Source organism: Mytilus galloprovincialis, chromosome 13, assembly GCF_965363235.1.
Source record: "Mytilus galloprovincialis chromosome 13, xbMytGall1.hap1.1, whole genome shotgun sequence".
NCBI lineage: Eukaryota > Metazoa > Mollusca > Bivalvia > Mytilida > Mytilidae > Mytilus > Mytilus galloprovincialis.
Window position 1 is genome coordinate 67,455,782 of NC_134850.1, and position 144,179 is coordinate 67,599,960.

Consider the following 144,179-nt stretch of genomic DNA (forward strand, 5'->3'; position numbering starts at 1 on the left):
TTTTAAAAAAAATAGACCATATAACATCATAGTACTATCTTTCTACACAAGAAAAACCAATTATACCAAGCCTGTTTCATTAGATAGACCATCTAACATCATAGTACTATCTTTCTACGCAATAAAAACCAATTATACCAAGCATGTTTCATTAGATAGACCATCTAACATCATAGTAAAATCTTTCTACGCAATAAAAACCAATTATACCAAGCATGTTTCATTCGATAGACCATCTAACATCATAGTACTATCTTTCTACAAAATAAAAACCAGTTATACCAAGCATGTTTCATTAGATAGACCATCTAACATCATAGTACTATCTTTATACACAATAAAAACCAATTATACCAAGCATGTTTCATTAGATAGACCATCTTACATCATAGTACTATCTTTCTACACAATAAAAACCAATTATACCAAGCATGTTTCATTAGATAGACCATCTTACATCATAGTACTATCTTATGTCGCAATAAAAACCAATTATACCAAGCATGTTTCATTAGATAGATCATCTAACATCATAGTACTATCTTTCTACACAATAGAAACCAATTATACCAAGCCTGTTTCATTAGATAGACCATCTAACATCATAGTACTATCTTTCTACACAATAAAAACCAATTATACTAAGCATGTTTCATTAGATAGACCATCTAACATCATAGTACTATCTTTCTACACAATAAAAACCCAATTATACCAAGCATGTTTCATTAGATAGACCATCTAACATCATAGTACTATCTTTCTACACAATAAAAACCAATTATACCAAGCATGTTTCATTAGATAGACCATCTAACATCATAGTACTATCTTTCTACACAATAAAAACCAATTATACCATGCATGTTTCATTAGATAGACCATCTAACATCATAGTACTATCCGTCTACACAACAAAAACCAATTATACCAAGCATGTTTCATTAGATAGACCATCTAACATCATAGTACTATCTTTCTACACAATAAAAACCAATTATACCAATCATGTTTCATTAGATAGACCATCTAACATCATAGTACTATCTTTCTACACAATAAAAACCAATTATACCAAGCATGTTTCATTAGATAGACAATCTAACATCATAGTACTATCTTATGTCGCAATAAAAACCAATTATACCAAGCATGTTTCATTAGACAGACCATCTAACATCATAGTACTATCTTATGTCGCAATAAAAACCAATTATACCAATCATGTTTCATTAGATAGACCATCTAACATCATAGTACTATCTTTCTACACAATAAAAACCAATTATACCAAGCATGTTTCATTAGATAGACCATCTAACAGCATAGTACTATCTTATGTTGCAATAAAAACCAATTATACCAATCATGTTTCATTAGATAGACCATCTAACATCATAGTACTATCTTTCTACACAATAAAAACCAACATACCAAGCATGTTTCATTAGATAGACCATCTAACATCATAGTACTATATTTTTACAAAATAAAAACCAATTATACCAAGCATGTTTCATTAGATACACTATCTTACATCATAGTACTATCTTTCTACACAATAAAAACCAATTATACCAAGCATGTTTCATTAGATAGGCCATCTAACATAATAGTACTATCTTTCTACACAATAAAAACAAATTTTACCAAGCATGTTTCATTAAATAGACCATCTAACATTATAGTACTATCTTTCTACACAATAAAAACCTATTATACCAAGCATGTTTCATTAGATAGACCATCTAACATCATAGTACTATCTTTCTACACAATAGAAACCAATTATACCAAGCATGTTTCATTAGATAGACCATCTAACATCATATGAAAATCTTTCTACAAAATAAAAACCAGTTATACCAAGCATGTTGCATTAGATAGACCATCTAACATCATAGTACTATCTTTATACACAATAAAAACCAATTATACCGAGCATGTTTCATTAGATAGACCATCTAACATCATAGTACTATCTTTCTACACAATAAAAACCAATTATACCAAGCATGTTTCATTAGATAGACCATCTTACATCATAGTACTATCTTATGTCGCAATAAAAACCAATTATACCAAGCATGTTTCATTAGATAGATCATCTAACATCATAGTACTATCTTTCTACACAATAGAAACCAATTATACCAAGCATGTTTCATTAGATAGACCATCTAACATCATAGTACTGTCTTTCTACACAATAAAAACCAATTATACTAAGCATGTTTCATTAGATAGACCATCTAACATCATAGTACTATCTTTCTACACAATAAAAACCCAATTATATCAAGCATGTTTCATTAGATAGACCATCTAACATCATAGTACTATCTTTCAACACAATAAAAACCAATTATACCAAGCATGTTTCATTAGATAGACCATCTAACATCATAGTACTATCTTTCTACACAATAAAAACCAATTATACCATGCATGTTTCATTAGATAGACCATCTAACATCATAGTACTATCCTTCTACACAACAAAAACCAATTATACCAAGCATGTTTCATTAGATAGACCATCTAACATCATAGTACTATCTTTCTACACCATAAAAACCAATTATATAAATCATGTTTCATTAGATAGACCATCTAACATCATAGTACTATCTTTCTACACAATAAAAATCAATTATACCAAGCATGTTTCATTAGATAGACAATCTAACATCATAGTACTATCTTATGTCGCAATAAAAACCAATTATACCAAGCATGTTTCATTAGATAGACCATCTAACATCATAGTACTATCTTACTACACAATAAAAACCAATTATACCAAGCATGTTTCATTGGATACACCATCTAACATCATAGTACTATCTTTCTACACAATAAAAACCAATTATACCAAGCATGTTTCATTAGATAGACCATCTTACATCATAGTACTATCTTTCTACACAATAAAAACCAATTATACCAAGCATGTTTCATTAGATAGACCATCTAACATCATAGTACTATCTTTCTACACAATAAAAACCAATTATACCATGCATGTTTCATTAGATAGACCATCTAACATCATAGTACTATCCTTCTACACAACAAAAACCAATTATGCCAAGCATGTTTCATTAGATAGACCATCTTACATCATAGTACTATCTTATGTCGCAATAAAAACCAATTATACCAAGCATGTTTCATTAGATAGATCATCTAACATCATAGTACTATCTTTCTACACAATAGAAACCAATTATACCAAGCATGTTTCATTAGATAGACCATCTAACATCATAGTACTGTCTTTCTACACAATAAAAACCAATTATACTAAGCATGTTTCATTAGATAGACCATCTAACATCATAGTACTATCTTTCTACACAATAAAAACCCAATTATATCAAGCATGTTTCATTAGATAGACCATCTAACATCATAGTACTATCTTTCAACACAATAAAAACCAATTATACCAAGCATGTTTCATTAGATAGACCATCTAACATCATAGTACTATCTTTCTACACAATAAAAACCAATTATACCATGCATGTTTCATTAGATAGACCATCTAACATCATAGTACTATCCTTCTACACAACAAAAACCAATTATACCAAGCATGTTTCATTAGATAGACCATCTAACATCATAGTACTATCTTTCTACACCATAAAAACCAATTATATAAATCATGTTTCATTAGATAGACCATCTAACATCATAGTACTATCTTTCTACACAATAAAAATCAATTATACCAAGCATGTTTCATTAGATAGACAATCTAACATCATAGTACTATCTTATGTCGCAATAAAAACCAATTATACCAAGCATGTTTCATTAGATAGACCATCTAACATCATAGTACTATCTTACTACACAATAAAAACCAATTATACCAAGCATGTTTCATTGGATACACCATCTAACATCATAGTACTATCTTTCTACACAATAAAAACCAATTATACCAAGCATGTTTCATTAGATAGACCATCTTACATCATAGTACTATCTTTCTACACAATAAAAACCAATTATACCAAGCATGTTTCATTAGATAGACCATCTAACATCATAGTACTATCTTTCTACACAATAAAAACCAATTATACCATGCATGTTTCATTAGATAGACCATCTAACATCATAGTACTATCCTTCTACACAACAAAAACCAATTATGCCAAGCATGTTTCATTAGATAGACCATCTAACATCATAGTACTATCTTTCTACACAATAAAAACCAATTATACCAATCATGTTTCATTAGATAGACCAGCTAACATCATAGTACTATCTTTCTACACAATAAAAACCAATTATTCCAAGCATGTTTCATTAGATAGACAATCTAACATCATAGTACTATCTTATGTCGCAATAAAAACCAATTATAATAAGCATGTTTCATTAGATAGACCATCTAACATCATAGTACTATCTTTCTACACAATAAAAACAAATTTTACCAAGCATGTTTCATTAAATAGACCGTCTAACATTATAGTACTATCTTTCTACACAATAAAAACCAATTATACCAAGCATGTTTCATTAGATAGACCATCTAACATCATAGTACTATCTTTCTACGCAATAAAAACCAATTATACCAAGGATGTTTCATTAGATAGACCATCTAGCATCATAGTACGTTCTTTCTACACAATAAAAACCAATTATACTAAGCATGTTTCATTAGATAGACCATCTAACATCATAGTACTATCTTTCTACACAATAAAAACCAATTAAACCAAGCATGTTTCATTAGATAGACCATCTAACATTATAGTACTATCTTGCTACACAATAAAAAACAATTATACCAAGCATGTTTCATTAGATAGACCATCGTACATCATAGTACTATCTTATGTCGCAATAAAAACCAATTATACCAAGCATGTTTCATTAGATAGACCATATAACATCATAGTACTATCTTTCTACACAATAAAAACAAATTATACCAAACATGTTTCATTAGATAGACCATCTAACATCATAGTACTATCTTTCTACACAATAAAAAACAATTATACCAAGCATTTTAAAAAAAATAGACCATCTAACATCATAGTATTATCTTTCTACACAATAAAAACCAATTATACCAAGTATGTTTCATTAGATAGACCATTTAACATCATAGTACTATCTTTTTACACAATAAAAACAAATTATACAAAGCATGTTCAATTAGATAGACCATCTAACATCATAGTACTATCTTTCTACACAATAAAAAGCAATTATACCAAGCATGTTTCAAACGATAGACCATCTAACATCATAGTACTATCTTTCTACACAATAAAAACAAATTATACCAAGCATGTTTGATTAGATAGACCATCTAACATCATAGTACTATCTTTCTACACAATAAAAACCAATTATACCAAGCATGTTTCATAAGATAGACCATCTAACATCATAGTACTATCTTTCTACACAATAAAAACCAATTATACCAAGCATATTTCATTAGATAGACCATCTAACATCATAGTACTATCTTTCTACACAATAAAAACCAATTATACCAAGCATGTTTCATTAGATAGACCATCTAACATCATAGTACTATCTTTTTACAAAATAAAAACCAATTATACCAAGCATGTTTCATTAGATAGACCATCTAACATCATAGTAGTATCTTATGTCGCAATAAAAACCAATTATACCAAGCATGTTTCATTAGATAGACCATCTAACATCATAGTACTATCTTTCTACAAAATAAAAACCAATTATACCAAGCATGTTTCATTAGATAGACCATTTAACATCATATTACTATCTTTCTACACAATAAAAACCAATTATACCAAGCATGTTTCATTAGATAGACCATCTAACATCATAGTAGTATCTTATGTCGCAATAAAAACCAATTATACCAAGCATGTTTCATTAGATAGACCATCTAACATCATAGTACTATCTTTCTACAAAATAAAAACCAATTATACCAAGCATGTTTCATTAGATAGACCATTTAACATCATATTACTATCTTTCTACACAATAAAAACCAATTATACCAAGCATGTTTCATTAGTGAGACCATCTAACATCATAGTACCATCTTTTACACAATAAAAACCAATTATACCAAGCATGTTTCATTAGATAGACCATCTAACATCATAGTACTATCTTTCTACACAATAATAACCAATTATACCAAGCATGTTTCATTAGATACACCATCTAACATCATAGTACTATCTTTCTACAAAATAAAAACCAATTATATTAAGCATGTTTCATTAAATAGACCATCTAACATCATAGTACTATCTTTCTACACAATAAAAACCAATTATATCAAGCATGTTTCATTAGATAGACCATCTAACATAATAGTACTATCTTTCTACACAGTAAAAACCAATTATACCAAGCATGTTTCATTAGATAGACCATCTAACATCATAGTACTATCTTTCTACACAATAATAACCAATTATATCAAGCATGTTACATGAGATAGGCCATCTAACATCATAGTTCTATCCTTCTACACAATAAAAACCAATTATACCAATCATGTTTCATTAGATAGACCATCTAACATCATAGTACTATCTTTCTACACAATAAAAACCAATTATACCAAGCATGTTTCATTAGATAGACCATCTAACATCATAGTACTATCTTTTTACACAATAAAAACCAATTATACCAAGCATGTTTCATTAAATAGACCATCTAACATCATAGTACTATCTTTCTACACAATAAAAACCAATTATACAAAGGATGTTTCAATAGATAGACCATCTAACATCATAGTACTATCTTTCTACACAATAAAAACAAATTATACCAAGCATGTTTCATTAGATAGACCATCTAACATCATAGTACTATCTTTCTACACAATAAAAAACAATTATACCAAGCATTTTAAAAAAAATAGACCATATAACATCATAGTACTATCTTTCTACACAATAAAAACCAATTATACCAAGCATGTTTCATTAGATAGACCATCTAACATCATAGTACTATCTTTCTACACAATAAAAACCAATTATACCAAGCATGTTTCATTAGATAGACCATCTAACATCATAGTACTATCTTTCTACACAATAAAAACCAATTATACCAAGCATGTTTCATTAGATAGACCATCTAACATTATAGTACTATCTTGCTACACAATAAAAACCAATTATACCAAGCATGTTTCATTAGATAGACCATCTTACATCATAGTACTATCTTATGTCGCAATAAAAACCAATTATACCAAGCATGTTTCATTAGATAGACCATATAACATCATAGTACTATCTTTCTACACAATAAAAACAAATTATACCAAGCATGTTTCATTAGATAGACCATCTAACATCATAGTACTATCTTTCTACACAATAAAAAACAATTATACCAAGCATTTTAAAAAAAATAGACCATATAACATCATAGTATTATCTTTCTACACAATAAAAACCAATTATACCAAGTATGTTTCATTAGATAGACCATCTAACATCATAGTACTATCTTTTTACACAATAAAAACAAATTATACAAAGCATGTTTAATTAGATAGACCATCTAACATCATAGTACTATCTTTCTACACAATAAAAACCAATTATACCAAGCATGTTTCAAACGATAGACCATCTAACATCATAGTACTATCTTTTTACACAATGAAAACAAATTATACCAAGCATGTTTGATTAGATAGACCATCTAACATCATAGTACTATCTTTCTACACAATAAAAACCAATTATACCAAGCATGTTTCATAAGATAGACCATCTAACATCATAGTACTATCTTTCTACACAATAAAAACCAATTATACCAAGCATATTTCATTAGATAGACCATCTAACATCATAGTACTATCTTTCTACACAATAAAAACCAATTATACCAAGCATGTTTCATTAGATAGACCATCTAACATCATAGTACTATCTTTTTACAAAATAAAAACCAATTATACCAAGCATGTTTCATTAGATAGACCATCTAACATCATAGTAGTATCTTATGTCGCAATAAAAACCAATTATACCAAGCATGTTTCATTAGAGAGACCATCTAACATCATAGTACTATCTTTCTACAAAATAAAAACCAATTATACCAAGCATGTTTCATTAGATAGACCATTTAACATCATATTACTATCTTTCTACACAATAAAAAACAATTATACCAAGCATGTTTCATTAGTGAGACCATCTCACATCATAGTACTATCTTTCTACACAATAAAAACCAATTATACCAAGCATGTTTCATTAGATAGACCATCTAACATCATAGTACTATCTTTCTACACAATAATAACCAATTATACCAAGCATGTTTCATTAGATACACCATCTAACATCATAGTACTATCTTTCTACAAAATAAAAACCAATTATACCAAGCATGTTTCATTAAATAGACCATCTAACATCATAGTACTATCTTTCTACACAATAAAAACCAATTATACCAAGCATGTTTCATTAGATAGACCATCTAACATAATAGTACTATCTTTCTACACAATAAAAACCAATTATACCAAGCATGTTTCATTAGATGGACCATCTAACATCATAGTACTATCTTTCTACACAATAATAACCAATTATATCAAGCATGTTACATGAGATAGGCCATCTAACATCATAGTACTATCTTTCTACACAATAAAAACCAATTATACCAATCATGTTTCATTAGATAGACCATCTAACATCATAGTACTATCTTTGTACACAATAAAAACCAATTATACCAAGCATGTTTCATTAGATAGACCATCTAACATCATAGTACTATCTTTTTACACAATAAAAACCAATTATACCAAGCATGTTTCATTAAATAGACCATCTAACATCATAGTACTATCTTTCTACACGAAAAAAAAACAATTATACCAAGCATGTTTCATTAGATAGACCATCTAACATCATAGTACTATCTTTCTACACAATAAAAACCAATTATACCAAGCATGTTTCATTAGATAAACCATCTAACATCATAGTACTATCTTTCTACACAATAAAAACCAATTATACCAAGCATGTTTCATTAGATAGACCATCTAACATCATAGTACTATCTTATGTCGCAATAAAAACCAATTATACCAAGCATGTTTCATTAGATAGACCATCTAACATCATAGTACTATCTTTCTACAAACTAAAAACCAATTATACCAAGCATGTCTCATTAGAAAGACCATCTAACATCATAGTACGTTCTTTCTACACAATGAAAACCAATTATACCAATCATGTTTTATTAGATAGACCATCTAACATCATAGTACTATCTTTCTACACAATAAAAACCAATTATACCAAGCATGTTTCATTAGATACACCATCTAACATCATAGTACTATCTTTCTACAAAATAAAAACCAATTATACCAAGCATGTTTCATTAAATAGACCATCTAACATCATAGTACTATCTTTCTACACAATAAAAACCAATTATACCAAGCATGTTTCATTAGATAGACCATCTAACATAATAGTACTATCTTTCTACACAATAAAAACCAATTATACCAAGCATGTTTCATTAGATAGACCATCTAACATCATAGTACTATCTTTCTACACAATAATAACCAATTATACCAAGCATGTTACATGAGATAGGCCATCTAACATCATAGTACTATCTTTCTACACAATAAAAACCAATTATACCAAGCATGTTTCAAAAGATAGACCAACTAATATCATAGTACTATCTTTCTACACAATAAAAACCAATTGTACCAAGCACGTTTCATTAGATAGACCATCTAACATAATAGTACTATCTTTCTACACAATAAAAACCAATTATACCAAGCATGTTTCAAAAGATAGACCAACTAATATCATAGTACTATCTTTCTACACAATAAAAACCAATTATACCAAGCATGTTTCATTAGATAGACCATCTAACATCATAGCACTATCTTTCTACACAATAAAAACCAATTATACCAAGCATGTTTCATTAGATAGACCATCTAACATCATAGTACTATCTTTTTACACAATTAAAACCAATTATACCAAGCATGTTTCAAAAGATAGACCATCTAACATAATAGTACTATCTTTCTACACAATAAAAACCAATTATACCAAGCATGTTTCAAAAGATAGACCAACTAACAAATTCAGTAATTTTTTCATTTGTAAAGGGGCATAACTCTAGAAAAGTAATAGTAACACCATTAAAATTTGAATTTCATCTGTATTTTGTTGCAATAAGAATTGTGTATAAGTTTTATAATGTTAGGTTGAGGGAAACTTAAGTTTGAGAAAGAAAACGACGAAAAATTCAGCAATTTTTCAATATGTTAACAAGCATACATTTAGTTTTGGTATTGCACAAGTCATGTCTTCTTTGACTGTTCATGACGTTGAAATACTAAATCTCTGGGATCTGTTTTAGTTGATTTTAGTCTCTGATGCATGATTTTTTTTTAATTAATTGTTTTTGGCTTTTCAGTAACTAAGAGTACTCTCAAATCGTACTTTCTTGTTTATTTGACCTGTTGATACTATTTGTAATGCTCTTTAGTTATTTAATGTTTACTTATTCAGGGATGTAACTGGTCTATATACCAGCTTTGATAAGTGTTTGATAGTACTATACATTTTCTCTAGAAAGGTTAAAGTTATGCCACTAAAATTCAAACTTGATCCGTGTTTTGCGTAATAAGCATTGTGTATAAGTTTCAAACATTTGGTCGAGTCAAACTATAACATCCATAGCTAAGGCTGCGGCATAAAAATGTTGGTTATCCCCATTATTATTCAATCTATTGATAACTTACGTTACTATCCTTATAAATCTATCTATAATCAGCTTGCATGTTAAATAGTCTAGAGCTGTTCCATTGAATTCGTCTTCTTTTTCTGTTTCTTGAGGAAGTTAAATCAACCTGTTCAGTCACTATAAAGTGTTACAATTCATATTTAGACGCAACACATAAATAGTGACCAAAAAGGTACCGCAATCTCAGGATGAACGCTTAAATAAAAAAAAAATATGAACACACCTCTTATGTCTCACCCCGCAACATTCTGTATGTATGTTTCTATCCCTAGTCAGGAGTCGGTCATTCAGTGGTTGTCCTTTGTTTATGTGTTACATATTTGTTTTTGATAGATTGGACTGTTAGATCTCTCATTTGAATTGTTTTACAATGTCATTTCGGGGCCTTTTATAGCTGACTATACGGTATGGGCTTTGCTAATTGTTGATGGCCATACTGTGCCCTATAGTTGTTAACTTCTGTGTCATTTGATCTCTTGTGGAGAGTAGTCTCATTGGCAATCATACCACATCTTCTCTTTGACATAAAATATTTTAACCTTCGTTCTAAAAAACACATGTCCAAAACTGGAATATGATTTGATTGCGTTAAAGATCTGAACACAGACAGAAACACTAACATGACTAAATCCATATATTTTTGTTCAAGCATAATTGATTTGAAGTCATACTCTCCTCGTACATACTTGAATTTAACACGAGATGGATTGTATGAATAAATGATATCATTATTTTGAAACTTTCGGATGCACAATTAAATTTCCTAATGGTGCACATGCGCAGAAGCGTAACCAATTTGATTAAGATTAACCCGAATAATCCAGTTGTTTCATTCGGATTATTCCAATTATTAATGTATCAAAGGCAATTATAACAACAATCAGTGAGAATTATTATTATGACCTATTAATGCTCCAAAACAAGCCATTAACTTTTAATTATTTTCATGTGTTTTCGTGAATTTCGAGAATTTATACCATTTAAATATCTGAAAAGGTTTATTTAACTTAAATACCCATAATATTAATATTTTAGTATTATGCGTCCTTGATAAAAGTAAGGAGAACGAACCCAGGGCCTTACTGCTGATTAATGTTGATGTTTGAGTTCTTTTATATACGTTATAATATGAATATACCCAATAATCTAGAAAACTTGCAATAAAAACATAATCAACCTAGTTGTTTTATACTCATCTAAAATATATATTTTTCAAAGGTCTTTTTTATTTTTTTACCGTACACCTTTTACATTTATTGACATTATAATAAAAATCATAAAAATTTATGAATTACAATTAATATATATCTTTATTTTTATTTCTTATATACATGATAAATATATTTTTTATTGGGGCCGGATCGATTTTACATATGGGATGGATCGACGTTGGGCCGGATCGACTTGGGCCGGATCTACGTGGGGCCAGATCGACCCAAAAGCTTATTCTTGCTGTGACACTTTCCTGTCGCAGAAAGGGATCAAGGCAAGAAATAAAATAGCCTTTCATGACTTCACAAAAATAACATATTTTATATTTTTCCAGCACCAGCAATAATTTTATCCCTCTATACAGGTATAAACACCATATAGAGGGTTTGTTCCCAACCGGATAAATAAAACTTAGATATGATGTCTTCTCCTTGTACATTTTTTGTACTTAGCTACAAAAGGACAGCAGGAGTCTACATGCCAGTTTGTAGAATTTGAAGCGTTTTACGTTTTTGTGGTTTTATCATAGAGTATTGACCCTTTGACTGCCATGGCATTGAAAAACGTTTTACCTCTGACTGCTAAGAATCGGCCTGGCTTCGAACTTTATCAAACAGCGCCATGGCAACCCTGACAACAATTGATAACGTCACGCTATTCTGTATGGTACCTGTATATGATTGCTCGTGTGATGACACCACAGTATGTCTGCTTCGTTCATTTATCACTCTCAAGTGTCCAATGTTTTTACTGTATTTGTGTTTTTTTTTATATTTGATCAGTCTTTTAATTGGTGTTAATTGCAATTTATTAGTATTTGTAAAAACTGATAGCCTCATTGACTTTAATGGTATTCAGAAAATCTGTGCCACATGGCCAATATTTTGGCCTTAAAGTTATTTCTCAAAAATGCCACGGCCCATTTTAAATCGTTTGTGTTGTATGAAATAAACCATAATTAGTTATGGTGACAACACCAGTGTTTAGTTTAAAATATTTAACAGTTTTACTTCGATTGACATCAGAAGAAGTGTGACGTCTTTTGCATCACTTTTAAATTCACGACAGGCTCCCGTTCTAGAACAAACTCTATGTGTAATATGCTTTATTAAACTCAAATGTTCGGATTTGTGTATCAAATTCCATTGTCAAACTTTTGAAGAAGAAAATAAAAACAATAAAAAAACTTCGGGCTTTGGAAAAGTTTTCTGATTTTGTTCTACATGCCTTTAGTTTGTATAATATCAAACATCGTCACAGCAAATAGGTATTTCGTCAATTTCGGTAAATGATAGAGCGAGAATATAAATTTATTTGTGAAAATTGCCACTGTGTGAAATTAAGTTCCTACAATTACAGACAGGCAAATTTTCTTTGTCTTGTTTTACTTTTTAGTTGATGATAAAATTGAAAATGGAAATGGGGAATATGTCAAAGAGACAAGAACCCGACCAAATATGTTAAAGGATGGCTTCTTATAGTCAAGTGGCAAATAAATATGCATATATTAAGGATGTGAACATGCCACTTCTTCATTTACCAAGACCTAATTCTGATTTTTTGAAAAGAACATTTAAATATTCTGGTCTTATTACCTGGAATAATTTACCAAATAATATTAAAGAAATAGATAATTTAGATACATTTATGACCAACTGTTCAAACTATTTTCTAACTGAACAGAATAAAGATGCATGAAACTAATGTATTTCTTTTTCTTCTTCTACTGAATGCATATGTGCTTATTTAACTGTATTATGTATTTTATATTGTATGTATTTTTGTACATTTTTTATTTGTATTGATAGTTTTTGAAGATTAACATGTAATTGTTAAATGTTTTACCTTCGTTAAATAAAAAATTTTATTATTATTATGTAAACAATCGCCATATTGCTTTGTGACGTATTGGAATTTCCACAACAATATATATATTTTCGAATAACAGCCACTTTAACTCGCTTTGTAACTACGATGTACACCTTATCTACTAATATATATAAATAACGTCACATAATCTGTATATCTGTGTGGACCTAATCTACCATGTACCTATCTGATCATGTGACATGAATATTAATACACAAATTCTTGTTCAAATGTATAATTCCGTAATATTTAAATAAACACAATTTCTTTTATGGTTGTGAAAATATTGAAGTTTCAAATATTAAACTCATGCAACACACATTATTTATATTTACCACAATTGATATTCTTTACAAAACAAAATCGAATAATACTGCATTCTTTTATACTAAATAAAATATCTGATATATAGATTCACTTACGTTTGCATGCAGTTTATTCACATTCGAGAGATATTTTCCTTTTCGTGTTTCAACACATCATCTCATTGTCAACTCATTGTCAACATTGATGTAAACAATCGCCATATTGCTTTGTGACGTATTGGAATTTCCACAATAATATATATATATATTTCGATTCACAGCCACTTTAACTCGCTTTGTAACTACGATGTACACCTTATCTATCCAATATATTTAAATGACGTCACATAATCTGTATATCTGTGTGCATCTTATCTACTATATGTATGATAACTTTTTAATTTACAGTAATTTTTGGGCCGAATAAGGGCCTTATTGCTCCTACTCCTTTGATTGGTTAAGTTCCAATGATGGTTATTTTCTTGTATGCAATCAAATGTTATATTAAATTTTTTCTATAGTACTGGACAGGATAAAACTTTACTCATGCCAAGTATATCTTTATTTGTAACAAAGATAAATTCTGCACATTTTTTCTAAAAGTGCAAATTTAACAAAGACTATGGGCGAGTTGTTGTCGCTTTGACACATTCCCAATTTCCTTTTTCAATTTTAATAGGGAAAAATCAATGGTGGTATTACACCTAGAGCAAATCTGACATGTGTGGGTAATCTTCTTTCTATGAAACTACTGAGACACATTTAACCATACTTGACCATAATAATTAATATGTTTTTTCTTTAAAAAATGTATCAGATGACCCCACCTTCCAACCCTCATGGCCCACATGAATAAAAATGGAACATAGGGGTAAAATGCAGATTTTTGTATATATCTCTGAAACTAAACCATTTGGAGCAAATCAGACAGGGGGCAGTTGATGGTTTTCTCAGAGCATGGGTCCTGTGTAATTTCGAGGAGAAGATTTTTTAAAAGTTAACGGACATTTAATATGGACGACAGACAACAAGTGCTGCCCATTGGACCAAGATCGTTTTTAACCCTTAAAGTACACCACTTACCATTTTGTGTACAACATCCCAGGAAATTAATAATATTTTCATGGCATCCTATTAATTTCATCACTTCCATTTCTTGCATTAAATCTGTCAATTCTCTATCGGTTGCATCCTCTAAAATATTTAAATAATATTGACAATTATTAATGGATAAAACCATTGGTCACATTCAAAGAATACTGTGGATTCATTCATTTTCATGGATTGCTTAAAACTTGCATAATCGTGGATATTTGATTTTGTAATTTTTCCAATCTCTGTATTCAAAGCCTATTCAAAATATGTTATTCAATGAACATTTGAATTCAATGTTCACCTGTACCCACGAAAATTGGTATCAAACTAATGTTAATGAATCAAAAGTAATTTGTCCCAACCCAGGACTATATGTCCCCATTCAAAAACATTGATCAGGAACCCTCCCCTTGCAGTGGCATAGCTTGCATGTATGCTCAGATGCTCAAGCATCCACATCATTTTGACAAAACAAAAATAAAAAAAACAGCAGTTTAACTCGGAAGTATCAAAATGTAACAAGGCTGAGGATATGAGGATAACATCCAGTCATTTTCGAAGCAGTATGCCTGGTCTTTCATTTAGGATAATTTAGTTTGATACATGAATCGCAGAATAGTGTTTCAAGTTAACTTTTCTTCGTATAAATAGTCTATGTCATCAGCTAAGGCAAGCGGAGAGGACTGATACGCAGACCCGTGGACATGTTTCATCTGAAATTGAACCTAGTGGAGGGATGGCTTCTCATTTGACTATAGTAACTAACAACTAAAACACCATATTCTGATATCGTTTCTTGCGACATTGTAAACGACGTGATAAAACAAATCAATTTGTAATAGATCGTGATAAGTCCTAGGCTTATGAATTCCCGTTTCTATTTAGGTTCAAATACTAATTTTATTTTTATTCAGTCAAGAACAAAGATCCAATATTCCCCGCAATGCACATTACATGTCATATTTTATCTATCAAAGGCCAAGGAACAAGGGAATAACTAAAAAAAACTTTTATTTCTTTTTCTTTTTTATTTTAATATCTAAAAAGAAATAAAAGCTTCACAGCAAATGAAATGGGATTTTCATTACAATTTATATTTCAAAGGGACATTACTAGTTAAAAATATTTGATTACGAATTATTTTCAAAATTGTCAAAGACATTGCTTATGATATGAGTTTCACTTAATCTGACATGAATTGTACACATGAGAGTGCTAACAATACCGGACGATCGGACGCCCGGTATTTTTATGTCTCCTGCATGCGTTTAGCTCAGTAATAAAAAATCAAAGGTTGTAGACTCAAATTCCTGGAAAGAGAAGTCACTTCAGTTCCTATACTCAGAAGTTCCTAAATTATACAGAAGTGCCGCTGTAATGGAGTCCATTTAAACGGTTTTTGATATGTCAAATAGAAGATTGGGGGGGAAACTTTACATCAAATATTTATGAATTGAATGATGGTAGTTTCAAGAAAACAATAAAATTTGGTTAAAAATATAAATATATGAATTGGTGGGTATTTTGAATTTAAACAAAAATCTAACTAGTGTCGGATTCTGGGGGAGTACATGTGCTTAAATAAAAAATATTTTCTGCACAAAAAGGTCCAAAACATTTTTCGGCTCGCTCGACTCGGCAAAACATCCACATCATTTCAACCCTGGCTACGCCACTGCCTTGGATCCCCAACAGAACAAGCAGAGCTTGCATTGCTCACAAGTTTGTTTTTTTGCTTAAATCTTTCATCAATGACTGTTTTTGCTTTTCAATTTATATTTAATAATAAGAGGCTTACAAATGCCAATACAATGTTCATTGTATCTGTCATATTTTCATTAAAAGCAAATAAATGCATTTTACCCATTTGTTCCATTTTAACCATAGTGTCTTTGTTTCTTGAAGTACAAGGAAATAAAATACAAATTTATACTAAATTCATTTGCGAAGATTTATATAGTTAAAAAAAAAATAAAACAACTTGTGTAATTTTCCTTAAAGTTCAATAACTCTGTAACGGGTCAATTGACAATTTTTGTCATAAAAAAACATTTTTGAAGATGTTACTTTGCTGAACATTTTTTGCTGTTTACAGTTTATCTTTATCTTTAATTAATTTCATACAAAAACTAAAAAAAATCCTTAAAATAACCAATTTAGTGGCAGGAACCCAACAATGGCAGCCATGTTTGTCGATGGATCAAAACTTCGGATACAATTTATAAGCAAGATACCAGATAATTAAGGAAATTTTTTTTTGTTAAAGTTTGAAATCTTTGGCCCAGTAGTTTCAGAGAAGGTTTTTTGAAATAGTTAACAACAGATGATGATGGACGCCAAGTCATTAGTGATAACATAAGCTCAAATGGTTATAGCTAACAAGAATGTGTCCCCAGTACATGAATAGCCCATCCACACTATCATTTTCTATGTTCAGTGGACCTTGAAAATGGGGGAAAATTTCTAGTTTGGCATAAAAATTACAAAGATTATAAAATAGAAAACATGAGCCCTAAGTTTCAAGTTGATTGGACTTCAACTTCATCAAAAACTACCTCTACCAAAAACTTTAACCAATCCTTTAACCTGAAGCGGGACAGACAGACGGAAGGACAAACGGACGGAAGAACGAACCAATGGATGGACAGATGAACAAATGGACAGACAAAAGAACGAATGAATGGACGCACAGAACAGAAAACATAATGCACCAAAATGGGGCATAATAAATGGGACATTAAAATGGGTTTTAATCGATCCTACAAACTATCCATGTTTATGTAATAAGGAGTACTGTCTTTTGGTATGTATAACGAACACATTTACATTTATACCCTGTGTGTTATACATGACTACAAATATTTTCTTAGTTTTTTTTCAGGTCCAAAATTGGACCAAGAAATTTCCAATTGAAGTGAAAAGTAAGGATTTTTTTTGCTCAAACCTTGATTGTTTTTTATGTGTTATAATATTAATATTCTTGATTTGTCATGTTTTATTCAAATAAAATACATTTTATATCTTTGTTGTTACGTTTTTCGTGTAAATTTGTCAATATGTTTTGCAATCCGGAAATTTGCCAATTGTCTTAATATTGAAGACACAATAAAGCTTTTGTTATTGGTTAAATCAGCCTAGAGTTGTGTTCCTTGTTGTCATAACTTATTGTTTTGTATGTGAAGAGTTGAAGAAAAGTGTATGAAAATTGAATAAACAACACTTATTTTGAAAAGATAAACCATATAATATATCAGGTGATCACAAGTCATGTTGGTCAGTCATGTGACATAATATTGTAAAGTGATGATTTATTCTATGAGAAGTTTATTTTTATAAATACGTTTTTACTTTGTAACTTTTCAACTTTTAAACAACTGTTTAAAACCTTTCAAGAAATTATGATTGAAAACATGATTATCACATAATTGTAACCTGAACAAATTAAATTAGGAACAAGGTCAACCTGTCACTGATTTGTTTTGACATTCATTAGACCTGGGGTTGAAGTCATAAAACTTTGCTCAGTGCTCGGAGCACAAAAATCTTGCTCAAAACATAAAATCCAGCATTTTGATTGGTTTTTATTTGTTTAAGTACAAAAAACTGACTCAAATATTTATTACTTCAAGGCCTGTTGATTGAGGTGGGATAATCCAGATTAACAGCTAGAATCATCAAACAAAAAATAAAAGTATTGAGATTTTAACAATTCATTACAGCACTAATGACATTAATTGATTTGTAATTATTTTATTGTTTGAATCAGAACATTAATTGGATATTTATAATCTTGTCCTTTATACTCAAACAATTCATCCTTTTAACTGTGATTTTCAAAAAATTATCAAAGTTCAAAGCCCATAATTATAGCAAAAATGAGCCAAGCGGAACAAAACTGAAACTTAACAATTCCTAGTTGTGGAATTAGGGAATGACAGAATGATGGAATGACGGAATGACAGAATTACGGAATGACCGAATTACAGACATGGATAAAACTATATGGCACCGACATCTTTGTTGCGGGCCATATTCGTTGCAGGGCCATAACAATGCAAATTTTTCAATAAAGATAAAAAAGATGGAAAAAATTCAATTCTTATTTCCCAAAATTTTATGCTTGTCTAATAAAAAAAAGAAAACCTAAGCATAAATCCAGTTTTCATTAATACTATTTGATTTTTGATCTAAAATATATAAGTAAATTTTACCCTTCAACATCTTGACTGCTATGGCAGTTGTTGGAGCTTTATTTAAACCAACAGTTTCTGCTTTAAAAACTTTACCAAATGCTCCTTCCCCAAGAGGTTCACCAAGTGATAACCTATAACAATAAATAAATTATTTCATCTCATATTCATTTAGATATTGAGATACTGATTGATGTAACCATATATATATAACTAAATAAAATTCTAATAGTTGTACACATTTTCTTAGATATAAGAAGATATGGTATGAGTGCCAATGAGACAACTCTCCATCCAAATGACAATTTATAAAAGTAAACCATTATATGTCAATGTACGGCCTTAACACAGAGCCTTGGCTCACACTGAACAACAAGCTATAAAGGGCCCCAAAATTACTAGAGTAAAACCATTCAAACGGGAAAACCAACGTTCTAATCTATATAAAACCAGAGGCTCTAAAGAGCCTGTGTCGCTCACTTTTGTCTATGTGAATATTCAAGGACATGACACAATTGTGTTTTGGTGATAACTAAGATTTATGAAAAATGGTTAAATATTGACTATAAAGGGCAATAACTCCTAAAGGGGTCAACTGACCATTTCGGTTATGTTGACTTAGGCGAACAAAAATTAATTAGTAGATTTTCATCCAAATTTTTGAAAAAAATGGGGCGGGTGGGAGTATTTTATTTTTTAATTTTTATTTCTTATGAAACCCTCTTGTGACGTGTTCTTCAAATATACAAGAGTAATAATAAGTTTATATTATGTATATACATATAAGGAATGGTACATAATACATGTGTAATATTTCAAATCTTAACATGAATAAAAATCTCTAATTGGCAACCACTGTTCTACATGTAATAGCTGCTTTAGAAGCCTAAACAGCAAACACATAAAAGAAGAATGCCCCCCTCAGTTAGACTATCTTCACCAAATTTAGTGTCTTTTTAAGTCAAATAAGTGACAATTTTTTTTTGTCTCCATAAACATGATAAAATGAAACAAATATGCCACTAAAGAATTACGAGTTCAGAATAAAATGAAACTGTTTTAAAAACGAAAGGCTTGGTGCTTTTATGATTCTTCTTATAGATGCAAATATAATTAATATGTAAAATATGAACAGTTAACCAAAAAAGAGAAGATGTTTAAAGGCTCTATTCAGGGTATTGGGACAGAAGGTGTTTGTGCTGTTTGTCATTAAAAAAGCCATGGGTAAATCTAAGTGTATGTTTGCCGACTTTTTGAACTCAATTGTACTGTCATAAATCTAACAAGTTCGTGCTTGCATCATTTTATTTATACAGTTATGGTTTTGTACGAATGTGTTCCCCGATTCGAGCTCTTTGGGTATAATTCACAGTCCACAGTTCCTGCCACAAAGTCATTTTATCAATAAAAAAATCTACGGTATTCTTAATCACAGAAATTTGTGTCATACCGCCATTTGCCATCTTGGACACAGCGTATAACTTGTAACCCGATTATTTCATGCCCTTCTTGAAATCAATCTCTATTCTCGGTAGACGATTTTGTCATCGTAGAGCTGCAGAATCTTTTTAGCTCACCTGGCCTAAAAGGCCATGTGAGCTTTTCTCATCACTTGGCGTCCGTCGTCGTCGACGTCGTCGTCGTCGTCGTCGTCGTCGTCTGTCGTCGTTAACAATTTTTCAAACATCTTCTCCTCTGAAACTACTGAATGGATTTGAATGACACTTAACATGATTGTTCCTTAGTATATCCTGCACAAAATGTGCGCTTCGATTTTTGATCCGTCAAAAAACATGGCCGCCGTTACTTAAAATAGAACATAGGGGTCAAATGCAGTTTTTGGCTTATATCTCAAAAACAAAAGCATTTAGAGCAAATCTGACAGGGTAAAAATGTTCATTAGGTCAAGATCTATCAGCCCTGAAATTTTCAGATGAATCAAACAAACCATTGTTGGGTTGCTGCCACTTAATTGGTAATTTTAAGGAAATTTTGCAGTTTTTGGTCATTATCTTGAATATTATTATAGATAAAGATAAACTGTAAACAGCAAAAAAGATCAGCAAAGTAAGATCTACAAATAAGTTAATATGACCAAAATTGTCAATTGACCCCTTAAGGGGTTATTGTCCTTTAATGACAATTTTTCACAATTTGTTCATCATATTTGCTAACTTTAAAAAATCTTCTCCTCTGAAACTACTGAATGGATTTGGTTAAAATTTAGCATGGTTGTTCCTTAGATTATCCTGCACAAAGTGTGCGCTTTGATTTTTGATCCGTCAAAAAACATGGCCGCCGTTACTTAAAATAGAACATAGGGGTCAAATGCAGTTTTTGGCTTATATCTCAAAAACGAAAGCATTAAGAGCAAATCTGACATGGAGTAAAAATGTTCATTAGGTCAATATCTATCAGCCCTGAAATTTTCAGATGAATCAAACATCCAATTGTTGGGTTGCTGCCACTTAATTGGTAATTTTAAGGAAATTTTGCAGTTTTTGGTCAGTATCTTGAATATTATTATAGATAAAGATAAACTGTAAACAGCAAATATGATCAGCAAAGTAAGATCTACAAATAAGTCAATTTGACCAAAATTGTCAATTGACCTCTTTAGGAGTTATTGCCCTTTAAAGACTTTTTTCACAATTTGTTCATCATGTTGACCTTCTTTAAAAAATCTTCTTTTATGAAACTGCTGTATCAATTTCAGCCAAACTTAGGCTAAATGAGTTTCAGAGTTTCAGAGTATCTAGTATAAATTTTATATTTCATTTCCTTGTATGTCAAGAAACATAGCTCCTATGGCTAAAATAGAACATAGGAGAAAATGATTTTTTTTTGCTTTTGAAGAAAATAGGACGATTCAAAGAACATTTAAATAAATTGAAAAGCCAAAATAATCATTGATGAGAGATTAAACCAAAAAAATTCAGGTGAGCGATTCAGGCTCCTGAGAGCCTCTTGTTTAATTACTCGAAGTAATACGAAAACCGAAATTTGAAACAGGAAGTCTGAAAGGAAACAAAATTTTTGACGGTTACCGGAAACGGAGATGATCAAATCCGGAAATCGTAAATTTTTCAAAATAAAAAAAATCGGGGCGGGATGATTTCAGAGGGGCGGACGGGGATGAAAATCTATCAATTAATTTTAATTGGCCTTATTTGTAAAACTTACTTTGCTGAACATTATTGCTGTTTAGTTTATCTCTATCTATTATAATCATGATAATATTCAAGATAATAACCAAAAACAGCAAAATTCAGGGGTAGCAACCCAACAAAAGGTTGTCCGATTCATCTAAAATTTTTAGGGCAGATAGATCTTGACCTGATAAACAATTTCACTCTATGTCAGATTTGTTCTAAATGCTTTGGTTTTTGAGTTATAAGCCAAAAGCTGCATTTTACCCCTATGTTCTATATTTAGCCCTGGCGGCCATCTTGGTTGGTTGGCCGGGTCACTGGACACAATTTTTAAACTAGATACCCTAATAATGTTTTGGCCATGTTTGGTTAAATTTGGCCCAGTAGTTTCAGAGGAGAAGATTTTTATAAAAGTTAACGACGATGGATGACGGACGCCAAGTGATGAGAAAAGCTCACTTGGACCTTCGGGCCAGGTGAGCTAATCAAAGCCTTAAAGGCTGTAAAAGCAATTGCTGTCATGTTAATGTTTGGGGATTATATATAATAATTAAACCTGACATGAGTGTTGTCTAGTTAGAAGTAAGAAGGTTTTAACTTTATATAAATAAAAGACTTCAGCAGAAAGTCATTTTTAATATGTTTTATATTTCACAAGGAGAAAACACGTTTACCAGGCTAAAGTTGGGGTCAAATATACATGTGCTGAAACATATAACTCAAAAAGAAATCATCATGGATTATCCCCTGGTAGTGTTTGTAACTGGGCAATAATTTCCTTTATTGATTTAATTTTAACAATTTTCATTATTAATTTATATTTAACCATTAACACAAATGATTAAGTTAAAACATTTCAACTTTCCAGACGCAAATGTTAAAAAACGGGAAAGAAATAAAATATCTTACAAGACATAAACATGTAAAGAATAAATGTATATTTCAGCTTAATAAAAATATTTTCATAATGGTACTTTGTCATCATTTTTAAAACTAAGTTCCAAACATTATTGCTCAGTTGATATACATGTATGTCCTTCTGATGCGGTACGAGCACAGGCACTTGTTTCTATCCAAAATAGTTTTATATGGATAGTCGACCTTCCTATGGATAGAAACAAGTGCACGTGGGTACGAGATAACTATAATTATCATGCAATCCCGAAAAGGGGGGTCATCACAGACAAACATGACATTAAATCGTTATCACTGAACTAGTATATGTATTGTTTAGGGCCAGTTGAAGGACGCCTCCGGGTGCGGGAATTTTTCGCTGCATTGAAGACCTGTTGGTGACCTTCTGCTGTTGTATGTTTTTCTATGGTCGGGTTGTTGTCTCTTTGACACATTCCCCATTTCCATTCTCAATTTTATTATACGAACAAGAACAAACAGCTCTACGTTGCTTTGACATTTATCAATTTTTAGGAAACATTGCGAAAAATGATCTTCAATATTTCGAAAACATGTGAAATAAAATTGCTAACACGGTGGACCGTCGAGTGTCAACAAACATCCCCGGCGAGAAGAAATTCATGACTTCATGAACTATCATGAATGGTTCGTGAATGTTCATGAATGGTACATGAAAATTCATAAATAATTCATAAATGAAGGTTCATGAATTTAATTCATGAACTGTTCATTAAAAGTATTTTATGAATGTTCATGAAGTTTTGATGAATCACTAGATGTTCATAAAAATTCATGAAATGTTCATTAAAAGTATTTTATGAATGTTCATGAAGTTTTGATGAATCACTAGCTGCTCATAAAAATTCATGAAATGTTCATTAAAAGTATTTTATGAATGTTCATGAAGTTTTGATGAATCAGTAGCTGCTCATAAAAATTCATGAAATGTTCATTTAAAGTATTTTATGAATGTTCATGAAGTTTTGATGAATCACGAGCTGATCATTGAAATTCTTGAAATGTTCATCTGTCATATGCATGTGTTATGAATAATAGATGATTTAGTAACTGGTAACACTGCGTGTGGGACTGTCACTGCTGTTACTGGTTTGCTGCAAGAAGGTTTTTTTTTACTCTTCCTTTCCCTAAACTGCTAAAGATGTAAATTCTGATTTTCTCCAAGTTCACATATGTGCCTTTCTATTAATTGTCGTCCGTCATATAAATAACTTAGAAAAATATCAGATCAATGATAGATAGGCCCAACGACAGACGTTTCTCAACGTATGTACAATGTAAACAAACCTTGACCTCGTGGTTTTAATCGTACTGAACAGTTCGACCCTAAAAATACCTTCCAAGTGAGTCCACTTGTTTATTCACATGCACCATGTGCCGTTTAAACTAAAGATTTTTTTTTTATTATACTTAATAAAACTGCATATTAATAAATATTTGTTTGCGACACCCTTGATTTATTTTCATACTTCCGTTACGGCACAGATCAACTTCTGGCCGATATTATCTGGGGCGAGATTGTCACAGTCTCAACGTCAGCATAAGTGCACTCTTGGGTAATACGTCACCAAAATGGAGATTACGCTGATGGAAACACGGAAAAGACATTTCCAGTCAGAAAGATTTCAGATAAGTGCATTACAAATTTAATTTAACATGACAGACATGTGTATATTATTATAAAATATAATTTGTTGAGGAAATATAATTTTTTTATGGTTTCTTTGAGCAAAGCAACATCAGAAAGTCTGAAAGCATATTTGAAAATTTATTTTTAATTATATAAACAAAATGAATAATTGTTTCCACATATGATTATTGGTAGTTACCTAAAATTTATAGTTTTTGAATTGTTTGAATTGTTCTTTTGTGAAAATAATAAGTAGCCAGTTTTTATAATCTTCAGGGGATAAAAAGGGGGAGGGTTTTGAAATGAATTTGATTCATTAACAGCTTCAGATGTAAGTGTGTAAACAGGCAACAACATTTCAATTGAATTTTATTGCTTTAAAACATCTAGAACAATTGATTCTTTGTGGATTTTTTTTATACTTTTAGGGGATTGAATGATTAAATATCAAAATGGAGCTGCCAGTTTTGATAGTAAAACAGATTCCGTGGAGATTTTAGTTACATTTATTCAGCGATTCTACTTGGAAGAACAGAGACAACAAAATATTACAGAAAGAAGCAGAAACTTTACATGTATCCTTTTATATTATTATATCTGACGCATAGTTACTTTAGTTTTAATATTGGGTGGGTACAGGTGCAGATCCAGCCATTTTAAAAAAGGTGTGGGGTTCAAACTATGTACTATAAACCCTTTCATATGCATTGATCTTGCTAAAAAAGGGTGGGTTCCAATCCCCCCCAGAATCCTCTCCTTGACAGTAAATTACCCCTGTGAGATGATAATGAATAATTCATGAATATGCATGAACATTTCATGAACTGTTCATGAACAGATTTCATGAACAGTTCATCATATCTTCATGAACATTTGATGAGCAATTCATGAACTGAAAATCGACAGTAATGTTCATGAACTTTAATGTTCATGAACAATTCATGAACAAGAAAGGTTCATGAACAAGAAAGGTTCATGAACATTTAAATTCAACAATGATCATGAACCCTTTCTTGTTCATGAATTGTTCATGAACATTAAAGTTCATGAACATTACTGTCGATTTTCAGTTCATGAATTGCTCATCAAATGTTCATGAAGATATGATGAACTGTTCATGAAATCTGTTCATGAACAGTTCATGAAATGTTCATGCATATTCATGAATTATTCATTATCATCTCACAGGGGTTAGTAGACTTGTTCACAGAAAAGACGAGGATAATGGTTTCATCTGACATTTGTTATGCATACCCAGTTTTGATCATGATATTTAAAAAGACGTACTTTTTTTCAATCTATGTAACTAGAAAATTCCAAATTGAAATATCTCTTCATCTGGACCGACTTGGCATCTACTACGTTTGGACGAGTCCATTTCATTAGTAAGGTGATCGATAAATATTACGGAGTTTTGACAGAAAAGGAAAACGAACTTATTGTTATGTGTTTTCAACAAGGGTTTCGTTCCGCTAAATTATTTGCGCAAACAAAGTTTGTCTATTTTTAGATTACAGGTAATCATTTGACACTACGCATTAACCTGTGTAGTGATTTTGATTTTACGATAAATGTATGAATGAACGATAATTTTATGAATGAACAAGAGCACCTGACCTCTTAAAGAAACACAAATTAAACATATAAAACCGTATTTAATAGGAGATAATTCAGTTAAATTTTCAATACTAAATCAACAACTGAAATGAATCCATATTTTGTTGAAACATCGTACGAACGGCGGAAAACGGAATCGCAGTTATAAAAATGTACTTTTTTTCACTCGGACTTCTATGTTATTTGATAGTCAAACGGTTGACCCTTTAAATACAAAAATACATCTACAAGAACATATTCTGAAACTTCTTAAATCCACTAACGTTTTTTTAAAGTTTCAAGCTATGTATTGCATTAGAAAACATACATAGGTGTTAAAGAATGACAGACCAGGAGCCTGTTTAACAAAATACTATGGCTTGATATGGGCGGAGTCTCTGATCTGGGTCACAAAGATGGCCATACGCGATAGCATAAAAGCAATTGCTTTAAAAACAAGAAACGAGAAACACATATAAATTATATAAACAAACTACAACTACTGTACATCAGATTCCTGACTTAGGACAGGTGCAAACATTTGCAGTGATGGATTAAATGTTTTAATGGGTTAAACCATTTATTACTAATGATTTACAATTTTCAGTGTTTTTGAACAATTTTGTACCGAGACACATGTTTTTTTTTATCTAGGTAATGTGAGAATGTTATATTTGCTCTTTTAAAAAATTACCAGAAAATCAAGTTTCTCACATTGTATTGCATGATCAGACCTCTACAATAACATTTTTTTCAACTTGTTTAGGAGGACTTTGCATTATAAGTTGATTCAAGGAACAAAAGAAATTTAAAACAATAGAACAGAAGTTAGTTTTATATCTTTTGAAATATTTTTCAAAAATTATGAGTCAAGAAAAACTGAAACTAGTCATGTCACAGAACTTAGGATCTACTTTTTAACAATGCCAAGTCAAATCAGACTTGCATATGAGGCACCGTCTGATAGGCATGTCAATGTAAATTCATTGGATTTGTATCTTGTTTTTATTTTAAAGTCGAATTTTTTGTCAGCTTTTTCCAGTTTTATCCATTTCATACAGTAAGTACAGAGTGAGTCATGGATGATATTACGACACTCATTCCAATTTATAATTGACTGGGGAAGATAATTAGGTCCTTTACTGAGGAATTATTTTAACTCTCCGTCTTGAAATATGTTAAGATCTCCTGTTATAACATGGGAAATTGGTCCATAAATGTATTTGGAATTACTGCAATTACATGAAGTAGGTGTATTTTCACTGATATTAAAATCTTTACACAATTGGCTATAATTTAACACAAATTTCCATGTAGATTTCTTGTAAATATAACAAATAAGAGGGAGCTCAGTATTATCAAAATATCCAGGAATTTGTTCTTTAACAGAATGGTTGTTAAAAATACCAGCAATATTTACAAAATCAAAACCTTTATTGACATACTTTATTTTAATAAAATGTTTTTTATGATCTTCAGGACAATCAATTTTAGGAAACAGTTTAGAATAACAATATGCCATTATAATTTGAACAATTTCGTACTTAGGACTGCTATATGAAATTGTGTTGCAATCCTCTAAAATTTTATTTAACTTATTAATCGGTAATGAACAGAGCTTTGTTAACAGATAATGTCTGCTGTTGTTTTTTGAAATAGAAATTAGGTCCGAAATATTGGTGTGATTGGTCCGAAATTTTCTTTGATTGTGATTTTTTCTACGACCATGAGAATGTTTTTTTTCCGAACAGTTTTAGAAACAATATCCAAAATGTTAACAGTATCGGTTCTTGATATTTTTTAATCTAATTTAATTCAATTATTTTCCGTGATTGTACAAACTTTGAATGAGATTCACCAGGCTGCTTATTTACTTCTTCCAAAGGTTGAACTGCTAAATATTTGATAAGATGACTGTGCTTCTTAAGGTGTTGATAAATGATACTTTTGAATTTATTGGGTTATTTTCTTGAGTGCGTTTAGATAAATATCGACCAGTTTAACCTACGTACTGAATACCGCATCCTGGTTTGTTTCATGTGAGTAAATAAATAAGACTGTTTGTTTTTCAAGTTATATCAGTTTCAAATTTTAAAGAAAATGAGCGACCATTAAGTGTGGACCTTACCGTATTGTTGGTGGAAAGACAGGGACATGTTACTCATTTTTTGGCATGACACTTATCGATAGAAGGGTAACCACGATTTTTATTTTTAAAAATGTTAGCGATGGTAGTATTTTTAGATAGGCGATTTTGAAGATTGAGACGTGTAATTACCCTTTGAACGAGTTAAGTATTTAATATTTTTCCATTTCTAAGCTTCCTATTTGTTTTTTGTTTGTGAATTATATTAGAAAGGAGCAAAGACTGGTGTCCAGAATATGAACCAGCATACAATGAATTAAGTTATGAAAAAATGATAAATCTGTTCAGCTAAAGATGTCAAACGCTATCTGTATTAATTACCCAAAAAAAGATAGGGTATATCAGGGTAGCGACTGACGTCTGACTAAATATTCTCGCTCGGACACACACTCCATAATCTAGTATATTATAAGAGCATATAAACCTGTTAAATTAAATTAATATTGATATAGCTTTTACTTGTCTGACCTTTTTATCCTCTAGTACAAGACAATCAGACAAGTGTTATTGTTGAGCCCTAATGATTCCAGTATATATATGAGAAAATGTTAAACCTTGGAAAAAAAGAGTTTTTGGAAAAACTTCCTGTTATATTTCATACTACAGTGGTTACAATATCTATTGAATTCATCTGAAAATTGATACAACCAATCAAATATCAGGTCATTATACAGCTTTTAACCAAAGAAACAATCTGGATGTCAGAAACAGTGAGCAATGCTATTTGTGGGTCGACAGATATAAGTTAAAATGTTGTCATGAGTCAATATATATGTCTTTACAGTATGATAACTTTCATGGAATGGTCAATGTTATGCTTTAACTTACTGTTCCCGTCTAAATTCCCAGTGTTTGTCCAGAGGGAGATCATACTCTGACATCATGGTCAAATCAGATGACAAGCGTCTTCTTGGACCAGGTTCAATTCTGATTGTGGGTAAAACAAATGGTTGTGTACCATCATAAGATTTGTATGGATGGTAATTCTCATTCTGGAATTGATGCAAAACATTCTGATATGAAATTAAAATGTATACCTGTTTCAAATTTGTGTGCAAATCCATGTCATTTTTTTAATTATCATGATTTTGTAATAGAAATAAACATCATAAAAGTTTGAAGAGCACACAGACTATCGCTAATAATAAATGAAGCAAGTCCAGATGCAAAGCTGTTATAAATATTCAAATCTAAAATTGACAAAAACTTCCTTAAAACTAAATTAGATTCTGTCTAGATTGAATATCTCTATTTTCATAATCTAAACATTACTGATGAACATTTAATGAATCTCAATAATCTTCCTTTCTTAAGACTTACTTTGTAACTTTTACACCATATAAAGACAACTTCCTCATAAAACTTCATTTCCTAATTATAACCGAATAAGTCAAACATATTCTTTTTTGTGCACTTGTATTTGAACTTATCAGTAATAAAATATGTTTGAATATTGAAACTAGCCTGTGTCATGACAATTACTCTCTTGACATTTCTATATTTGCTGGACTGAACCCTCTTGTAACGTCTATAACATATAAATATCAGGAGTAACAGGAAGAGAACAACTACTGATGCGACACCACCGATAATGTAGATTACTATTTGCTCTTTATCGTTTGTTCCTCCTGACCTAATGTCTACTGCTTCTGCTTGTTCATCTGCAATTAAAGTATTTGTAATTAAAAAGTTTTCAAAAGATGAAATAATATGTTTGAAAGGAAATGGTAAATATGTGTCAGCTCAATAGCTGGTATATCTACAATATTTATAACCAATTCAATCCTTTTTTCCTCCTCATCAAACTTTTAATTGTTAAAAGTCTTTATTTTAGGAATGATTGTAATATTTTTTTCTGTCTATGAAGGAATAATATCATTAAAAAAAATGTGGTGCACACTGAATAACCCACTACATAAGTTACTCTAAAGTGTGTATCAAATTCAACATTTTTAACGATGAACGCCATGATTATTTTTGGTGTTAAAACTGCTTATTCTCCTTTTTTGTAAGTGTTCTATACTTTAAGCACCTGCATAGCCATTTTTACTTGATAGAAATATAAGATAAGGGGGTTTCAAATATTTATTTATTACATATATAAAGTTAAGATAAAGTGATCAGCCATCATATATAGTTGGTAAAAAGTATATCTGCTTAAGCTACATAATGTCAACTTTGGTAACACTATTGAGCAGTGGCTTTCTGGTAGGTAGCTGTCTCAATATGTTTAATAAAGTCATTAGGGTCACCATAGTCAGCTTGGCAAGAAGTGTAGTAAGCATGATCTTGACCCAATGGCACTGGACTTGTACAATTTAAAATCAGATCTCCAGGCAGAGAAAATATGGCTAGATAATTGGTTGTTTTTAATTTGCTGCTAGGGTATTTGGTAATAACAGAGACATACATGTATAATACATTATATGTCTATGGGATAACATAGTTTGCATTTCATCAAATTATAAAAATTTAGAATTTTCAAAGACAAACATACTTATACTTAGGTATTCCATTGGTTTATATAGAAAACAAGCCATAAATATCGTATTTGATTTCATTAAGACATTTGTCTTTGAGGTTCAGTACTATAACTTTTTGAACACAGACAATATTATCAGAGAACATTCATTAGACCTGACAAGTATATATGATGATTATCCTTATGAACATATGCCAAATAAATTTAAATTGCCAACAACTGATAAGGGGAAACAAACATTAATTGAAACCATAGACCAAAATCTATACGCGGAAGCTGCTCACATGGTCGCCTTTCGCATTCCCCATGATAAACTGTACCCTTGGATCAAAGCGTTACATCTCGTATATTATGAACACTATGGTAAATCGACCCAGTATGCAGTGAGCTGGTTTGATGAACCTGACAACTGGTCAGAGAAAACAGGAAATAAAACAGTCTGTATTGAACTATCAACAAAGACAGATCAGCCAAATCCATTACTGTATAAAATACAGCTACACATAAACACTGGCCTGATTCAAATACAAGGAAATCACAAAGATACATTCGTTACAATTGACTTCCCCGTCTTACTCCAAATTGTTGAGAAAGTTGTTGCCCATAATTTGTCAACTAGTGAAGACAAAGACTCAACAAAGATTAAAAATGCCAAACAAACATTACAATCAGATATCACGGATACGGCTACCTTAGATATTAACCATAACACCTTCGTAAAGAGCCCATCAGGCACTAAAGAAATATCCAACAAAAACAATGAGAACCAAACAATGGAACAACACGAAAAAAATGTAGTGTCTCAGACAGTGGATCAAAATAATAACATGGAAAAATTTATGACATGTATGGAAAAACATTTTACCAACGCTCTTGATAAAATATGTCAACAACAAACTGACATGCTGGTTTCGAAAATGACTTCAATGGACATTGCATATAAACATACCATTCAACAAAATGAAGAAAGGTTTACTTTAATGATGGACAAAGTAGAATCTGTGATTAACAAAAAGGCTAATTTAGAAAGAGAAAATGGAGAACTAAAATGCAAAATTCAGCATATAAATCATGAAACTACACTTGAAAAAGAACTACTGAAAACCAAAATGGAAACTAAATGTGAGATGCTTACACAGAAAAATAAATCACAAAGTGACAAAATTAATAAACTAGACCTGGAACTTGGTGAAATTAACAAGGAGATGCAGGTAAGGAAAAACAAAATAGAATCATTAGAATCATCATTTACTGCTTTTCGCAAAGACATTGAAGACAAAGAAAAAGAGATTCTTAGTTTAAAAATACATGCCAGTAGTGGCGACGGAGAATTCCAAACTGTGCCAATATCTAGACCATCAAAACCATCAGTTATTCTCATGGGCACCTCAAATACTGAAAACATAGACCCTAGAATCTCACCAGACTACAATGTGCACAAAGTTACAGCATATACCCTTGACGAAACAGAAAAAGAACTCCAAAAGCTTGAGAGTGAACCAAACGTTATTGTGTTACACTCCTTAACGAACGAGTTAATGAACAAAACTCCAAATGACTGTGTTGACAGAATGACTAGGATATGCGATGATATACGTTCACGTTTCAATAATATCAAGATCGTGATCTCCTTGCCAACACCGAGGAGCGATTCTGAAGATTATAACTCAGATGGACAACTTATAACAATTCTAATGAAAACCAAGTTCAGGGGAGATGACTCTGTTATCCTATGCGACAATAGCAACTTGGCATACAAAGGACAAGTGATGAATAGATATATAGCTCAGGACCAATTTCATCTTACTCCTGATGGAACTGCTGTACTAGCTGCAAATATCCGTGACTGTATCGATAAAGCCCTTAATTTGCCTCCACGCAGTACACAGGGAAGAACTGGATATGGAAGAGGACGACCCTATAGAGGTAGAGGAGGCAGAGGCGGCAGACGTGGCTATGGACGTGGCCGTAGAGGATACCGATAGACTGTAAAATTACCTATAGTATAAACCTCATTGATATCTTCTTTTTAAACAAATTGTACTGAGCTGTGTTGTTATTTTGAATATTATATCAGCTAAATAATCCTCAGGTAGAGAGATTATTTCAATAAACATTTTTTAGTACTATTTTTTTTTATATAACTCGTTTTGTTCATTAACTCGTTCGTTAAGGAGTGTAACACAATAACGTTTGGTTCACTCTCAAGCTTTTGGAGTTCTTTTTCTGTTTCGTCAAGGGTATATGCTGTAACTTTGTGCACATTGTAGTCTGGTGAGATTCTAGGGTCTATGTTTTCAGTATTTGAGGTGCCCATGAGAATAACTGATGGTTTTGATGGTCTAGATTTTTTCCTTTAAAAATGCCCTGTACCAAGTCAGGAATATGGTCATTGTTATATTATAGTTCGTTTCTGTGTGTATTACATTATAACGTTGTGTCGTTTGTTTTCTCTTATTTTTGAGTGTAAATTCACATTGCGATAAGACGTGTCACGGTACTTGTCTATCCCAAATTCATGTATTTGGTTTTGATGTTATATATATATGTTATATTTGTTATTCTCGTGGGATTTTGTCTATATGTGTTACATTTTAGTGTTATGTCGTTGTTCTCCTCTTATATTTAATGCGTTTCCCTCGGTTTTAGTTTGTTATCCCGATTTTGTTTTTTGTCCATGGATTTATGAGTTTTGAACAGCGGTATACTACTGTTGCCTTTATTCATCGAGTAAATTAAATTTTTTTTTGTGTACAACTAAAAATAGATCTAGATATACAACGTAATAGATATTCAAATATATTGTATAACCAAATACAGATATAAGAGATTTAAAAAAAAAAAAGGCTAGTGTAGTGTGTACACATAAATATACAAATACATATATACGTTATTATAAGATACAATATGAAAACTAGTCTAAATATATGCAGCTGGAATGTTGGGGGGTTGCTGTCAGAACATCATGATAAGTCAAATGATAAGAATTTTTTATCAGAATTAGCACAAAATGATTTAGTTTTATTAACTGAGACCCATGTTGGTTATGAAAATCATTTGAAATTTGATAACTTTTTGTACTATCCATTCTGCAGACCAAAATCTAAAAATAACAGATATTTTGGTGGTCTAGGGATTCTCATACGTAAAGAAATTCGTAAAGGTGTAAATTTTTTGAATAACGGGACCTCAGAATACCAATGGCTAAAATTGAAGAGAGAATTTTTCAATTTAAACAAAGATATATATTTGTGCTTGATATACTATGCTCCCAAAAGCCAAACAGACCTACTGGAGATAATAGAAAAGGATATAACTGATAGTTATGGGTCTATGGGGGACATCCTGTTAGTAGGGGATCTTAATGCCAGAACTGGGTCAGAAAAAGACTATATTGATGGTGACAGCACCTCCCATGTTCCTTTATTTGATGAAAATTATGATGTAGACTGTTTCACAGAGGAAAGGGTCAGTAAAGATTTAATAACTGATTCCAGAGGGAAAAACTTGCTAGAATTTTGTATAGGTAATCAGTTACGTATCTTGAATGGGCGTATGTGTGGTGATAGCACGGGTAAATTTACATGTTTCAAACCTAATGGATGCAGTGTAGTTGATTATGCTTTAGTTTCTCAAAGCCTACTCCAGCAAATTTTATATTTTAATGTATCAGATTTTAAGGCAAATTTTTCTGATTGCCATTGCAAAATCACTTTTAAGATTTTAGCATCTTTCCAATTGGAGAAAAATAAAAGTCATATGAAAGACTTTCCTTTGAGGTATAAATGGGACACAGAAAGTATTCAAAATTTCCAGGAATCATTTACACATCCTGTCATACAAAATGAGCTAAAATATTTTTTAAATAACAAAATTATCTTAGACAAAAAGAATGTGAATGATGCCACATATAGTATTCATTCAATATACGAAAAAGTGTGCAAAGTATCACTAAAAAAGAAGAAGAAAAGGGTAAAAACATGTAATCATAAAAAATGGTTTGACCAAGATTTAAAAAGTTTGAAAAAACATGTTAATGATAAAGCTATATTAATGTCAAAATTTCCGAAAGATCCGATAGTGCGTGGCTCTTTTTTTAAACTAAATAAACAATTTGCCAAACTAAGGAGGAAAAAGAAAAGAGAATTTAGAGAAAATATTTTGGACCGTTTAAGCAATCTAGAATCAGAAAATCCAAAGGATTATTGGAACCTTGTCAATCAACTCCGTCTTGAAAATAATTCAGAAACTAAAAACAACATAGATGGTGACATTTGGTATAAATATTTCTCTGACTTGTCATCCATTCCTGAAAATGAACACATAAAGTCCAAGATAAAAGAGATAAAGAGTAAACTTGAACTATTAGAAAAGAAAAACTTTGGATTCAGTGAGATTGACTTTAAAATCACCCCTGGTGAACTCCAAAAAGCCCTGAGGCAATTAAAATCTGGGAAAAGTCCAGGTCTAGACACTATTACAAATGAAATGTTAAAAGTTTCACAGAGTTATATGCAAGATTGCTTACTAAAACTTTTTAATGCCATTCTTCTATCTGGCATTTATCCCAGTAATTGGTCTGAGAGCTACATTACTCCTATATTCAAATCTGATAACCCGCAGAACCCTGAAAATTACAGAGGTATTGCCATCAATAATAGTCTTGGCAAACTTTTCAATACCATTCTGTATAACAGACTTGATAAATTTTTATCTGATAATAATATCATAAACAAAACTCAAATTGGTTTTTCTAAGAAAGCTCGCACTTCGGATCACATTTTTGTACTAAAATGTCTCATAGAAAAATATGTTAAAAGAGGCAAAGGTAAATTGTATGTATGTTTTGTAGATTTTCGCAAGGCCTTTGACAAGGTTATTCATATTGGTATATTATACAAATTATTACAGCATACAAATAATGGTATTTTTTATAACATTTTGAAATCTATGTATAGTAACGACAAAGTGTGTGTTAAAGTAGAAGACAAAATAACTGATTTTTTTAGATATAATGTTGGTGTACGACAAGGTGACGTTTTGAGTCCCACATTGTTTAAACTGTTTATTAATGATTTGCCAGATATATTATCTAACAATTATGATGATGTCAATTTAAATGATGAAAAGATACCATGTCTACTTTATGCTGATGATCTTGTATTAATATCTGACTCAAAAGAAGGGCTTCAGAAGAGACTTGATACTTTGTGCACATTCTGCAAAGATTGGTGTATGGAAATAAATGTGAAGAAAACCAAGATTATAATATTCAATAGGAGTGGTAGACTCCTTAATGAAAATTTTAATGTAGGAAATAATTCTATTGAATGTGTTAAACAATACAAATATCTTGGCATAGTCATCCAAAATACTGGAAACTTTAATGAAGCCAGGAAACAATTATTCCAAAAAGGTCAAAAGGCCAGTTTTAAACTTTATAAAGATTTGAAATCATCTAATCCTCCTATTAAAACTCTTTTGCATTTATTTGATCACTGTATACAGCCAATTGTAACTTATGGTTGTGAAAATTGGGGTGTTATTAACATTACTTCTAAAAGGAAAAATTTGTCCCTTTATGACATATTTAAAGATTGGGAGTTTGAGAAGCTAAATTTAAAATTTTGTAAGTATATTATTGGTGTTACAAAGATGTGCACAAATGTAGCAGTCCTGTCTGAATTGGGTAGATATCCTCTTTATATAAATTTGCTAACACATATGTTTATGTATTGGCATAGACTAGAGAATTCTCCATCTGATTTATTGAAAAATGCTTATGCTGAGTTAAAAATGATAGAAAGTAAAGGTCAAACCAGTTCCAATAATTCATGGCTCTCTAATATCATTTTCTACAGTGAAAAATTGGGTATTGACCTAAATATATGTAAAAATCTAGGAAAAAATAAATTTAAAAACTTATTGAAAAAACAGCTCAAATCAAATTTTCAAAATGATTGGGAGAAAATGCGAGATTTTTATTTACAGAATCAAGGCAAATTGGACACTTATTTTTCATTCAAAAAGTCATTTGACTATGAAAATTATTTAGATTTAAAGCACCCACAAAAACATTTATTAACAAAATACAGACTTAGCAATCACTGTTTAAGAATAGAAACTGGCAGACATGAACGAATTACCAATGTATGTGGTAAATATGAAATATTACCTCGACATGAGAGGATATGTTTATATTGTAATACAAATTGTATTGAAAATGAAATGCACTTTCTTCTGGAATGCCCTATTTACAATAACCTCAGAAGAGATATCACTGATTATATAAAAAAATACCCCAGTTTAGATAGTTTAAATATAAATGATCTTTTTTCATGGATCATGATTAATGAAGATAGCAGATTTCTATCTATTTTATGTGCATACCTGGATAAAGGCCTGCAACTAAGAAAATCAGAAAATTAGTTAGATACTCTAAAATATATCAAAATTATCTCCCCTTGACCACTGATCCTTTCTTCATGCATTTGAATTTCAATTATTATTTTATGTTTCTTTAATCACTCTGTAATGTTTATGTCATGTTGTAATTAATGTTATGCTCTTAATGGGCCCTTTAATTTGGAAAATAAAAATATTGTATTGTATTGTATTGTATTGTATAACTGTTCAATGTTTTCAACAGCATCAAATTAAAGTCTTTTTTTTTTACATCTTAATCCATTGTCAGTATTTCACTTTTAATCATCCAGACGTGTGTCTTAAACTAGCTAGTTGATGACCAGGTAATTGCCAATAATTTGTTATTGCTGTATATATAGTCTAATAATAAACACCTTCATTGATTACTCGAAGCTATTTACCTTACGACACAAAAACAAGAAAAAGAAATGGTGACCTTCTGTTTTTACAGACTTTTCCGATATCAATTTCGAGTTTCTCAAGAGTTTACCCTGTCAGTTTTAATTCTGTAAACAAAAATGTTTACTGAAACTTTTTCGATGTTGACATTTTCAAAAGTTGTAGATTTCAAATTTTAATGGGAGGGATGGAAGAGGGTCTGAAAAACAAGAGATTTCGACTCCCATCGGAAGAATCACATGTATGACATACAAAATTTAATTATTACACAATACAAACTAGACTAAGTGAAATCCCTGGCCACACTTCACTCTGAAACTGTTTTATAGCAAAGTCAATGTTGGATTTCTTTGACAGACACAAATGATGCCCCTGCAGATGCAAAGTCTTATTTAAAAATAACTGTCTAACACTTTACCTTAAATATGACAAAGGTAAATTATATTATCACCCAAAAGAGCAAATATAAATAAGAATCAAAATCCTGAACCCATGCACAAAAAATGGAAAAACCACCAACTAAGTGAACACTTCCTAGCATTAAACTGTAGGACAATTATCTGTATGCGAGCTCCCCTTATGCAAGTAACTACTACAAAAAATGATTAAGAGCAAATATTAAACAAAATCAAAACCCTGACCACATGCACACCTTCAATACATGTACAAAGACTACAAACAGACATCAGAGTGAAAACTTCATAGAATTCAAACTGTAGGAGGAGTTAAGTGGAATAACTGTACACCCATAATGGGAAGGACATACAGAGAGACACTGACAGGGGTAAAATAATATGATGTTTTAGTTGTGGCGGCATTAAAAGAATTATTTTTTTAAGAAAAAACTGTACATTTCCAATTTTCATGATGCCAAACCTCCTATTTTTATGACAGTCTATAAAAAATTTATTGATAATGATGTAATCGAAAATTGATAATTAAATTCTCCAAACGATTAAATCATTTTTATGTGAATATTTTGCTCTAAGACGTATTATTTCTTGGTGAAAAACAAACATTTCTCATTCTTATCTAAGCCTTTACCTAAAACTGTTAGCCAGGCAGTCTGGTAATATCTACCAAGTGGAATAGAAATCAAGCAACCATACCATCCAGCATTATCTTTTGTTACATTCTTTATTGTCAGTATTTCTGGGTGACTTAAATTCACCATGGATTGCTAAAATATCAAATAAAACAGCATTAGAGGATGAGTATATAAAACATTGAAAAGCAAAATTTTCAAAAAAGTGAACTAAGACAATAAATTATAAAAAAAGTGAAAAAAGAAGAAAATATTTCAATAAACTAGACAATTAGAATCACATTATTTTCTTAAGTCACTTGAGATTTGTCATGCAGTCAGTTTTTTAAATAAACACATGTATATATACTATTGTATAACACTTTTTAACAGCAAGATAAACTTATCAACAGACAATAAGAAATTAAATTTAAAGAAACATTCACATCAAGATCATTCAGACACACCATATCTGTAAACATTTCATGACTCAGTGAGACATTTTTCAAGCGACATACATTTTGGTGTGAAAATCCCAATGCAACCTTCTACTTGAGGTATTAATAAGTTGAAGTTATGAAATAACTGTTTCACAAATGATATCGGATATGTTCCTTATGTTGTTACTACAATCCCCTTCCCTTTCATGAATGTGACCTACCAAATTAGACTATTTACCGGACATAAGCAACATGACGGGTGCCACATGTGGAGCAGAATCTGCTTACCATTCCGGAGCACCTGAGATGACCCCCAATTTTTGATGGGATTCGTGTTGCTTATTCTTTATTTTCCTATGTTGTGTCATGTGTTCTATTGTTTGTCTTTTTTATTTTTAGCCAGGTGCATGTTGTCAATTTATTTTAGTTGATTTATAAGTTTGACTGTTCCTCTGGTATCTTTCGTCACTCTTTTTTTGAAGTCTAGATTACTATATAGATAAAGATAGAAAAATACTGGTCTTGGCCCGTAATTCCTAAACAGTTTGGACCATCACCACCAAAAAAAAATCTGAATCTTCCTTTTGTGGTTTTAATATAACTAAAAAGTGTGTGAAGATTTATGGAATAATCATAAATAGTTTCTGAGATACGGCACAACATGTATTTTTAATAAACATGATCACTCTAAAATAAGATAAAGAATCATCACAAAAAAGTAAACAGATCTTCAGATTAATATAACTTACCACTGAACCATGAAAATGAGGTCAAGTTCAGATGACACCTGCCAGTTGGACATGTACACCTTACAGTCCTTCCATACACCGAATATACTAGCCATATTGCTTGTAGTATCTGAGATATGGACTTGACCACCAAAACTTAACCTTGTTCACTGATCCATGAAATGAGGTCGAGGTCAAGTGAAAACTGTCTGACAGACATGAGGACCTTTCAAGGTACGCACATATCAAATATAGTTATCCTATTACTTATAATAAGAGAGAATTCAACATTACAAAAAATCTGAACTTTTTTTTCAAGTGGTCACTGAACCATGAAAATGAGGTCAAGGACATTGGACATGTGACTGACAGAAACTTCGTAACATGAGGCATCTATATACAAAGTATGAAGCATCCAGGTCTACCACCTTCTAAAATATAAAGCTTTTAAGAAGTTAGCTAACACCGCCGTCGCCGCCGTAGCCGCCGTCACCGCCGGATCACTATCCCTATGTCGAGCTTCCTGCAACAAAAGTTGCAGGCTCGACAATTAGCATCCACAGATTTTATCAAAACATTATATGATAAGGCGTTGTTAATTAAAGTCTATTTTTGCTAATGAGAGTAATATTAACATGTCGGGATAAATTAAGTTATTTTGTGTTTTAGTATAAATATCGTTGCAAAATTTTGGGAGAGCAGTCACCCTTTGGAAACCCAAACTTGCACTGCTAAAGTCTATTATACTGGACCTGTAGGACTGACGATCAGTCTTCCAGTTGACTTTGTAGTGTTTGGACAAAAATGTATTTTTTGACTCCCCTTTTATTTTTGAGAATATTTTAAGATAGCAGTCAGTGTTCTGGAAGCGTAACCTCACACTACTCGTCATGCTCATGTCATTATACTAGACCTAAAAGATTGTTTTACCAGTCTACTAGTTGACTGTGCAGTGTTGAGACAAAATTTATCTCTGAATCATAATTTAATTTTAGAAAATACTTTTAAGACTTTTATATTTTGATTTTGAGATTAAGTTCATTTTATGATTTAGTAAATTTGGCATTTATTTTATATTTTACATTGTAAGGAGAAAATAGTTTTACTTTGGATTTTTTATTTTGAATTGATACTATGTACTTTAATTGGATTATTATTATTATTTGGAATTGTTTAATAATTAATTTATTATCATCATACGTCTAAATTATTATAGTAATTAAAGTATGAAAACCTAGTGATTTTTAGCCTTATGTTACAGTTCTATGTAATATAGGCATTTTCTAGTAATATTACTGTTTTATGTAATATGGAGACTATATTACACATTTCAGTAATATAACAATATTACAGGTTTTAGTAATATAAGAATTATATTACTATTTTTTGTAATATTACTTTTACTTGTAATATTATATAAAAAAGTAATATTACAGTTTTCAGTAATTGCCTGGACTGTGATAACAGCAAAATAAAATTTCATGTAGACAAGAAAAGATACCAAAGAAGACATCATAAGTCTTAGCTTGTGTCTCATTCCCTTTGATGATTACAAATAAAATATGTTTATATTAAGGGGGCTCTCCAGTATAAATCTTTTTTTTCTTTCTAATATATGATTTCTTTATATTTTTCTATAAACATGATAAATGAACTTTATTATATACTTAATAGAACAAGAGGCTCTCAAGAGCCTGAATCGCTCACCTGGTAAATAATGCCTTATTGAACATATTGAACCATGCCAGGCAAACATGTACAGCTAACAATTCTTCAATATTAGAAATACAAGTTCTACCATGTTTACACGTTTCCTTCTAATATAATATGCATACAAGAAGAGCGGCAGGACGTTATTTTTATTACATTATAGTTACAATAAAAGAATTTTAACAATAAAATTGTTATTGTTACATTATTAAATTGTTATTCTTTCGAATTTCTTCATTCATGATTTGAATTTATTCCACTGCTGAGAAGGGGCAAGGGGCTCCAATAACAGCAAAACAGTTAAATGATTTCATTAATAACAGTTAGGCATGGACCATTTAACTTGTAGGGGGACATGGGTTTTTTTCTGGTCAGAATATTTTCTATTTTTTGGAAGTAGCACAACAAATTATTTTTTTTGCAAATTGCAAATTGAAAATTTCAGGACAGGTAGACCTTGACCTAATAAATATTTTAACTTCTAGTCTTATTTGCTCTAAATGCTGGAGTTTTTTAGATATAAGCCAAAAACTGCATTTTACCCTGTGTTCTATTTTTAGCCATGACGGCCATGTTTTTAGACAAAATAGAAAATAAAACACAAACTTTATTTTATACACCCTACTGATCATTCAGTTGAAGTTTGGTTGAATTTGGTTGAGTAGTTTTAGAGGAGAAGATTTTTTAAAGTTAGCAAATATGATGAACAAATTGTGAAAAAATTGTCATTAAAGGACAATAACCCCTTAAGGGGTCAATTGACAATTTTGGTCATATTTAACTTATTTGTAGATCTTACTTTGCTGATCATTTTTGCTGTTTACAGTTTATCTTTATCTATAATGATATTCAAGATAACGACCAAAAACTGCAAAATTTCCTTAAAATTACCAATTAAGTGGCAGCAACCCAACAATGGTTAGTTTGATTCGTCTGAAAATTTCAGGGCTGATAGATCTTGACCTAATGAACATTTTTACCCCATGTCAGATTTGCTCTAAATGCTTTCGTTTTTGAGATATAAGCCAAAAACTGCATTTGACCCCTATGTTCTATTTAAAGTAAGGGCGGCCATGTTTTTTGACGGATCAAAAATCGAAGCACACATTTTGTGCAGGATAATCTAAGGAACTATCATGCTAAGTTTCATCCAAATCCATTCAGTAGTTTCAGAGGAAAAGATGTTTGAAAAATTGTTAACGACGACAGACGACGACGACGGACGCCAAGTGATGAGAAAAGCTCACATGGCCTTTTAGGCCAGGTGAGCTAAAAATGAAATAAAAAAATTGGGTCACCGTTCATTTACGCTAACAATCTGCCTCTGAAAGAAGCATAATTTTTTGTTAATGTCCTTATTTACTGTTGAACTAATAGGAGAAAAAGAAGTAATATCGAAATAAAAAAAGAACTAAATTACAGAAATCGCTTAAATTTTACAAGTATTTAGTTCATGTACAGCTTTTTGAAAACAATAATAAAAAATATAGGTCATCAATGATTTAAAAAAGATATTTCAACTTTAATGCCAAAAAAATGTATTTTTGCATCAAAGGGAGATAATTTGGAGCTTTTTCAATGCTATAAACATATTAAAAGTCACCTGGGGGCAAACAAAATTGATTTTTTTAGTTGATTTTTGTACCATATCATAAAGCAATAACTAATAGTGTGATGAATAAAATTCATAAGGGTTCCGCGGAACCCAGTGTCTCACCTTTTTTTGCTGTAAATTGCAGGCTGAACAAAAAAAAGGAAAACAAGAGGCTGTCACAACGACAGCAAACCGGATTTATTAACATTTATTTGTGTCCTAGCAATATCACAAGAACCATTACTGATGAATGGTGAAAGGGAAAATCGTCAATATCAAATTTGACCTCCATTTTGTCATCAGTATCAACATATTAAAATTAGAAAAGCTTAGATTGAATGGTTCATGAGTAAATGCAATAAAGTGAATGGAAACGCCATTTTACGATCTTTCAAGAACCATAACTCCTGAACAGTAAAAGTCAAAATCGTCATTATTGAACATGTTGAACTTGACCTCTATTTTGTCATCAGTAACAACATATAAAAATTTCAAAAGCTTTGGTTGAATGGTTCATGAGAAAATGCACGGACATGACTGGAAACACCATTTTTCAATCTTTCAAGAACCATAACTCCTGAACGGTAAAAGTCAAAATCGTCATTTTGAACTTGACCTCCATTTTGTCATCAGTAACAACATATTAAAATTTGGGAAGCTTTGGTAGAACAGTTCATGTGTAAATACACGGACACGACTGGAAACTCCATTTTTCAGTCTTTCAAGAACCATAACTCCTGAACGGTAAAAGTCAAAATCGTCATTATTGAACTTGACCTCCATTTTGTCATCAGTAACAACATATTAAAATTTGGGAAGCTTTGGTAGAACAGTTCATGCATAAATGCACGGACACGACTGGAAAAACCATTTTTCAATCTTTCAAGAACCATAACTCCTGACAGTAAAAGTCAAAATCGCCATTATTGAACTTGACCTCCATTTAGTTGTCAGTAACAACATATTAAAATTAGAAAAGCTTAGATTGAATGGTTCATGAGTAAATGCAATAAAGTGAATGGAAACGCCATTTTACGATCTTTCAAGAACCATAACTCCTGAACGGTAAAAGTCAAAATCGTCATTATTGAACATGTTGAACTTGACCTCTATTTTGTCATCAGTAACAACATATAAAAATTTCAAAAGCTTTGGTTGAATGGTTCATGAGAAAATGCACGGACATGACTGGAAACACCATTTTTCAATCTTTCAAGAACCATAACTCCTGAACGGTAAAAGTCAAAATCGTCATTTTGAACTTGACCTCCATTTTGTCATCAGTAACAACATATTAAAATTTGGAAAGCTTTGGTAGAACAGTTCATGTGTAAATACACGGACACGACTGGAAACTCCATTTTTCAGTCTTTCAAGAACCATAACTCCTGAACAGTAAAAGTCAAAATCGTCATTATTGAACTTGACCTCCATTTTGTCATCAGTAACAACATATCAAAATTTGGGAAGCTTTGGTAGAACAGTTCATGCGTAAATGCACAGACACGACTGGAAAAACCATTTTTCAATCTTTCAAGAACCATAACTCCTGAACGGTAAAAGTCAAAATCGCCATTATTGAACTTGACCTCCATTTAGTTGTCGGTAACAACATATTAAAATTAGAAAAGCTTAGATTGAATGGTTCATGAGTAAATGCAATAAAGTGAATGGAAACGCCATTTTACGATCTTTCAAGAACTATAACTCCTGAACGGTAAAAGTCAAAATCGTCATTATTGAACATGTTGAACTTGACCTCTATTTTGTCATCAGTAACAACATATAAAAATTTCAAAAGCTTTGGTTGAATGGTTCATGAGAAAATGCACGGACATGACTGGAAACACCATTTTTCAATCTTTCAAGAACCATAACTCCTGAACGGTAAAAGTCAAAATCGTCATTTTGAACTTGACCTCCATTTTGTCATCAGTAACAACATATTAAAATTTGGAAGCTTTGGTAGAACAGTTCATGTGTAAATACACGGACACGACTGGAAACTCCATTTTTCAGTCTTTCAAGAACCATAACTTGAACGGTAAAAGTCAAAATCGTCATTATTGAACTTGACCTCCATTTTGTCATCAGTAACAACATATTAAAATTTGGGAAGCTTTGGTAGAACAGTTCATGCGTAAATGTACGGACACAACTGGAAAAACCATTTTTCAATCTTTCAATAACCATAACTCCTGAACGGTAAAAGTCAAAATCGCCATTATTGAACTTGACCTTCATTTAGTTGTCAGTAACAACATATTAAAATTTTAAAAGCTTTGGTTGAACGGTTCATGAGTTAATGCACGGACAACATTTGATTGACGCCCGAAAAATACTGAAAAAATGAATTTAATTTTTTACAAAATTAAGTTCTGGATACTATCTTATGATCATAAACAAGCTTCTGTCCAAGTTTGGTACAAACCCAGGATAGTTTAAGAAAGTTAAAGTTAAAAAACTACCTTGATCAAAAACTTTAACCTGAACTTTGCTCTATCATTTTCTATGTTCAGTGGACCATGAAACTTGGGTCAAAACTATAATTTGGCATTAAAATTAGAAAGATCATATCATGGGGAACATGTGTACTAAGCTGAATGGACTTCAAATTCTTCAAAAACTACCTTGACCAAAAACTTAAACCTGAAGCGAACGGACACACAGATGGACGAACTAACGAACGAACGAACGGAGGCACAGACCAGAAAACATAATGCCTCTCTACTATCGTAGGTGGGGCAATCGTAGGTGGGGCATAAAAATGAAATCACATTTAAACTTTTTTTTTACACCAGAAATCAGGAACGTTCTCTGAAAGCAGGAAATATATTTCCTGACTTGTGCTCAACCTGTTCAGACGTCTCAGACTATTTTTACTCAAAAGATTTTATCCTTTAAACAGGAACAGAGGTTAAAGACAAATCCAATCAAGGTGCACTCAGTGGGTTGAAAGATGCTTCAGATTTAAGATCACCCTTGCACACAACACAAATCATGTGGCAAGGCATTATGTTTGTTTTTCTTGATTCCAAATCATATAGAAGCTTCAAAGCAAAAAAGCTTTGATTTAAAACGTTTGATGACTGCAGCATCAGAAAGGTATAAAAAAAAAACCAACGCATCGGAAAGATATCACTAAAAACCAACATAGAAAAAAAAAATTTGGACAAGAATGGCCAATAAAATTTTTCGTGTTGCAGTGATTTTACAGGGTTAGTCGTGGAAAGGGAAACAAACAATAATTAATTTTTGGCCTACATAGCTAGTTGACACACAATGAATGTTGTGTTAGAACTTAAAAAAATTAAATTGGACATTTACCTGCTATGGTCCAATATACAAAATCTAAATACATGATTTGATTCAGCATATTTTAAAAAGAACCCCAACAATTCAATTTTTGATGAAATCAAAGAAAGTTCAATTTTGGAACCTCTAGAACTCAATGTGGACCAATTTGATAAAGGGGCCCAGACATCACAAATCTAAATAAACGATTAGAATCGGCATATCAAAGAACCCCAATAATTCAATTTTTGATGAAATCAAACAAAGTTTAATTTTGGACCCTTAATTTTGGCCCCTCATTCCTAAACTGTTGGAACCAAAACTCTAAAAACCAATCCCAATCTTCCTTTTGTGGTCATAGATTTCTATTTACTTATACATACTAAAGTTATTATCCTGAAATCATTGGTCTTGGATGACGCTCAACAAGGCAGATGACAACAACGTATAACAAATATCAACTAAATTTTTTTTAATTATTTTTGCGGTTGTATCAAACGGACATATAAACCAATAACGTTAAAAGTGAATGTACCCAAATTCATGCTTCATTAAAAATTTGTGTGAATAAGCATTGTGTATACATTTTTTATATTATTTGGTTGATGCAAACTTCAGTTAGAGAATGGAAACAGAAAATTCAGCATTGTTTCCATAATTGTAAAGAAATATTTAACTTAAATGGAAATTAAGACCTCATTTAACACAAAATTAAAAATAAAAGGTTGAAAAATAAAAGGCAAAGCTACAATATTTACAAACCTTTCGGCTCACTAATGCCATGAATTGATAGCCATACCACAGTGGTAATATCCTGTGTTATCTGATCTAGAAAAGAAAAAAAATACAAAAATAAATATGTAGTAAATATATATACTGTCTTAAGTGTTGAGGTACAATATCCAATAAAGAAAAATAAATCTAACATTAAGACGAAGTTGCAAGTGTTGAATTAATATTTCTGAATGCAGTAGTTTGCCAGCCCAGAATTGCATCAATTGAGGGCAGTATGTTTATTATACTAAGTGCTTGCAGAAATTAATCCTAACTACATAAGCCAAGGTTGTTTATAATTATTAGGATTTTAAATAGCATGAAACATAACCAGTGCTTAACAATTGTAAAGTATTGTGTAACTTATATTCAGAACTGTTAACGTTGGATTATGTTGCTTGATGAATTTGGTGATTAGATTTTGTCAGTTGTCATGGTTGTTGTAGGATTTTTCTTGGATTTCAGTATTTCTGTTATTCTACTTTTTTTGTTATGTATAACAGCACTTACAAAAAGATTTTAATCATTTTAATTAGCCAAACATCATGTAGTCGCCAGAAATATGGTCATTGTATCGAAGCACATGTGAATGGTTCCGGTATGAAAAGAAGATAATTACACTTTTGCGAGATATGAACAAAGAAATGTTTAGTAACATTTTGAAAGCATATATTTCATGCTATTATCATTGCATGAAGTTTTAGAAGAACAATAATGTATACAAAATCATACATGTACATGTATTATTGGGGAAAAAAATGAAAAGCAAAGAAAGGGTGCTTTGGCTGTTGTCTTTCATCCTAAGGTCATGGTCAAATGGTGAGTACCCTGATTTAACATAAGTGAATTTCTTTGTTAGTGTGAGTAACCCTGCAAAGACGCCATTGGCATTGCAACAATTAATAAAAGTATATTTCAGGTGTAAGTAGGATGACAAAAGTATCTCTTATATTTGGAACTTGTAGCTTAACAGTGGAAAAGGTGTTTTCTAGAATTGATGCCACAGTAAACCAATCTTATTTCTCGGATTTAAACAAATGAGTAAAGGTTCTGTGCTACAAGAAAAAAAAGTATCATAAGTATAATGTGTACATACATTTTGAAGTTATTTTGCATTTTTTACAAAAAATATTTACATGGTAATAATGAGAAGTTCTGTTAATATTCACATGCAAATTTCAAAAACACACACATGACATAGAGGGAATAAAAAGCCATATCTAGTTGTTACAATGGTCAACAAATATGGTCATAATTTAACTTAGGACTCAATAACTAGAGGCTCTAAAGAGCCTGTGTCGCTCACCTTGGTCTATGTGAATATTAAACAATGGACACGGATGGATTCATGACAAAATTGTGTTTTGGTGATGGTGATGTGTTTGTAGATTTTACTTTACTAAACATTCTTGCTGCTTACAATTATCTCTATATCACAGTACTTTCTGTGGAAAATGTTATTGAAAATCTTCAAATTTTAAGAAAATTGTTAAAAATTGACTATGAAGGGCAATAACTCCTTAGGGGGTCAATTGACTATTTTGGTCATAGTGACTTATTTTTAGTTCTTACTTTGCTGTACATTATTGCTGTTTACAGTTTATCTCTATCTATAATAATATTCAAGATAACAAAAAAACAGCAAAATTTCCTCAAAATTACCAATTCAGGGGCAGCAACCTAACAACCGATTATCTGATTCATCTGAAAATTCCAGGGCAGATAGATCGTGACCTGATCAACAATTTTACTTCCTGTCAGATTTGCTCTTAATGCTTTGGTTTTTGAGTTATAAGCCAAAAACTGCATTTTACCCCCATGTTCTATTTTTAGCCATGGCGGCCATCTTGGTTTGTTGGCCGAGTTACCGGACACATTTTTTAAACTAAATACCCCAATGATGATTATGGCCAAGTTTCGTTAAATTTGGCCCAGTAGTTTCAGAGGAGAAGATTTTTCTAAAAGATTACTAAGATTTACGAAAAATGGTTAAAAATTGACTATAAAGGGCAATAACTCCTAAAGTGGTCAACTGACCATTTTTGTCATGTTAACTTATTTGTAGATCTTACTTTGCTGAACATTATTGCTGTTTACAGTTTATCTCTATCTATAATAATATTCAAGATAATAACCAAAAACAGCAAAATTTCCTTAAAATTACCATTTCAGGGGCAGCAACCCAACAACAGAATGTCCGATTCATCTGAAAATTTCAGGGCAGCTAGATCTTGACCTGATGAACAAATTTACCCCATGTCAGATTTGCTCTAAATGCTTTGGTTTTTGAGTTATAAGCCAAAAACTGCATTTTACCCCTATGTTCTATTTTTAGCCATGGCGGCCATCTTGGTTGATTGGGCGGGGCACCAGACAAATTTTTTAAACTAGATACCCCAATGATAATTATGGCCAAGTTCGGTTAAATTTGGCCCAGTAGTTTCAGAGGAGAAGATTTTTCTAAAAGATTACTAAGATTTACGAAAAATGGTTAAAAATTGACTATAAAGGGCAATAACTCCTAAAGTGGTCAACTGACCATTTTGGTCATGTATACTTATTTGTAGATCTTACTTTGCTGAACATTATTGCTGTTTACAGTTTATCTCTATCTATAATAATATTCAAGATAATAACCAAAAACAGCAAAATTTCCTTAAAATTACCATTTCAGGGGCAGCAACCCAACAACAGAATGTCCGATTCATCTGAAAATTTCAGGGCAGCTAGATCTTGACCTGATGAACAAATTTACCCCATGTCAGATTTGCTCTAAATGCTTTGGTTTTTGAGTTATAAGCCAAAAACTGCATTTTACCCCTATGTTCTATTTTTAGCCATGGCGGCCATCTTGGTTGATTGGGCGGGGCACCGGACAAATTTTTTAAACTAGATACCCCAATGATAATTATGGCCAAGTTCGGTTAAATTTGGCCCAGTAGTTTCAGAGGAGAAGATTTTTCTAAAAGATTACTAAGATTTACGAAAAATGGTTAAAAATTGACTATAAAGGGCAATAACTCCTAAAGTGGTCAACTGACCATTTTGGTCATGTATACTTATTTGTAGATCTTACTTTGCTGAACATTATTGCTGTTTACAGTTTATCTCTATCTATAATAATATTCAAGATAATAACCAAAAACAGCAAAATTTCCTTAAAATTACCATTTCAGGGGCAGCAACCCAACAACAGAATGTCCGATTCATCTGAAAATTTCAGGGCAGATAGATCTTGAACTGATAAACAATTCTAACCCATGTCAGTTTTGCTCTAAATGCTTTGGGTTTTGAGTTATAAGCCAAAAACTGCATTTTACCCCATGTTCTATTTATGGCCATGGCGGCCATCTTGGTTGGTTGGGCGGGTCACCGGACACATTTTTTAAACTAAATACCCCAATGATGATTATGGCCAAGTTTCGTTAAATTTGGCCCAGTAGTTTCAGAGGAGAAGATTTTTCTAAAAGATTACTAAGATTTACGAAAAATGGTTAAAAATTGACTATAAAGGGCAATAACTCCTAAAGTGGTCAACTGACCATTTTTGTCATGTTAACTTATTTGTAGATCTTACTTTGCTGAACATTATTGCTGTTTACAGTTTATCTCTATCTATAATAATATTCAAGATAATAACCAAAAACAGCAAAATTTCCTTAAAATTACCATTTCAGGGGCAGCAACCCAACAACAGAATGTCCGATTCATCTGAAAATTTCAGGGCAGATAGATCTTGACCTGATGAACAATTTTACCCATGTCAGATTTGCTCTAAATGCTTTGGTTTTTGAGTTATAAGCCAAAAACTGCATTTTACCCCTATGTTCTATTTTTAGCCATGGCGGCCATCTTGGTTGGTTGACCGGGTCACCAGACACATTTTTTAAACTAGATACCCCAATGATGATTGTGGCCAAGTTTGGTTAAATTTGGCCGAGTAGTTTCAGAGGAGAAGATTTTTGTAAAAGTTAACGACGCCAGACGACGGACGACAGACGACGGACGCCGGACGCCGGACGCCAAGTGCTGAGAAAAGCTCACTTGGCCCTTTGGGCCAGGTGAGCTAAAAACCAACGCATCCCAGCTGGAGAAAACTCTGCAAATTTTGTTTGTTTTTGGATTTGCAAATTTTAAATTCTTCTTCTTGTCTTTATCATGTTTATGTGTTTACAGATTTTTTTACATCATTTATTAATCTCCCACATTCATGACATTTGAATCAAATGATTGATGATTTGAAACAATCACATGGTCACAGTGTGCCCACATATAACGCATCCAAAGACGATTGTGTAAGATTTATTTCAATTCATTCAGAAGTTATATTATAACTTGCTTATTTATAAAAATCTGACATTTTTTTTTTTAATATTGCAATGTATTGTAATGAAAGAAAAAACAGTGTATCGTAATTTTCTGTCGATAAACACATCTACATATTTTGTTCTTGTTATCTACAGAGTTTTATAAAATTCTGTTGAGTGGTTTCAGAGGAGTTGGGATGACTAGAACAGGACTGATGGACAAAGTCAAAAACATTATACCCTACAGAACTTTGATCCATGGGTTATAATTAATGTACATGAAATAAAAATCTCAGACATAAGAGATTTTATTTTACTTACACACAATTTTCCATTAGGATCCCCCATGATGCAAACTGTCACATGTCAGTTCTTACCATGCTGACCAAACCAATCACTCTGTTTTTCTCGATACTGTAACAAAAAAGAAAGATACATGTATAACAAAGGTATATGTTCCATACTCCAAGGTATATCTAAAAGTAAATGTCCATAAAAACTGTCAATACAAAATCCCACTATCATATCACTATTAGGTAAAAATACCATTTTTTTTTTAATCATTGTTAATGTTCCATTTTCTATTCATCGTTCCAGAGTTTTATTTTTTTTACACTATCTACATGTATAGTATATAAATACAAATGGTGTTGTGATGTAAACAAATGACACCATAATGACATTTATGTGGTGAAAACAGATACTTTTGCAGTATAAGCTATTTATTTGTCTAGCAAATATGAATAATTGCATACAATTCACATTTTGTATCATAATCCTTCATGCTTAACATATAAATTATATACATGTACATGTAATCTGGCATATTTGACTGTAAACACTGAATTTGACTGAGAATGTGTATGTATGCATTGAAAGAAGTGAGCTCCTTCTTTATACGACCGCAGAGGTTGAACCCTGAACGGTTGGGGCAAGTATGGACACAACATTCAAGCTGGATTCAGCTCTAAATTTGGATTGTGATTAAATAGTTGACACATCATAGGTTTCTGACACAGAATGAATGTGTTCTAATGAACTTAAAATTTTTGTTTTCTCTTAGAGCAATTCACTATGCTGTTGAATATTAAACCTCTCAAAAAAATGTTTGAAGAAATTTTCTTTTTTATTTATGAAATTTCAAATGAGAAAAATTAAACCCAATTTTTTTAATCACATCCCCCTTTCCCTTATTCCAAAACTAATCTCAATTAAAATTTCTAATGGAGTTTGCAACAATAACTACTCATTTAAATACATCATAAAATATTAAGATGTAAAAAAACTGCTTGTTATCACTGAATGGTAAAGATTATTTTAATTTATCAGTTGGTAGTAAAAAGTGAATATACATTGTATATTGTATATAACAAAGATTTAAGTTGATTCTGGACAAAGAAAGATAACTCCAATTAAAAATCAAAGAGCTGAATAGCTCTGAGGGGAAAGACGGCTCTTGTTTCTATTCAATTATGTTTTTGGAAAGGGGGGGGGGTATCTTTTGATAGTTTTCATATGAAGAATGAACTAGAGGCTCTAAAGAGCCTGTGTCGCTCACCTTGGTCTATGTGCATATTAAACAAAGGACACAAATGGATTCATGACAAAATTGTATTTTGGTGATGGTGATGTGTTTGAAGTTCTTACTTTACTGAACGATTTTGCTTCTTACAATTATATCTATCATGAACTTTGCCCATTAGTAACAGAGAACTATATTTGGTAAAAATTTACATAAATTTACCAAATTAATGAAAATTGTTAAAAATTGACTATAAAGGGCAATAACTCCTTAAGGGGTCAATTGACCATTTAGGTCATGTTGACTTATTTGTAGATCTTACTTAGCTGAACATTATTGCTGTTTACAGTTTATCGCTATCTATAATAGTATTCAAGATAACCAAAAACGGCAAAATTTCTTTAAAAATTACCAATTGGAGGGTAGCAACCCAACAACCAGTTGTCCAATTCATCTGAAAAATTCAGGGCAGATAGATATTGACTTGATTAACAATTTAACTTCTTGTCAGATTTGCTCTAGATGCTTTGGTTTCATAGTTATAAGCAAAAAACTGCATTTTACCCCTATGTTCTATTTTTAGACGTGGCGGCCATCTTGGTTGAATGGCCAGGTCATCGGACACATTTTTCAAACTAGATACCCCAAAGATGATTGTGGCCTAGTAGTTTCAGTGGAGATTTTGTAAAAGATTACTTAGATTTATGAAAAATGGTTAAAGATTGACTATAAAGGGCAATAACTCCTAAAGGGGTCAACTGACCATTTTGGTCATGTTGACTTATTTGTAGATCTTACTTTGCTGAACATTATTGCTGTTTACAATTTATCTCTATCTATAATAATATTCAAGATAATAACCAAAAACAGCAAAATTTCCTCAAAATTACCAATTCAGGGGCAGCAACCCAACAACCGATTGACCGATTCATCTGAAAATTTCAGGGCAGATAGTTCTTGACCTGATAAACATTTTTATCCCATGTCAGATTTCCTCAAAATGCTTTGGTTTTTGAGTTATAAGCCAAAAACTGCATTTTACCCCTATGTTCTATTTTTAGCGGTGGCGGCCATCTTGGTTGGTTGACCAGGTCACGCCACACATTTTTTAAACTAGATACCCCAAAGATGATTGTGGCCAAGTTTGGATTAATTTGGCCAAGTAGTTTCAGAGGAGAAGATTTTTGTAAAAGATTACTTTAATTTACGAAAAATGGTTAAAAATTGACTATAAAAGGCAATAACTCCTAAACGGGTCAACTGACCATTTTGGTCATGTTGACTTATTTGTAGATCTTACTTTGCTGAACATTATTGCTGTTTACAGTTTATCTCTATCTATAATAATATTCAAGATAATAACCAAAAACAGCAAAATTTCCTCAAAATTACCAATTCAGGGGCAGCAACCCAACAACCGATTGACCGATTCATCTGAAAATTTTAGGGCAGATAGATCTTGACCTGATAAACATTTTTATCCCATGTCAGATTTCCTCAAAATGCTTTGGTTTTTGAGTTATAAGCCAAAAACTGCATTTTACCCCTTTGTTCTATTTTTAGCCGTGGCGGCCATCTTGGTTGGTTGACCAGGTCACGCCACACATTTTTTAAACTAGATACCCCAAAGATGATTGTGGCCAAGTTTGGATTAATTTGGCCAAGTAGTTTCAGAGGAGAAGATTTTTGTAAAAGATAACTTTAATTAACGAAAAATGGTTAAAAATTGACTATAAAGGGCAATAACTTCTAAACGGGTCAACTGACCATTTTGGTCATGTTGACTTATTTGTAGATCTTACTTTGCTGAACATTATTGCTGTTTACAGTTTATCTCTAACTATAATAATATTCAAGATAATAACCAAAAACAGCAAAATTTCTTCAAAATTACCAATTCAGGGGCAGCAACCCAACAACGGATTGACCGATTCATCTGAAAATTTCAGGGCAGATAGATCTTGACCTGATAAACATTTTTACCCCCATGTCAGATTTGCTCTAAATGCTTTGGTTTTTGAGTTATAAGCCAAAAACTGCATTTTACCCCTATGTTCTATTTTTAGCCGTGGCGGCCATCTTGGTTGGTTGACCGGGTCACGCCACACATTTTTTAAACTAAATACCCCAATGATGATTGTGGCCAAGTTTGGTTTGATTTGGCCCAGTAGTTTCAGAGGAGAAGATTTTTGTAAAAGTTAACGACGACGGACGACGACGACGACGGACGACGACGGACGACGGACGCCAAGTGATGAGAAAAGCTCACTTGGCCCTTCGGGCCAGGTGAGCTAAAAAGAGAACAGCTAGAACATGTAGAAAGGTTCACAATATTGAAATCAATTGTTGTTTATGTAATTTTCATTTCCTTAATTTAGGATTCAATTTGGACCAATGGAAGAGATCTGCATCTTCTAAATCTAAACATTTGATTAAAGTTGATAGCTAATTATCTAAAACTCAACTGAATTCTGTCATTTCACAACAACTACAACATTTTTTGAAATCTTGATTGTGTACCACTGAACTGCAGGCTAGAGCCATTTTCTATTTTTTGTGACAGTACTCTTGGATTTTTAAGTTTTTTCTTTAGAAAATGTGGACTGAAAAATCTATTCGATTATAAATTTCCATTGTTAAAGTTCCAAGTTACAACTCTCATCAAAGGGAAACAGGTACTAATAAAAAAAACACCATATGAGTGATGTAAACTGTGTGAAGTTAGTTTCCAAATCTTAATTTTAATTATTTGTATATAATAAATATGTTTAAACTACAAAATGCAAATTTTCATTATTTTTTTTTTTACCATTAATACAATGATTATGTAGGTACACAAAACTTTAGTTTTAATAGAAGACTACTAATCCAATGAAATGTCACATTTACATTAACTTTTATTTTAGTGGATATTTACTCATCAATTGAGGTGCTCCTGAATTGGAGGAAGATTGGTCTCACTAATTAGCGAAAAGAAGCGACAAGAAGAATAATGTTTTCTTGTCGCTAAATAGTCTTCTTGACGCTTTTTGTCGCTTCTTGACGCTTTTGTCTCTAATTAGTGAGACCCGAAAAAAGTAATATAATCGTTTCTTTCCCCTATCTCATGTAACCCCACGATCTTTGTTTATTTTGAAAGTTGTTGATCTACAAATTAAAGTATTGCATGTTGATGTTTAAATCATCTACAGTAAACAATATTATGTTTAGATTTAACAAATACAAATTTGTAATTAGTGCACGATCTCTAAGAATGATTTAAATAACCAGTGAACTGGTGAAGGATATCCCTCCTTCTTCCAAGAATGACGTCACTATGAAATACAATGTAGGTTGGATATATTTAGAATATCTCGTCATACTAATTTTTCCGGATTGTCAAATAAACGTAAATAGTGTAAAGGAGAGTTCAAGATAAGATAATTTCGTGAGAAACAGAAGGGAAATGTGTAAAAAAGTGTTTAAAGTCAAACTATTCCTTTCTGGGTCTCCTTCTCTTCAATCTAAGTACTGAGTCTAAGTAAGATTTGTTGGGGGGGGGGGGGGGGTTCCACACTGTAACATGTATAAAAACAAAATGAATGATGTGAGGGAGTGTCACTCTGGTCAACCCCATAGGGGATTGACGGCTTGAAGCCGTCTTTCCCCAAAAAATCTTGCTATTGCACAATATTTTGCAATTAGATATTTCTTGCTTACTATTCTGGACAAAGAAAGATAACTCTAATTTAAAAAAAATTTGCTATTTCACAATATTGTGCAATTAGATATTTCTTGCCATTGCGCAATACTGTGCAATTGAAAAGACTTGCTATTGCACAATACTTAATATAATAATTTTAGATCCTGATTTGGACCAACTTGAAAACTGGGCCCATAATAAAAAATCTAAGTACATTTTTGGATTCAGCATATCAAAGAACCCCAAGATTTCAATTTTTGTTAAAATCAGACTAAGTTTAATTTTGGACCCTTTGGACTTTTAGTGCAGACCAATTTGAAAACAGGACCAAAAATGAAGAATCTACATACACAGTTAGATTTGGTATATCAAAGAACCCCATTTATTCAATTTTTGATGAAATCAAACAAAGTTTAATTTTGGACCCCGATTTGGACCAACTTGAAAACTGGGCCAATAATCAAGAATCTAAGTACATTTTTAGATTCAACATATCAAAGAACCTAACTGATTCATTTTTTGTCAAAATCAAACTAAGTTTAATTTTGGACCCTTTGGACCTTAATGTAGACCAATTTGAAAACGGGACCAAAAGTTAAGAATCTACATACACAGTCATGACAGTTAGATTCGGCATATCAAAGAACCCCAATTATTCAATTTTGATGAAATCAAACAAAGTTTAATTTTGGACCCTTTGGGCCCCTTATTCTGTTGGGACCAAAACTCCCAAAATCAATACCAACTTCCTTTTATGGTCATAAACCTTGTGTTTAAATTTCATAGATTTCTATTTACTTATACTAACGTTATGGTGCGAAAACCAAGAAAAATGCTTATTTGGGTCCCTTTTTGGCCCCTAATTCCTAAACTGTTGGGACGTAAACTCCCAAAATCAATACCAACCTTCCTTTTGTAGTCATTAACATTGTGTTTAAATTTCATTGATTTCTATTTACTTAAACTAAAGTTATTGTGCGAAAACCAAGAATAATGCTTATTTGGGCCCTTTTTTGGCCCCTAATTCCTAAACTGTTGAAACCAAAACTCCCAAAATCAATCCCAACCGTTTTTTTGTGGTCATAAATCTTGTGTCAAAATTTCATAGATTTCTATTAACTTAAACTAAAGTTATAGTGCGAAAACCAAGAAAATGCTTATTTGGGCCCTTTTTGGCCCCTAATTCCTAAAATGTTGGGACCAAAACTCCCAAAATCAATACCAACCTTCCTTTTGTGGTCATAAACCTTGTGTTAAAATTTCATAGATTTCCATTCACTTTTACTAAAGTTAGAGTGCGAAAACTAAAAGTATTCGGACGACGACGACGACGACGACGACGCCAACGTGATAGCAATATATGACGAAAAATTTTTCAAATTTTGCGGTCGTATAAAAATCTAAATTTTATGCATTTGAATAGTTATATACCTTTTATGGCAGGAATTTCATTGCAAACTCCATGATTATTAAAATCTGCTGAGGCTTGAGGTCCTTTAGGATATCCAGTTGTGATTGGTCTTAGTTGATTGTTCAGACTATATGTCTCTTCCAGACATGCATCTGATCCATGGTTTGATACAGTTAATTTTCTCTCCTAAATCTTCACAGAACTGAGCACACTGTAACATTTTCAACATCTCGAATCAGCTGACACTGCTCATGATCACATGCTGAGTATAATTCTAGCCTTTTTGGGTAACTGAGAAGTCAAGTAATGCAATTGTCTGCACGTCTACTCTGAGATGCACAATGTACATGACGTAGTTTAAAATCAATTTTAAGGCACTGCTTTGCTGCAGAAAGCTTATTCTTACAAAACTTGGGCTGTTCATTTGACATACATGTGGATCCCTTATTATGAAGCTCTTCAATCATCTCTTCAAGTCGTGTAAATGTGTCATTTTCATCTGCTGCAATATTGTCTAGACCTTGTAAACTTGTTCTTTTTGAAGCTGCATATGTTTGTAAGATTCTATACATGGATGATTTTCTTAATGGAGTAAAGTCAGTATTTTCACAATAAGAAAGATATATATCATATATATATTAACCATCTGTGAAAGACATACTGTTCTGACTACATCTGGAATACTTAGACTTTTGCCACAGAGTCCAATTTCATATCTGGTGTTTCATACATTTAACTAACTGATTGAACAAAACAGGAGTCAGTTAAGAATGCCATAGAATGTTTTAATTTGACAGTGTTCATCCTTTTTCTGGGGTATTTTTCTTTGACCATGTCAACTAATCCTGTGGTTTCAATATCTAATATTTAGACTGATAATACATGTAGCTTGAAATGTTAGGTATGTATCTGTTTATATCTGACTTTGTGTATTTTTTGGACAGAACAGCCAGCAGTTGCTACTTTAATACATTGTTTTCAGTCTGTATGTTCATCTTAAATAATGTTAATATAAATCCTTCAGGTAATGAAGTTGTAATTCCAGAAGATAGTTTTGCTTTCTTTTAAATTCATCAGACTGGCCAGGTGCAATTCAAATATGTGTGATACAACTTCCTCAGTTTTTTTCGTGTATAGTATCTTTTGGTGCAGTCTGATGTACTATTCCAAGTTGTTTTAGTTGCAATTTTAAGGAACTCATTATTTGAGATCAGTGTCAAACAGTTATTAACATTACCAAGTTGATGATCAGTACATGTACTTCCCTGTGCCACAAAAATTCTGACGTCTGACTCCAATTTGATATCTGTGAATCTGTAATAGATCCCTGAAATAAAAGAATACAATTAACAGATATCTATGAACATGATACATTAATAATTCTTATAATAATATGATTTGCATATATCTATACTATTAAACGAGAAGACCTCATTTTGGGTGTCGCTTCTCTTCTTTCCACAATTATTTGATCAACACGCCTCTGTGTCCTATAGGTACAGTGCATAGTGCCATTTGTCATCCATTCATATGATTATTCAGATTGAGTTATTTTTGGAGAAAAACGAGAAAAAAGGCATCCGGATATTGTCCCGTCATTGGACGAAATTTTAAGTCAGATTAGACTTCCGGTTTGCGTTTTTCTGTATACTTTTTTCTGTATACTTTGAACATACATATGCAAAGAATAAAGTGTATTTTCAGAATTCTATCTGCTATCATTTTCAAGTTTACTATCCACGGCAGTCACAGAGTTTATTTAATATAGAGGGTCTGTATACTATATCAATGACCACTATGGATCGATTAGTAAACTTAGAATTGAAAGTAAATACACTATATTTATATAGTAAGGGAGCTACCATTTGATTTTTATGGGGGGGGCTAGGATGAAAAATTTTGCCCTGCATTTTTTTTTAGCTGTAATCTCTGTCCTGCCTTTTTATTTTTCACTCTGTTCGGTCCTGCATTTTTTTTTTAGTTTATCCTGACTTTTTTTTACCTAAATTGTCGTCCTGACTTTTTTTTTTTGCAAGTGTCTCATCCTGCCTTTTTTTTTTACTCAAAACTCCTGTCCTGCCTATTTTTTTCAAATTTCATCCTAGCCCCCCCCATAAAAATCAAATGGTAGCTCCCTAATGAATGTTCATAATATACAGATAAGCGCAAAAAATATTCATGTGAACTTTTGATACCTTTTCTGAAATTCTCCAGTCATTAAATCTTTTACAAAATTCATTGATTACAAAAAAAGAAGATGTGGTATGATTGCCATGTTGAGACAACTCTCCACAAGAGACCAATATGACACAGATATTAACAATTATAGGTTACCGTACGACCTTCAACAACCCATACCGCATACTCAGCTTTAAAAGGCCCCGAGCTGACAATGTAAAACAATTCAAACCAGAAAACTAGCGGCCTTATTTATGTACAAAAAAAGAACGAAAAACAAATATGTAACACATAAACAAACAACCACTGAATTACAGGCTCCTTACTTGAATGTTCATAACATACTAAATGTATGTTCATATTGAAATTGATAGAAAACCAAAAAATGGGAATATTGGAAATAAAGGAGGAGGGATAAAAAAAAAAAAAGCATTTTCCTGACCCCAATAACCTATGACTTTATGATACTTTTGCTGAAATTCTCCAGTTATTCAATATTTTACAAAAATTTTCCAACAACACTTTACATACTTTAAACTACGCTCTGAATGCCCGCGATCTCGCGGGTGTGTTCTAGTCAATAAATACTTGAACGGGATTGGTCAATTTCATTATTCCCCCTTGGTTTACACTTCAATAAATATAAAAAAGAAGATGTGGTATGATTGCCAATGAGACAACTATCCACAAAAGACCAAAATGACACAGACATTAACAACTATAGGTCACTGTACGGCCTTCAACAATGATCAAAGCCCATACCCCATAGTCAGCTATAATAGGCCCTGATAAGACAATGTAAAACAATTCAAACGAGAAAATGATACATTAATAATTCTTATAATAATATGATTTGCATATATCAATAAATACTTGAACAGGATTGGTCAATTTCATTATTCCCCCTTGGTTTACACTCCAATAAATATAAAAAAGAAGATGTGGTATGATTGCCAATGAGACAACTATCCACAAAAGACCAAAATGACACAGACATTAACAACTATAGGTCACTGTACGGCCTTCAACAATGATCAAAGCCCATACCCCATAGTCAGCTATAATAGGCCCTGATAAGACAATGTAAAACAATTCAAACGAGAAAACTAACGGTCTATTTATGTAAAACAAGAGGCTGTCACAACAACAGCAAACCAAATTTATTAACATTTATTTGTATCCTGCCAATATCACAAGAACCATAACTGATGAACGGTGAAAATGAAAATCGTCAATATCAAATTTGACCTCCATTTTGTCATCAGTAACAACATATTAAAATTTGAGAAGCTTTGGTTGAACAGTTCATGTGTAAATGCACGGACACAACTGGAAATGCCATTTTTCAGTCTTTCAAGAACCATAACTCCTGAACGGCAAAAGTCAAAATCGTCATTATTTGACCTCCATTTTGTCATCAGTAACAACATATTAAAATTTGAAAAGCTTTGGTTGAACAGTTCATGGGTAAATGCACGGACACGACTGGAAAAGCCATTTTTCAATCTTTCAAGAACCATAACTCCTGAACGGTAAAAGTCAAAATCGTCATAATTAAACTTGACCTCTATTTTGTCATCAGTAACAACATATTAAAATTTGGGAAGCTTTGGTTGATAAGTTCATGCGTAAATGTACGGACACGACTGGAAAAGCCATTTTTCAATCTTTCAATAACCATAACTCCTGAACGTTAAAGTCAAAATCATCATTATTGGACTTGACCTTCATTTTGTTGTCTGTAACAACATATTAAAATTTGAAAAGCTTTGGTTGAACGGTTCATGAGTAAATGCACGGACAATATTTAGTTGCTGCCCGGCCGCCCGCCCGACCGGTTGCCAGCTGTACATCCCCAAATCAATAACCGACATTTTTGTCACAAAAATCCGGTTAAAAATGAACGAACAACAAATATGTAACACATAAACAAACGTAAAACCACTGAATTACAGGCTCCTGATTTCATGTTTCTGAAACCACTTTCATAAACTTCAGTGATCTATTCATGCGCAATACACATGCATAAAAGGATCCCAGGATTTTCATCAAATTGAGATTGAAAAACAAATAAACATAACAGTAGATTTTTTCTATTTAATGCACATATAACAGAAAAAAACAAGAATGTGTCCATATATAGTACACAGATGCCCCACTCGCACTATCATTTTACATGTTCACTGGACAGTGAAATTGGGGTCAATACTTTAATTTGGCATTAAAATTGGAAAGATCATATCATAGTTAATATGTGTACTAAGTTTCAAGTTGATTGGACTTCAACTTCATCAAAAACTACCTTGACCAAAAACTTTTCTTTATTCATTTATAGTTACAGAATTAATTTTTTTCCTAGTGTGCCAAATAAAAATAGATATGTGCTTTCAGTTACCCAACAATAAGTCAAATGAATGAATGGTTCATTAAAGTGCAACCTGTATATATACAAAACTAAATATCTAGTACAAAAAATTAACTATTTTTTTATATTATATTAAGTAAAGATAAAGTACTAGTAGTAAAAGTAGCAAAAAAAATATCAATTTAAAAACTTGTTTCATGGCACTGAATGAATTAGTCCCTGTTATTTCTTATCTTTACATCAAAATGATACGTATTTTTAACAAAGTTATCTAACAAATAGTCTATTAATGCGTAGTTTTCTCTAGGTATATTTTTTCTGTCTACCGTCCGTCTATTGTCATTATCGTGAAAATGCGGATTTTTGTCATATCTGGTCCGGTTCCGATCCATAGTTAACACAAAAATGTGCAATGGCGGCCGTAGAAAAATTTACGAAAATGAGTCCGAGAATAAACATTGTTTGACAAGAGATTGTGAATGAATAAGATGCTTTTAATGCATAAAATGAATTAAACATAAACTTAAGCCAATTAGGATCACTTTTTAAAGAAGTATCAAACTTATTTTAGCTCAAAACCAAAATTCTCGCTCTCGTATTACCGGAAGAGAAAGAAAGTATTTTTTGGAGACTCGAGTTGCACAAATAAACGACCTTTTAAAAAATAAAAAAATCGTTTTAATCTTTGAAATTTCGTAATACAAAACATAGATTTCGAATTGTTTTTGTAATTGAATTTTTCCATGTCGAAATTGGTGATTGCAGACACGTGGCAAGTGTCAGCTTGGGATATTCGCATCCAAACAGTTATCACCCTGAGGGCAATTAACACCTGGCTATTCAATCTCTTAATTGCCTTTAGTGTCCGACTTAAAGGGATTACAATTAAAGGTGATTTAATTTTTATGATTATAATCGATAATAGATGTGATTTAATTTTTATGATTATAATCGATAATAGATGAAAGTTCAAAATTGAGGACAAGTAAAATAGCATCTTCAAAATAATTATAGCGTCGCGGGAATTATTATAGCATCACGGTGAAAAAATATAGCGTCGTGGTACCGCGACGCTAAAACGGCCTGGGGAGAACACTGTCACCCTGCTAAGCCGAACCATTTTCTTTGTAAAAGTTATCTCCCTATTCACTGTTTTTCATCTGTGTGCATCTCCTTCGTAACAAAAAAAGATATCGACAAAATTCTTTTTACAAATTGTTCGTTACATCCTCAGCAATTTTTGGCTTATTTGGATCGAAGCAATTCGATGAAATCTTTATGGAGTTATCTCCCTTAACAAAATAAATTTGTCGGTATGTTCATTTAACTCATAAACAGTTAACCGTATAACCCTGGAATGTTTTTATTTGAGTCCCCTAGGTCCTAACTTAGAAAATGAGGTCAAGGTCAAGGGTCAAGTTCTCAATTGTGACTTTTGCTTGTTTTTGCATTTTCTCCGACACTTTGAAAGATACATACTAAAGAACAAGTGCAAAATGTAAGCTTTATTGTAATGAAGATATGCTACATTTAGTCTTATACAATTTAATGGCATCTTATAGGAGTTGTTGCCCCTCAAATGTCTTGATATGAGGTTATTTGATTATGACTTCAACTAAGTTCATTATAAAGGCATTTGACCTTGTACAAAAGATTAGGTGACAAATGACCTTGAAAAATGACTACTGGAAGTGACCTTGAGAAAACCAGAAGTAGCCTTTTTTGCAATTTTTTCATCTCAAAGTACCCAGAATCAATATATTTTGTCATATAGATACATAAACTGATAACTGGAGACTAAACATGACTTCCAACAAACCGGAAGTGGCCAATTATTTCCCCTTCTACATACAATAGTATATAGAAACTATATATTTTTGGAATCAGTGTGAAATAAGCTATCATATGAGACCGGAAGTGACATTTATTTCACCGGAAGTAGCATATTATCTCCCTTTTATCACTCAAAAACATAATTAAACCATTATTTATCTCATCAGTATGAAGAAACTATCTTCTTATCAAAATTTCTTTGGTGTGGAAAGACTTTCAATTGTTCTCTGAACAATTGGTTTTTAATTGTATTTGTTCTGATTATTATTATTTTTTTTTTTTCCGCCACATTCTAAAATTTTTGTTTCACAATATGTTGCTTAGATATTTTGTATATTGTATCGTATAGTTTATACGGCTTTAAATCTCACCCTGCTAAGACGAACAATTTTCTTTGTAAGAGTTATCTCCCTATTCACTGTTTATCATTTGTGTGCATCTCCTTCGTAACAAAAAAAGATATCTACAAAATTCTTTTTCTTAATTGTTCGTTACATCCTTAGGAATATTTGGCTAATTTGGATCAAAGCAATTTGATGAAATTTTATAGGAGTTATCTACCTTTACAAAATAAATTTGTCGGAATGTATTTTTAACTTATAAACCATTAACCGTACGGAATGTTTTTATATGAGTCCCCTAGGTACTAACTTAGAAATTGAGGTCAAGGTCAAAGGTCAAGGTCAAGTTCTCATTTGTGACTTTTGCTTGTTTTTGCATTTTCTCTGACACTTTGAAATATACATATAAAAGAACAAGTGCAATATGTCTGCTTTATTGTAATGAAGATATGCTACATTTAGACTTATACAATTGAATGGCATCTTATAGGAGTTGGTGCCCCTGAAATGTCTTGATATGACGTTATTTCATTATAACTTCAACTAAGTTCATTATAAAGGCATTTGACCTTGTACAAAAGGTTAAATGACAAATGACCTTGAAAAATGACTACCGGAAGTGACCTTGGGAAAACCGGAAGTAGCTTTTTTTGCAATTTTTACATATAAAAGTACTCAGAATCCATATATTTTGTCATATAGATACATAAACTGATTACTGACGACTAAAAATGACTTCCAACAAACCGGAAGTGGCTAATTATCTCCCATTCTACATACAATAGTATATAGAAACTATATATTTTTGGAATCAGTGTGAAAAAAGCTCTCATATGAGACCGGAAGTGACATTCATTTCACCGGAAGTAGCATATTATCTCCCTTATATCTCTCAAAAATATAATTAAACCATTATTAATTGCATCAGTATGAAGAAACTATCTTCTTATCAAAATTTCTTTGTTGTGGAAAGACTTTCAATTGTTTTAATTTTCTTTGGTTTTTCTTCTGACATCAGACTCAGACTTCTCTTGAACTGAATTTTAATGTGTGTATTGTTATGCATTTACTTTTCTATATTGGCTAGAGGTATAGGGGGTGGGTTGAGAAAATTAAAATAATACAAGACTAACAAAAGCCAGAGGCTCCTGACTTGGGACAGGCGCAAAAACGCCTGCATTTTTGCGCCTGTCCCAAGTCAGGAGCCTCTGGCCTTTGTTAGTCTTGTATTATTTTAATTTTAGTTTCTTGTGTACAATTTGGAAATTAGTATGGCGTTCATTATCACTGCACTAGTATATATTTGTTTAGGGGCACTCTGAACGACGCCTCCGGGTGCGGGAATTTCTCGCTACATTGAAGACCTGTTGGTGACCTTCTGCTGTTGTTTTTACTTGTTGTGGTCTCTTTGACACATATCCCATTTCCATTCTCAATTTTATTTAAAAATGTATAACTGTATAAAATTAAGATTCATACACAATTCCGGGAAATTTCATGAATGATTTGGTGAATTTACGTCATGGCAATTTAGGCAAAACACAATGTCATACGATCAAACAAAGTTTAATTTTGGACCCTTTGGACCCCTTATTCCTGAACTGTTGGGACCAAAACTCAATCCCAACCTTCCTTTCATGGTCATAAACCTTGTGTTTAAATTTCATAAATTTCTATTAACTTATACTAAAGTTATGGTACGAAAACCAAGAAAAATGCTTATTTGGGCCCCTTTTTGGCCCCTAATTCCTAAACTGTTGGGATCTCAACTCCCAAAATCAATCCCAACCTTCCTTTTGTGTTGATAAACCGTGTGTTTAAATTTCAATGATTTCTATTTACTTATACTAAAGTTATTGTGCAAAAACCAAGAATAATGCTTATTTGGGCCCCTTTTTTTACCCTAATTCCTTACAGTTGGAACCAAAACACCCAAAATCAATCCCAACCTTCCTTTTGTGGTTATAGACTTTGTGTCAAAATATCATTGATTTCTATTCACTTAAACTAAAGTTATAGTGCGAAAACCTAGAAAATGCTTATTTGGGCCCTTTTTGGCCCCTAATTCCTAAACTGATGGGACCAAAACTTTCAAAATCAATCCCACCTTCCTTTTATGGTCATAAACCTTGTGTTTGAATTTCAAAGATTTCTATTTACTTAAACTAAAGTTTTAGTGCGAAAACCAAAAGTATTCGGACGACGACAACGACGCTGACCCCAACGTGATACCAATAAACGACCAAAAAATTTTCAATTTTTGCCATCGTATAAAAAGTAGTGTTTAGTGTTTCTTCATTACAATTTACAATGTAAACTATAAGATGAGTTTGAGAATAATCATAGACAACAATAGGGCAAACTCATTTTGGTTGGGGGAGGGGGGGAAGATAGAAAGAAGGGAAATTTCAAACAAACAGTATATTTATGATACTTGGCGAATAAAATAATAAAGTGGTGAAAAATATATTGTTCTGGCGAAAGAGGTGGCAAAATTAATGATTGACCCAGGGGAAACCCTGCTCACAAACTTGACGTATATATACAAATCTGAATATTTAGTTTGTGAGTTAATCGCCCCGGTTTACACAGCCATTACAGCAATAACCTCTAGAAAAATGTGTTTAATCCTATAATGTTCATGATGTTTGCAAGTATTGAAGGTATATAAAACTCTATGTTTTAAATTTCTCAAATAAACCAATATTAAGGTATTATCTTAGGCTACATGAACATGCTAATTGTCATCATATTCATGATATTGGATGGCTGTGAGACTTACTGTATCTATCCTAAATTTCTAATCAACAATAATTTTATAAAAATTTAAATTATATAAAGTTATATTAAAATTGGATTGTGATTAAATATTTGACACATCAAAAGTTCCTGACTTAAAGAATTTGATCAAAGAACTTAATATATGACATGTATGACATTACATTACCTTCTGTATTACCCAATATTCTAAATCTAAATACACATGGTTAGATTCAGCATATCAGAAACCCCAAGAATTAAATTTTTGATAAAATCAAACAAAGCTTAATTTGAACATAAATTTGGACCAATTTGATACAAAGGCTCAAAATCAAAATCTAAATATAGCCAATATGATTAATTTTTATTGAAATCGAACGAAATTTAATTGGTCTCTGAAATTTAAGAAAATTTGAAAACTGGACACAAACACTAAAATATGGATACAAATTTCATTTTTTCTTCTTATTAAAATCAAACAAAGTTTAATTTTGGACCCTTTGGATCTAAATGTGAACTAATCTAAAGGCAATTATTATTAATTTCTTTGTCGTCATTGCTTGTGGAGAGTTGTCTCATTGGCAATCATACCACATCTTCTTTTTTTTATAATATTGGACTTTTTGGACTTTAATATGGATTAATTTAAATTGGTTCAAAAATAAAAAATCTTAATGCAGTTAGTATAAGCATATCGTAGTACCAGAATAATTAGTTTGTGGTGTAATCACACAGATTAATTTGGGATCCTTTGGACCTCAACATGCTCAATGTGGACCAATTTAAAAGTAAGGCCAAATTTTCAAAATTCAAATACATTACAGGAATCCAAATGGTCACCTCATGTACATTAGTTTTCAAAGAGGATCATCTATGGACCATTTCACAAGTGTTGTCCTGATTGGCTCAGAAATTCAGAGGATAAAGTTTTAAAAATTTTTTTTATCATGAATTACTTGTACTTCAATATATATGTACTTCTTATTGGCTATTCAGTTTGAGAGGAGAAGATTGAAAGATGTAATTTGAAGAACAGCAGATGTAAAAATGCCAGCTGCTACTCATCCAACAAGAGCTCACAAAGCAGTTGAAGTTATTATCCATCATTGTCCATAATTACCTTATCACTGGTTTGAGATGCATAAACATATTTTCTTTTCCTAGTATTGTAATGACTCTCTGGATCAAATTGATTTTCCTGCAAAAATTATGAAATTTTAACAAGAAGGCATGCAATGTAATATTACAAATACCAATTATCCCCCTTGTAGTTCCAATTTTCTGCTAACAGGCAGTACATGTACATTGTGTAGGTGTTTGATAGATCTGAAAAGTGCTCAAATATTACAAGTTATCACTGTGAAGCTCATACATAAAATAGACAGTATAAGAAGTAGTTTCAGAGAAACATGTGACTGAAATTGAGTCACTGAATTTTTTAGGACCAACTGGCCAAGGACAAATGGAGTGACACAATATAGCTCCTACTTTTAGAGTTAACACAGTTCTATTTACAGATCATTACATAAAAAAAAAATTCAAAAATCATTTGAAGTCCTTTTCATGCTTTTTTTGGCAGATCATTACATATTATTTTTTTTTCAATTTCATTTTAAGTCCTTTTCGGCCAAGTTTTCATTTATGCCAATCAAGGTTACTTTTTTTTTTAAATTTTTGATCATTTCCAGATCATTGACAAATTAAAACATGAATATTTAATCAAAGCATGCAAAGTATTAACAAGAATGTGTCCATAGTACACGGATGCCCCACTCGCATTATCATTTTCTATGTTCAGTAGACCATGAAATTGGGGTCAAAACTCTAATTTGGCAATTAAATTAGAAAGATCATATCATAGGGAACATGTGTACTAAGTTTGAAGTTGATTGGACTTCAACTTCATCAAAAACTACCTTGACCAAAAACTTTAACCTGAACGAACAGACAGACAGACGGAAGGACAGATGGTCGGAAGGACAGACGCACAGACCAGAAAACATTATGCCCCTCTACTATCGTAGGTAGTAGACCATAAAAATGTAAGAACTTTACATTTTTGATATATTAGATTTTTTTCATGACTTACATGTACTGGACTAGACAATCATAATGAACTACATGTACATGTATAAAGTATACATTACATGTACATGTTTATAGCTACATGAACTAAGAACATTTTTTTTAAAAGTTTTGTTTGTACATGTACATACATCTATTAATGGCTCCGGTGGTACTTGTACAATGTAGCTGAGCTGGTAAATTCTCTTCCTCAGTCATACATGTAGCATTCTTTTGACTGCATCTCTTGTATATGTTGTAGCAGACTATACATAATCCTGTGCAAATTGAAGAAAAAAATCATATGTCATAAGCTGTCCATGTTATGCAAACATTTGAAAATCATAATAAACAATGATAAACTGCAGCTAATATTTTCCACCTGAAGTAGAAATTAAAAAAAAATATATCTATCATGTTCAGTTCATCAAAAAATGTTTTACCCATGTGCATATATACTACATACATGAACATGTATGTCTATGTGCATACATGTATATTGTCATGATTGTGTTCAATACTATAAAATTGTGATAGGAGTAAATCGGTAAAAAGATTGTGAACAGCTGGATTCATATTTATGATTAAAACAACATTAATAATAGTTTTTTTTTCACTATTATATTATGAAGAAATAGCTACATTTGTAGTACAATTATTTATGGATCTCAGAAAGGCTGATCCTGAAGTCCCTTTCTTACAAGTGCAGTGTTATCCCCAGAAGATAGCATCCCATTTGGCGTAAAAAAAAATTAACTGTGTCATTTGTCGCGTCTCAGCGTTGCTCTATTTCCATTGATTTCCTTTATGTTATACATGTATATGTTTATATTGTTCAATTCATTACTGAGAATACAATTAGACTAATCACTAATACCATGAATACAGTTGTTTCAGTTTGTTTTATTTATTCATTTATAGTTACAGAATTATTTTTTGCCTCTTGTGCCAAATAAAAATATATATATGTGGTTTCAGTTACTATAAGTCATGAACATGATGAAAGTAAAATGAATGAATGATTTATCATAGTGCAACTTGTATATATATACAATGATAAACATATAAATATCTAGTACAAAAAAGGAACCTTTTTTTTATATCAAAAGAGTAAAGAAAGTGTTATAAATAGCAAAAAAATCTCAATTTAAAAACTTTTTTCTTCATCATGTCTATGAAATTCATTGTTTCAAGGTACCCAATTGGGCCAATGATTTAGTTCCAGTTGTTTCTAATCTTTACATCAAAATGATATATATATTTTTGACAAAGTTTTCAGAAAAATAGTCTTTTTATGCGTAGTTCTCTATCGTGAAAATGCGGATTTTTGTCATATCTGGTCCGGTTCCGAACCGTAGTGTGCAATGGCAGCCAAATTTTTTTTTAACAAAAATGAGTCCAACAATAAACAAGAGATTGGGAATGAATGACGCTTTTAATGGATTAAATGGATTAAACGTAAACTAAAGCCAATTATGATCACTTTATGAAGAAGCATAAAATGTATTAAGCTCAAAATCAAATTGTTCGCTCTCAATAGAAAAGTAGTACCGGAAGAGACAGAAAGTATATTTTGGAAAGTTGTAAAAATAAACCAACAAACCTTTTTTTAAGAGAAAAATGGTTTCAATCTAAGATTTTCGTAATACAAAACGTAGATTTCAATAAATGCGACGAAAATATTCATGGGACTGACGGAAGGACAGACAGAGGTAAAACAGTATACCCCTCCTTTTTTAAAGCGGGGGTATAATAAGGAATGGGTTGTCCAGAAATTTTTCAGTATTTACGCAAGAAGAGTTAATTAAGGAAGAGGTTGTCTAGAGATATTCACTTAATTTTATTCACATTTTTTGGGGGTTGATGTAAATATTTTTTTCTCTCATATAAACTAAATGTGTATTTTTAATTATGTATAAGAGGTAATGGATATTTTTTATACATTTTTTAACCAGTTGAACATTTTGCAGGATTGTTGGTTTAAAGGGAAACTTCGCAAAAAAATCAAAAATTGATATTATGTCCATTCTGTATAAAAATGCTCAAATTTATAGATATTAAAGTTTTATTCCGCTAGATAAGAGATCACCATTGATTTTAAATTTTGAGTATCAATTGTCTGCATTCCGCTATTTTGTCATCTTCACCGATAAAAAAATCATGATATGTCTATAAACCACAAAGATTTGAAGAAAGTAGAAATCTATTTACATATTTTTTCCAAGGGTTTATTTGGAAAAATGTAATATATACTCGTTGTCAATAGTAAAGGACAGATTGGAACATACCAGATATTGATTTAAAAAATGTACGCACTTGTTGTCGATTCGTTTATACGCCTGGATAGAAAGTTACGGAACTATAGCGTAATTTAAAATATATACATGTATACATTGAACATAAGAAAGGAACATACATTTTGTGTAAATTTGGGTAAAAGTTTTGTAAATAGACTAGTCAACGTATGCCAACGGTATGTAATCAACGAATTTGATAGACTTTTGTATACCAAAAGAAGAAGAAGAAGAAGAGAACCAATTTGATTTAAATACAGGTCGATATATAACTTGCTTTGGTTCATCAAAGTTATGAACATAGTAAAATCACAGATTTATATATCAAATAGATTGTTCTCGAATAAAGGAAGAAATTCGTCATCATCACAATTGTTCCGACATTCATGTAATATATATATGCAACTGGAGGTACACTGATAATCCCCAAGGGATGTGAATATTTTCTAGGAAAACTATTAAGTATTACGTACAGTTTCAAATCAATTTCGGGATTTATTTTCTTTCTTGATATTCAATGACAGCAACTTAAAGAATAAACTGCTTGTTCGCTTTAGGGGTATTCTTGCCAGTTGAACAGACTTATAATTACATTCAAAAATAGGGAAAGATGACATTAAATTCGTTGTCTGTTGTTTTTAAGTAAAAGTTAATTGAATCATCAAAGTTAATATCCTTTGGTCTTGAATGTATGTTAACTAATTAATGTGTTTTTATAGGCTAGCTCAAATCCTCATCCAAATAATATAATCTATATGTAATAATCCCTTCCTTCCACACAGAGATTTAATGCCAAGCAGTAGACATATAGGTACTAATTAAGTAATTAAATGAACAATAGATAACAATAATTAATCATAAATGTGAAAAGATGTGAAAACAAAAGTATTCGTACATATTATATTCCGCTTCGGTAGAGTTATCTTCAGATAGTTTCAGATATTAATTAATACATGGCTTTCAAAAGTCTAACTCGTACATTTTTTTGCCTAATTAAGACAATCAAAATGCTTTGGTTAAGCTATTTCTAATTTCTAAGTTCCCCTTTTTTATGAGACATAAATCAAGGACAAGCGGTGTATATCATTTCATTCTGACACATGAATTAGGTTTCCACGGCGATCTATTTTTATTCGTCACCAACTTGAGTATGTACTTTAAATGTGTGTATTAAATGCTCCCTTGTTTTATAATCCACTGATCCGAAAAGACAGTCACACCTGGCAAGGTGTGCCCTAGAGGCGTGGTTAAATACTGAAGTGCAAATAACAATTTACCTTTCAACAAGCCATCTACGAGTATTGCCACAGAACCGTGAATACACACACAGTCATAGCAGAGGTAGTAAAAGGTCAATCAATAAGAGTACACCAACATATTGTCTTAACAGATTATTGTACGTTAATTTATTCACTTAATTAGTCCGAAAATGCATTAATTAAAAATAAATTTATAACTTTTTGTGTTGTCTACAAAAATAATTCAAATATATACGTTTTACATAGAAAATTTATCTCATGAATGTGTACAATTGCACGTCTGTGTGTTTTATCTTCTTATTATCAGATGGTTATTAGATATAGCATAAGTCATTGGTGAGCTTACAATTACGTTAAAATATGATTAAAAGCCAAGACTTTTAATGATTGTATTTTAAATCCCAGCATGCAAAAACCAGGCGAAAACGTCACGACCTACAGGAAGTAGTTAATATTATTTCATTAATTATTGCAGGGCTTCGTTGTTTCTTATGAAGTTTTTGAAGTAACTATGTTATTAATTACCTGAAAAGAAAAATTATCAAAACGTCAGTCATAGAATGTTGGGAAAACTTTAGATAATAAACTTTTGCATTCTAGCTGCTTGATGCGTTTTAATGCATGCTAAAATCTAGTCCAAATAATTATGACGTCTGGCAAGGCTAGTTTATTTTTTTTCTGGGACGACTTCCTAAAATTAGGTGTCAAAGTTCCCCCCAAAATTTGCTCTCAAACTCCAGATGTAAAAAATGGCTTCGGCGTTATGACGTCGTAGGAAGGCGTCCTAGAAAAAAATTAAAATAGCCTTGCCAGACGTCATAATTATTTGGACTAGCTAAAATCCAACCCCCATAATAGATCATGAATTTATACATTTTTAGAATTATTTATATTTATTTTATCAAATTTTATAGGATGCCGAATTGACTTTAAATAAGTGATTTGACTAGTTCCGATTTAACAAGGTGCCGATTTGACCAGGTGCCGATTTGACTTGAAGTTGTACCCATTATAAATTGCCTTCCGACAGAATTTCGGCTGTAAAATCTCGTCTCTGTCCACATTTCAGTCCTAACCTTTTGAAATGTGATGTAACATCCCCCTGGCAATCAAACAACTTTACTAAATGTGTGCCATGAAGATGTAAACATAAAACATAAATTGATAATGTTACAGCATCCATGTTGTATACAGCGCCATCTATAAATAGTTCTAAAGGGAGATAAGGTAAACTTCTTCTTCTTCCAAATTTTCACATCCTTTGTAGGACAACCACACCGTTACGGCGTGTAGAACAAAACCCACCACCATGAATGTAGGAATATAATATGTACACTATATATTGAATAATGATATCCTCCACTAATATATACAGGATCACTTTCTAGTTGCACAGAACGGGCAGATTTAATACTGCTGTTCCTCAATCCCAATCTTAACCAGCGCAATCCAAATTTAAAGCACAGAGAACTTGAGAAAAAACGTCGAGGAAAACGCACCAGAGAGGAAAACTGCACATTGGGACAATTCGTGCCAACAGGCCATAAGATTGAGGATTGAGGACGTATAGAAGAGGGACGAAAGATACCAAAGGGACAGTCAAACTCATAAATCTAAAACAAACTGACAACGCCATGGCTAAAAATGAAAAATACTAACAGACAAACAAAAGTATACATGACACAACATAGAAAACTAAAGAAAAAACAACACGAACCCCACCAAAAACTAGGGGTGATCTCAGGTGCTCCGGAAGGGTAAGCAGATCCTGCTCCACATTTGGCACCCGTCGTGTTGCGTATGAGATAACAAATCCAGTAAATAGTCTAATTCGGTAGGTCACATAGCTTGTAGTATGCATTCTTAGTTGCGTTAAAAATTGTTAGGCTAGTTACCGGACATATATACAGGGAGGATTACAGTGGCGGATCCAGAACTTTTCATAAGGGGGCCCGTTGACTGACCTAAGGGGGGCTCCAGTCATGCGTCAGTGATTCCTTATATAAGCAACCAATTTTTCCCACACAAAAGGCGGGCGGGCCCCCAGGCCCCCCCCCCCCCCCCTGGATCCGCCTATGGGTTATATATGTTTACGTAGTAAAATAGTAAAAGATAAATGTTGTAAAATAAATTACTTCACTCACATTCACACGGGTAAAAAGAATAACAAGCTTGCAGCATTTAAATCTAAAAATAGTTCGCTTTTCACTAAGGATCTAAAAGCTAAAACACTTTGTCTTCTTTTCATCAGAGACTCTGTTTTCATTAACTAAAATCGAATAAAACGTTCATAGTGTCTACATACTTAATCCACGCATAGAATTTGTCGTTTTACATCATAACATCTAATAAAAAGGTTTTTAAGATTTCATCGTATCTAAATATTAGCACTTTGTGTGACGTTTACGATCTAGGCACGCACTGTATATGTAAAGCCAATTGTCATGTTTTTATTTACTTAGATCTAAAACTTAAAAACTTGTCTTCGTCTCAACTCGGCCGATTCCGTACCCTCATCTAGGAAGGAGCTAGAGTATCGGATTCTACCGAGGATTGTCGAATGCAAACCACCCTTCAGCTAATCAGAAAATGTTTCACGACTATTTTTCTGACTTACAGTGTTGTTTTTTTTTTTTTGGTTTTTTTTATAACCTTCTTCAGTTCAAATAATGATAACCTAGAATTTATTGTCGTTCTTTGCAAATCAAAGAACTGTGTTTTGTTTTTTTTACAATTTTGGTATGGATACATACAGGATCATAAAGGAGGGGGAATAGGACCTTTATCGGGACTCCGGGATCGGGTGTTTTTAAACTCGGGATTTCGGGATTGACCCTTTCGGGATCCGGGAATCCTTTTTTTCGGATTTCGGGATGTCGGGATTTGCTTTATTTAAATTCGGGACCTCGGGATTTTTTTCAAGTCCGGGATTTCGGGATCAAGACCCCTCCTATCCCCCCTCATAAAGGGAAACTGATAATTTTTTGTATGATATGTGCTCATGTTTTTCAGCGATGATCCTTTTGTGCTGGGTTTTATACTGAATAAAATTAGTTAGTTAGTTTCTATACTTTTTTTATTAAATGGCTATCCGCAATATGTTTAATAAGATCATTTAGTCTGAGTTGTTTGATTGAGTATCGAGAAAGAAAAAAAAATCTGATGTATGCAGCATAAACACGAAAATTTTGATAACTACATGGCAGAGGGAGGGGCAGGACTTTTTCGGGACGTCGGGATCGGGTGTTTTTAAGCTCGGGCCTGATTTCGGGATTGACCCTTTCGGGATCCAAGATTTATTTTTTTCTAATTTCGGGATGTCGGGAATTAAATTTCTTTAAATTCGGGACCTCGATTATTTAGATAATTTTATAGAGGTTGTTTTTTTTTTTTTTTTTATTAAAGACAGTTTTTGTACTAGTGTAAATTGATATCATTTACCTGAATGGTCTCAAATATTAGATAGTATCAGATAGTAGAGAAACAACAGTCATATCACATCCCATATATATGATAATAAGAGATGTTTCTGGAATTACGTATATCAAAATATTTAAGTTTAGTGCTTTTCGGTAAAATCCTATTTATTACAGAAATGCAATCTAAAACAAAAACCAAAGGCATCTTTTTAAATAACAAGATACCCAAGTCGGAAGAATTAATATTTTAAGTAATGATTAAAAAAAGGAAGCTGAAAGTATCTATTTAAAGGTCTTTCATAACAGCGGTATTTGTTAAAGGGACTGAAACGATTAGACGCGTGATCAAAATCAGCATGCATGATGAGTTGGTTACCGTTATGTGGTTAAAAGCTTGATAAGTGAAATGACAACTTTATTGCACCTACGCTTACGCAGGTCAATTCAGTTCAATGATGCACCGTCTAATAGTTCTCGCACTTATATCATTAGCAACGCCAAAGTAAATACATCAATTGAGTGAAACATTTATATGCAACAGTTTTATCAAACGGTGCGAAAAGATGCAATTTAGTATTATGATTTGTATTTTTATATGTTGAATTTATATGTAGTAGTTTTAGACAAAACCGATTAATAATCTGATTGAAAAAAATACCATTTACCTGAATGGTCTCAAATATTAGATAGTATCAGATAGTAGAGAAACAACAGTCATATCACATCCCATATATATGATAATAAGAGATGTTTCTGGAATTACGTATATCAAAATATTTAAGTTTAGTGCTTTTCGGTAAAATCCTATTTATTACAGAAATGCAATCTAAAACAAAGACCAAAGGCATCTTTTTAAATAACAAGATACCCAAGTCGGAAGAATTAATATTTTAATTAATGATTAAAAAAAGGAAGCTGAAAGTATCTATTAAAGGTCTTTCATAACAGCGGTATTTGTTAAAGGGACTGAAACGATTAGACGCGTGCTCAAAATCAGCATGCATGATGAGTTGGTTACCGTTATGTGGTTAAAAGCTTGATAAGTGAAATGACAACTTTATTGCACCTACGCCTACGCAGGTCAATTCAGTTCAATGATGCACCGTCTAATAGTTCTCGCACTTATATCATTAGCAACGCCAAAGTAAATACATCAATTGAGTGAAACATTTATATGCAACAGTTTTATCAAAAGGCGCGAAAAGATGTAATTTAGTATTATGATTTGTATTTTTTTTAAACTTTACATCAGTAGGATACAGTCCTGCATGATCTAAGCCGTGGAGATTTTTTTCTCAGTTATAAAAAGGCAAAATAAAGCTATTAATCTGTTATGGCATGCAGATAATAACATGCTAAAACAACAAGTTCTAAGGTTTTGGGATTTTCTAATAACCACTCAAAGATAGAAAAATATAGTACATGTTCTAGAAATGGGACAACTTTGACAGATTATCTATACACATACATTTAATGCATTAAAAAGAATGAAGGAAATTGAAAAGAAACTTCAGTTTTACATATAATATTAGGTTTACATGCATTTAATAATCTAACCATACTCATTTTTTTCTAATAACCTACAATGAGACTTAATTAATTAATTAACTTAATTAATTTTTGTTGTTTTGTTTTTTTCAATGTAATAATGTCAAACTGTAACCAACACAAGAATGACGTTAAGATTTATACCGAAAACATGAATTTGGATGGTTTCGTTTTCCTGCGTTATGATATAATAGACCAAACATCAAAAACAATGTATGGATATAAGTTGTTTGCTTCACGTCCAATGGGCAATATTTCATGACATTCAGGACGATACTAATTAACAAAAACACTCAGTTGTATTAGCATTAGCAAAACTCATATCCGTGATTCAAGATTCAAGATTCAAAGTTTTATTTAGAGTCGATATTCAATAAACTACATAACACAAGCTCTAGTGAGCTTTTCAAATCGACTTAATAACAAAATACAATACACACATACACAATACAATACACACATACAAAAGTCATGAAAAACAACACAATTTTAAACATATAATGCATAGTAAGATACCATAAATGACATATATAAGTTAAAAGCATATAGTACACTTAAAACATAGCACAAGTTAATAATAAGATTGCACAAATCATATAGTCACACAAAAAATAAAAGCAAAATAAAACAGGCATAAACACTATATGCATGCACTCCACTGGCATGAGCTATATTATGAATATTATATGAATGCATGGTCGACTTTGAAACTTTTGCTTATATATTATATATACTTTCTATGTTGAAGTTTGTGATGGAATGTCTGTCAATCAAAGATGGACCCATATAAAGCTGCTCAGTCTTAATATTTGGTATGCAGGTGTAATAATATTAGAACATCTCATTTCTTTGCCGCATAGTACATGGCCCAGCAGGGGCGGATCCAACCATTTAATTTAAAAAGGGGGGTTCCTAACCCAGGACAAAGGGGGGGTCCTAACCCAGGACAAAGGGGGGGGGGGTTCCAATTAAATGTCCCCATTCAAATGCATTGATCGTCCAAAAAAAAGGGGGGTTCCAACCCCCGGAACCCCCCCCCCCCCTGGATCCGCGCCTGCCCAGTCGCCACAGTCCGCATAATGGACTGTTCACCGACTGGAACTTTTCTTCTATAGTACTGGCACGATTTAATTTATGATTATCATGATTATAGGTCCCTTATATTAATGATATATGGTACGCAATTGAATTAACATCGACATATCTCAATTCACTGAGATAATTTTACTCTACAATCAATGAAGTTTTTCACCAGTTATTTAATCGTGTAATCTTTCGGGGTTTCCCTTACAAAAAATGCTTAACTAGTATATTTATATATATAAATATAGGAAGATTTGGTATGATTGCCAATGAGACAAATCTCCACATGGTCAGAGAACAAATGCACAAGAATTATACAACTATTAGTTAACGTACGGTCTTCAAAAATGAGCAAAACCCAAACCACATATAGCAAGCTATGAAAGGCCTCAAATGACAAATATAAAACAACTAACGGCCTGACTTATGTACAACAACAGCGGAAAAATATTATGATATATAGCAATAAATGCAAGCATACAGATTTATACAGGCTACTAACTTGCTACATGCACATTTAGAATGACGCGGATTTAAACTAGTTTGCTGCCTCAAGAACTCCCTGATAACCTGGGACAGTGCATGGTGAACTAGTACATAGAACATAAGAACAAACTATAAAAAAAATCATTGAAAAGGGCTTAACTCATCAGATTGATCGAAAGCACAAAACAACTAACAGAACACATCCTGGACGTGCCAGGGATTTATTCAACCCCACAACAACAACAGACACATAACGTTACTCGCAGTTACTAACAGTTAGTTCAAAGTCAATAACAAATAATTAAAAAAATATCTAATACAGATCTTATCAAAACGGGAAGCTCCCTTTCTTAATTGTATTGAAAATAGGTTAAAGGTTCCCCATATTAAGTTTTTTCTGGTGCAATTGAATACCTATAAACTGGTATCAATATAAAAATGAATACATGGTATGATTGCCAATGAGACAACTCTCTACAGATATACATTAGGTCGCCACGTGCGCACGGGCTTCAAGAATGAGTAAAACCCATATCGTATAGTCAACTATAAAAGGCTTCAAAATGACAAATGAAAAAAAAATGAAATATGTACTAAAACAATGAACGGAAAACAAATATGATATACAGCAACAAATGACAACCTCTGGTTTACAGGCTCCTAAGTAGGAACAGGCATATATATTTATATATATATACATAATGTGACAGGGTTAAATCATGTTAAAGGCGCCAAGCATTCATGACCTTGGAAAATGGTGTAACGATTGGAATATTCGATTAAAAAAAATAAAATAATTAAAAATGAGCTTTCCAAAATTTTCTGTACTTGTAAAACGAAGATGTGGTACGATTACCGATGAGACAACTCTCCACAAGAGACAAAATGACACAGAAATTAACAGAACAGTATAATCAATGATCGAGATCTTCATTTGTACTTGTGAGAGAACGAAACGGATGCAATCAACTGAAAACCAAGATATCTTATCCTAATCAATTAATAAATCAATATGTCTACGCCATCTTTAGAATTTCACTCATTTCAAGTGTTTATTTCATCGCATGTTATTTAAAGCAAATGTCTAAACTTCTTGAGATAGCGGATAACTGCAAGCTATTTTCTTCTAACTAGAGTATTAATATAGAAAAACATGTATGAGAAATCTGACAAGGACAGAACAGCCCATCTCCGAACCGTAACCACCAACAGAAGTTTCATCTTTAAAGACATTTATGAAGCAACATAATAATGAGAAAATGTAGTAAAATTGCCAATGAAACAATTAGTACAGACGAGAGTCAGATTTTGAACTTTTGTTTAATTTTGTAGACTGGGTATCTCAAATCTTTTTATCTAAAAAAAAAACGAAATGCCTTTAGTGGGAACTCTCGAGCTGAAACCTACACTATTCAGGCTAGCTGGGACAATATACTTTGTTATTTAGTTTTGTCATTTTTGTGCATGGGATCGTTAAAGAGACTGTCAGTGGTTTAAAGCATTGCTTGTCAAAGACATAAAATTGAGAATGGAAATGGAGAATGTGTCAAAGCGACAACAACCCGACCATAGAGCGGACAACAGTCGAAGGCCACCAATGGGTCTTCAATGTAGCGAGAAACTTCCACACACGGAGGTGTCATTTAGCCGGTCCCTTAACAAGATGTATACTAGTTCAGTGATAATGGACGTCATACTAAAATCCGAATTATACACAAGAAACTAATACTAAAAATCATAAAAGACTAACAGAGGCCAGAGGTCCCTGACTTGGGACAGGGGCAAATTGCGGCGGGGTTAAACATGTTTTTAGAGATCTCAACCCTCCAAACATGCTCCTTTTGAATAGCGACTGCTCTCTTTATTCTCAGAATTACTCTTTTCTATTGGAAATAGATATTCTACATTATTAGGTGTCGACTTTAAGTAAGGAATGTAACCTTATCCTTGGAAATGTTATATATCTTCTCATTACTTATTGTTTTCCCTTAAGGTAGCTGACACAATATTAAGATAGTTTTGCTTTAAAATTATCTAATCCACTAGTTGTTCAAAATTATTAGAGTTTGAGCTTTTTCATATCCAGCGGCACATATTACAGTGTAATCCGGATTCACTATTAAACGATTCGGGGAAATTTCTATTGTCAAATTCAATTTCAAATAATAATATTTATGTTTAACAAAACTATGATCTGTTTGTGAAACGTGAAGGATACATAATGATTGGTGTGTTCATTGTTGGTCTTTAACGCCACTTTTATCATTATTCGCTATTTCATGGCATGTTGAGAAAAACTGGGACGCCTGGAGAGAGACACTGACCTTCGACATGGAATCTGTCCATCCTTGTCAACTACGAATGAAGTGAAACTAAGCACCAAGTGTTCAAACTCTGAAATAAGTAATGAAGCAGTATTTTTCGAATTCACTAATGAAAGAAAATTCAGTTTTCGTTTTATTTGAATTTTTCAAATTGGAGAAACAAAGAGGTTTTAAAAACGAACTGAAGAATAAAAAGGTAGCAAAATGCTAAGTTCTTTCAAAAATATTCTTTTATCGCTAAGAGGCTGGCTTGTCATGCCAAGAAATTGCCTCCGTTGAAATTTCAAACATCCAATAGAGCAAATTACAGCGATGATTAATATTGACCTTATGGTATGGGCACAGGACGTTTGCGCTTTTTTACCTGTAAAACGATAGGACATTTGCGCTTCAAATACTATGGACATTTGCGCTTTATGTTTTGATTCACCTGTATTAAATTGATTGGACATTTGCGCTTTTTACCTTTGTATAAGTGAACTTGGATGTTCCAAATTTGCAGACTATCTGCAAAAATTATGTGACAATTGAATCACGATTTACTTGACTCATCCTGCTATGTTTATCTTGTTGAAGAGTATCATTGAACAACACTCAGTGAATTACATTTAGATTCATTATATTGATGATCAGGCATTCCAGTCAAGAACTGAGAAAGAAAAACTTGATTTTTGTATTTGAAATGTGAACAAAATACCAGTCAGAATAGATAACAAGAGCTACTTATTTTGACTCTTTAGGCTTCAGATATTAAGCGAAACATGAACTGTGATGACTGTTCGTGTTTTATGTGTTTTAAAATGTTAACTTTTAGCTGTATATAAACTTTTAAACATTTAAAAAAATATGACTTGTCGGTCCCAAGCCAGTATAAAAGAGGAAGGAAGTCATAAAAACAAATATTGCAAAAGCGCAAATGTCCTATGTAAAAAGCACAAATGTACATTTTTAAAAAGCGCAAATTTCCTATGATTTGAAGCGCAAGTGTCCAAAATTAAAAGCGCAAATGTCCTATGAAAAAGCGCAAACGTCCCGCGCCGTATGGTATATGGCCGTTTTCTAAGCGATACGTACATGCAGATCATACATTAAATTAATTTGTTTAGTAAAAACAAATCTTTAACTACTAATAGGTGCCGTAGGAGGTCCACAGAATTTTTAGCAAGGAATTCTTGGCTAGATCAGACAATTGAAGAACAGAAAGCATTGCACTGATGTATGTCCATTATTAATTTTTCAGTAGTCAAAATTCAATGTTAAGTGATGTATATTGAATAATGATATATAGTTTGTATTTCTGTTTTCAAGATAAAAAGTGAAGGTTCAATGTATGGACAATCTGAAAACCAAGACATATATATGATTCGGCGCGGGACATGCCAAGATAACAGTGAAGATTTAAAAATAGCCAATTTTGAATGATGGAATGGATTGCTGTGACCCTTCAACCCCTAATTACAGATATACATAATACCTCATTAGAAAGCCTATTAATAGCAGAACAAAATGTATGTAGTTAATATGTTCCGCAACGCATATTATAGGAGTAACGAAGGATCTTAATGTCAAAATATGCATAAACATTATGAAATATAGCTTTTTTAATAATATAATGGACTGCTGCGACTCGTCAGTAACAATATCGTTATTTAGACAAAGTGAAAGCTTATTGATAGAGAAACCACAATGACGTTTAATAGGGTTACAGGGGACCAAAATGCCAAAATACGCGTGAAAATAAAATAAAAATAGCCAATTTTAGATAATGGAATTGATTGCTTCGATAATTCAGATCCTAATTACAAATAAACATTTTACCTCATTCGAAAGCCTATTAAAAGAGGAACAAAAGGTATATAGTTAATATGTTCCACAACGCATATTGGAGGAGAAATGAAGTACCGAAAAATCGAAATACGGGTGAACATTATAAAATAGCTTATTTTGAATCATGAAATGAACTTCTGCAACCCATAAGCCCTATAATTAAGGAAAACTTTATACACCATTTGCAAGGTTATGAATAGAGGAACAAAATTTTTATTGATAATATGTGCCCCAATGACAATTAGAAGGGTTACGGAGGACCTAAATACCAAAATACGCGTGAAAATTAAGAAATAGACAATTTTGAAAATTGGAATGGATATTTTGAATAATGCAATGGCCTGCTGTGAACCTTCAGCCCCTAATTACATATGAACCTTATATCTCATTCGAAAGCCTATTAATAGAGGAACAAAAGATATATAGTCAATATGTTCTGCAATGCAAATCTGAGGAGTAACGAAGGACTTAAAAATCGAAATGGGGGTGGACATTATGGAAAAGCTTACTTTGAATAATGGAATGGACTGATGCGACCTGTCAGCCCCTTATGAAGGACAACTTTATACACCACGTGAAAGCTCATTGATAGAGAAACAAAATGTATCAATAATACGTCCCTCAATGACCATAAAAGAGGTAACGGAGGACTTAAATGCGTGAAAAGAAAGAAATTGCCAATTTTGAATAATTGAATGAATATTTTGAAATAATGACATGAACTACTGTGACCCTTCAGCCCTATAATTACAGAAATAACTTCAAGCTCATTCGAACGCTTAATCATAGAGGAACAAAAGGTATATAATATGTATATTGCTAATATGTTCCGCAACGCGGATGAGTAACGAAGTACCTAAAAATCGAAATACATGTGAACATTAAGAAGTACAAATGTAGCTTATTTTAAATAATGAAATGGACTGCTGAGACTGTCGGCCCCTAATTAAGGAAAACGTTATAACCATTTGAAAGTTCATTGATCGAGAAACAAAATGGTTTAGGTTATAAATAATATGTGCCGCAATGTCCATCAGAGAGATCGAGATTACGGAGGACATAAATGCCAAAATAACCGTGAAGATTAAGAAATAGCCAATTTTGAATGATGCAAGGGATTGCTGCGACCCTTCAACCCATACTTATATATTTACATGATACCTCATTCGAAAGCCTATCAATAGAAGAACAAAATATATGTAGTTAGTATGTTCCGCAACGCATATTAGAGGAGAAACGGAGGATCTAACATGTCGAAAAATACATAATGCATATTATGTGTCATTTAAAACTCTTATGGACCGTTGTCTCATTAGAAATCATACCACATCTTCTTTTTTATATAAAAATTAAGACATAGTTCTTTTTAAGAAAAGAATGAATTGCTGTGACTCGTCAGTAATAAAACTTTATTTAGAGGCAGTAACTCAGTCCCTAAAGAAGAAAAACTTTAAATACACCATGTGAAAGCTATTGATAGAAAACCCACAATTACGTTCAAGACGGTTACATAGGACCAAAATGCCAAAATACGCGTGAAAATTAAGAAATAGCCAATTTTGAACAATGGAATGGATATTTTGAATAATGGATTAGATTGCTGCAACACTTCAGCCCCCAAATACAAATATACCTTTTACCTCATTCGAAAGCCTATTAAAAGATGATCAATAAATATGTTCCGCAACGCATATTAGAGGAGTAATGAAGTACCTAAAAATCGAAATACGGGTAAAAATTATAAAATAGCTTATTTTGAATCATGAAATGAACTTCATAATTATTTTTTTTTTCTAAATGAAAACCAAATATTTGTTTAGCCCAAACATTCATTTTTTCAAGGGGGTATAGTTATGTTTGCTCGGAACAAACATTTGTTTTCCAAATCGAAGGATAAAACGCCCTGGAACAAACTAACATATTCCCTTTTTTCAATATACATGGTTCCTTTTATAAATGAAAAGATGGTCGATGTTTAAAAATAGTTAAAAAAAGACTGTTGCAATTTAAAGTATCATATTAATAATTTTTTGATTCTTTTTTATATCTAATCCTTTATCGGTGAAGCAAAATACTTTAGAATGATGTCGAGCACTGTCAGATTAATTATAAATTGCAGCGGAAACTAGAGGATGGAATGTGTACTTGTGGTAGAGATGATAAAACAACGACCTTCCCTGTATCAAATATCCGTGAGAAATGCGTAATCAGCATGTTATGTATAATAGCTTACAGTTATATTTCCCGCTTCATTCGCCCTATCATCATTTAACAATTTTGGACACTATCTAAATAAACATGTTAGTTGGGTTAACACATGCTGATTTATAATGTATAGCTTACAGTTACATTTCCCGCTCCTTCTTAGTCTCAAAACAAACCAAAGTGTTTGTACATGTATCTGAGTATTAATTTGGAGAACAATTTCGTTTTGGTGTTAAATATATGGTTTTAATAAAAGACTTTGAACTGGGAAATATCATTATATAGAAAGATCTTCTGATCTGCACAATTATAATATAATTAAAACAAATAGATGCATGCATTTCTTATTTCTTTTAATATTTAGACATTTGTTTTAAGGTGACTTCTCACACACATGACCTTTTAGCATATTTATATCTCTTAGAGATCTGAATAATAGGTGGTGTGAGTATACATCGACGAGACAGCAATCTAACAACACAAAACTTTTGGGTTTTAACTATTTGTTTATTAACAAATGGTGTGATGAGTGAAAATGGTTTAAACTTGGACTATGGATTTTATATAACTACTTACTGTAGATTCAGAAATCATTGCGTGCATTTATTATTGCGATTTTGTCATTTTAGACTTAAATGCGATTTTTAACTTTTACGAATCTTATTATTGCGTTTACAACTCTGTCGCAATTTTCGCAATAATTAAAAACCTCGCAATAATTTAAGAATTTACAGTAATATACCTGGCAGTCTTTAAAGAAATAAAGTAAAATACCACATATATAAGATCTTTAAACTTCACTATTTGCATTTGAAAAACTCAACTCTGTGTGTGTTTACGGCGCTTCACTATATATATATATATCTCGATAAAAGTGGGGGCACGGGCCTGAAAAACCCTTCAAATCCGTGAAAATTAAGAAATAGCCAATTTTGAATAATGAAATGGATATTTTGAATAATAAAATGGACTGCTGTGACCCTTTAGTCTCTAATTATTAATATACCTTATACCTCATTCGAAAGCTTATTAAGAGAGGAACTAAAGTTATCAAGTCAATTTGATCCGCAACGCATATTAAGGGATGACATAGGAACTAAACATCGAAATACGCTTGAACATTAAGAAATAGTTATTTTGAGTAAAGGAATGGACTGCTGCAAGCCTTTAGTCCCTAATCAGGGCAAAATTAATACACGATGTTAAAGCTTATTGATAGAGGAATAAATTCATAAAATTTAGAAAGGAAATTGGGAATGTGTCAAAGCGACAACAACCCGACCATAGAGCAGACAACAGCCGAAGTCCACCAATGAATCTTCAATGTAGCGAGAAACTCCCGTACCCGTAGGCGTCCTTCAGCTGGCCCCTTAAAAATATGTATACTAGTACAGTGATAATGGACGTCAAACTAAACTCCGAATTATACACAAGAAACTAAAATTAAAAAGCATATACAAGACTAATAAAGGCCAGAGGCTCCTGACTTGAGACAGGCGCAAAATTGATGCGGGATTAAACATGTTTGTGAGATCTCAACCCTCCCCCTATACCTCTAGCCAATGTAAAAAAGTTAACGCATAACAATACGCACATCAAAATTCAGTTCAAGAGAAGTCCGAGTCCAATGTCAGAACATGAAACAAAAGAAAATAGATAAAATGACAATTATGATACATAAAAAACAGCAGACTACTAGCAGTAAACTGACATGCCAGCTCCGGACCTCAATCAAACTGATTAAAAGATTATGTTTTCATCATATGAATATCAGGCATTAATGATATGTGCCGTAATGACCATTAGAGGGGTTACGGAGGACCTAATGTCCAAAATACGCGTGAAAATTAAGAAATAGCCAATCTTGAATAATGAAATGGATATTTTGAAAAATGGAATGGACTGGTGCGACCCTTTAATCCCTAATTATAGATATACATTATACTTCATTCGAAAGCTTATGAAGAGATGAACAAAAGGTATATAGTCGATATTTTCAGCAACGTATATTAGAGGAGTAACGAAGGGACTAAACATCGGAATACTAGTACGCTTGAACATTAAGAAATAGCTTATTTTGAATAACGGAATGGACTGCTGCAAGCCGTTAGCCCCTTTTCAAGGAAACATTAATACAACAAATTAAAGCTTATTGATAGAGGAATAAAATGAGTATTAATGATATGTGCGGTAATGACCATTAGAGGAGTTACGGAGGACCTAATGTCCAAAATACGCGTGCAAATTAGGAAATAGCCAATCTTGAATTATGAAATGGATATTTTGAATAATGGAATGGACTTTACGAGACTTTAGTCCCTAATCATAAATCTACATTATACTACATTCGAAAGCTTTTTTAGAGATGAACAAAAGGTATATAGTCGATATGTTCATCAACGCATATAAGAGGAGTAACGAAGGAATTAAACATCAAAATACGCTTGAACATTAAGAAATAGCTTATTTTGAATAACGGAATGGACTGCTGTAAGCCGTTAGCACCTTATTTTGGCAAAATTAATACACGGAATTGAAGCCTATAGATAGAGGAATAAATTTAGTTTAAACGATATGTGCCGTACTGACCATTAGAGTGGTACGGAGTACCTAAATGCCAAAATACGCGTGAAAATGTAGAAATCGCCAATTTTGAATAATGAAATGGATATTTTGAATAATGGAATGGACTGTTGCGAGACTTTAGCCCCTAATTATAGAAATACCTTCAACCACAATTGAAAGCTTATTAAGAGAGAAACAAAATATATATAGTTGATAAGTTCCGCAACGCATATTAGAAGAGTAACGAAGGACCTAAACATCGAAATACGCTTGAACATAAAAAAATAGTTTATTTTGAATAATGGAAAGGACTGGTGCAAGTCATTAGCCCTTAATCAAGGCAAAATTAATACACGAAATTAAAGCTTATTGATAGAGGAATCAATTGATAAAATTTAGAAGGGAAATGGGAAATGTGTCAAAGCGACAACAACCCGACCATAGAGCAGACAACAGCCGAAATCCACCAATGGGTCTTCATTGGAGTGGGAAACTCCCTTACCCGTAGGCGTCCTCCAGCTGTCCCCTTTAAACATATGTATACTAGTACAGTGATAATGGACGTCATACAAAACTCCGAATTATACACAAGAAACTAAAATAAAAAATCATACAAGACTAACAAAGGCCAGAGGCTCCTGACTTGAGACGGGCGCAAAATTGCGGCGGGGTTAAACATGTTTATGAGATCTCAACCCTCCCCCTATACCTCTAGCCAATGTAGAAAAGTTAACGCATAAAAATACGCACATTAAAATTCAGTTCAAGAGAAGTCCGAGTCCGATGTCAGAAGATGAAACAAAAGAAAATAAATAAAATGACAATAATACATAAATAACAGCAGACTACTAGCAGTTAACTTACATGCCAGCTCCGCACCTCAATTAAACTGATAAAAAGATTATGTTTTCATCATATAAATATCAGGCATTAATGATATGTGTCGTAATGACCATTAGAGGGGTTACGGAGGACCTAATGTCCAAAATACTCGTGAAAATTAAAAAATAGCCAATCTTGAATAATGAAATGGATATTTTGAATAATGGAATGGACTGGTGCGACCATTTAGTCCCTTCTTATAGATATACATTATACTTCATTCGAAAGCTTATTAAGAGATGAACAAAAGGTATATAGTCGATATTTTCAGCAACGCATATTAGAGGTGTAACGAAGGAACTAAACATCGGAATACGCTTGAACATTAAGAAATAGCTTATTTTGAATAACGGTATGGACTGCTGAAAGCCGTTAGCCCCTAATCTTGGCAAAATTAATACACGGAATTAAAGCTTATTGATAGAGGAATTAATTTAGTTTAAAGATAGATAGATAGATAGTTTATTCTCATAAAACCATGCAAGTACAAAGGTTACAGAGAAGTTAAAAAAATAGTATACATAAAAATAAAAAATGCCTTAAAAATGCATAAAATTCAAAATTTCGGATGAGATAACATATAAAAGAATATATATATAGACTTGTATATATATATAACGATATGTGCCGTACTGACCATTAGAGTGGTTACGGAGTACCTAAATGCCAAAATACGCGTGAAAATGTAGAAATCGCCAATTTTGAATAATGAAATGGATATTTTGAATAATGGAATGGACTGTTGCGAGACTTTAGCCCTTTATTATAGAAATATCTTCAACCACAATCGAAAGCTTATTAAGAGAGAAACAAAATATATATAGTTGATAAGTTCCGCAACGCATATTAGAAGAGTAACGAAGGACCTAAACATCGAAATACGCTTGAACATAAAAAAAATAGTTTATTTTGAATAATGGAAAGGACTGCTGCAAGTCATTAGCCCTTAATCAAGGCAAAATTAATACACGAAATTAAAGCTTATTGATAGAGGAATCAATTGATAAAATTTAGAAGGGAAATGGGAAATGTGTCAAAGCGACAACAACCCGACCATAGAGCAGACAACAGCCGAAATCCACCAATGGGTCTTCATTGGAGCGAGAAACTCCCTTACCCGTAGGCGTCCTCCAGCTAGCCCCTTTAAGCATATGTATACTAGTACAGTGATAATGGACGTCATACAAAACTCCGAATTATACACAAGAAACTAAAACAAAAATCATACAAGACTAACAAAGGCCAGAGGCTCCTGACTTGAGACAGGCGCAAAATTGCGGCGGGGTTAAACATGTTTATGAGATCTCAACCCTCCCCCTATACCTCTAGCCAATGTAGAAAAGTTAACGCATAAAAATACGCACATTAAAATTCAGTTCAAGAGAAGTCCGAGTCCGATGTCAGAAGATGAAACAAAAGAAAATAAATAAAATGACAATAATACATAAATAACAGCAGACTACTAGCAGTTAACTGACATGTCAGCTCCGCACCTCAATTAAACTGATAAAAAGATTATGTTTTCATCATATAAATATCAGGCATTAATGATATGTGTCGTAATGACCATTAGAGGGGTTACGGAGGACCTAATGTCCAAAATACGCGTGGAAATTAAGAAATAGCCAATCTTGAATAATGAAATGGATATTTTGAATAATGGAATGGACTGGTGCGACCATTTAGTCCCTTCTTATAGATATACATTATACTTCATTCGAAAGCTTATTAAGAGATGAACAAAAGGTATATAGTCGATATTTTCAGCAACGCATATTAGAGGAGTAACGAAGGAACTAAACATCGAAATACGCTTGAACATGAAGAAATAGCTTATTTTGAATAACGGTATGGACTGCTGAAAACCGTTAGCCCCTAATCTTGGCAAAATTAATACACGGAATTAAAACTTATTGATAGAGGAATTAATTTAGTTTAAACGATATGTGCCGTACTGACCATTAGAGTGGTTACGGAATACCTAAATGCCAAAATACGCGTGAAAATGTAGAAATCGCCAATTTTGAATAATGAAATGGATATTTTGAATAATGGAATGAATGGACTGTTGCAAGACTTTAGCCCCTAATTATAGAAATACCTTCAACCACAATCGAAAGCTTATTAAGAGAGAAACAAAACATATATAGTTGATAAGTTCCGCAACGCATATTAGAAGAGTAACGAAGGACCTAAACATCGAAATACGCTTGAACATAAAAAAATAGTTTATTTTGAATAATGGAAAGGACTGCTGCAAGTCATTAGCCCTTAATCAAGGCAAAATTAATACACGAAATTAATGCTTATTGATAGAGGAATCAATTGATAAAATTTAGAAGGGAAATGGGAAATGTGTCAAAGCGACAACAACCCGACCATAGAGCAGACAACAGCCGAAATCCACCAATGGGTCTCCATTGGTGCGAGAAACTCCCGTACCCGTAGGCGTCCTCCAGCTGGCCCTTTTAAACATATGTATACTAGTACAGTGATAATGGACGTCATACAAAACTCCGAATTATACACAAGAAACTAAAATAAAAAATCATACAAGACTAACAAAGGCCAGAGGCTCCTGACTTGAGACAGGCGCAAAATTGCGGCGGGGTTAAACATGTTTATGAGATCTCAACCCTCCCCCTATACCTCTAGCCAATGTAGAAAAGTTAACTCATAAAAATACGCACATTAAAATTCAGTTCAAGTGAAGTCCGAGTCCGATGTCAGAAGATGAAACAAAAGAAAATAAATAAAATGACAATAATACATAAATAACAGCAGACTACTAGCAGTTCACTGACATGCCAGCTCCGCACCTAAATTAAACTGATAAAAAGATTATGTTTTCATCATATAAATATCAGGCATTAATGATATGTGTCATAATGACCATTAGAGGGGTTACGGAGGACCTAATGTCCAAAATACGCGTGAAAATTAAGAAATAGCCAATCTTGAATAATGAAATGGATATTTTGAATAATGGAATGGACTGGTGCGACCATTTAGTCCCTACTTATAGATATACATTATACTTCATTCGAAAGCTTATTAAGAGATGAACAAAAGGTATATAGTCGATATTATCAGCAACGCATATTAGAGGAGTAACGAAGGAACTAAACATCGGAATACGCTTGAACATGAAGAAATAGCTTATTTTGAATAACGGTATGGACTGCTGAAAACCGTTAGCCCCTAATCTTGGCAAAATTAATACACGGAATTAAAACTTATTGATAGAGGAATTAATTTAGTTTAAACTATATGTTCCGTACTGACAATTAGAGTGGTTTCGGAGTACCTAAATGCCAAAATACGCGTGAAAATGTAGAAATCGCCAATTTTGAAAAATGAAATGGATTTTTTGAATAATGAAATGGACTGTTGCGAGACTTTAGCCCCTTATTATAGAAATACCTTCAACCACAATCGAAAGCGTATTAAGAGAGAAACAAAATATATATAGTTGATAAGTTCCGCAACGCATATTAGAAGAGTAACGAAGGACCTAAACATCGAAATACGCTTGAACATGAAAAAATAGTTTATTTTGAAAAATGGAAAGGACTGGTGCAAGCCTATAGCCCTTAATCAAGTCAAAATTTATACACCAAATTAAAGCTTATTGGTAGAGGAATAAGCGGAGTATAAACGATATGTGCGACAATGGCCATAAAAAAATCAAGAAATAGCCAATTTTGAATACGAAATGGATATTGATTTATGCAATAGACTGCTGCCACCCTTTAGCCTTTAATTATAGATATACCTTATACCTCATTCGAAAGCTTATTAAGAGAGGAAAGAAAAATATATAGTCGATATGTTTTGCAACACATATTAGAGGAGTAACGAAGGATCTCAACATCGAAATACGCTTGAACATTAAGAAATAGCCTATTTTGAATAATGAAATGGATTGCTGCAAGCCCTCAGTCTGTAATCAATGCAACAAGTATACACCAAATTAAAGCTTACTGATAGAATAATTAACTGAGTATAAACGATATGTTCTGCAACGCATATTAGAGGAGTAACGAAGGAACTAAACATCGAAATACGTTTGAACATTAAGAAATAGCTTATTTTAGATAAAGGAATTGACTGCTGCAAGCCTTTAGCCCCTTATCAAGGCAAAATTAATACACGAAATTAAAGCTTATTGATAGAGGAATCAATTGATAAAATTAAGAAAGGAAATGGGGAATGTGTCAAAGCGACAACAACCCGACCATAGAGCAGACAACAGCCGAAATCCACCAATGGGTCTTCATTGGAGCGAGAAACTCCCGTACCCGTAGGCGTCCTTCAGCTGGCCCCTTAAAACATATGTATACTGGTACAGTGATAATGGGCGTCATACTAAACTCCGAATTATACACAAGAAACTAAAATAAAAAATCATACAAGACTAACAAAGGCAAGAGGCTCCTGACTTGAGACAGGCGCAAAATTGCAGCGGGGTTAAACATGTTTATGAGATCTCAACCCTCCCCCTATACCTCTAGCCAATGTAGAAAAGTAAACGCATAAAAATGCGCACATTAAAATTCAGTTCAAGAGAAGTCCGTGTCCGATGTCAGAAGATGAAACAAAAGAAAATAAATAAAATGACAATAATACATAAATAACAGCAGACTACTAGCAGTTAACTGACATGCCAGCTCCGGATCTCAATTAAACTGATAAAAAGATTATGTTTTCATCATATGAATATCAGGCATTAATGATATGTGTCGTAATGACCATTAGAGGGGTTACAGAGGACCTAATGTCCAAAATACGCGTAAAAATTAAGAAATAGCTAATTTTGAATAAGGAAATGGATATTTTGAATAATGGAATGGACTGGTGCGACCGTTTAGTCCCTACTTATAGATATACATTATACTTCATTGGAAAGCTTATTAAGAGATGAACAAAAGGTATATAGTCGATGTTTTCAGCAACGCATATTAGAGGAGTAACGAAGGAACTAAACATCGGAATACGCTTGAACATTAAGAAATAGCTTATTTTGAATAACGGAATGGAATGTTGCAAGCCGTTAGCCCCTTATCAAGGAATAATTAATACAACAAATTAAAGCTTATTGATAGAGGAATAAAATGAGTATTAATGATATGTGCCGTAATGACCATTAGAGGAGTTACGGAGGACCTAATGTCAAAAATACGCGTGCAAATTAGGAAATGGCCAATCTTGAATTATGAAATGGATATTTTGAATAATGGAATGGACTTTGCGAGACTTTAGTCCCTAATCATAAATATACATTATAATATATTCGAAAGCTTATTTAGAGATGAACAAAAGGTATATAGTCGATATGTTCAGCAACGCATATTAGAGGAGTAACGAAGGAATTAAACATCAAAATACGTTTGAACATTAAGAAATAGCTTATTTTGAATAACGGAATGGACTGCTGTAAGCCGTTAGCCCCTTATTTTGGCAAAATTAATACACGGAATTGAAGCCTATTGATAGAGGAATAAATTTAGTTTAAATAATATGTGCCGTACTGACCATTAGAGTGGTTACGGAGTACCTAAATGCCAAAATAGTCGTGAAAATGTAGAAATCGCCAATTTTGAATAATGAAATGGATATTTTGAATAATGGAATGGACTGTTGCGAGACTTTAGCCCCTAATTATAGAAATACCTTCAACCACAATCGAAAGCTTATTAAGAGAGAAACAAAATATATATAGTTGATAAGTTCCGCAACGCATATTAGAAGAGTAACGAAGGACCTAAACATCGAAATACGCTTGAACATAAAAAAATAGTTTATTTTGATATAATGGAAAGGACTGCTGCAAGTCATTAGCCCTTAATCAAGGCAAAATTTATACACCAAATTAAAGCTTATTGGTAGAGGAATAAGCGGAGTATAAACGATATGTGCGACAATGGCCATAAGAAAATCAAGAAATAGCCAATCTTGAATATGAAATGGATATTGATTTATGGGATGGACTGCTGCCATAAATTAGCCTGAAGTATAGATATACCTTATACCTCATTCGAAAGCTTATTAAGAGAGGAAAGAAAGATATATAGTCGATATGTCCTGCAACACATATTAGAGGTGTAACGAAGGATCTCAACATCGAAATACGCTTGAACATTATGAAATAGATTATTTTGAATAATGAAATGGATTGCTGCAAGCCCTCAGACTGTAATCAATGCAGCAAGTATACACCAAATTAAAGCTTATTGATAAAACAATTAACTGATTATAAACGATATGTTCTGCAACGCATATTAGAGGAGTAACGAAGGAACTAAACATCGGAATACGCTTGAACATGAAGAAATAGCTTATTTTGAATAACGGAATGGACTGCTGCAAGCCGTTAGCCCCTTATCAAGGAAAAATTAATGCAACAAATTAAAGCTTTTTGATAGAGGAATAACATGAGTATCAATGATATGTGCCGTAATGACCATTAGAGGGGTTACGGAGGACCTAATGTCCAAAATACGCGTGAAAATTAAGAAATAGCCAATCTTGAATTATGAAATGGATATTTTGAATAATGGAATGGACTGTTGCTAGACTTTGGTCCCTAATCATAGATATACATTATACTCCATTCGAAAACCTATTAAGAGATGAACAAAAGGTATATAGTCGATATTTTCAGCAACGCATATTAGAGGAGTAACGAAGGAATTAAACAGCGAAATACGCTTGAACATTAAAAAATAGCTTATTTTGAATAACGGAATGGACTGCTGAAAGCCGTTTGCCCCTAATTTCGGCAAAATTGATACACGGAATTAAAGCTTATTGATAGAGGAATTAATTTAGTTTAAACTGTATGTGCCGTACTGACAATTAGAGTGGTTACGGAGTACCTAAATGACAAAATACGCGTGAAAATGTAGAAATCGCCAATTTGAATAATGAAATGGATATTTTGAATTATGGAATGGACTGTTGCAAGACTTTAGTCCCTAATTATAGAAATACCTTCAACCACATTTGAAAGCTTATAAAGAGAGAAACAAAATATATACAGTTGATGAGTTCCGCAACGCATATTAGAAGAGTAACGAAGGACCTAAACATCGAAATACGCTTGAACATAAAAAAAAATAGCTTTTTTTGAATAACGGAATGGACTGTTGCAAGCCGTTAGCCTATAATCAAGGCAAAATAAATACACCAAATGAGAACTTATTGGTAATGGAATAAACTGAGTATAAACGATATGTGCAGCATTGACTATTAAAGGGGTTGTGGGGGACCTAAATGCTAAAATACGCCTGAAAATTAAGACAAATAAGAAATTTTAAATAACAAAATGAATGATTGCAATAATGGAACGGACTGGTGCGATCTTTTAGCTCTAATTATAGATATACATTATATCTCATTCGAAAGCTTTTTAGCAGAGGAACAAAAGGTATACAGTCGATATATTCCGTATGGCATATTCGAGGAATAAAGAAGGAACTTTACCTCGAAATACGCTTGAACATTGAGAAATAGCTTATTTAGAATAACGGAATAGATTGCTATAAGCCGTCAGAGCCTATTCAAGGCAAAAAAAAAAAATACCCCAAATTAAAGATAATTGATAATTGAATAAACTGAGGATAAACGATATGTGCAGCAATGACCATTACAGGGGTTATGGAGGACCTAAATGCCAAAATATGCTTGAAAACTAAGAATTAGCGAATTTTGTATAATGAATGGATATTTTAAATAATGAAATACACTGCTGCGACCATTTAGTACCTTATGATAGATATACCTTATTTCTCATTCGAAAGCTTATTAAGAGAGGAAAAAAAAATATATAGTGGATATGTTCTGCAACGTATATAAGAGGAATAACGAAGAACCTTAAAACGGCAAAATACGTTTGAACATTAAGAAATAGCTTATTTTGAATAATGGAATGGACTGCTGCAAGCCGTTAGCCCCTTATCAAGGCAAAGTTAATACACCAAATTAAAGCTTATTGATAGAGGAATAAATTTAGTTTAAACAATATGTGCTGTAATGACCATTAGAGAGGTTACGGAGGACCTAATTTCAAAAATATGCGTGAAAATTAAGAAATAGCCAATCTTGATTAACGAAATGGATATTTTGAATAATGGAATGGACTGGTGCAACCCTTTAGTCCCTTATTATAGATATACATTATACTTCATTCAAAAGCTTATGAATAGATGAAAAAAAATATATAGTAGATATGTTCAGTAACGCATATTAGAGGAGTAACGAAGGAATTAAACATCGAAATACGCTTGAACATTAAGAAATAGCTTATTTTGAATAACGGAATGAACTGCTGCAAGCCGTTAGTCCCTAATGTAGGCAAAACTAATACACTAAATTAAAGCTTATTGATAGATGAATAATTTTAGTTGAAACGATATGTGCCGTACTGACCATAAGGGGTTACGGAGTACCTAAATGCCAAAATACGCGTGAAAATTTCGAAATAGCCAATTTTGAATAATAAAATGAATATTTTGAATAATGGAATGGACTGTTGCGAGACTTTAGCCCTTAATTATAGATATACCTTCAACCTTATTCGAAAGCTTATTAAGAGAGAAACAAAATATATATAGTTGATAAGTTCCGCAACGCATTTTAGAAGAGTAACGAAGGACCTAAACATCGAAATACACTTGATTTATGGAATGGACTGCTGCCACCATTTAGCCCCTAATTATTGATATACCTTATACCTCATTTGAAAGCTTATTAAGAGAGGAAAACAAGATAAATAGTCGATATGTTCAGCAACACATATTAGAGGAGTAATGAAGGATCTAAACATCGAAATACGCTCGAACATTAAGAAATAGCTTATTTTAAATAATGAAATGGACTGATGCAAGGCCTAGGCCTTTAATCAAGGCAAACTGTATACAAATTAAAGCTTATTGATAGAGGAATAAACTGAGGATAAACGATATGTTCTGCAACGCATATTAGAGGAGTACAGAAGGAACAAAATATCGAAATACGTTTGAACATTAAGAAATAGCTTATTTTGAATAACGGAATTGATTGTTGCAAGCCGTTTGCCCCTAATCAAGACAAAATTAATACACCAAATGAGAGCTTATTGGTAATGGAATAAACTGAGTATAAACGATATGTGCCGCATTGACTATTAGAGGGGTTATGGAGGACCTAAATGCCAAAATACGCGTGAAAATTAAGAAAAATAAGAAATTTTGAATAATCAAATGAATAATTTGAAAAATGGAATGAACTGCTGCGACCTTTTAGCTCTAATTATAGATATACCCTATATCTCATTCGAAAGCTTTTTAACAGAGGAACAAAAGGTATACAGTCGATATATTCCGCAACGCATATAAGAGGAATCCTGAAATTACTCCCAACACTTGAAACTTTAGTTATAAAATCAAAATCATTGTCTCTAATTTCACAAAATCAACATCGTTGAAACACGGACCGCGAAGAGGACCCCAAAATGAACTGGTTTGGAAACAGAAATGTTCATATTACTGCTTGCTCAACGTGGAATTGGGGTAACAGGACAAGTACAAAAAAGCAAACATTTATTTGTATGTACCTGTTATTTGTACAATAGTTGGCTAATTGCAGGATTCATTTTTATACCCCACGCAACGAAGTTGCGGAGGGTATAACGTTTTTGACCCGTCCGTCCGTCCGTCAGTCCATCAGTCCGTCCGTCAGTCCTGTTTCTTGTCATCGCAACTCCTCTCAAACCAAACAACAGAATGTCATGAAACCTTTTTAGATGAAAAGGACATATTATGTAGTTGTGCATATCGTCAGGAAATTACGATTCAATTTTTTTCTAGGAGTTACGCCCCTTTGAACTTATTTGCTTCAATGTACTACTGCAACAGTTTGTCATCGCAACTCCTCTAAAACTACACTACAGAATTTCATGAAACCTTTTTAGATAATAAGGACATACTATTAGATGTGCATATCGTCAGGAAATTACGATTCAATTTTTTTTCTAGGAGTTACGCCCCTTTGAACTTATTTACTTAAATGTACTACTGCAACAGTTTGTCATCGCAATTCCTCTGAAACTACACAACAGAATTTCATGAATCCTTTTTAGATAATAAGTACATACTATGTAGATGTGCATATCGACAGGAAATTGTGATTCAATTTTTTTTATAGGAGTTAGGCCTCTTTGAATTTTTTTGCTTTAAGGTACTACTTCAACAATTTGTCATCTCAACTCCTCTGAAACCACACAACAAAATTTCATGAAACTTTGTAGATAATAAGGACATACTACGTAGATGTGCATATTGACAGGAAATTACGATTCATTTTTTTTCTAGGAGTTAGGCCCCTTTGAACTTATTTGTTTCAATGTACTTCTGCAACAGTTTGTCATCTCAACTCCTCTGAAACCACACAACAGTATTTCATGAAATTTTGTAGATAATAAGGACATACTACATTGTGACACAACAGCCGACAGTTTATTTTTGTGTTGATTTAGATGTAAATGTGAAAATAAAAGAAGATAAAAGATAGACGTTTTACTATATAATATTTTGATATGAGCGTCACTGATGAGTCTTATGTAGACGAAACGCGCGTCTGGCGTACAAAATTATAATCCTGGTACCTTTGATAACTATTGCTACATTTTTGTTGATAAACAAACGCCACTCCGTCAATCACGCTCGTCGTTGGGAGATGTCCGACGTGGAGCGATTTTGCTTTTAATAATTATTTTCTCATCCGTTAATTCACTGACCAATTCAGATTCACAGTCACTGTCATATGACGATTCCGTAGTTGAATCGGGAATGTCATTGTACACACGAGTTGTCGGACTAAACTGGTCACCCGCTGATTGATATTTCGGCACACGATAACAGTGAAACAACAGCAGGGGTCCAGTTTATTCTCCGACTTTATCGTTGCTAAATAACTAACGGAAGTCTTCGGGAGCATTCGAATCAAATATATAGGGCCTCTAATGGGAATCCAGCAATCGAAATCCATTGACCTTGTTGTGTTGCACGACTTCTTAATCCGGTAAAAGGCTTTCAAACTATTATTTAATTAAACAGTTTAGCTACAGAATGGCAGTTTCGATTTTGTGGCCGTAATTATTTGAGTAAGGTTCATTTAATTGATCTGAGGGAAAGTTCCTTTCTTGTCATTATCGGCGATGGGGGTAACTGACCAGTTTAACGTTTCTTTACGAAAAAATCACTTTATACATACACACAGACATGCTAATTAGTTTGTAATAACAACTCACAAGTTCATTAAACCTCAAATACCTTCGGGGATACTCTGCCACCCTGTGTTTGTTTAATTAAATCATGCAAATAATTAATTATATTTTATTGTTTTGATTGGTATTGATCGATTTTGACAGGTAATTTTTAGATACAAATTTACTAACGAGCCTTCAAAAAGCGTTCGGAATTCGGTGTTGACAGGGTTCGGTTTTTTCAGGTTAGATTAACGTTAATTAATAGGGAAATTGTGTGGGACTTTGAAAATTGTTCGGTTTAAACTGAAATTCGGTTTTATCAGGGTTCGGTTTACCCAGGTTTCACTGTATGTAGATGTGCATATTGACAGGAAATTATTAGTCATTATTTTTTCTTATACAATTTTGTTTTCTTACACTTATTCAATTTCTCCAGTGACAATGTGGGGACGTGGGGTATGTGAGCGTGCTCACTAAGGTTCTTTAATTTTATATGCTAAGACTTCATAAAGTTATCCTTAAAGTGAAAATGTCCTTAAGACCTTAGTAGTACTCCTAAAGTTGGGACCACCATTAGGACATCTCTTAAAATAAGATCGTTTCAATAACATGACTAAGAGCAAAAAAATCTCCTACGATGGTCTTGGGACATGTCTTAGTCCTAAGACACCTTCGATGACACGACCCCAGGTCACTACAATTTAATTTATTTATCTACAATGTACGCTTGCGTTAAACAGTGGAAATTAACACTGTATATTATAATTCTGTTGACTGGTAAAGAAGAATTTTACAAGCCTGTCGAAAGAAATTGTACAAGCCAATTCCGTAGAAATTATTGTATAGCGTGAAGATTGTATGTTTTTCTTGTATATGTTTCGACATTTTACAGATCGTTTTCAAAACTCCATTTCATTACTCTGTAATATTTTCCACTGAACATACACAAAACACTTTTAAGGATAATTATATAAAAACCGCGCCCAATAGTCAATAGTGTCCTGGTTTTGATTCCAAAATATGTAGTCATACTTGAATGCAAATGTTTTAGCTCACCTGACACCAGGGCTAGGTGAATAATTCTCATCATTTGTCGTGCGTTAACTTTTACAAACATAAAAAAGAAAATGTGGTATGATTGCCATGCAATGAGACAACTCTCCACAAGAAACCAAAATGACACTGAAATTAACAACTTTAGGTCACCGTACGGCCTTCAACAATTAGCAAAGCCCATAACGCATAGTCAGCTAAGAAAGGCACCAAAATGACAATGTAAAAAAATGAAACACTTAAACAAAAGACACCGGTACGTCTAAACACCGCTCAGGACGTCCTGAGTGCACGCAGGACATACAAACTGCACTCAGGACATGAAATATATGTTTTAGTGTGTTGTGAAGGTATGCATTCGATAGATAATATAACTCTTCATCTAATAATTTTTGTTTTGAAAAAATCATTTTAACATTTTAACATTTAAGGAGTTATCGAAGTTTTCATCGGCCGTTTTTGTGAAATATGTCAGGCATGACCTAGGATTATATATATTGAATACCAATTATCAGGTTTATTTTGCCTAGCCAGTCAAGGTCGTTAAAAACTTCCATTTGTTGTTGTTTATTAGGTCATTTGGTCTTTGATAGTTAGGAGTTATTAGTGATGGTACTAACCGCATACAAGTAAACTTGGCAAACAAACAAAATAAGATGTCTTTTGAAATATCAAAAAACAATGACGATATATTGTTTTAGAAAAAACCCGCTAAATAAACATTTTTCTTTTTGTTTGTAATAATTGAAGACAGTCGAGAAATATGAGAAATCTACATATATAGTTTGGAAATTTTAATTCAATAGACCACTTTCGAGTTCATCCGTCACCGGAAAAAAACTCGTCAATTATACGCGCCTTTATGACGTCATTTACCAGATAGAGGGGATCGCCTGTATCCCTGCACTATTAACGTTCATCAAGCGTCTTAGTGATCGTCATTATGCAGGATAAACTAGAAATAATGCTTGTTATATAGGTACTTAATAACAATTCCGAATGACAGTAGTGCTGATTGTCAATTTTGAGAATTCAATTTGCCGAATAATTCGTACAATATAGAAGTATAGTTTTCCAACCACTCGTTCAATATTGGAATGGAAGTGACGACGCCCCTTAACGCACAAATGACGTTCACTAAAACTAGAGTTTTTGACGGAAATGCATCGAACTCGAAAGTTGTCTATTCATTTAATTTCATTAACTTAATAGAAACAAAACATATCGTTATTTAATATTTTATTTGTATGGATTTTCGTACACTATATTTTATTTCAATTTCGTGCGATGAAAATTTTAGTTTTATTCTTGCTTCAAAAATTAGGAATTTTTATTATTAGATGTATTAACGACTAACTTCTTTCGATGACAGAAACCAACCCGCGTCAGCATACACTCCAAAATTCATTTTTGATGGGGGAGTGTTATGACGACAAACGCTCGAGAGCTGTAACCGAGGTGTTGAATAATGGACATTCATTTAACTGTCTCACGACTTTGGTACTGATTATGCTACCTGTCATCGTTATTACTACGTCAGAAACTCGTAGACTAGTACGCCATCATCGTTGTTAGCGAGCTAACCAACCTGGGCCTGAAAGTAGCCGTTGTGAAGTACAAAAGAAACATCAAAAGAGTAAACAAACCAAAAATAACTCAGCATAACCAAGATGGCCGCGCACCAAAATAGCGGCCTTCAACCTGTTGCTGATTACCAAGGATTTGTATAGTAAGTCTTACTATACAAATCCTTGTGATACCAACTGCAGAAAATATCTAAAGCTCACCAATTGCCCGCGGGATGTATATCCAGTCAATGTCGTTAAACACTTCCATCATCATCATGTTAAACCACGTACAACAAGATCAAAGCCACAAACATGATAAGCAGAAAAAAAGCATTATTATAGTCCATTTGCCAATTCCCGACCCTGTAATTAGATACCTTTTTTTAGTTGTCTCCATTATGAGGGACATTCATTTTTTTTTATTACAATGGAGAGCTAGCAGGAACAGCAAATTTACCTGTGCGTAATCTTAGATTTTGAAATCTTTTAATTACATTAATTTGTTGTTTAGATACATACTTACGACATCAGAATTATTGTTAAAAACTTCCAAGTGCTCCACGAAACCTCTTTCTAAATTATTAACATCTATTTTATCAGCAATCAAAGATGGGCTTTAAAGTTATTGTGAAACTGCCTATTCTAGAGGTGGCGTGAATCAGATGTGGATACTTAAAAATTCCAAAGATCTTTTAGAGTACATACAATCTAACTCTCTTTCATCTTGTAACAGTGTTAAAACATTTGACTTTTCTACTCTTTACACAAGTATTCCACATTCCAAACTAAAAGACGAAAGAGTTGGTATTACTTTGCTTCATAAAAAAGAATGGCCAACGTAGATACAAGTATCTTGTCTTAGGGAGGGATAAATCATACTTTGTAAAGAATCACTCTGATTCAGACAAAAAATTCTCTGAAACCGATATTATCAAGATGCTTGATTTCTTGATTGACAACATATTTGTAACGTTTGGAGGACGTGTTTTTCAACAGACTGTCGGCATCCAAATGGGAACAAACTGTGTCCCTCTACTTGCCGACTTGTTTCTTTATTATTATGAAGCTGACTTCATGCAGGAACTTCTTAGGAAGAAAGATAAGAAGTTAGCAATATCCTTTAACTCTACTTTCCGCTATATAGATGACGTTCTTTCACTAAACAATTCAAAATTTGGTGACTATGTGGAACGCATCTATCCCATCGAATTGGAGATAAAGGATACTACAGATACAGTTAAGTCGGCTTCATATCTTGACTTACATCTAGAAATTGAGAATGAGGGTCGGTTGAAAACAAAACTTTACGACAAAAGAGATGATTTCAGCTTTCCAATTGTGAACTTTCCATTTCTAAATAGCAACATTCCAGCAGCACCTGCATACGGGGTATATATCTCCCAATTGAAACGATATTCCCGTGCTTGCATTTCCTATCATGATTTTCTTGATAGAGGGTTACTGCTCACAAGGAAGCTATTAAACCAAGAGTTCCAAATGGTGAAGTTGAAATCATCCCTACGTAAATTTTACGGACGCCATCACGAGTTGGTTGACCGTTATGGAATAACCCTTTCATGAATGTGACCTACCGAATTAGACTATTTACTGGATTTGTAATCACATAAGCAACACAACGGGTGCCACATGTGGAGCAGGATCTGCTTACCCTTCCGGAGCACCTGAGATCACCCCTAGTTTTTGGTGGGGTTCGTGTTGTTTATTCTTTAGTTTTCTATGTTGTGTCATGTGTACTATTGTTTTTCTGTTTGTCTTTTTCATTTTTAGCCATGGCGTTGTCAGTTTATTTTAGATTTATGAGTTTGACTGTCCCTTTGGTATCTTTCGTCCCTCTTGTTGTTTAGATAAATACTTACGACATCAGAAATTATTTTTCATACAAAATTAGTTTAACCGCCGATACATCATTTTCAATCCATCATACTTTGCATTGGCATAAGCCAAATTTTCCGGTATGGAACCAGTCTCAGATAAACAAAGGGAAGTAATTTGTTTAAAAAGTTTGTAATAACAGAATCAAATCGGACCAAACATTTTGCCTTATTTTGCATTAGAAATGCACAGAAGACTAAGTTGATGATATACATGCATTGGTTTAAGAATGGGATAAACATTACTTTTAACGAGTGACTCACTTTAAATATTGGTTTTATCGTGCAAAAAACCAAAAAAGAAGACAATTTTCATTCCAAATGTAATTAAGATTAATTGTATCGATGTATACCACCAGGACCAGTGCATCTATCCATTTTCAATGATTTTAATCTGAGGAATCTGCTCTAATTTCTGCATGATGACATTTTCAACCTTTCAAGCAACTGTGAAGTGCTGCAATATATTTTTAAGCAGCACATAAACAGTTATTAGAGAGGTACTTTCAGCTGAAACGAGAAAATATATTAGTTTTGAAAAAACACTTTATACACTAAATAAAACATTTCAGTATCTCCTTTTATAATTTTTTTTAGTGTTATAATATTTTTTTTGAATTTTACATTTGTTAGAGATACATGAAGTACCGGTACCTTATCCCGGCCTCGTGTTTCTTGTTTGTACACCTGATTTCTCTCACAGTCTATTAAAAAATAAACAGGGACTAAATTTAAAGTCAGTCCGGAGATTTAAAAAAAAAAAATGTGTTCCAGGGTTCACGTTCCCCTTTTCTTGCCCACTCTTCATGTTCTTTGTATGTACTTCATGTCCAGGTAAATGAAATGTGAGGTGAATATCAATTAAGGTGTGATCAAGTATAAAAAATCAAATGACACTCTCTCTAAAAGAACAGATATTATGAAACCATATAACATTTTAGTTCCAGGAAAATATCTTAAGAAGGTGGAAATAAAATTATGTTATGTTTGTTCCAAAGAACTTATTACCATTCAAAGACTTGTTCCAGGGGGAACAAGTATTATGGGAACAACAATCATGTTCACACCACTATGAGAATAAAAAGTTTTCTGGCTTTTGGCTTCAGTTGGAAAAGTTTTAAGATCTGTCATACACTAGATGTGTAAAAGTTAAATGCATTTTGTGTTTCAGAAAGATAATTTCTACAGGGGCGGATTCAGCCATATACATTATTAGATAAAGAACTTGTGTTATGATGAATCTTGAAAAATAAGTGATGAAAACTGCATTAATATGACCTCAATTGGAGATATAACCCAGAGCCCAGAGGTGGATTTAAGGGGGAGCAGGGTGTTATTTCTGAACAATTGGTGGAATATAAAGGGAACACAGACGGATCAACCCATTTTAAAAAGGGGTTCCTAACCCAGGACAAAAAGGGGGGATTATATAGGGAACACAAAATCTTACCGCTTTTGAATCCGCCACTGTGGAATCACTGAAGAATGACTAGAGAGGGCCCCTACTTTATGAAAATTTCTAGATCCGCCAGGGTCTGTGATAAATTTAAATCTAAATAAGCTATTGTTATTTATTACATTAAGTAGGTCAACAGCTCATCTAGCTAATAAATATATTGTTGTGCCTTTTTATGTATATGGCTCGTTGTAGATTAACATCTAAGAAATAGTTAAATTCATGTTTATGATTTGTGTCATTATTGTTTCATTATTGTAACAATTATAAAAATCATTGTAATAACGTATTTAAGCACGTGAGATTCATTGCTATAAAAAAATAAACAGCTTACGCCCGACGTCTTGTGTGGAAGTTTTATGCAATAATCATAAATAGTTTCTGAGGAAGTTTTAAGCAATAACCATTTATTGTTTTTGAGACACGGCGGGACATGTGAACCCCCCCTTCCCACCCTGTTTTATTTTACAAATATCACTAAAATAAAATTTTGAATCAAACCAAAAAGTATACAGATCTTTAAATTAGTATAACAAAGAAGTGTGTACAGTTTCAAGCAATAATCATAAATTGTTTTTGAGCTACGGCGCGACATGTAAAAAAAACCCACCCCTTTTTAACAAAATACTCAATAACTCAAAAATAAAATGTTGAGTCATCACCAAAAAGTATACAGATCTTTAGATTAATATAACAAAGAAGTGTGTAAAGTTTTAAGCAATAATCATAAATCGTTTTTGAGATACGGCGCGACATGTAAAAAAACCCTCCCCCTTTTAACAAAATACTAAAAAACTCAAAAAAGAAATTTTGAATCATCACCAAAAAGTATACAGATATTAAGGTTAATATAACTAAGAAGTGTGTAAAGTTTTAAGCAATAATCAAGAAACGTTTTTGAGATACGGTGCGACATGTGAAAAAAAGCACACCCCTGTTTTAGTTACAAAGTGCCGTAACTCAAAAAGTTTAAATCTTATTTTCACCAAAAAGTATACAGATCATTTGACCATCATAAGAAACAACTATATTAAGTTTCATGAAATTTGGATAAGTCGTTCTCAAGTAACGGTGCGACATGTTTACGCCGGACAGACGGACAGACGGACGGACAGACGGACGGACACCAGACATTTGTATACCATAATACGTCCCGTCAAAATTTTGACGGGCGTATAAAAAACCTTTTAACGAGGCGTATATCGGTTTATTAAATATATCTTTTTAAACTAAGAAAGTTGGTTTTACTTAATTTAAACAAAACATTAAGGTATCTTACACTTTATCTATTTCATAAATAAAAAGCAATATATATATAATTATATATCGTTACAGTTTATGTATAGAGGGGAAATGCATACTTAAACCCCGTGCCTACTTTGGTGTTTGTACACCTGATTTCTCTAATATGACCTCAATTGGAGATATAACCCAGAGCCCAGAGGTAGATTTAAGGGGGTGCAGGGAACTATTTCTGAAAAATTGGTTGAATATAAAGGAAACACAGGCGGATCAAGCCATATTAAAAAGGGGTTCCTAACCCAGGACAAAAAAGGGGGGATTATATAGGGAACACACAATCTTACCGCTTTTGAATCCGCCACTGTGGAATCACTGAATAATGACTAGAGAGGGCCCCTACTTTATGAAAATTTCTAGATCCGCCAGGGTCTATGATAAATTTAAATCTAAATAAGCTATTGTTATTTATTACGTTAAGTAGGTCAACAGCTCATCTAGCTAATAAATATATTGTTGTGCCTTTTTATGTATATGGCTCTGATCTGGTTGTAGATTAACATCTAAGAAATAGTTAAATTCATGTTTATGATTTGTGTCATTATTGTTTCAGTATTGTAACAACTATAAAAATCATTGTAATAACGTATTTAATCACGTGAGATTCATTGCTATAAAAAAAAACTTTTAACGAGGCGTATATCGGTTTATTAAATATATCTTTTTAAACTAAGAAAGTTGGTTTTACTTAATTTAAACAAAAAATTAAGGTATCTTACACTTTATCTATTTCATAAATAAAAAGCAATACATATATAAAAATATATCGTTACAGTTTATGTATAGAGGGAAATGCATACTTAAACCCCGTGCCTACTTTGGTGTTTGTACACCTGATTTCTCTAATATGACCTCAATTGGAGATATAACCCAGAGCCCAGAGGTAGATTTAAGGGGACGCAGGGTTCTATTTCTGAAAAGTGGTTAAATATTAAGGGAACACAGGCGGACCATTTTAAAAAGGGGTTCCCAATCCAGGACAAAAAAGGGGGGATTATATAGGGAACACAAAATCTTACCGCTTTTGAATCCGCCACTGTGGAATCATTGAAAGTTGACTAGAGAGGGCCCCTACTTTATGAAAATTTCTAGATCCGCCAGGGTCTGTGATAAATTTAAATGTAAATAAGCTATTGTTATTTATTACGTTAAGTAGGTCAAGAGCTCATCTAGCCAAAAATAACAACTAAATGCATTTAATACCTATCTATTATATCTATTATACTGACAATAAACAAATAATACAAATAAAATCCTATTTGGAATTTTCATACCTTGATAAACTCGTAATATAGTGTAAATCTCAAAATATATAACTTCCATTTTCTACAGACTGTACATGATATCAAATGTCCTACACATTACATGTGACGTATTTAATCACGTGAGATTCATTGCTAGAAAAGAAAACCCTTTTAACGAGGCGTATATATCGGTTTATTAAATATATCTTTTTAACTAAGAAAGTTGGCTTTATATAATTTAACCAAAAATTAAGGTATTTTACACTTTATCTATTTCATAAATAAAAAGCAATATATATATCAGTTTAAATGAGAAATATATGATTAAAGACCGTGCACTCTTAAGTTATATGTTTGAAGCAAGCGCATAAGTCATCATATATACGTCTTGAAATTTCGAAGTGTCGGCATTTCACGAAAATAAACGCAATTGAGCTAATTTTTGGTGCATGTGGAAGATAATGTAAAAGCCTTTAAGAATGATACCGTAATTCAATGAACAAATAAGTTTTTCATAGAGAAATATATCGCTACAGTTTAAGTATGCAGGGAAATGCATAGTTAAACCCCGTGCCTACTTTGGTGGTCATTTTTACGCACGAAATGCTGACTTTTACGCCAATAATTGATATATATATATATATATATATATATATATATATATATATATATATATATATATATATATATATATATATATAGACACACTACCGTCTATATACTAGTAACGAAGTCTGTTTAATGTCCACATGTTTAATCACATGTACATGTATATACGATATATTTAACAGGTTCACAGCCCAGGTTCACAGTTATAAATTCCAATACAAAACGTTACTTAGTTCCAACTCTATAAATCAACACGTTACTTCATTATAATCTATATCGCAACTTAATTGATACTTCAAGCTACTACACCAATATAAGTGATCAATGCAAAAAGTTTCTTACAAAATCGTGTTATGAACCACTGTCCTTAAATTACATTAAACCTTGCTTTGATAAACGTCCAAATGTTATTACAATTCTACTGTGCAACTAATGTACCGTACATGCAAACTGTCACATTTAATAATCAAGATGAAAGATCATTCAACAAATTAAGTATAATTGACCATCAAATCTTTGATGTAGTTGACCACGCCACATCAATGTTAAATTTGTGAAGTGTAAAATATTTACTCGCATATGTATATATATGTATATAATATGTAGTTTCCATTTCTCGTTTCAGCATTTTTCAAACATTGGCTATACCTTTCATGTAACTATTTATGTGTTGCTTATGAATTTAATTGTAACACTTCTTAGTGACTGGATAGGTTAAACCAATGCCTTCCTAGAAAACTATGACACCAATGAACAACACCAGTCTTTTTGCTGTTCCTGCCTGAGACTACTATATAGTAGTCTCAGTTCCTGCTAATAATGTATGCATGGCTTCACTAGAAAAGGCATCAATTCTTTGGCTTTCCTGGTTGAAGGATTTGTTTTTACAACTCCAGTGTATACACAATTGTTACCATAGTATATAGTTGGTTGACCGTTATGGAATAACCGTTTCACAGATGATATTGGATATATGTTTCTCACGTCATAACTACAATGCCCTTCTCTTTTCATGAATTTGACTTACTGTATAAAGCTAGTTATCGGGTTTGTAAAAACATGAGCAACCCGACGGTGCCACTGTTGGACATTTGGAGCAGTATCTGCGTACCCTTCTGGAGCACCTGAGATCATCCCCAGTTTTTGGTTAGGGTTTGTGTTGCTGAGACTGTGTTTGTTTTCTATGCTGTTTCTTGTGTACTTTAATTTGTATATTTCATGTCATGGTGTTGTCAGTTTATTTTCGATTTATGAGTTTGACTGTTCCTCTGGTATCTTTCGCCCCTCTTGAAGTCTATAACTTAGAGAATGATGAAAAATGATAGTTTTGCAATTCAAAATATGAATACAATATAAGGCTGGTTAGAATGCAAACCATTCAGCTTGCGTAATATCTAATAAGTGCCACCAAATATGCAGACATTTAAGACTGGGGCAAACTATACACAATAACACAAGCTTACTGAACACCAGCTTGGTTTGACAATACTAGAATGTATGTAAAACTGCAATTCAATAAAACATAGATTGGTATACAAGCAATCAATAAAAGCTTGTATGTATTCATGCAAGAAAAATAAGCTTTCACCGTACACCAGTGTTGTATGCAAGAATACCGTGAACTGAAAATGTCAAACAAATATGCAAACTTTTATGTTCCAATGTGTATAGGATTATATGTTGGTATGCCGACAATCAAATCCATAAACTCCATTGTTTTACAAGAGTTTATTGAAAAGCGGGTTAGTATACGGGAATAAACCCCTGAGTGTTGCAGTTAAGAATTAAGAGCTTTCTTTCAAATTCAAATGAAGTTGAAGGCTATACATAAGTAATTCCTTACATCCATGTAATTCGACCTTTTCATTTCACAATCATACACATCTCCTTATTTTCTAAGGGAGGTATGCAAACATAATTAAATAAGAAATGTTACTACTCAGTAAATACTTAGCATTCAGGCATACAGACTTGCCAATACAAACATGAATCCAGAATAAAATTTTAGAATCCATGCAGGCATACAAGTACCTAGCAGAAAAAAAAAACCAAAATAAATTGGTTTACATATCCCAGGTTCGTATATAGGCATACAGACCTTAACTATGCCAAAATAAATATATTAAAGGTTCTAAATACACCAGATTTGTATGCAGGAATACAGACCTGACAAATACTTATATACGCAGAAAGTTAGAGTTCAACATACACCAGGTCGGTATGCTAGCATACAGACCTGACAAATACTAGTATATAAGGATAGATTGAGAGTTTAACATACACCAGGTCGGTATGCTAGCATACAGACCTGACAAATACTTGGATGTGCTTAGAGTGAGAGTTTTGCATTAACCAGGTCGGTATGCTAGCATACAGACCTGAAAAATGCTAGTATATGCATAGAGTGAATGTTTAGCATTAACCAGGGCGGTATGCTAGCATACATACCTGAAAAATACTATTATATGGATAGATTGAGAGTTTAACATACACCAGGTCGGTTTGCTAGCATACAGACCTGACAAATACTAGTATATATGCATAGAGTGAGAGTTTAACATACACCAGGTCGGTATGCTAGCATACAGACCTGACAAATACTAGGATGTGCATAGAGTGAGAGTTTAGCATTAACCAGGTCGGTATGCTAGCATACAGACATGAAAAATGCTGGTATATGCATAGAGTGAGAGTTTAGCATTAACCAGGTTGGTATGCTAGCATACAGACCTGAAAAATACGTTTATATGCATAGAGTGAGAGTATAGCATTAACCAGGTCGGTATGCTGGCATACAGACCTGACAAATTCTAGTATACACATACAGTGAGGTTTTAGCATACACCAGAATTGTATGCAGGCATACAGACCTGACAAATACAAGTAAGAGAAAAAAGACTTAATTTAGTATACTTTTTATTGAAACATCTGAAATAAAGATGGGTAAATGCTACGTTATGTATATATTTCAAAAATGACATAAAAGTATAACAAAAATGCAGAATGAGTATCTTTTTAAGGTTTATTTACTTGAACTATTTCCTTGGTGTTAAAAAAGTTCATTCTAGCATCCTATGAAAAAGGTTTATGATAAAATGATGAAATTTTGGTTCGCATTTACAAAGAAAGATCACAAATCTTGCCAAAAGATGACAAACAAATATTGTTAATGCTATACAGTGAGTTTTTAACGCGAAATATATCAATAATCCCAAATGTTGTAGCCTTTTCACACAAAAATAAGTTAAGTGGCATATGAGAATTTCTAATTTTAGATGAGAACGTGTTTTATCAACGTCCGTTTTCACCTGCATACATGTACGATCATTGAAACATATTTCTGACTTGAAATGCCTATAACTTGTATGAAACTACTGTTATGATCATATGAATGCCGTTCAGAATATTATAAATGTAAACTACAAATATAAATCCTTCTGAAATTCAAGATTAAGTATATAATTCTGCCTCAGTCTCAAGTCCACATCCAACTGCACGCCCATTTACTTATAAAAGTACGGTATTGCTGCACCAAACGGTCCATTCAGAAATCTTGTGTTGAAATAATATCTTTTACCTTATATATAATATTATTTGTTTTTATTAAATGATCTGAGCAAATCAGCTCATATACTCAACTCTTGGCGTATGCATAGCAACATTTGCAATATATTTTTTAAAACTTAAAATCATAACATAAAACATAGTTTTTAGTGGGGTCCGTGTTGCTCAGTCTTTAGTTTTATATGTTGTGTCTTCTGCACTATCATTTGTCTGTTTGTTTTTTATTTTAAGCCATGACGTTGTCAATGTCTTTTCAATCTTTGAGTTTGACTGTTCTTCTGGTATCTTTCGTCCCTCTTTTTTAAATAATGTTCAGTGTTTTGTTACGTCTTTAAGTCTTGAAATCGAAATAGAATGTTAACGTTACTCGAAAATAGGGGAAGCTATGTACCAACACAACACAAGTACAATGAAGTGGTCGTTTTTCGTTATTCACAATTTGATGTGACTAAAATGAATCATTATTTCAACGTTTTACCAGCCCAGTAGTCAGCACTTCGGTGTTGAAATGAATATCAATATATGGTCATTTAAGATTTTCTTATTCCAGGAATTGATTACTTGAGTCGTATTTGGCACAACCTTTTGGAATTTAGGGTCCTCAATGTTCTTCAACTTTGTAATTCTTTGTCTTTATACCTATTTTGATGTCAGCGTAATTGATGAGTCTTATGTAGACGAAACGCGCGCCTGTCGTATTAATTTTTCACTTGTGTCAAATTGTGTTTTTGAGTAGCATTATCAGAAATACATCTAAAAGCCCCGTACAAAATATAAAAAAAAATATGTGGTATGATTGCCAATGAGACAACTCTCCAGGACAGATCAACATAACACAGCAATTAAAAACTATATGTAAAGCCTTCAACAATCAGCAAAGCCCATACCGCATAGTCCCGCACTTGCTTCATCCACCAATAACAAATGATAACAACAAGATAGCACGAAAATAACAAAAGTTGCGTCTAACACATATAAATCATTCAATCTATCGTTATTCAAAGTGAATTTAGCAAAATTGAGTAAACAAAAATAAATAACCCTTGTAAAACACTAAAGTATATGCGAAATTGTTTTTAAAACTATCAATCAAAAAAATTGGAATATTTTGAATATTAATTGAAAGGTCTATTTTGAAAATTTTGACATTTAAAAATATTTGTACTTTTTTCTGTTTTCGACTTATATTGGTTTTTAGTTGTTGATTGTATTTGTTTAGATTTGCATTTCGACGGATGATTTAGTTATGAGATTAGCACATGTACTGTTTTATGTTGTCAGTAGTTCCTGCGTTTATTTTTATGTTTAAACATTTAAAATGTTTATTATGGTTATTCGAATTGCATAATTAAGGGCCGAGATCGATACAAAATTGACGATATACATTTTTAAGTGTACTTAGTACAAAAAACACAATGGTCAAACGAAAATCGCTCACACGAAATTTCACAACAAATAATAATTATTGAATTGTAATCTACCAGCAGTCATATCGATTCCAGTAAATAATAACAGAATACGTATTTGTTTGCTTCATAAAATATAAATATATTCTTATTCAATTAAAGTTTTACTGTTAGACGATTGGAAATGTAAATTATATATTCAATGCCAAAAATCCCTAGACTCATTGAACAAACAGTGCGACAAAGACACAAAACTTCCATTCATGATCATTATTTATAAAAGATTTTTGAACAGTTGAATTTGTTTTCTACTTTTTGTCAATATATATTTATTATATATGCATTTACAATTATTAAAGTTTTATACATGCATGCTTCTGTCGCATGAAAACAAATTTCTATAGAAACCTTTCAACTTTTCAGTAGGTTAACCAATGAAGTGAGGTACCGAAGAGCTGTTCATTGTAAATAAAAAGTTTGCATACTTTACCATGATCGTTTTTCAAGATCTACATTTGAAAATATTGTATAACTTTTTACATTGGATATTTTACACTATACAGTTGAGTCATTCGCTTGGTAAGTCTAGTACTTAGTAGAACAGTTGTTAGCTACTTGTTTTCTTATCATTCATCCCATTTTTTTCATATTTAAACACTGGGCTCCATTTAGAATATCTGGTTGCTCATGAACATGTAATATTGTTTGCATCTATTTGCAAGTGTCCTAATCAGGAACTTATTATTCAATATTTGTCGTTTGTTGATGTTGTTCATAAGTGTTTCTTGTTTCTCGTGTTCTTTTATGTAGAGCAGACTTTGGTTTACCAGTTTGGATGGTTTACACAAATCATTGTTGTATCCTTTATAGTTTTCTGATAAGTCTACCTTTGTTCCAGAGACCGTCTTAAAATATGGTCGGAAAGTATTATCTATTCTTTGATTACACTATTTTGCCAAAGGAACTTAGACTTACGATGGATTGATGCATTTATTGGTATATGACGACACTTAAGGTCTTTTTGTGGCTTATTTCTGGCAATCTGTTGCTATTGGTGGAGGGAACCAGAGTGCACATAGAGAGCTACTGACGTTTGTTAGAAAAACATATAATTCTACTCAATTAAGATTTAAGTCCAGCCCATCTGTCACGTGCAGGATTAGAAATTGCAACCTCAGTGTTGACAGGCTTGTGATGCTGTAATCAGACCAGTTAGAGCACTCGATAAAAGAGTCCTCTGCACTAATGACACTATTATTCTCTAGGGAAAAAAATGATAACAACTGCCATATTCGTGACTTGAAATAGAACATTTTTATAAACTAATAGTGGGTTGAATCTGGTTTCATGTCTAGCCAAACCTCCCGTTTGTTACACATACATTTTGTACCTTTAAAATGACAGCATTACGTGACATGAATGTAGTATAAATGAACGCAACAACACTCACTACAGAAGAAAAACTTGAATGAATAATATCATAGTACGTTACAACATATCAACCACAGAATAACAATATACACCTTCCATGAATTTACGACAGTGCACTAGAACCACAATAGAATTATAAACTTTGCATTACACAAATGTATCAACGCAAAAGAAAATGAGGTATTTTTTTCTGATGTTTATTCATTACAGGTAAACTTCTGAAATTAAGAAAATATAATATTAAATTGGGTTTGAGTTTGTACTGGTGCTATTTCATGCAAGTTAATGAACCAGAGGTGTTTCGTACTTTTTTCTAAAAACATCGTTGTAAAATATAGTTACATTTGATACGAATGACATGAAAGGGAGAGGTTCAGCGCGATAAAACTAAGTTCAATCCACAATATTCAACATTTAAGAATGCATGTACCAAGTCAGGAATATGACATTTGTTATCCATTCGTTTAATGTGTTTGAGCTTTTGATTTTTCCATTTGATTAGGGACATTCCGTTTTGAATTTTCCTCGGAGTTAAGTATTTTTGTGAGTCTAATTTTTGTTAATGTATATTCTGTATCAACTTCACAAATAATGCACGATGGTCTTGAAGTATGGATTCAAGTACTGACGTTGTTTATCATCTTGAGAATTATTACTAAGTATATGTTTGGTAATATTCATTTGACGTGGCTTGGTACTTATATATTGTGTTATTGTGCAACAGTAAATGGTTGTATTATTGTCAATAGTTTTTGTTAATGTGCTTTGTATACATGCCTTTCTAATTTCCTTTGCTTGTTTTATAACCATTTGTATTAAACACACTGTTGACTGCTGTGCCACTAATTTTTTTTACATTTTTAGCTATTATATATGTTTGAGGTTTTACACATTGGTGTCAATATAATATAATTTTACGCGACTGTCATACAAGTTAGAAGTTTAGCTAGCTATAAAAGTCAAGAATATGTTATCAATAGTTTGATGTGTTTGAACTTTTGATGTTGCCATTTGATAAGGTACTTTCCGTCGAGAGTTCGTTCAGTATTTTATATTCTTCTGTCTGTCTTTTCCCACTCTTTGAAAGTTACACTCTGATACCGACCGGACAAGGGCTATATAGCTATATAATTAAGATCGTTAAAAATCTTATCATCATCACCCTTTTATCCAAAATGAAGAGACCAAAATTCAAAAGGACCAAAACCTTTCCGAAAAAGTCTACTGTTTACCCATCGGAACATGGACTTAATTTTAACAATCATTACATTCTGTAAAATTGAAATGTCCCTCCAAAACGGATCTTTATTCTTCCGTCAGCGTATTCTCATATGATTAGACTTTGATGAATCGTCGCAATCTATTTTTCTGTTTGATTATTCATTTAATCTCCGAAACATAAAAATGCAAGATTTTAGAAATTACAGAAACATTTTTGGTAAAAGTAGAAAGTTTACGAATAGTTAAGATTTTCAGTAAGATTTTAAGGGCTTTTTTCGATATAGTCAGAAAACAAAAATCACAATATAATTACTAGTGCAAACAAATTTTTGCCGTATCGACTTAGAAATTAAGCTACTTGTTTGTGCATGATTCGTGTTGAAACTTCAGCTTTTGTACAATTTTTTTTTCAAAATTTGTAACAGTTTTTCGAAAAAGATATTTTTAAAATACATATTTATAGTTCACCGATTTAACTCATATTCTCATATTCAACTTATAACATACTAAAACGTGAATGCAAATATAAAAAGTTTTTAATAAATAATTTACGTTGCATAAAATCAATATTTTGTATTAGCATATCGTGCGTATTTTAGTCAACATGCCATCTAATCCCATCGATGTGATCTTCCGAAGACTGCCGACTTTATATAACCCGATATACAAACATAAACATAAACAATAATAGATAGCGAACTCGTGCAATTGAAAGTTACCAGGTCTGTTTGATTTTATATTATAGGTTAAAAATCGTTTTAACCTGTTTAAGATTTAATCCGTCAATTAAATGGTTTACCCTGGTTTTCTTACAATGTTGTCATTCTTTTCTATGGACTAGCTGAATACGCCTAGTTCATGTTTAACCCATCTCGAGTAAGAGGTTCAATTAAAGTTTTTTTTTAATACGGATTTAATGAGATCTAATTAGTAAATTGCAAGTGAATGATGCATTAGCAATATTCCTTTGCTTATTCTGACAAATTAAACCAAGCTGGCTGCTAAAATCGAATTTTTATTTTACGTTAACTTTTCACTTTCATAAATGATTGAAAAAGAAATCTTTTTTTTTCTATATCTCATAGCTAGTGCCTTTCAAATTGGCCGCATCCCCGGATCTAGAACGTTTGTGTGTCTATGAATTTGATGTAAACAATGGCTCCTTATGGTTGTATACCATTTGAATCGTAGATTGCAGTAAACGTGTTTAGAAAGCTTCTGGTCAAAAACAATTCAAAGATTTCGCAATGTGATTTTTATTTTTAGATATTTATTACATTGGTTGCTACATTGATAACTCTGACAGAATGTTAGATACAGTAAATGTCAATGACAATATGACTGTTGAGATGTGTGTACAGCTGTGTATGGGTAACAGATACTTGGGGTTACAGGTATTGATTGAGCAATCAAACAAACAAACAAACAAACAAACAAAACAGAACAAAATACACGACGGAAAAACTTTTTTGTTTTATAATTTTAGCACATTTTATAAAACAACACCTATTGTATGATCACCATAAGCTTTGCCTGATAGTAGATCATTCTAATTATGCAATGCAAATACAATTGGGAGACTATCTGATATATTGAAAATTTGAGACACTTAGAACTTACCATTATTATATAATTATTATCCTAACGTGGTCTAACTCACATATGCAACAAATATAATATGTATTTCCCGTAATCAATATCTTCAAATTATTTTATAAAGACTATTCATTTAATATTCAACAATAAATAAATTGATTATCCAATTGTTAATTTTAGTATTGGTTAATAATATATCTCATTAATAGAAAAAATAACAATAATACCGAACTCCTAGGATAATTCAAAAAGCCAAGTCCACAATTTTTTTTTTTTAAATCAACAGATTTGACTAAAAATATCCAACAAACATATAAATGAAATAATAACTACGGTACCTTTTTATGTACCAGATGCCTAATTCGACAATAAATGTCTTTTAAGTGATGTGTGCATGGGTGAGTGTATTACTTAATATATTTCTAATTTTGCATCATCACATTATGATAATACAATATTCGTATTTTTATGTCAGTATTGAAGTCCTCGCTACTGAGTTCGTGATACCACCAGATGTCGAACAGAGGTATAGAAGAGGGGTGAACGATACCAGAGGAACAGTCAAAGTCTTATTTTGAAAATAATCTGACAACACCATACCTTTATACCTTTATACCTTTATACCTTTATCTTCGGGTCGTTACATAAGCCAAAGGCTTCTACTGACCCCTCATCTTGGATTGTCGTATATGATTTCTCATCTCATTATAATATATTTATATATAATATATTAAACTTATCAAAAAATACTTATTTAGGTGTGCGCAGCTGAAACACTTAACACGAACATATGAATTTATATAGGTTCCAATTTTCGCCATTTAATGCAGACTTAAAATTATTCAGAGTCTTTACCGTCACCGTTAAATCTGACAGGTTATTCCACTGATCCACTACTCTAATTGAAAAAGTATTTAGTCTATGTGTGGCCTTACACTGTTTTTTAAAAAGTTTTAATGAGTGACCTCTAGTATTATTAGATCGTGCTAAAGTAAATAGGCTCATCCAGTCGATGTCATCTATACCATGCAACGCTTTGTAGACTTGTATCATATCATTCCTATCCCTACGATATTCCAAGGTTGGCAAACCCAATGAACGTAGCCTGTCTTCATAATTAAGATGACAAATATTTTTTACCAGCTTTGTGGCCCTTCTTTGTACATATTCCAATTTGCGGATGTCTTTTTTAAGATACGGTGACCAGACACATGTCGCATATTCTAGCAGTGGACGCACTATTGATTTATAAATAGTAAGAAACATATCTTGATCCATGTAATCAAAAGAATGATTAATAAGAGACAGCACTCTTTGGGCTTTGTTATAAATATCACTTATATGTTTTTCAAATTTCAAATTAGACTCGAAAGTTACTCCCAGATCCTTTTCTTCATTCACGGTAGATAATGCAATAAAATTTCCGGATTCATCCAACATGGTATAACGATATTGCAGGTCATTGTCAGGATTAATATGCAATACTTTAAATTTAGCAGCATTAAATTTTAGTTTCCACATTCACATAATCTGTCCAAATTTTCCTGTAACTTACATCGCTCATAATCTGACGAGACTTTAGAATAAACTTTACAATCATCAGCAAAAACTTTTACTATACCCTCTACTACATCAGGAAGATCATTTATAAATATTAAGAAAAGAACTGGTCCTAAAACACTTCCCTGAGGTACACCGCTCACCACGTCTGACCATGTTGATGTTGTATTATTTATACGAACACATGGCTTACAATGAATAAGACAAACATTCAAATAATAGTAAACAAGAAACAACATAGAAAACTAAAAACTAAGCAACGCGAACCCAACCAAAAAATAGGGGTGATCTCAGGTGCTCTGGAAAGGTAAGCAGATCCTGCTCCGCATGTGGCACCCGTCGTGTTGCTCATGCTGTTACAAACCCAGTAAATAGTCTTATTCAGTAGGTCAAATTCATGAAAAGGAAAGGGGATTGTTATCAGGACGTAAGAAACATATCCGATATCATCTGTGAAACGGTTATTCCATAACGGTCAACCAACTCGTGATGACGTCCGTAAAATTTACGGACAGATGATTTCAACTTCACCGTTTGGAACTCTTGGTTTTAAAGCTTCCTTGTGAGCAGCAACCCTCTATCAAGAAAAGCAAGATAGGAAATACAAGCGCGAGAATATCGTATCAATTGGGAGATATTTACTCCGTATGCAGGCTCTGCTGGAATGTTGCTACATAGAAATGGAAAGCTCACAATAAGCTGAAATAATCTCGTTTGTCGTAAAGTTTTGTTTTCAACCGACCTTCATTGTCAATTCTAGATGTAAGTCAAGATATGAGGCAGACCTTGCTGAATCTGTTGTATCCTTTATCTCTAGTTCGATTGGATAGATACGTTCAAAATAGTCATCAAATTTTGAATTATTTAGTGAGAGAACATTATCGTTATAGCGGAAAATAAAGTTAAAGAATATTGCTAACTTCTTATTTTTCATCCTAAGAAGTTCCTGTCAGTCTCATAATAATACAGAAACAAGTTTGAAAGAATAGGGGCACATTGGAAAGCCGACAGTCTATTGAAAAACACGTCCTCCAAACGTTTTTGCTTATAAAATAGATGTTAACAATTTTAAAAGAGGTTTCGTGGAGCACTTGGAAGACCCAGCAATATACCGTTGTTTGTAAGGACACTTATGTAGTTTAGGTATCCAATATAGTGATGGAAGATCCAGTTCTTCATCTTTGGTTGACATTCAAAAGGAACATAGAACAGACCTATGATTTCCTCTTTGGTAAGTGTCTTGAGGGTATATGTTGAGTTTCCAAATGACTTGTCAATATTGATTCATTTATCATTCATTGATTTTTTATGTAATGAGTTTTACACACAAAAGCGATGTTGTTTAGGGATTTATCTGCGGGGACAACCACATATTTGTCATGGACGTAGGAAAAGTGTTTTGTAACATTTAGGTCTTAAAAATATTGTTGTAGCATGGGTATTGATAGACCCATTCAGTTTCTTAATACTGATTTGAACAACGACCTCACAGCCTTATTCCATTTGGAAAGAGTATCTACGTCTTCTTTCTCGCGCTCAGCACATTATCTCGCATAATACTCGACTGAAACCATCAGTATTTTGAAGTTGTATTTCACATATAGACCTAGTGGTAGAAATAACAATATAGTACCACATTTTTGGCGCCTGATGCGCATTTCGACAATAAATGTGTCTTCAGTGATGCTTGAAACTAAACTATTTCAAACTCGACAATATGTTGAACTTCTAAAACAAAAAATCATGAAAATTATAACGAAAGCGTGGGTAAGTAATCAATCTTTGCATCAGTGAGAAATATTAACTTCAAAACTTTGTAACAGCAAATTTGATAACACAATATCTGTATTTTCAGTATAAGCTACTGCGCTGGTGAAAACCGTATGAAAACACCATCAACATCAACCGTCTGATGCACTAATTGCGATGAAGGAACGGCAGGTTTTTTTGTCAAAGTGATTAGTTTGTTATTTTGTGTCACAGTTCGTCCACTGTCCCTGTTCCTGTCGGTTGCACGTTATCAAATTCCAGGTGTGTCTGTTTAAAGTGAAATGCATCTTTTTCAGTGTTTGGTGTCGCCTACAGTTTATCATAATTCACATTTCGTATATTCTTTTTACATATTATCGTTTACATTTAGCACCTTCTGTCTCAAAATGTCAATGGTCTTATAAGCATGCATACCATATTTCTGTAATTTTCAAATAATTTATTATTTTACAGTATTCTTCTGAGTGTTTTTGTGGCAATTCCTTAGACAATTCAGGTGTGTACAATGAGACAACTGATAGTGAATGTAATCGAGGATGTCTAGGGAATTCGTCACAAATTTGTGGTGGAAACTATCGAAATTCTGTTTATGAATGTAAGTTGTTTATTATTTGCTTGCTGTTAAATAAAAGCAATAGAGAATTAACATTAAATATAGAAAGAAGATGTGGTATGATTGCCAATGAAACAAATATCCCTGAGACATTTGACACAGGATTTAACAACTATAGGTCATATTTTCTAATAAAGTTTACAACATGTTTTTTAATACAATACAATCATATTTCAGTAGTTCAGCACTACCATGAAACATGGAGTTTTTTAGATTGAAATTTTTGAAGACATTATTAAACAAGTTATATATTTGTTCTAATTTAAGTCTTTGATTTAGTCCTTTTAGATCTGGTTTTCCTTAAGGTTTTAATATAAATATTTTGGCTTCAAACATACCAAAGAAACAGTAATCATTGAATTTTGCATCAGATGTTATTATATATAGGTGTTTATCTTTTAGAAACCTTGACATAAGTTTTTTTCTATGGGGAATCTTACACCATAATATATATGATAAACATTTATAAAGCTATAAAGGCTATGAATTGTTAATTACTGCTTAATCGACTTCAGGTGACGATTGAATTTCTCTTGTGTATTCATCATGTCTATCGCTAAAGGTATTTTTGTGAATATAAATTTGGAATCTTGCTAAAGAAATGCTAATCAATAAATGCTATGAGGCAATATTTGATTCTAGATCCTACATTTTAATCGGCATATTCTCTAAACCTGAATCCCTATTTGCATATGCATCAGATCTACATGACAAACCTACAAACTCTTTTGTACATTGATGTTGGTTCGGACATGCCGTAGACACATATTCATCGAAGCTATTAAATTTTAAATCCCCGAGGATACTGATTGCCCAGTAGTTTGTTACCAAACATGAAATCTAAACAAAAAGCAATTCTACAGTATACGGTGCAGGAAATGCTTATCCTTCCGAAGCACCTGATTTCACTCCAGGTTTTTAGTGGAGTTCGTGTTGTTTCTTAATAATTATTTATAACTGTTGATGTAGATATCCTTTGGTTTGTGTGTGTCTTTGTTTACTCCTTGGTTTTGATTGTTATTGTCTTTGTGCTTGTGTGAATTTACAACTGTGTTATTATAGAACTTGCAAATGGAAAAACTGCATATCAGTAAAATGCACTTTTTTCAGGTCCGGAAGTTGTTATTGGGTAAAAGTTATTTAATGTTCATTAAAAAGTTGGTAAAATGTGCGATATCTAAGATAAAAATGTTGCATTATTTCTGGGTTTTTTTTTTAGATATAAATTGTACATCTCCTGGGTTAAACGAATATACAATAACATCAAATAATACTAATTTTGTGCCCAGTACAGAAGTGACATACACATGTGCATTAGGTTACCAGTTGCCAGCTGGAGATTTGGGAACCAGAATATGTCAGCTTGGTGGTACATGGCTAGCACCTCCACCAGTATGTGTAGGTAGGAACTATTTACCACTCGTCATCATTTGAAGTTAGCAGTGGTTACCAGCAGTGTTTTGTGTTTAAGGGCATACGATACAGTTTTGATCCCGTATATAAAGTGTAATGAAAATTTCCATATTGGCTATTTTTTGCCTGATTATATCAAATATGTAATAAAAAATATACCTTCATGTGCTTCTTTTTGAGTTAAATGAGGTCGAAAGTTTGTACATTTGCCCAAAATTCGAATTTGTGGCCGTACTTCGCCTTTCGATAGAAAGGCATAGCTTTTTGTTTAAAAAGATAAACACAAGTTGTTTTTTGTTAACTAATTTGTAATTTCTGTATTTTATAAGTATCCTAAAAGTTTATTCTTTTTTTTTCAGAAATAACTCATATTTATCAAATGGTCATTTGTTGCTGTATATTAATAAAAATGAAAACAATTGCACTATTTACAGTTTTATAAAATTTGGTCCACATAATCTCCCTGCAAAATGAAACAAAATGTCTTTTAAAACATAGGGGTCCATGCACTCGTTTTCCAATTAAATTTGTTTGAATGATCGAAAAATGCATCTTTTCCCGATATGTCACAGTTTGACGTCGCGAAAATGACATTTTACGTTAGCAACGTAATTACCTCCCCTGTAACTGTATCGTATGCCCTTAAGCACATGGGTAACAAACCCATTATAATAAAAGGTAAGCACACATCAGCAGGGTTGGATCCATGAGTAAGCTTTAAATATAATTTGTTTTGAGGTACATTGTAAGCAAATAATGTTGAGATATTTTGCCCTATTAAAACTAAAATTTTATGTCGATGAAAGTATCGTCTTTAAAAAACAGTTAATCGGAGGATAAAAAAAACCTTGTCGATATATTTTCCGTATCAACTTAATAAATGATGATACTTATGCTCTGTAAGTATGGATTTGAGGTACTGATGTTATTTATCATCTAAATTACGTGTTATAGTGTTTTTTAAATTGTCTTTAAAAACTGTTAATCTTTACTGTTTGGACCATTATTGTTAATACCATTTTGTCGTAACTCGGTCCATCCCGTCATGTTAATATGTTATGATGGTATGATACTAAACCCCTAACGGGAAGGATTGTGCCAGATGTTCATATGATGAAATCATAATATTTCAGTCAGTTTAATTGAAGTCTTGAGCTGGCATGTCAGTTAACTGCTTGTAGTCTGTTGTTATTTATGTATTATTGTCATTTGGTTTATTTTCTTTGGTTACATCTTCTGACATGTATGGCGTTCATTATCACTGAACTAGTATATATTTGTTTAGGGGCCAGCTGAAGGACGCCTCCGGGTGCGGGAGTTTCTCGCTGCGTTGAAGACCTGTTGGTGACCTTCTGCTGTTGTTTTTTTTTTCTATGGTCGAGTTGTTGTCTCTTGGGCACATTCCCCATTTCCATTTTCAATTTTATATGTTATTGTGTTTTGGTCTTTTCTTGTACTCTTGACATTATTATCTAACAAGTGTAATGGTTGAACGCATAAGAAAGTCTTAGATGGGTGTAGATAATGTCGTATTAGTGGGAATTCTACTTTGCTCCTCATTTTGTTTCCTTTTATAATTAAAATAATACATGAACACTAGTATTGTAAGGTCTCACATAAATAAGTGAGCGACAAAAGATATAAAAAATTGTCAAAAGATATGTTTTGATAATATATTTCAATTAAATTAAATGAAAATATACAAAATTATTAAGTTTGTGAAAATTTCGAATAATTTATATTTTGATAGTAACCCCAGCATCAAACACATATATTATAACTTCAGTGGTGACATCTACAGAATTGACAACACCTGAGACATCTACAGTAACAACTGAACCAACAGTGAAAACTTCAGCGCTGTCCACCGATTGGACAGTAACTGCATTATTGAAAAAGTCAGAGGTCACTACTGTTCAACCAATCAGTCCTTTTGAATGCACGCCGTGTCCCTGTTCTAAGGTTGGAAAAGGCAAATGGGATTTCTTACGTGGAATGAATCTTACTCTTGATCAATTAAGAGTTTTATTGAAGCCAGAATTAGACTTAATGAAAAAGGAACTGAGTGTTAACAAATACAATACATCGCGAATGCGTCGTTCCAAGACATCAGCCCAAGATGATCGTGTATCGGCAACATCCATAGGATATGTTGGAGTCGTCGTCATTTGTTTTATAACATTTTTAATTGTTTTATTTGACATACTCGGCTGCTTTGTAGGAAGGTTCAAAAGACTTCTTTATTACAGTTTTAAAGAAATGAATCTTGTTGCTTTTGTTTTGTCTTATTTTATAGATCAAAGACCATATCTTATCTTATAAATTATTATATTGAGTTGTGGAATGTGCACGTTAAGTATACAATGACATCTGCATGAACATAATAGTTTGTCTTGATTTGTCTTTTAAACTGAACTAATTTAAAAACAAATTGGAATATGTTTTACAGGGACACATATTTTCCCGAACCAGTAGTGAACTCAATAGTTCTACTTATTAACCAATATCCGGCGCAGAGACCATATCCGTTCCGTTCAATACTTTGTAACACTACACTCATATTAAGTGCAGCATTACGGAGCATGTTTGGAACGGATATGGACTCTGCGCCGGAGATTGCCTATTTACATATCCGATCTGTTACAAAAGGTGCATACATATGTTGATATACTAAAACGGTTATTTACGTTCATGGATTGTCTATGCTAAACAAATGGTGCCTGCTTTAACGCGAATACAATTTATTAGCACGGTAACCGCACTGATGCTTACATACACTAAAGACAAAAAACAAACAATTGCCTTAACTATATGCGAATAATACTGCCATCTCATTTTATTACTGTTTTTAACATTGTATAAGTGTAACTTATATCATGCCCTTTCAACAATAATAAAATAAATAATTTGCCTGGTTGAGTTTTCCATCCATTGCAAAGACACATTATGCCTTATCAGCATACGAGTAAATGCCATTGCCAAATACATTTCTAGCAACATGCATAATACACATATATATATGATATATATATATATATATATATATATATATATATATATATATATATATATATCAGATTTTAGAAATACATTTCTAACATGCATAATACACATGATATATGTAAATCAGATTTTGTAAATACATTTCTAACAACATACATAATACACATGATATATATATATATATATATATATATATATATATATATATATATATATATATATATACAATTCGTCTAAACATCAACCCAACAATGTTAGATCTGTAAATTAAATATATATATATATATCAGATTTTGTAAATACATTCATCGTGTTAACATAAAGCTGTATCAATATTGATGTTTTATTCCAACAAGACAGATTCTCTTTTCATATTCATATTCTTACCAACATGTGTATGTATAAGCACGGCCTTGTTTACTAACCTACAAATTTATTGACATTAGCTCTAAGTGGATATCAAACATGAGAGTACGTCACAACTAATACCTTGTATAATACAATTAAATTCTTAAGCAGGAAATTAAATTTTGATCTCTAAATTTGCAACACATTTAATGAAATATCTTGGAAGAGATTGATAAAAAGGTTGGAAATAAGTTTTAGATAATCATTAGAAAATATTTTGTCATGGGAAACACAGCAAATTTTTATTTTTTATTTATTTATTCGAGTTCGTAGTAAAAGAATTATTGATAGTCGAGGAAAATTATTTACAATTCCTTGTCACGATTAATATGAAAGCCTTACTTACTCAACACAGATAAAGATGACACTCATGTTTCATTTTTTAAATTACAAGTTTTCTACAGAAAAAAAAATATTTCCGAATTGACAACATTTTGAGTTTGGAATAAAGATTTTATGAAAATGAAGAAATATGTTTTGGTTGCCGATAAAACAATAATCAACCAGAGTGACAATTTAGTGGTAGTAAGCAATTACATGCCAATGTATGGTCCTCACCAACTGATTAATTTGCTTAAAATACCACGACATAAGAATGAGAAACAAGAAAACGGACTGCATTATTAATTACACAGCAATTTACGCAAAACAAATATAACACATAAAAATCAACGTCAACCAATGAACATACTCCTGACATGGGACAGGCACATACAGAATGTGAATAGATTATGTTTATAAATCAAGGCAATGTTAAAAAGACGAATTTTGTTTTCAAATTTTATTAACAGACTAAATATTTGATAATGAATCATCAACATCGTATTCAAATTAAAAAAAAACTCATCATAGATACCAGGATTAAAATTTTATATTTACGCCAGACGCGTGTTTCGTCTACAAAAGACTCATCAGTGACGAATGAATCAAAATATGTTATAAAGGTAAAATATGTTATAAAAGCTATGTTATAAATGGTGTGTTATGATCAACTTATATCCGTGTACTTTGAAGTTTAGACAAGCAAATATAATGTAAGTCAATAATGTTGTCATTATAAACTGATAAAAAAAATATAACGATTTATTTGCTAATCAAATTCTAATTTTTCATCGTTTGAAAAATGGTTTGTCGTTTATCGTACTTCGAATTTCATAGTTCAGTTCACATTGAGCGTTTTTGTATTTGATCTCTTGGTGATTTGAAATATACAAACAAAACAGTCTGGGTCTATTCTCCGAAATTGTTAGTTTAAGGAAGTTCGCTTGTCAAGTTTTGGATTTTCGGAATCCTCTGGTTTTATCCATTCGAATACCTTAAAAAGAATTTGACCATGGTCCCCCCATTTTTCTTTTAATAAATCTTTTACATGTATCATTATTAGCCATCTGTAAAAGTCTTATAAAATTGTTGTTATGTTATATTAGCTTTTGAGAACTTAAAGTTGTCAATGATTAAGATATGGAAAGTCAAGAGAAAACATTTTCCCACTAAAATTTCAATGGCTTTTATCTCGAAAACAAGCACATTGAACTATTTTTTTATTTTTGCTCTTGTGATTCCTTTATTGATCTCCTATATATATATCTATCAATATATACTAGTGTTATTCAAAGTTTGTTATTTTGAAACTTAGTAGCGAACTTCCTTAAATAAACAAAATAGTTGCAAATGTAATATACACTTTTTGCACATGCATAATGCAACTTCAACCACAGGTCTATTCAGTACAAGCGTTAACATCTTGTTCCTAAATTTAAAACCGACGTTTTGCGTATGAAATTATCATATAAATTATATATGATAAAGCATCTTTTGAGATCACAAAAAAATGTATGTCCCATTGATATATTGACGTCTTTCTCACACAATTGACCAAATGCTAATTTACTCTGGTAGTGCCCAGGAGGTATCGATACGGATTTCACATACACATCTGTTATTTGCTATTTTTTAATCAATACGATAAAACACTACCTTATTTTGACGAATGCTTATTTAGCCGAATTTTAATTTTGATATTAATATTCGGTTAAATAACCATCGTTCATGGACAAAATCAACAAAAAATGTCTCTTCAAGACATCTTCCTAACATCCTTTTGGTTAGGACATTTACCTAATCGTAGAAGTCAACAATGAGTGGGACACCACTGCGAGAAAGAGAAGAGAAAACTTTTTAATTCACGCGGTTTACACGATTTTGTCTAATGCTTAGTTAGTTTCTGTGTGTGTTACATTTTAATGTTGTGTCGTTATTCTCTTCTTATATCTTTATATATTTTGTAACCCGGATTTTTTTTTCTATGGATTTGTGAGTTTCGAACAGCGGTATGCTACTGTTGCCTTTATTTGCAACCTGATGGGCTTAATGAAAAAGACAGAAAAGATACAGGAAAGACAAAGAATAATTTTGTATACAGCATCGTCCTTTATATCCTGTAATATTGGCCATTAGACGTTGCAAACTTAAACCAATTTAGTAATTAAATGCACAATCTTGAACTTCATCCTAATTTTGAATTATTTACAAGGCAGTACAATTCTTGTACAGATGGCTGTAAAAGTTTCTTATCAACATGCATACATACACGCTCATTGAAGCAAATTTCTGACTTGAAATGCCTATAACTAGTATGAAACTACTGTTGTGATCATATGAATGCCGTTCAGAATATTATAAATGTAAACTACAAATATAAATCCTTCTGAAATTCAAGATTAAGTATATAATCCTACCTTAGTTTCAAGTACACATCCAACTGTACGGCCATTTACTTATAAAAGTACGGTAGTGTCGCACCATACGATCCATTCAGAAATTAAAATTATGAAATAAAACATAGTTTTGGTGGGGTCCGTGTTGCTTAGTCTTTAGTTTTATATGTTGTGTCTTCTGCACTATTATTTGTCTGTTTGTTTTTTATTTTAAGCCATGACGTTGTCAATGTCTTTTCAATCTTTGAGTTTGACTGTTCCTCTGGTATCTTTCGTCCCTCTTTTTTAAATAATGTTCAGTGTTTTCTTACGTCTTTAAGTCTTGAAATCGAAATAAAATGTTAAAGAAATAGGGGAAGCTATGTACCAACACAACACAAGTACAATGAAGTGGTCGTTTTTCGTTTTTCACAATTTGATGGTTCTAAAAATGAATTATTTTAATGTTTTACCATTCCAGTAGTCATCACTTCGGTGTTGAAATGAGTATTAATTATATGGTCAGCTTTTTAAATTTCCTTTTTACAAAATACTAAGGATTTTCTTATTCCAGACGTTGATTACTTGAGCCGTAACCTGAACCTGGGCACAACCTTTGGGAAATTTAGGGTCCTCAATGTTCTTCAACTTTGTACTTCTTTGTCTTTTTACCTATTTTGATGTCAGCGTCACTGAGTCTTATGTAGACGAATCGCGCGTCTGTCGTATTTAATTATAAACCAGGTAACTTAACAACTATTTATCACAGCTACTTCTATGCGTTAATTTGACCTGATTGGTTTTTTATTTGTTGTGTCAAATTGCGTTTTTAAGTACCATTATCAGGAATAAATCTAAAATCCGCGTAAAAAATATGAAAAAAAGAATATGTAGTATGATTGTCAATTAGACAACTCTCAACAAGAGGCCAAAATTACACAGCAATTAAAAACTATAGGTCATTGTAAATCATTCAACAATGAGCAAAGCCCGTACTGCATAGTCCCGCTCTTGCTTCGTCTACCAATAACAAATGATAACAAAAAGATAGTACGAAAATAACGAAAATTGCGTCTAACACTAATCAATCATATAATATATCGTTATTCAAAGTGAAATTGAGTAAACAAAAATAAATGACAAGGCACTGGGGTAAAGCTGATGACCGTAACTGCATTCACGGTCATCCCAAGATGTCGGATGAAAAATTAGGTCAGTTTCTGTATTGTCTGTTAAAGTGTTTCTATATCATTTTCTTTACAAATCATACATTGAAACGATGTAAATTTATAAAAGAATCACTCGAAAATCACTAATTACTTCCGAGAAATGTGCATGAAACGGGAAATTCGATTTGAAAAAAACGTTAAGATGACCGTAAATCATAATCAAAATATTTTCAAGATGACCGTAACATAAAACAAGGATGACCGTAATTGGTAAAAAGATGACCGTAACTTGTAAAGGATGACCGTAATTTGTAAAGACTGACTGTAATTTATATAGGACGACAGTAACTTTTATAGGATGACCATCAATTCTAAGAAATATCCGTATTGTATTCAAAGCTTTTTTGTTGAGTTTGTCGATCTCAATAAGGGCTCGGTTAGCGGATATAAATATGTTTCATCAATTTCTTTTTAACCGGATTTTTGTGATAAAAATGTCGGTTATTGATTTGGGGATGTACGGCGGGCGGGCGGGCGGGCGGCAATCAAATGTTGTCCGTGCATTAACTCATGAACCGTTCAACCAAAGCTTTTAAAATTTTAATATGTTGTTACTAACAACTAAATGAAGGTCAAGTTCAATAATGGCGATTTTGACTTTTACCGTTCAGGAGTTATGGTTCTTGAAAGATTGAAAAATGGAGTTTCAAGTCGTGTCCGTGCATTTACGCATAAAATGTTCTACCTAAGCTTCCCAAATTTTAATATGTTGTTACTGATGACAAAATGGAGGTCAAGTTCAATAATGACGATTTTGACTTTTACCGTTCAGGAGTTATGGTTCTTGAAAGATTGTGAAATGGCGTTTACATTCACGTTGTTACATTTACTCATGAACCATTCAATCTAAGCTTTTCAAATTTTAAGATGTTGATACTGATGACAAAATTGAGGTCAAATTTGATATTGACGATTTTCACTTTCACCATTCATCAGTAATGGTTCTTGTGATATTGCCAGGACACAAATAAATATTAATAAATCCGGTTTGCTGTCGTTGTGACAGCCTCTTGTTTTGAACTATAATATAATTGGCCATATTTAGGATTTATAGCAATGATAGTAAATTGCATATTTCTCGTAAACAATGAAATATTTATTGATATCGACGTTAAAATTTTAACACAAATTGACAGCGATACGACGAAAATTTGAAGAAACATGAATGTGTCCCTAGTACACGGATGCCTCATCTACACTATCATTTTCTATGTTTAGTGGACTATGAAAATGGGATAAAACTGTAATTTGGCTTTAGAATTAAAAAAATCATACCATAGGGAAAATGTGTACTAAGTTTCAATTTTTTTTAACTTGAAGCTGGACAAACGGACAAACAAACAGACGAACGGACGCACGTACGCACAGACCAGAAAAACATAATGCCAATAAATGGAGCATTAAAAACATTAATAATACATACGAATATTTGGTAATCAAGCCCATGTGTATGGTTCCAGAGGAAGCAGATTAAAATCTTAATTGTCTTGATATATGCAGGCGGAAACACTTTTGAAATAGAACAAAAGAATCGAAGCTCTGTGTTTATCGAGAAAGCGATAAATGTGAACTGTAATGTTTGATATAGTAACAAAATTTTAAAAAGTTAATAGAAACAAATAAAACGACAATTTCTTATTTTAAAAACACCATTTGCATAAGTTTTCAATGTATCTATTACATAGTAATGCAAAACAATAAGATATCAAGTCGACGACATGGTTCTTATCGGGGCCTTTTATAGCTGACTATGCGGTATGGGCTTTGCTCATTGTTGAAGGCCTTACGGTTACCTATAGTTGTTAATGTTTGTGTCATTTTGGTCTTTTCTGGATAGTTGTCTCATTGGCAATAATACCACATCTTCTTTTTTATATATAGTATCTAAAGTTGGATGTAGAAAATGCATAACCTCCGATTTTTTTTTATCACGGACGGAGAACATATCAATCTTTTAGTTCAGAAATTTTCGTGTCTGCCCTTCCATTATGTGAATCAAGAAAAAATTCCCCAAAATAGGTAACGATTGTATCGAAAAGAGAAAAATCGAGTGCACCTTTTTATGTTAAGGCATGTTTGGGGTGTATATTTTGTCTTTAAAACGTACATAGCAAGAGTATTTTATATAGCATCTCGCTTCAGATTCTATCATTATTATATATCAAAGCTACAGGTTGACTTTACAACGTAAAAAAATGACAGTACGAAAAGATGAAATATATGGGTCAAGTGAGATACCTATCTAATGAATCACAAAAACAGAGTAGGTGTGTTCGAATAGCTATTTTTTCTAAAAGTACTTGACGACAGTCTTTTAATTTGGATGATGAAAATGGATATCTTCGAAAAAATATGATTTTCTTGTGTGTGATAACTAGGGTTTATAATCTTCAACCACTGAAAATGTTTAGTCTGCCCTTCCACGAAATATTTAATTAGATTTTTTTTAAATGCTTAAGAATTTTCAAAAATTCCATCTGACATCCGAACAGACAATATTTTTAAGTTGAATCAATGCAGACAAGATCATTAACTAGTGCTCATTAGCTAGTAGATACATTTGTCTTTTAAAATATAACTGACATATAACGATCGATCGTAATGGTGCTATTTGGATAAATTTATCAGTTTTCAAGAGCAAAATTGGCAGAGCGTCATCCCTACAATGGCTTCCATTTCTACGATTGTAGAGCATGAACTGTCGTAATGGGGAGATAATTTTGAAGAAGTAGAATCCTGACTGTATGAATAACATTTCTGTATATATACAAATTGACAACGTTCCGCCTTGTGATACGCTTTTCGTACAATACTATTTTAAGGATCTACTTTGCTGGAGCTCACCTTCACTAGTTTATTCGAATGATATTTTTAAAATATTTCTGTTGTTTTATTTGCATGACAAAATGAAAGACGATATAATATCAATGGGTGTACATGCAATTTTTTGGCATTTTTAAAAATGTGCATTTATTATGTCATTAAAAGGAATCCCAGAAACAAACAAAAATCTTTTGTCGAGCAGTTGAAGGCTGTGCACCCCATTTTTTTTTTATTATGCTTGTAAGGTGTCATTTTATCGCGCTTTTGTGGCATGTTTTCCCTTCCGGTTCATTTGCATGTCTTTTGGCAATCATTTGATACAAAAAGATAGTTATATAATTACGGATATTTCTTAGAATTGAGGATCATCCTTTAAAAGTTCGGTCATCATTTACAAATTACGGTCATCTTAATAGCAGTTACGGTCAGCCTTGTTATGAATCGCTGATTCTGTTACGGTCATCTCGATTGTGATTTACGGTCATCTTGGCGATTTTTTCAAATCGAATTTCCCGTTTCATGCACATTTCTCAGAAGTTATCAGTGATTTTCGAGTGATTCTTTTATAAATTTACATCGTTTCAATGTATGATTTGTAAAGAAAATGATATAGAAACACTTTAACAGACAATACAGAAACTGACCTAATTTTCATCCGACATCTTGGGATGACCGTGAATGCAGTTACGGTCATCAGCTTTACCCCAGTGCTTGTAAAACTTTAAAGTATATGCGAAATTGTTTTTATAACTATCAATAAAAAAAATTGGAATATTTTGAATAATTAAAAGGTCTATTTTGAAAATTTGGACATTTTACAATATTTGTACTTTTTTTGTTTCCGACTTACGTTGGATTTTAGTTGTTGATTGAATTTTTTCAGACTTGCATTTCAATGGATGATTTAGTTATGAGATATGTTTTATGTTGTATGTAGTTTCTGCGTTTTATTCTTGGTTATTCGAATTGTATTATTAATTACCGAGATCGATACAGTAATCGAATAGTAATCTACAAGCAGTCATATCGATCCCGGTAAATAATAACAGAATAAGTATGTGTTTGCTTCATATAATATAAATATTGTCTATTTTTAATCAATTAAAGTTTTACTGTCAGACGATTGGAAATGTAAATTATATATTGAATGTCAAAAATCACTACACTCATTAGACAAACAGTGCGACAAAGACACAACCGTTGGCTTCATTCATGATCATTATTTATAAAAGATTTTTGAACTGTTGAATTTGTTTTCTACTTTTTATCAATAGATATTTATTATATATACGTTTACAATTATTAAAGTTTTATACATGCATGCTTCTGTCGCATGAAAACACATTTCTATAGAAACTTTTCAACTTTTCAGTAGGTTAACCAATGAAGTGAAGTACCGAAGAGCTATTCATTGTAAATAAAAATTTTGCAAACTTTACCATAATCGTTTTTCAAGATCTAAATTTGATAATCTTTTATAACAATATTAAATTGAATTTGAGATTGTCCTGGGGTTATTTCTTTCAAATTGATGAACCAGACGTGTGTCAAATGACGTTCCGTCCTTTTTTCTAAAAAAAATGTCCATCGATGTAAGTATAATGGAATTTGATTCGACTGTCATGAAAGTGAGAGGTTCAGTGCGATAAAACTAACTTCAATCCACCATTATCAATATTTAAAAATGCTTGTACCAAGTCAGGAATATGACAGTTGCTATTCATTCGTTTAATGTGTTTGAGCTTTCGATTTTACAATCTGATTAGTGACATTCCGTTTTGAATTTTCCTCGGAGTTCAGTATTTTTTAGAGTTTACTTTTGTTAATGAACATTCTGTACCAACTTCACAAATAATACATGATGGTCTTGCAGTATGGATTCAAGTACTGACGTTGTTTATCATCTTGAGAATTGGCAATCGAATTCCTTCATTAGTTTTGATGAATTATTACTGTTAAGATGGTCTTACAGTATGGATTCAAGTACTGACATTGTTTATCATCTTGAGAATTGGCAATCGAATTTCTTCATTAGTTTTGATGAATTATTACTGTTAAGTATGTGTTTGGTAATATCCTTTTGACGTGGCTTGGTACTTATATATTGTGTTATTATCCATCAGTAAATGTTTGTATTCTTGTCAATAGTTTTTGCTAATGTGCTTTGTATATATGCCTTTCTACTTTCCTTTGCTTGTTTTATAACCATTTGGAATATAACACACTGTTGACTGCTGTACCACTATTTTTTTTTACATTTTTAGCTATTATATATGTCTGATTTTTCACACATTGTTGTCAATATAATGTATTATTTTATTAATTTTATGCGACTGTCATACAAGTGAGAAGTTAAGCTAGCTATATAGGTTAAGAATATGACAGATGTAATCAATAGGTTGATGTGTTGGAACTTTTGATTTTGCCATTTGATAAGGTACTTTCCGTCGAGAGTTCATTCGGTATTTTCTATTCTTCTGTCTGTCTTTTCCCACTCTTTGAATGTTGTACACTTTGATACCGACCGTACAATGGTTATAAAGCTATACAATTAAGATCGTTAAAAATTGTATCATCATCACCCTTTTGTTCAAAATGAAGAGACCAAAATTTAAAAGGACCAAAAAATGTCCGAAAAAGTCCACTGTTTACCTATCGGAACATGGACTTAATTTTAGCAATCATTACTTTCTATAAAAGGGAAATTTCCCTCAAGAACGTATCCATATTCTTCCGTAAGCGTTATCTCATATGATTAGATTTTGATAAATCGTCGAAATCTATTTTTTCTATTTAGTTATTCATTTAATCTCCGAAACGTACAAATGAAAAGATTTTAGAAATAACAGAAACACTTTTGGTAAAAGTAGAAGGTTTACGAATAGTTAATATTTTCAGTAAGATTTTAAGGGCTTTTTCGATATAGTCAAAGAACAAAAATTATGATATAATTACTAGTGTAAACAATGTTTTGCCATATCGACTTAGAAATAAAGCTACTTGTTCGTGCATCTTTCGTGTTGTCACGTCAGCTTTTGTCCAATTTTTTTCCGACTTTTTGTACAGTTTTTCGAAAAATATATTTTTAAAATACACATTTATGTTCACTGATTTAACTCACATTATCATATTAAACTTATTACATACTAAAAAACGCGTATGTAAATAATAAAAAGTCTTGAATAAATACTTTACGATGTATAAAATCAAAAATTTGTATTAGAATTTCGTGAGTATTTTAGTTAAAATTAACCACCTTCAGAAGACTGCCGACGTTAAATAACCCGGTATATAAACATAAACATAAATATAAATAGATAACGAACTCGTGTAACTGAATTTTACTAGGACTGTTTGATTTCATACTGTAGGTTAAAAAATATGTTAAAAATATGTTAAAAATCCAGGCATAGATAACCTTAGCCGTATTTGGCACAAATCTTTTCGAATTTTGGGACCTCAATGCTCTTCAACTTTGTACTTGTTTGGCTTTATAAACATTTTGATATTAGCTTCACTGATGATTCTTATGTAGGACGAAACACGCGTCTGGCGTACTAAATTATAATCCTGGTACATTTGATAATTATTTAACCTGTTTTAGATTTAATCCGTCAAATAAATGATTTATCCTTGTTTTTCTTACAATGAAGAGGAAGAGATTTATTTAAAGTTTATTTGAGTAATAACATTAACGGTACCAATTTTTCTGCACCAGATGTGCATTTCGACAAATAATGTCTCTTCAGTGATGCTCGTGGCCAAAATATGTAAAATCCAAAGCTTATATAAAAGATGTAGATCTATAATCCAAAAGTTCCAAAAAAGTATAGCCAAATCCGTGAAAGGAATTAGAGCTTTGCATGAGGGAGATACATTCCTTAATTTATAATATTTTTTAACATTTTGTAACAGTAAAATTAATAACACAAAAAATCCGTATTTTCATGCCAGTACCGGAGTTCTGGCTACTGGGCTGGTGATACCCTCGGGGACTAACAGTCCACCAGCAGAGGCATCGACCCAGTGGTAGTAATAACATTAACGGTACCAATTTTTCTGCACCAGATGCGCATTTCGACAAATAATGTCTCTTCAGTGATGCTCGTGGCCAAAATATGTAAAATCCAAAGCTTATATAATAGATGTAGAGCTATAATCCAAAAGTTCCAAAAAAGTATAGCCAAATCCGTGAAAGGAATTAGAGCTTTGCATGAGGGAGATACATTCCTTAATTTATAATATTTTTTAACATTTTGTAACAGTAAATTTAATAACACAAAAATTCCGTATTTTCATGCCAGCAAACATGAGCAAACAAACAAAGCAGAACAAAATACACGACAGAAAAACTTTTTTGTTTTATGATTTTAGCACATTTTTTAAAACAACACCTACTGTATGATAACCATAAGCTTCGCCCGATAGTAGATAATTATGCACTTAGAACTTACCATTATTATATAATTATTCTCCAAACGTGGTCTTACTCACATATGTAACAAATATAATATGTATTTCCCGTAATCAATATCTCCAACATATTTTATAAAGACTATTCATGTAATATGCAACAATAAATAAATTGGTTATCCAATTGTTAATTTTGGAATTAGTTAATAATATATCTCATCATTAGCAAAGTCCAATAATACCGAACTCCTAGGTTAATTCAAAAGGTAAAGTCCGAAACATTAAAAAAAAATCGATACATTTGACTTAAAATATCAAACAGTCGTATAAATGAAATAATAACTACGGTACCTTTTTGTGCACCAGATGCCTAATTCGACAATTAATGTTTGTTTAGTGATGTGTCCATGGGTGAGTGTATTACTAGTACTTAGTATATTGCTAATTTTGCATCATCACATTATGATAATACAATATTCGTATTGTCATGTCAGTATCGCTACTGAGTTCGTGATACCATCAGGAATCGAACAGATGTGCGAAAGATACCAGAGCAACAGTCAAACTCATCAATTGAAAATAATCCATGGCTTAAAATGAAAAAGACAAACAGTCAAATAATAGTACACAAGAAAAACATAGAAAACTAAAAAAACTAAGCAACACGAACCCCTCTTAAAACTCAGGGACTCTGGAAAGGTAAGCAGATCCTTCTCCACATTTGGCACTCGTCGTGTTGCTCATGCAATTACAAACCCAGTAAATAGTAAAGAAGCATATCCGATATCATCCGTGAAACGGTTATTCCATAACGGTCAACCAACTCGTGATGGCGTCCGTAAAATCAACGAAGGGCTAATTTCAACTTCACCATTTGGAACACTTGGTTTTAAAGCTTCCTTGTGAGCAGCAACACTCTTTCAGGAAAAGCATGATAGGAAATACAAGCGCGAGAATATCGTATCAATTGGGAGATATTTACTCCGTATGCAAGCCCTGCTAGAATGTTGCTACATACATGTAGAAATGGAAAGTTCACAACTGGGAAGTTGCAATAATCTCGTTTGTCGTAAAGTTTTGTTGTCAACCGACCTTAATTCGATTGGATAGATGCGTTCAAAACAGTTATCGAATTTTGAATTATTTAATGAGAGAACATCATCTATATAGCGGAAAGTAAAGTTAAAGAATATTGCTAACTTCTTATTTTTCATTTTACAAGTTCTTGTCAGTCTCATAATAATAAGGAAACAAGTTGACAAGAGGAGGGGCACAATTGGTTCCCATTGGAATGCCGACATTCTATTGAAAAACACGTCCTCCAAACGTGTTTGCTTATAAAAGAGATGTTAACAATTTTAAGAGAGGTTTCGTGGAGCACTTGAAAGACCCAGCAATATACCGTTGTTTGTAAGGACACTTAATATGTAGTTTAGGTATCCAATACAGTTCTTCTTCTTTGGTTGAAATTCCAAAGGAACATAGAACAGACCTATGATTTCCTCTTTGGTAAGTGTCTTGAGGGTATATGTTGAGTTTCCAAATGACTTGTCAATACCTTGTTCATTTTTCATTCATTAATTATTTATGTAATGAGTTTTACACTCAAAAACGATGTTGTATGGGGATTTTCTGCGGGGACAACCACATATTTGTCATGGAGGTAGGAAAAGTGTTTTGCAACATTTAGGTCTTTAAAGATTGACGTAGCATGGGTATTGATAGACCCATTAAGTTTCTAAATACTGATTTGAACAACGACCTCACAGCCTTAATCAATTTGGAAAGAGTATATACGTCTTCCTTCTCGCGCTAAGCACATAATCTGGAATTATACTCGACTGAATCCATCAGTATTTTGAAGTTGTATTTCACATATAGACCTAGTGGAAGAAATAACATTTTATAGTACCACATTTTTGGCGCCTGATGCGCATTTCAACAATAAATGTTCCTCCAGTGATGCTTGACACTAAACTATTTCAAACTAACTGTTGAACTTCAAAAACAAAAAATCACGGAAATTATAACGAAAGCGGGGGTAAGTAATTCAATCTTTGCATCAGTGAAAAATATTCTGTGATTTAAATTAACTTCAAAAATGTGTAACAGCAAATTTTGTTTACACAATATCTGTATTTTCAGTTTTACTGCGCTTGTGAAAACCGTATGAAAACACCATCAACATGTCTGATGCGCTAATTGCGATAAAGGAACAGCAGTTTTTTTTTTGTTTTTTTTTTTTTTTTGTGTTACAGTTCATCCACTGTCACTGTGTCTGTCGGTTACATGTTATCAAATTATATGTGTGTCTGTTTAACGCGAATTGCATGTTTTTCAGTGGTTGGTGACGGTTACAGTCTATCAGTATTCTCATTTCGTATATTCTTTTTACATATAATCGCTTACATTCAGCACCTTCTGTCTCACAATTTCAATGGTCTTATAAGCATGCATACCATATTTCTGTAATTTTCAAATAATTTATTATTTTACAGTATTCTTCTGAGTGTTATTGTGGCAATTCCTTAGACAATTCAGGTGTGTACAATGAGACAACTGATAGTGAATGTAATAGAGAATGAAAAGGGAATTCGTCGCAAATATGTGGTGGAACCTATCGAAATTCTGTTTATGAATGTAAGTTGTTTCTAATGTGCTTGCTGTTAAAAAATAGCAAGCGAGAATTAAAATTAAATATAAAAAAGAGAATGTGGTATGATTGCCAATGAGACAACTCTCCACAAGAGACATTTGACACAGGAATTTTAGGTTATGTTTTCAAATAAAGTTTACAACATGTTTTTTATTACAATACAATCATATGTCAGTAGTCCAGGACTACCATGAAAACATGGAGTTTTTTAGATTGAAATTTTTGAAGACATTATTAAGTTTTGAGATATTGTCACTTTTTCTAATAAAACTTAGATTTATGTCAATGGAAGTATCATCTTTCAAAAAACAGTTAACCGATAAAAAAAATTGTCGATTAAGTTTCCGTTATGTTATTTATCATCTAAATTACGTGTTACAGTGTTCTGTAAATTGTCTTTAAAACTGTAAACCTTTATTGTTTGGACCATAATTGGTATAACTCGGTACATCCCGTCATGTTGATATGTTTTTATTGTGGTTTAGTCTTTTTTGTACTCTTGACATTATTATCTAACAAGTAAATTGGAAGAATGCATGGGAAAGTATTGGATGGGTGCAGATAATTTCGTATTAGTGACAATTCCACTTCTCGCCTCATTTCGTTTCCTTTTATAATTCAAATAGTACATGAGCATTTACATTGTAAGGTCTCACATAAATAAGTGAGCGACCAAAGATATAGAAAATCGTCAAAAAATATGTTTTTAGATATATATTTCAGTTACAGAAATGAAAATGTACAACATTATTAAGTTATTAAAATTTCGAATAATTTCCGGAGCACCTTATTTCACTCCCGGTTTTTAGTGGAGTTCGTGTTGTTTCTTATTTATTGTTTATAACTGTTTATGTAAATGTCCTTTGGTTAAATGAGTGTTTGTTAACTGTTATTGTTTTATATTTTGATAGTAACCCCAACATCAAACACAGAAAGTATTACTTCATTGGTAACATCTACAGAATTGACAACACCTGAGAAATCTACAGTAACAACTGAACCAACAGTAAAAACTTCAGCGCTGTCCACCGATTGGACAGTAACTACATTATTGAAAAAGTCAGAGGTCACTACTGTTCAACCAATCAGTCCACTTGAATGCTTGTGTCCCTGTTCTAAGGTTGGAAAAGGCAAATGGGATATCTTACTTGGAATGAATCTTACTCTTGATCAATTAAGAGAAATACTGAAGCCAGAATTAGACTTAATAAAAAGGAACTGAGTGTAAACAAACACAATACATCGCGGATGCGTCGTTCCAAGACATCAGCCCCATATGATCGTGATTCGGCAACATCCAGGATATGTTGGAGTCGTCGTCATTTGTTTTAAAGCAGTTTTAATTGTTTTCTTTGTCATACTCCGCTGCTTTGTAGGAAAGTTCAAAAGACGTTCTTCATTACAGCTTTAGAGAAATGAATCTTGTTTGTTTTCTTTTTTTTTTTTTTGTCTTTTGTTTTCGATCAAAGACATATCTTATCTTATAAATTATTATGTTGAGTTTTGGAATGTGCACGTTAAGTATAAAATGACATCTGCATGATAGTTTGTCTTGCTTGGTCTTTATAACTGAACTAATTTTTAAAAAAATGGGATATGTTCTATAGGGACACATATTTTCCCGAACCAGTAGTGATCTCAGTAATTCTACCTATTTACCAATCCGATCTGTTACAAAAGGTGCATACATATGTTGATATACTAAAACGGGTATTTACGTTCATGGATTGTCTATGCTAAACAAATAGTGTCTGCTTTAATGCGAATACAATTTATTAGCACGGTAACCGCTAACTAATGCTAACA

At 32.3% G+C, this 144,179-nt stretch overlaps 1 protein-coding gene and 2 long non-coding RNA genes across 5 annotated transcripts; all 3 read right to left on the reverse strand.

Annotated features, from left to right (window-relative positions):
• Positions 1 to 14,254: 14,254 nt before the first annotated feature.
• On the reverse strand, positions 14,255 to 59,960 carry LOC143057246 (fibroblast growth factor receptor 2-like). 2 transcript variants are annotated; one of them, XM_076230514.1, is made up of 9 exons: positions 58,790 to 59,960; positions 52,476 to 52,568; positions 47,836 to 47,901; positions 39,328 to 39,463; positions 30,441 to 30,637; positions 29,805 to 29,968; positions 19,541 to 19,653; positions 15,318 to 15,428; positions 14,255 to 14,554 (listed from the first exon to the last, which is right to left on the reverse strand). In XM_076230514.1, exons 3-9 carry the CDS (start codon positions 47,854 to 47,856, stop codon positions 14,409 to 14,411), a joined length of 888 nt encoding a protein of 295 aa, XP_076086629.1. In that variant the 5' UTR covers positions 47,857 to 47,901; positions 52,476 to 52,568; positions 58,790 to 59,960; the 3' UTR covers positions 14,255 to 14,408. The 2 variants fall into 2 exon arrangements, with proteins under 2 accessions (XP_076086629.1, XP_076086630.1); XM_076230515.1 differs by lacking the exons at positions 47,836 to 47,901; positions 52,476 to 52,568; positions 58,790 to 59,960 and adding an exon at positions 40,497 to 40,940 and having other exon boundaries at positions 14,256 to 14,554.
• An 8-nt stretch (positions 59,961 to 59,968) lies between these two features.
• On the reverse strand, positions 59,969 to 75,079 carry LOC143057247 (uncharacterized). Of its 2 annotated transcripts, none has more exons than XR_012972683.1 (4): positions 74,870 to 75,079; positions 70,463 to 70,588; positions 69,367 to 69,444; positions 59,969 to 60,096 (listed from the first exon to the last, which is right to left on the reverse strand). It is a non-coding gene; the product is annotated as an uncharacterized LOC143057247 (long non-coding RNA). The 2 variants fall into 2 exon arrangements; XR_012972682.1 differs by having other exon boundaries at positions 74,940 to 75,076.
• A 31,193-nt stretch (positions 75,080 to 106,272) lies between these two features.
• Positions 106,273 to 110,072, reverse strand: LOC143057691 (uncharacterized). The gene is made up of 2 exons (XR_012972793.1): positions 109,993 to 110,072; positions 106,273 to 106,473 (listed from the first exon to the last, which is right to left on the reverse strand). It is a non-coding gene; the product is annotated as an uncharacterized LOC143057691 (long non-coding RNA).
• Between the last annotated feature and the right edge of the window lie 34,107 nt (positions 110,073 to 144,179).

Bases quoted from the DNA above. Each gene is read 5' to 3' on its own strand.
- LOC143057246 (XM_076230514.1), bottom strand. From the start codon at position 47,856: ATGGCATTAGTGAGCCGAAAG. The intron at 19,654-29,804 runs GTAAGTTAAAGC...TTATTGTTATAG, and splicing joins TGGGAATTTAGACGGGAACA to GTTATCACTTGGTGAACCTC. The intron at 14,555-15,317 runs GTAAGTGGTGTA...TATATTGGATAG, and splicing joins GGGATGTTGTACACAAAATG to ATAAGGTGTACATCGTAGTT.